Genomic DNA, 144179 nt, shown 5'->3' on the forward strand with positions numbered 1-144179 from the left:
TAATCTGATCCTTTTCCCTGTTCTATAGCGATATTCAATACAACTTCCAGATACATGAATACATACCCAAAACAAATCACTGCTGTCAAAATAGACAACATGTGGGCTAACATTTTATATCCCAACATTTTTCATTTTAGTTTTAGAGACAGACACTCACTGTGATTGTGGAAAGTGTGAGTGAATGTGGCCCATTTTCTCAGCCTCACTGTCGTGTCGACTGTAGAGTGAGGCTGACATAGGAAATGTCAAGTGCCAGGTCTAAAGCAACAGATAAAGTTACATATACAATTACTGTATAGATTTCTCCAGTAAAAGTACAAATGAAAATTTCACTCCAGAATTTTATTCTCATATTTTTGGATTTGCAAACTAAAAAGCATTAAAAGAAAGCAATGCAACAGAGAGACAGCGTCACAATTTCTTGACACCTGGTCTTGAAACAGACAAATATATATATATATATATTGTAAACAAAACATAACATGAGCATTCTGATATCAGTTCAATAGTATGTGGAGCGCATTTCTCCTGTAAAAACATAAAACAGGAAAACATTTGTCTGTATTTAAAACACAAGGCAACTCATCTTAAGATGTTTTGCCCTATGATCAGCAATTCAATAAAATGTACTGTAAGAAAATGTACTGTAAAATGTACTGCTCCTTATACAATAGGCTTATCTACACCTTGCTGTCTTTTTTACCAACAAAAATGTTGTAAGCTTCTATTAGGTTATTGTCCAAGTTTAATAGCATGTTAAATATACTAGAATTCCAGGACAATGATGAGTCAACTTAATTAAGCCAATGCAGAGCTCAAATGAATCTCCATTCTTCACAGACAGGCATTCATTGTAATGAGGGTTACATTATTTTTCCAAAATGATGACTTGTCTGTGTCAGTTCATTGGCCATAAAGAAAGCTGTATTGTCCTTTTACAAAACAGGCAAACATGTGCACAAGTCAGAAGTTTTTAAGTGAGACCCAATTAAATAGTTCTGAATTAATTTTAGAACTATTTCATATGACTTATTTTTTCATGATCTCTTCTTATAGAAAACTGACCCTGCAATTGAATGCGGTACACTACACTGCATTGACAGCCGTTCAACTTTTACGAATGGCATAATCATGCTCTGTGCCCTAAACGAGTTCTCTGTAATCTATGGCTGAACTATAAGGCTTTTCTGGTATATTCTTCTTCCCTGCTCTTAGCTGTGCACCTGTTACTGCACACTCTTCTAATGGTGCCCTACTTTGGTTATTAGCTTCAAATTCTAACAACCACAATTGGTCTCCCTCACTTTGTAGTTTATTAAACAGGCAACTGACCTACCCAAAGGAAAGGTTATCTCCTCCTGATGTATACAAGTAACTCCCAGATGGGGGAGCTCTCTCTCTCTCTCTCTCTCTCTCTCTCTCTCTCTCTCTCTCTCTCTCTCTCTCTCTCTCTCTCTCTCTCTCTCTCTCTCTCTCTCTCTCTAGGGTATTGAGTATGTACATGCTCTCTTATTTTACCATGTGTTACATGCAGTCAGTCAGCTGTGTTTTGGGTTCAGTGTGCTGTGGCATGGAAAACTTGTTTGTTCCAAAGGAAGCAGTTGGTAACACTATAGGGAGGTGGATATGACCAAACAATCCTGATAGACCTAAACTGTTGGTTTGGATGATTTAGCAGGGGTATTATATATATATATATATATATATATATATATATATATATATATATATATATATATATATATATATATATATATCCTGAAAGCTCAGTCAACCAGTCATTCTGAAAAGTTTTCCTGGAAATGTGTAATGGGTCCCTTCAGATTTTCATGAAAGGACAGATTGTTGGGGATTAGAGTTTCGTTTAGAAGAACAACATAGCTGCTTGTCTGCACTCAAAGCAGCTGATGGGAACTTTAAGCTCTATTCCGGTGAACAATGGATCAAAGGGTTTTGTGGTGCATGAGGCTTCAGTTCTTCATGTATTTAAAAGACTTTCACTGTCAAACCTGCTTCCCTATGATAAATGTGTACAATCAAACTCTGTTTTCTAGAAAGTTCCCTGATTCTAACAATATAGTTGACAGTGCACAAAGAAGTATATAAGTTATTATTATGTATTTATTTTATTTTGAGTTTGATTATTCTTTAGTTTGCTATATTTGCTGTATTCAATGCATTTTCTTCTTTACTGTATATTGACACTAGGTGTCACTGTCTGCCTTGTTGAAATGTGTTCTTTTAGGAGAAACCCCAACCCTTGACACAGTTTACTGTGTTTTAGTTATTGCAGACAAGTACGTTAAATCTATTGAGATTGCTATCGATAGAACAAGGCATTTTGTTTACATTTACTAATGGTAGTTTCAGCTTTAAACAAACAAGCTTCCTCCCCATTTGAATGATTTTTACTGCACCTCTTTGTGCACTCCAAGCTTAGCAATGTTACAAACACTGTTCCTGTTCTATTGATCACCTTTATAGCATACAGCTGATATTTTCAACATGTTTTTCAACCTTCTTAAGCATGTCTAAGTGAATAAAACTTATAGTACAGTTGTATTTACTGGTCTGGTGTAGTCCTAACTAAAGCTTTTGTCCTAAATGAATGTTAAAATAAATAAGATTCAGAAGAAGACCCAGGAAATCAGGAGTGTTCAGTGATCCATACCCCAAAACCTTAACTCCCTAGAGATGAAGAAAGAGGAGTTTTAATCTCAACCACATAGCCCTCAAGGTTTAAAACTTGCGTTCTACAGAGGGTGCTTTTCAGATGACTTGAAGTGGAAAAATAGTCCCTTTCTTACAGAGTCGACTTTTTGCCCAGGGCTACATTAAAGCTAGCTTTTCAAATGTAAATTATTATTATTATTATTATTATTTATTTCTTAGCAGACGCCCTTATCCAGGGCGACTTACAATTGTTACAAGATATCACAGGGTTTTTTTTTTTTTACTGGAGCAATCTAGGTAAAGTACCTTGCTCAAGGGTACAACAGCAGTGACCCCCGCTGGGGATTGAACCCACAACCCTCCGGTCAAGAGTCCGGAGCCCTAACCACTACTAACCACTAACCACTACTCCACACTGCTGCCTGTGTAACTTTAACTTGAGACTGCAGCTAGCACAAAGTACAGCTACCATTCTGAAGCATATTTTACACTGTTATTATATATAGTGCAAAGGAAAGACAACATCTCAACTGCTGTAAATAGATGCTCTTGTTGGAGTGTTGGAGTAAAGGTTCAAAGTATATTTTGCTTCCTGCCGTAAAGGAATGAAAGTCTCTACCAAGAATAAATAAGAACGCAGTTGGATTAATCATATTATCTTTAAAACTAGTTCTGAAATATGTGTATTTTAGGATATCAAAAAAGAATTTGAGGTTATAGTATATTGTTGTTTAAAAAACAAAACTTGGAAAATTGCTGCAACCTTATTGGCTAGCATTGGACAATATTATCCTGCCATTATAGAAACTTCATTCCATTCCATTAACTACCATTAGCTATTACACTATACCAGTTAAGGGAGGTTGAATTATAAAATGGAATCACAGCAGAACTGAAGTACTCTATATTCATTTAGCGCATTAATAATAAAAAGGATATTCATTCTTGCCATCGTGCTGGAAATGAGTGCATTTAAATGGGGACAGGTGGTGTGTGTGTGTGTTCTACCGGATAATGAAAGGGTGTGGATGGAAAATAGTGGCTATTTTAACAGAGCACAATGACCACAAGGGTCAAGAGGTTAGGAGAGTGGTATCATTCTCTTAAATATTCCTGTTCTGTTTATATTAGAGGTGGGAATTAAAACAAAACATTTTTGTACTGGAGCACATTTTGCAGGCTTTATTTTACTTGATAGCCTATTTATTTCTAATTGTAATTACAAGTAAATATTAGCGTCAAAGTGTCGATACTGTTTATTTGTTAACTGTGTTAATTACTATGTAATTGCATTTGTTTTTATTGGAAATCTAAGAGCGTTATATCGGAATGCAAACTTCGACACCCTGCAGCAGCACAGATAGGCACCACTACTAAAAAAGGGGAAATCTGTTACATAAAAAAATACATATTATGAGATTTATGTATGTATTTAGTTATTTATTTATGCATGTAACTGGGATTGTATGCAGAAGAGTAACCGCTATCCATGTTCTCATTATACTTTTTTTTTTAAATACAGTGTATATTTAATTGTGTAATGTACGTGCAAATTTGGAATGCACTACATTGTTAGTCCAGGTGAAAATCGTTGACCTGAAAGCAATTTCTTCAACCCAAATAGAGAAGTAACGATTTTTAAACTGCAGTCTGGTAACGCCCCTTCTCCAGTCCAAGCATCAAGGATTTGAGTGTTTGTTAGCAGTCCACAGTCAGGGCAGATACGGTAAGAAACTGAACTACGACGTTTGTTAATCGTGTGTTTATATGTAAACCAACCTGATTATAAAATGACATAGTTAAGAATTTATCAGGGAACGGGTCTTATCTACACTGCAGCAGGTGATGTGACTGTGCACTGCCGCGTTTCGGTTAGAATTATTTCATCAAATCCTAACACACAACCATTATACGACGTATATTTGAAGTTTAATAACATTTTTTAAAACAATGTACATTGTAGTATACCATATTAATCCCATTGTCATCAAAACTAATTCATGCACATTTAGTTTTTTTGGAATGTACGGTAGGTTACATATTTTCTGAAAACGATAATTTAATTGATAAATAACATATATAATGGTTAGTAATTATTATAAAATAGTTTAGTTTTGCACACAAACATATTAAAATTAACATAAGCCCTTTGCCGTCAGGGAGGCGGGGCTGCCAGATAGGGATCTCGGAGTGGCGTAAACAACCAAGAGAACTAGAGAGTAGTGGGAGTTATAAAAAAAAAAAAAAAACACTTCCTGCCAGATAGTGGTTCTCCGACTGGCGTTAGCAACAGGGGATACTGCAGCAAAGCAAGCTGGTGGGAGAGTGAAGGCAGCTGGAATTTGGAAATAAACGGAATATTTCAGGTACAGCCCTTTTTAAAATTGTTATTACATGTTGTAACTATGTGTAAGTTTTTATTGAAAACCGATAGCACTGACATTATATATTTAGGACCTGTAATAAAAAGACAAGACTTTACAATTCTGTTGCAGCAAGCTGGGGGCAGAAGTTGACATCTACAAATTAAATTAAAGCAACGTTTATTTGTTAAGTTACACGTTTCTTTTATCTCATTTATCGCAATTGTAAGTCTTGTAGTAACAAAGGACAGACGCAACATCTACCGCTTGACTTTACACGTATATGTGTGTAGTTTATTAATTAGGCGTTTATTGATTACACACGTGTGACACAGTTGATAACATTGAAATACGTTAAATTGCAGTATGCTAACTCGCCAACTCGGTCATTAAAAACACCGTGGGATGTGATCCAATTGATTCAGTTATTAAATCGTGTTTTGGCTTCGTGAATGAGGTGCGGTATTGTTGGATTATGACCACCAAGCACTTGAAATGCATTCCCTAACCCAACGGACTGCACTGGTGTAAAACCGTACTTAGTCGGTACACTGAATCACGAGGGCGGATAGTGTGTGCAGCAAAGACGGGACAGTTCTCATCCATCCACTGGTAACATAAACAGTAGCAGGAATTAAAATATTAGATGACAGGCTTACTGTGCAACAGTTGTGATGTATATAATAAGTCAGAAAAAATAGAAACCTAAATGACAGCTATAGAGAAGACCTCTGATACAGTGGAAGACTAGGAAAAAACAGATTAGGAAAAAAAAAATAAACAGTACTACAGTATTAAAAGTCTTAGAGAAATGTAATGTCTGGATAGTTCGATAGAATACCAAAGTAAAAGCATTTTAAAGTACTATAATATGTTTATGATCTGATAGACACCTAAAGTTAAATTGTGGGCTTCATCATCTTCTGCATAACTGGACCTGATCTATAAAGAAATGAAAATGTCTTGACAGAGACGCAGGGGTGACAATGGTTGGATAGCTTTCAGCCAGACCAGTAAAAACAGTTATGATGTACATGCTGTCAGAAATAAAACTTGACTAAAGTATAAAATAAAAGTGCTGAAACAGACCCACCACTTTCTTTCCTTTTTTAAAATGGTAGAATATCTCCTTGTAGCATTAACGGGTTAGGTCCTTATAAGCTTTATTTTAGAAAGTTTAGATTTACAGTAGGTTTTAAGTGAAAGATCTGGAAATCCAGGCGTTCTGGCATGTGTTTTTGCTTTCTGGTGCCTGGGCAGTACTAGTATTTTGGAACCGAATCAGGGAAAAAATGACACCCATAATTGTTCTTGACGTTTATTATTTTGTTTATGGAATTCTGAGGTCTGCAGTATTAGAAGTTTTTTTTTTTTTTTTTTTTTTCCAGAATAATTAGACGTTTCGCGGTAATCTGGAAAATATGTTTTTCAGCGGCCTCGCCAAGAATGTTGAATATGGCCCGGCAACTTTTTTTTAAGGCAGATGCAGACCCAGCTGCAAATGTGACTTCTTGTCAACCTGGGTGTCTTATGGAAAACAATTGCATAATTTTTCATTTTGAATATGCAGCTGCTGTAATAGTCAGATCTGTATAGACTCTGTGCACACCTAAATGTCTATATGACAACACTTATATCAGAGTAGCCTGGAGCTATATTAAATATTAAAAGCATATCATGGGATGATAAACTATTGAAAATATCTGCTTGATCAAACAGTAGGCTATGCTCTTCTGCAACTCTACTGTACTAAGAAGATGGATGCATTCTCTCTCCATCCTGTTGGTAGAGATGCTAGGCTGCTTCTTTTTCCAGTATTACTACACTGTTTGATGGGATACTGGGGCCCCTTTATTTTTCAACCAGCTGTAAAGGTTCACTTGAATGGCAGCCAATGCAAAATGTGTGTTGGTGCTCTCAGCTTAGATCCAAATGGACAGGTGTCCAGCAAAAAACTATTCTGTCTGGGCACATTGCCTTCTGAAATTCCATTGTGATTTGTCTATTTTTGTCAAGATTGCAGTAGTATTTTAGACTCCTAAGCTGCTATTCATAATTAACATCTAAATTAAAAACAGTATTTATGTGCATTTTTCTTCCTCAAAACAATATATTTAGTTGGGGTTTGCCAATATGCTCCCCATTCGGTACTGCAGTTGGACTTCCTTAAATAAAGAAAAAAAAATCAGTATTTCCACTGATTTTATGGGGTACTCATGCAATTCCTGACATGCCTGCATCCGTTTATTTCAGGCTAGTACATATTGTGATTGTCAGAAAGAATATAGCTACGCTGAATGGTTACACTGGTTATGTGTGCTTTCATACTGTAATAACATGCAGCATTAACATTTGTAGAAGTTTACAATGAACAGCGCTATGTGTACTGTACTTACTACCATGAGCCACCACTCCTACGACTCCGCACTCAGACCAATCCAGCGGTGAATCTGATATCACGTTCTACTGTAAGCTTTTTAAAAATGTATAGCTGTACATTTTGCTTTACTTTACTCCAAAGATATTCTAAAATGGCCTGGGCACATTTGTTGGTACCCCTTAGAAAAGATAATAAATAATTGGATTATAGTGATATTTCAAACTAATTAGTTTCTTTAATTAGTATCACACGTGTCTCCAATCTTGTAATCAGTCATTCAGCCTATTTAAATGGAGAAAAGTAGTCACTGTGCTGTTTGGTATCATTGTGTGCACCACACTGAACATGGACCAGAGAAAGCAAAGGAGAGAGTTGTCTGAGGAGATCAGAAAGAAAATGATAGACAAGCATGGTAAAGGTAAAGGCTACAAGACCATCTCCAAGCAGCTTGATGTTCCTGTGACAACAGTTGCAAATATTATTAAGAAGTTTAAGGTCCATGGAACTGTAGCCAACCTCCCTGGGCTCGGCCGCAAGAGGAAAATCGACCCCAGATTGAACAGAAGGATAGTGCGAATGGTAGAAAAAGAACCAAGGATAACTGCCAAAGAGATACAAGCTGAACTCCAAGGTGAAGGTACGTCAGTTTCTGATCGCACCATCCGTCGCTTTTTGAGCGAAAGTGGGCTCCATGGAAGAAGACCCAGGAGGACTCCACTTTTGACAGAAAAACATAAAAAAGCCAGACTGGAATTTGCTAAAATGCATATTGACAAGCCACAATCCTTCTGGGAGAATGTTCTTTGGACAGATGAGTCAAAACTGGAGCTTTTTGGCAAGTCACATCAGCTCTATGTTCACAGGCGAAAAAATGAAGCTTTCAAAGAAAAGAACACCATACCTACAGTGAAACATGGAGGAGGCTCGGTTATGTTTTGGGGCTGCTTTGCTGCGCCTGGCACAGGGTGCCTTGAATCTGTGCAGGGCACAATGAAATCTCGAGACTATCAAGGCATTCTGGAGCGAAATGTACTGCCCAGTGTAGGAAAACTGTCTCATTCGCAGGTCATGGTTCCTCCAACAGGATAATGACCCAAAACACACAGCTAAAAGCACCCAAGAATGGATAAGAACAGAACATTGGACTATTCTGAAGTGGCCTTCTGTGAGTCCTCATCTGAATCCTATCGAACATCTATGGAAAGAGCTGAAACTTGCAGTCTGGAGAAGGCACCCATCAAACCTGAGACAGCTGGAGCAGTTTGCTCAGGAAGAGTGGGCCAAACTACCTGTTAACAGGTGCAGAAGTCTCATTGAGAGCTACAGAAAACGTTTGATTGCAGTGATTGCCTCTAAAGGTTGTGCAACAAAATATTAGGTTAGCGGTCCCATCATTTTTGTCCATGCCATTTTCATTTGTTTTATTATTTACAATATTATGTTGAATAAAAAATCAAAAGCAAAGTCTGATTTCTATTAAATATGGAATAAACAATGGTGGATGCCAATTACTTTTGTCAGTTTCAAGTTATTTCAGAGAAAATTGTGCATTCTTAGTTTTTTGTGGAGGGGTACCAACAATTTTGAGCACGTCTGTATATATGTTTCCCAGCTGCTAGGTCAGCAAGTCCTAGTGAATTTCCTCTTTAATTTAGTTTGTACCATACATGTTTTTTGTTTTTAAATTATTATTATTATTATTATTTTATTGTCATTACAAGTATGTTTGTCCATGTTACTGCATTGGCCCAATCCCAGGGGCAGGTACCCATCCTGTCTGTGATGAGAGAGAACTGGTAAAGTAAAATATCCCCTTACTGATATGTACATGCCAGAGCTTTCCTCTCCACTTTTGTACGTTGAACAAAAACGCTGTCCCACGACAGAAGGCATGACTGAAACTTTCCCGAAATATGTATTTCATTGGCTCGTGTACAGTATTTGAAAAAGCTGTAATTGTACAGGTGAAGCTAAGCGTGGGATTGTGATGGGTTTTTATCTGGTTCAGCAGACCCTGCAAGATCAAGGAGTGAAAGAATTCCAAGTCCGTGGTGCGACCCATGTTTTCAAAGGGACCTTATCGTTGAGTAAGGTTTCCATGCTTAGCTTCCCTTAAGAGGCCCTTGTGGTGATTACATTGCTGTCTTGATAAAGGGGTAAGGGTTACAAGGACTGGGAAAGTAATTCCGATCTGAATATTTTCATGGCATTGTTCCAGTGGCAGGACCATTGTGCCCTGCTCTGGTCGTCTAGGTTACGGAATTGGGCTGGAGAAGTAACAGGCTGATTGATTATTAACTAACCTTCCCTGTTCACCCTGCAAGTTACTGTTTTTCTTTCATTTCCAAGAAGACTCCCACCATAAAGAAAAATAGCAGTTGTAAGTCACATGGCAGACATGTGACTTGCAGTAGATTAATGAAGTGATGAGGGTATTTGGGAGTGAATTCAAATGATGTCATATATCGCTGAGTGCTGATGTAACTGAATCTGTATCTCTCCAGATGTTGCTCACTGCCTTGAGTAGAACCAGGCATGTCTGCATGTTAATACAGATTAATTACTTAAAACTTTTCAATCTATTTTTTGAGTGCTGCCAGTTATATCAATTTACACTTGCAGCTAAACAAAATCTCTGTTTCTGTGCCCTTTTTAACATGCAAAAAACAAGGATAAGTACAAGCTTTGGGCTTCACAAAGGAACAGCTTCACAAAGAAGCTCATCTCGCAGTACTGTTTGAGCACCTGGAAGCATGTTGTTTTTCCTGCAGGACTTTTGAAACCAGTGTCGATCCATTTTTGTTTTAATTACTTCATGATCAGCTCTCCCTCCTCTGACTGCACTTATAATAGGATGGTTGTTTCTAGTGTGTTCCTATCATTTAGCGCTAATACTTAGGACCACAGTTGTGTCCTTTACCAGTCGTAAAGTCAAGCCCAAAACAAATTTGTTTTACATGTTTTTGCATTTTGTTTTGTTGTTGTTGAAGTTACCTGATCTGCATCCTCTACAATGTTTTTCCACATCGTCTTTAATACTCCACTGCGAACTTACAGTATCCCTCAGACTGTTCATTGAAACATAAGCAATAGCAACATTATTATTATTATTATTATTATTATTTCTTAGCAGACACCCTTACCCAGGGCGACTTACAGTTGTATACAAAAAATACATATCAAGAATTATAGTACAATTAAGAGCAAGATACAAAATAAAATGACTTCAGTCCTAATAAGAGCAAATACAAAACACAGTATGATTTGATATCGGGGCAGTTCAAGAGCAGATAAGTGTTGCTAGTTACATCAGGGTTAGATACGAGTGCAGATGAAATACAAAATACTAAAGATTGGGTTAAGTGCAGGATTAAATACACTAAAATACGGAGCAGATAAGTGCAAAGTGCATTAAAGGCAGAGTGCTATATTGTCCAGAAGGGAAGAGTTTAGTTTTACAGGTGTTGTCTGAAGAGGTGTGTCTTGAGGAGGTGCTGGAAGGTGGTCAGGGACTGGGCAGTCCTGACATCCGTAGGAAGGTTGTTTCACCACTGCGGGGCGAGGGTGGAGAAGGAGCGTGCTCTGGAGGCAGGGGAGCGTAGAGGAGGTACAGTCAGTCTCCTAATGCAGGCGGAGCGGAGAGGTCAGGTGGGGGTGTAGGGAGAGATGAGGGTCTGGGGGTAGCTGTGTGCAGTCTGGTCAAGGCATCGGTAGGCGAGTATAAGAGTCTTTAACTGGATGCGAGCAATGATCGGGAGCCAGTGGAGTGAGCAGAGCAGTGGAGTAGCATGGGAGAAGCGAGGCAGAGAGAACACCAGGCGAGCAGCGGATGCAGGGAGGCCGGCCAGGAGGGAGTTGCAGTAGTCTAGACGTGAGAATACCAGGGCCTGGACGAGGAGTTGCGTGGAGTATTTGTTGAGGAAGGGTTGGATTCTTCGTATGTTGCTCAGGAAGAATCGGCAGGTGCTGATATTTATTTGAATGATTCGATTTTGTGTGCCCAATTAATTGATTGCTATTTGGAGGCTTAACTCATAGCCCTAGGAAGGATGAAACTGCTATGCAATAGGACTCTTATTTCCATCCTTGCAATGACTGGCATGTTCAGGTCAGACTGTTGTTACAGTTCTGGACGTTGCTGCATACATTGTAGAGAATGGCTAAAGAAAAAATTGTGAAACAGTCTTGAAGTGGTGAAATTTTTAATATGTTGAAATATCCTTTTTTTATTGCAAAGTATTTTTTTTCCCATTATGTCATGCTGATGGCAGCATTTGTACTTTTTGAGCAGTGTTTATTATTTTTATTTTAACCAAAGTTGCAACCTCTCATATCGACTGGAGTCTGGTTTTCGCCCGGGTTTCAGCTTGGTGTGTCTACAAGAGGTCAAGTGGTCAATTGGTCAATTTGTACTGCACTGAATATGTCCAAGTGTGTCTATGCACGAGCCTTCTGATTTGAAATACTCCTATTAAATCCTTCCTCATGGAACCAAGTAACCACAGATACCTTTTTTAGTAGAAATCAGCATACTGATGCCCATTGTGCTTGTACACAAACATATACACACAGATACTTTTACAGTGGTTTTGTTTACAAAAATGTGTATGCCACATTGAAAGTTGAAACCTTTAAGGTCACAATACAATACTACAATCTTCTAACATTTGCACATTTAATCCTAGTTGTACATTGCTTACTGAACTGGATAATTGTATTAAAATGTGCTCATAAACCACAAAGTAAGGTTAGAATACTGACCGGCGGGCCTCCCGAGTGGTGCATCCGGTAAAGGCGCTCCGCATGGAGTGCAGGATGTGCCCTATAGCCTGGAGGTCGCCGGTTCGAGTCCAGGCTATTCCACTGCCGACCATGGATGGGAGTTGCCAGGGGGCGGTGCACAATTGACCTGTACTTAACAAGTTTCCAAGAAACCCTTCATACACTTCAAAAGTGATCTCGTGCATGTGTGCAAGTAAGCATAACTATAAATTGAATCGCCTTTAAGGAAGATCTGTTTTGTTCTTGTTGGGAGGTACAGTAGGGGGTCCAGTGCTCAAGAGAGTGGACATTTGAGATCTGCAGTTTGGCAGTAAGATGCAGCACTTTTCCTGTGGATCTGAATTCTCGAGGGCAGCAAAGCTGATTGCGTCGATATTGAAGTGTTTTACTATGGTTACTGGGTCAAACACAGCCATGGGAATGCAGGAAGTGCCAAGTTTCAGGGAATGGGTTTCAAGATGTAGGACATGGCAGATTCATTCAATTGCAGAATCCTCTCTCATGTGGACAGATACAAAATGGTTCTACTGTACACCCGGGGAACAGAATATTGGTCTTTTAATTATATATAGAATATTGGTCTTTTAATTATATATAGAATATTGGTCTTTCTGCATACTGATGAATATTTACAGTATTTTGTGCTGCAATAATATTTTTAATGTATTAATAACTGCAGTGATACTTGTTTTTAATATTTCTATAAACACTGTGTAATGGGTAATCAGTGTAATGGGTGTCAGTGTAATGGGTGTCAGTGTGATCAGTGTAATGGATGTCAGTGTAATGGGTGTTGGTGTAATGGGTGTCAGTGTGATCAGTGTAATGGGTGTCAGCGTGATCAGTGTAATGGGTGTCAGTGTGATCAGTGTAATGGGTGTCGGTGTAATGGGTGTCGGTGTGATCAGTGTAATGGGTGTCAGCGTGATCAGTGTAATGGGTGCCAGCGTGATCAGTGTAATGGGTGTCAGTGTGATCAGTGTAATGGGTGTCAGCGTGATCAGTGTAATGGGTGTCGGTGTAATGGGTGTCAGTGTGATCAGTGTAATGGGTGTCAGCGTGATCAGTGTAATGGGTGTCAGCGTGATCAGTGTAATGGGTGTCAGCGTGATCAGTGTAATGGGTGTCGGCGTGATCAGTGTAATGGGTGTCAGCGTGATCAGTGTAATGGGTGTCAGCGTGATCAGTGTAATGGGTGTCAGCGTGATCAGTGTAATGGGTGTCAGCGTGATCAGTGTAATGGGTGTCAGCGTGATCAGTGTAATGGGTGTCAGTGTGATCAGTGTAATGGGTGTCGGTGTAATGTGTGTCAGTGTGATCAGTGTAATGGGTGTCAGTGTAATGGGTGTCACTGTGATCAGTGTAATGGGTGTCAGCGTGATCAGTGTAATGGGTGTCAGCGTGATCAGTGTAATGGGTGTCAGCGTGATCAGTGTAATGGGTGTCAGTGTAATGGGTGTCGGCGTGATCAGTGTAATGGGTGTCAGCGTGATCAGTGTAATGGGTGTCAGCGTGATCAGTGTAATGGGTGTCAGTGTGATCAGTGTAATGGGTGTCGGTGTAATGGGTGTCAGTGTGATCAGTGTAATGGATGTCCGTGTAATGGATGTCAGCGTGATCAGTGTAATGGGTGTCAGTGTGATCAGTGTAATGGGTGTCAGTGTAATGGGTGTCGGCGTGATCAGTGTAATGGGTGTCAGTGTAATGGGTGTCAGTGTGATCAGTGTAGTGGGTGTCAGTGTGATCAGTGTAGTGGGTGTCAGTGTGATCAGTGTAGTGGGTGTCAGTGTAATGGGTGATCTAGGGCTACTAATTCTCAAAAATGGCCAATTATTTTCTTTTCCCACTTTTTATCAACGTATTAATAATTAAACATGGCATTTGAACATAAGTATAATGTTGATAGTTAAAATTCGTAAATTCATCAATATTACTACAGTTCTTTTTTTATTATTATTAAAGCCAAGATTTTCAAGCAGACTTGTTGCTGTAATAGTAAGTAAAGCACATAAACACACTTCAAACCTGTCATAATGTTTATAAACATCACTTGGCTCATTGCTGGCATTAAAATAAGCAGGAAAAAAAAAACACGTCCAACACTGTTGTGAGAATCAGTCTTCCACTGATACTGTAACTCAGTCTACAAATGAAGGTGAAAAATACTGGTTTATCTAATTGCTGGCATTACAATAAAAATATTAAACAGTCCAGCAATGCTCTCAACAGTTCAATGCTGTGTATCAAAGTAAAGTTCTGATGTGCAGGGATCAAGTTTAAATGTGCCCAAAGCAGGGGGGTTACTGTGGAGATCCTGTCTTGTACAGTAGGTCACAGAACCTCACCCGACAAGTTTTTCCTGATGTGTGACCTAAACCTTGACAGCTTTCTACATACTGTAGCTGTCTTCTTATCTGTGTGCTTCTTGACATTTTTAGAGATAGACCTGCTAGCAATAGTTTACTGTAGGTTACCTTAGGTGAACTTTGGCTATTTTACAGGGCACCAAATTTAAAAAAAAAAAAAGTCACTTGGGGAAACTGCCCAGATGCTGAGCACTGTGATATACAAGGTCAGTTGTTGGGGGTGCCTTGGCTGTGTTTATGGATCGGAAACAGCTCTATGGCGCTCTGCACTGTGTGAAGTCTTTCAAAGGCTATTTAGGATTAAATATTGCATTCCATTCATTATGCTTCTAGAAGTGCATTCAACTGGTTTGCTTTATTGAAGAACTAAGTGCTGTTTTATATGAGAATGAAATACAGTCTTGCATGTCACTTTGAATAAGAGCCTGGCAAACCTTTTTATTTCTTTGCTTCAGTCACAGTCTGCTGTAACTTAATTGCGAGTCCGCAGTGGTCAGATGCATTATCCTTCAAATAGTTCATTAACCCTGTGGAATATATTGGTTCCTCCAGTCCCATGTTTTGTTAACATTTCATTCTGAATGGCTGTAGCTCATCAAGCTGTGGTAAGAACATCAGTGATTTAAGTTTATAGTAGATAAGATGGATTTACAACTTCTCTTATGAGCAAAAGATGAGAGATTGCTGTGGGAAAACTACTCAAGGATTCTTCTGAGCCCAGGGATACATTTTTATTTTTTGATTTTTTTGATTTTTTTTGTAGTTGGCAGTATTTTTTTTCAATTATTTATTTTAACAACAACCAAAGCAGTTTATTGTGTACCTGCGTTTTTGTACGTTTTCCAAGGTACAAGGTTATTTAATCTGGTTATAAATAACTGTATAAATGCTCCATAAAATACGTACATCAGGCTAGTTCTTAACGAGCCTGTGAGATTGTAGCACTACAGAAGTACAGTATATGGTATAGGGTGCCTTTTGATTTTCTTTTGCAGTACCTTTCACACAGAGCTATATCCAATGTAACGGATCTGTACCGGTTGCTTTCAGTATCTGTAATTCTACAGTTTCAATCTATGACAATCTGTGACCTCTGGTTGTATAGAGGGGTGGGGGACATCCTGCTATAGGGTGGAGCAATTCTCTGTATTAGGGTCAGGAAGTGTGTTGATGCCAGCATGATGAGATGCCAAAAACATGCTTGCAATTTTGTAGACCCCTTGAATGAGGAACAGAGGATCGTTTTAGGTTATTTAAAATCTAAAATGACGGAGATTAACGTCTAGCATTGTTTGTGATTTGCCCTGTGCCTGTAAGCTGTACGTTAATAAAGGGATGAATCTGTTTGAGAAAGGAAGGGAAAATTCTGCATTTGCAGAGTAAAAATAAAACAAAACAAATAGCATGATCATTTTAGAAAGAGAGCTAATGATGGAAACAAAACAAACAATTGCAGTATTTGTAGTGCCTGCACGTACTGTAATCTAGCTTTTAATTGTATTGAATTTCATTATCCCTGACAGGTGGGGATACTGAAATAGCACGGTGTTGTCTTGACACCAGTCCATAATTTAGGCCAAGGGGGTTGCCAAAACACTTGCAGTTTGAGTATTTGTGGAACTTGAATGGAAAGATACTTTAATTTGTGGAGTGAATTTCATACATTCTGTCATCTGCTGTAATGCTGGAAGGATGTTGCATAAGTATCCTGTATCACTTTTCAGCCTTAAGTACAGTGCAATAAAAACTGATACATGTTCAATTTAATGTATGTATAGACCCGTTGTTGCCCTAAAGTGCATTTTGTTATTGTTTGAATGGCTGCCATCTTTTTAAAGGTTTAGTGTAACTGGACTTAAAGATGGTGGCCAATACATTGATTTTTCTCAAAGAAACTCACCATTGAAATAACGGACACACAACAGAAGAGAGCTTTCAGAGTCCAGCTACAGAGCGATAAGTAGAGTGTGCCTGAACTGGTGTGCTTGGGTTGATTCTTAAAATAGATTGTCAGTTGAGTGTTCCATTTTTGTTACAGTCCAAAGCACCTTGTCAAAAGATGCTGATAAAGAGGAAAGGCTACTATAAATAGAAAGTGTGTGTGTGTGTGTGTGTGTAGAGGGGGAAACCTTTCTGCTTTTTGTATCTTTTATTAGTTTTACAGCTTCAGTATTGAAGTTATTTCTGTGTTGTATTAGTGGGGGAGTTTTTTTGTTTTATCATTTTTTCGGTGTCGGTAGTCCATGTCACAATTTGGCACAGTTGGAGGCCAGAGTCTTGGGCTTTCAGGTCTGGATTTAGTTGAACTGGTTCATTTTCAAGCATGGGCTGTTTATTAATGTTGCATTAATAAACAGCCCACGCTTGTATTTAGATAAAGTTGGATGCATGAGGTGTGTTAAATATAAAGTATACCCTTTGATGACCTGATCATTTAATGAGTAAATACAAATAAAACCTCATTCTGGATGGATATGGTCTAAATTTAACCTGTTTTTATCCTGTATTGAGTAACTGACTTAAATCTGATTACTGGTTGTAAACTGGAGAAGGGAGTACAGTATCATGTTTACTATGCCATGTGATCTTTAAATAACTCTCCAGACACGAGGACACATGAGTGTTTAATCACGGATCCTTGATTTCTTTCACAAAGTTCAATCAAACAGGAAAGTGTAGGTGCATGTTGTTTCTTGTCTGATTTTTAAACATGCTAGCACATAAAAATAATAATAATAATATATATAAAATTATTTTATTCTGTAACTGCACTTTAATAGTTGCAGGTCTGTCTTTTTACTTTTATTTATCCAGGATAACTCAAAGGAACATCTTCTCCCCACTGCAAATCTTGGTGCAGGAATACATCGGTACAGGTCTGTGATGTACTGTATTTTTAAAACCGATAAATAAATACATTTCTGCATGTTCACATATAATACGAATTGAGATAATTAAGCTGTAACTGCTGTACAGGGCACATCAAGTGTATGAGGAGAGTGTATTAAATCTGAGATGAACGTGAGGTTTGTAATTTAGAGGGAGTCGGTTGTCTCCAAGTACACTTGATTCATCCTCTACAGCTACAGTTTACTGTAGCTATTTCATAAAAATTGTTATTTACTGTATGTTTTTCTCTGACTGGAACAGATCAGTAATTTGCTGACAGATGGCTATGTGAGTGGGAGTCTTTGTGTCATCCCTGTACGTCAAAAGTGAGCAGCATATCTCAGAAAACATTGTATGAGTTTATGGATTCTTATTACTTTACTAAGTATATGAATGGGAATATTTCATGTCGGTGTTTGTTTTGTATTGATGTGCCAATGCACCAATGTCCTGTGTGTAATACACAAAGGGCACATGAAAGTCCAGTGTAAATTTAAAAGGACAGGAGGCAGCGAACATTAGGCAGGCCATCTGTCATGTTTGCAACCACTCCATAGATTGTTCAAGCGTAATTAAAGTAATTATAATTCTGCCCTGGAAGGGCAAAATAAGACGTTATCAAATTGGGTCTTCTGAGCTACTGCCACTTTTCTTCTAATGGCAAATAGCATGCTGCCAATTAAAGTAAATGGAAACGTCCAACCTCTTGAACTGATTAGTTGTTTAGTAAATACAAAATAAATAAGTACATTGTTTTATTTTTATTTTTTTTTAACAAATAATTTGCATCTTTTGGATATATTTAGGCAGGTTGAAACATTGGATTCTTTATTTTTATCTAAATTGAAAACCATTTTTATTGTTTATGTGCTTTTAAATAATTGGTTGTAACTAGTGTGTACGCATGAGCTCTCTAGTTGTGTTTTTAACTTTGTCCAGCGCGCTGGGATGTCATGGCATGAAAGGTTCTGTATAAAAATACATTGGTATTGTACCTCTATTTTCATTTTAAACATATACATGTAGCAGGCTATGACAGTAACACTATTATTACTTTTCTGTCTTTTATTTTGACATGGGATTACAACACATTTTTATTTCTTAATAGATGTATAAAATGATTAAATTCTTTTTAGATTACTCAGGTCTGTTGTGAAATTTCTGAGAATTTACTTTTGGCAATCATGAGGAAGCACTGATATACTGTAGCTCTGTACTCTTTCCTTGGTTTGTTGTTTTTTTTCCATACCGAGTTTTATTGGCCCTTGGGATATTTGTTCAGGGGGATTACAGGAGATAAGGAAGTGTATTTCTGGCTCAAAGATGATGCCAAGCTGGCACTAGCCTACCCCCTTCAGGTGTTCCACGCCTGGAACATGCATCTCCAAAATCTAGAAAACTATAGTACAGTAACGGTATGGTGGCATCCAAAAAACTGGAAAAAGAAGATTCCAATCCGGGTGCCAGAAGTCAGTGTAAACATAGCCATGGTTGTTTTAAGTGCAATGCACGTCTATTATCTTTTCGTCCTGTTTGTAGCGAGGTCGCCATGGAGACATGATGTCTGAGGTCAAGCCCTTGCATTCAGGGGCTGTGTGTGCACATACAGGTCCAGAGCACAGCTCAGGTCAGAGTTGTAAGTGTAAACGCACTACGTCTGTTTGTGGGTAGAGCAGGAGTTTCCACCAGTGTCTGCTTTGATTCTTTCAAAGCATACCTGACAGGAAAGGAACAGGTCATGAAGCTTGGAAAAGAAGGAAGAGAGGTGGAAATGACTGTGCAAACAGGATAGGGTGCCTGTCCGTACGGCCTTCGCGTGTGAGTGTGCTCAACTTCCTTGCATGATAGTAAACTGGATCCAGATGGTCTTGAAAAGGAGCTGAACTTCCTGTTACAAATGAAAACAAAGTCAAGTATACGCTAGTGCTGAAACTGATTTTTTTGGTTTAGATTCTAGTTTCTTGTTTCTCAGAGGCCTATTGCTGCTATTTTCTTTTGACACTGCTAGGCTACAACTCAATTTTTCCAGATTGGATTAAGGGGTAATTCCTAAATTATAGCCTCTTGTGGCAGGGCAGGGCCCTGCTTGTAAATAGTGTGGTTTGTACATTGGTGATGGTGGTTGGCAGGGATGGGGTTAATTTCCTATCCCTGCCATATACATGTGAGATTGTGGCTGGAGCCTTATTTGAATGATTAATGGTTAATTAGGCTCCAGCCACATGGTATTTAAGGAGGGGAAAATCCTTTGTCTGGGAAGAATGGAGTTTGGGGTGAGTTTACACTGTGGGTGTTTGTAACTTCTGTAGTGAAGGCTAATGCCCAGCCTACAACTGTGTAGTCTTTTTGTTTGGACCTTTATGTTGACCCTTGTGCTGGTTATTTTGTTTCTGTGTATGTTCAGGGTGTTTGACTTGTTTTTGTTAACCCTTTTTATTTTGCTCTGTGAGGAGTGTTTTTGTTGATTTTATTTGTGTTCAATAAATGCGTGCCTCCTGACCGCCTTAGACACTCGGCTATCCTGTCACACCCCTGTTTTTGCATATACTGTACCACTACAATGTTAAAGCAATAAGTTGTCAATATTGCTACAATGTGCTTGTCTCCTTAAATTTCACATTATTCACATTGCTGAATTTACCCCTTCTCTATCTTAAGCATTCTGGGATGCAGGCAGTTAAATCAATCAAGCCTGGCCCACTTCACTGTACAGCTTTGTGTACACGCCACTATGCATTTACCCCAGTGTGAATCACAGTGTCCTACACACTCCATTCTAGAGGTGGACCTAGGCCTGGATATAAATACATATATAAAATAACCCATTTTTGAAATGCAAAAAATAAATAAATAAACGCAACACAAAATCAGTGTTTTCATTTTACAGTGCAGTATGTGGGGCAAGATTTTCACTTTATTTATTTTTTTTGACAGCTGTTCCTGGAAAATGAAGTCTCTGTACTAAACTCCTAAAATGGTGCCGTCATCAGTGATAAGTGTTGTTTAGTGAATTTATCCCGTATCCCCTGTACTGTTTCATGCATCTCTAAGACACCTGTTCCCAGTCTGTACATGTTTTTCATTATTAAAGTATGTGAGGTAGCCATTTAATACTGTAAAGCACTGCATGAGCCATCTGAGCAGTTGATTGCCTTACCAGTTGATGTAATAAGTTTGTAACAAGTAACTTTTGGGCGACTCTGAATTGGGATATATGGGAGGACTTGAATAGGGTTCCGATCCATCAGCAGTGGGATTTGTTGTGGGTTCCTATTAAAGACTAGATGGATACGATAGTTTTAATATATGCTGTACAGCTTCGTTTAATGCCAGATGCTTTGGTTTTATTTTTGTTTTATAAAGTTATCTGTGGTTCGAACCGGTGCCTTTATCCCCCACTACACTGTTGGCTTCATGAAGAAACAAGATGACTTTGCTGTCAGTGCCAGTTAAAACCTTTTTTTTTTTTCTCTTTATGGCCAGCTTAGGCAAGTGAATTTGCCATTTCAGTTTATATTAATAAAATGTGCATGCTTGTGGGAGTTTAAAAATGCACTGCACATAACCCACTGCTGTAGCAATAATTGAAGTGGTTCGAGATTATAACATTAAAATGTAGCTGGGAATGTTATCCATTTTAAATGGACTGTAGTTTAGAGATGGCTTTGTGACACCAGATCCTGTTTACTGAAAAGCACTGTATGATGGCTATAGATTGTGGGTAATGCTAAGAGCCTAGACATTTTTCTAAAGAGCAGAGTCAACACAAATAAGATTGAGGCTTTTAGTGTATAGTGCAACACACAGAATCACTCAAAAAGTGCCGCTTTTAGGCAAACTGATAAATACATTGGCATTTAAATACAGCACTCTCCAATTTTCATATTCCTGCCGTCACTAGCCTTTGCCTTGTTTTGTGTAAAATCTGACAAATTTCCAGTGTAAACATAATGGTAAATTAAGAAAAGGAAAGAAAAAATCAATGATATTGCGCTATTATAGGAGTACAGGTTTGTCTGAAATAAATTCTATATAAATTAAATTGCATATTTTCAGTTAATGCACCAAAAGAATCCAGTTCCCTGTGACATCTGTACTGCCAGAATAAAATGTGTAAAGTTGTGGGAATAAATGTATGATACATTGAGATATTCACGAGTGCTTCAGTATATTTGGAATACAATATAGTGGGTAATTGTATCCTGATTACTGGCATCAAGTATTCTCAGCATAAATCAATAATGTTGTTGTTTTCATGGGAAGCATTTAAAAAAAACAAATGTACCAGTTACATTTCTAAAGACATTCCAAATAAGTTGAATCCATATACAATTTTGCCTAGATGTTGACAAAAACATCACATGACATGCTGTTTAGTGCTTGTTTGTCTGCTGTAAGCAGCCTTCATAGGACCTGCAGAATGCAAGGACTGGCTTAGCCACGGTTCATGCTGACAGTGTAATTACATGTTGGACAGTTTCCTACACGATTCTTCATAGTGCTGTGTAAAAGAAGAGTGTGTGAACAGATTGCTTTCAGGTCTTATCTGATCTTCCTCTAATTCAGTGATGTATGTAAGTAAAGATTGTTTTCTGCCAAAATAGAGACAGAGGTACAACACTGTATACAATGTGTTACGTTTCTGTTTCATTCCTTTTGATAACAATTGTTCATTGATATGGTCGCTGACCAGTGCTTTCAAATGGAGACTCGCTGAGAAGTGCAAAATAATGGTTCAGACAAACCAGTAAATGACAGAACACTGTAACAGACTGACAAAATCAGACTAATGATTTCAGTTCTATAACTGTTCGCTAACAAACTGGCCCTGTTTCAGATTACAATTATGGCATTTATCTCGACAGCACAGCATTCCCTATTTAAAGTTTTGAAAGTGTCAAAACTATTTTATAATACTTTGTTATTACTATATTCTGTATTGACTGAAGGGGAACCTTTTAATGTATCTTTTTGAGAGTTTGTGAGCCTGTTTCACATACTGTTAATTATGACGTAGTTAAAGTATTGTGTTTATTATACTGTACTCTCCTAGTCAAATAAGTGATATGGTTTGCAGATTGCTTCCAGATCACTGTGGTTTACAGGCCCACAAAGTATATTGTGACCCTGAGGTTTGCATTTTTGCTGCATATGTATGTTTTGTTGTTTATCCTTTGTGTTGTTCCAAAGCAAGGAACCCCACTCAAGCCCTGTCTGCCCTTCTCCAATGCAACATTTGACCTTGCTTGTTTAAAAGCCAAAGAAAAAATAAATGCATCATTCCTTTCTAAGAAGCCCAGTTTTTTTCTGGTTTAACATTTACTGTTAGGTATATGAAAACATTGCATAATGAAAAAGTGTCCTCTGTGTTTGTATGTAACATTGCCCATATCAGTTTACCTTGTAGTTAGTGTAAATGTCTAGCAATACTGTGTAGTGATACAGTATGTTGGTGTATTTCTGTTTTGTATTTTAGGTGAAACAGTAACTACAGGAGGTCAGGAGGAGAGAAAACTTTCCACAAGGTAAGATTACTGGCTCCAGCGAGTTTTGTTGTCCCCAAGCCGTCATAGTTCAGTGGATTAGAAAGCGCATATCATCACACAAGCAATTTGAGAGCCTGTATTTATGCAAGTAACTCAGGCGTAATTCAGGCATAAAAGCAAAAATAATGGCCCATTTTTTATCAATACAAAATGTGTTTGTGACAGCAGTACACTTTATAATAACTGTGGTTAGAAAAAGAGCCGCATAATGCCTGTTGTGGTCAGCTGAATTGCTGTGGTAGTGTTGGCATGCTGTGTTAGATGTCTAATCGGATACTGTTGCCAGCTGCATGCATGATGTGATTATTACTGTAATTTCCTTAACGAACGCCTTTGTGTGATAACGAAGGGTTTCCTATTAGGCAAGGCATTGTGACCAACTCAGATCGGCAACCAACAATCCATAGAAATAAGACATATTGTTCCCCATTGATGTAAATCAATATTAGTCCAGGTCTTGGAAAGCTTCTAAATTTAAGATAGAGCTTACTAAATGCAGCATGTAGAAATAAGCAAATAGATATTTTTTCAGTTGATATTTTTAGCAGTTTATATATCTCTATTGTTACTGTTGTGTTATCAGAGGAGAATGTACAATTGCCATTCCAGTATCCTGTAGCACATGTGTAGGCAGCACTATTACACTCCCAACGCCCACAGTTGACAGATTTCTGTTTTAATTGCCAGGCTGTATTGGGCTGTTATCTTGCAAAAACAAACGATGCAAGGAGCCTGGATTTTGCTAAATATCTTTAGTTCTTAGTGTGAACTCCAGTATAAGACGCAAAGCCGACACCAAAAGGATAGGTTATGTAGTCTGTATGTAATAGAAAAGTAATGAAGTGTGCCAGGTAGGTTTCGACTACTGTGTGTACTGTGCACGGTCTACTCCAGAAGGTAATAAACACTAAAAGGAATGCTTGTTTATCAGATGGTGGTGAGATCTGCTTTTAGTTAAAGTCTGGTATAAAAATCCAATCCAAACAAAACAAATACCAATGTAAAACAGAGACTTGTTGTATTAAGTGTTTGATAAGTTTCAGAAATCTACTGGTCTTGAGGACTGTAGCAATACTTTAGTCGGGTGGTTCAAGCAACCCACAACCCTGTAAATCACCAGGCCATCTTTTTAGCATTCCATTGTTTGATACTAACTATAGGGTCAGCTTATAGCTGAGAACACCAGGCACTTTGCTTTTGGGCAGTAGACAGTTATATATATATTTAAAAATTAAATAAATCTGACTATCTGCTTTTGCACTTTCTAGACAGTGCTTGTGTGTTTCATCTCACAGAAACGCTTTATGCGAGGTAAAGGGAAAATTTTGCAACATCTGTTACTTGGATAAAGAACCGTTTTTCTGAGAATTAAGTTACAGAAAAGGACGTGGTGGTGCTACTGAATGCTTGGAGCTCCCTGAAATTCTTTTGTGTGAAGCTATACATTCATCAAGGGACCCACATATTCACAGGCAATCAGGATGATGGAAGTATTGGGTCTGAATCTTCTCCTTCACTTCCTTTTATTTTTTAAGATTATCGTGAAATAAGTATTTGTTAGAGTAGTGCTAACCCAGGCTTTATCCCTTTGATTCTAAGCAGTGTTCTGTTGAGCTGAAGATCTTAGTTCTTTGACTTTTTTCAGATCTGTTCTGATAACAAAGCACAGTGATTAAGATCCTGGAAGAAATATAAACTTCTAAAATCCATTGTGTTGTATAATAATAATAATACTGCAACGAACTAAGAGAGCTGCAGTACTGCAAGTACTAATAAGAAGCAGTAACTCAGATTTAGAAGCCTTTATTACCTTTTAAAAACTACAAGAGACACTATTGTAGTGCTGTGTGAAATCTTGGAGAGAATTTTTAGTAAGTATCTTAAACCCTTGTATAATTGATCACTTGCAGGACCTATTATCATGGGGACAAAGTAGAGACAGCCATGCATGTGTCTTGCAGTTTTACATGCAACAAAAAAAAAGCGCTCTTGCACTTATGATGGAATTTGCGAAGGACATTCTTTATCGCACATTATTAAGAGTATCAGAATCTGGGGGTACTGTATATGGAGGCATTAGTTCATCTTTCTGTTTGTCAAACCTTTTATCTGTTGTATTCACAGCCTTGGCGGGGGATGTATGTCACTGATATCCAGTAGTTTTTTGTTTAGTAGTTTTAATGTTTTTATTTAAAAAAAACAAAAAAAACTTTGCGTCCATAAAAAAAAAAAAACTGTAGTACTACTTCTACTTCAAAGAGGTAAAAAGAACTGGTGAGCTTTCTGTAGAGGAAATGAAATACTGTAGAAAGATTTACATGTGTGTGATTCCCGAGGTGTGTTCAAATACATTTTCTGAGGAAGCCAGTTTTAAATTGTTGACACCACAATAAACAAATATTCCACAACAGGTGCTAGACTAGCCATGACTGGAACAGCAATATGACTGGGTCAGACTGCAGTGCACTGTGCCTTTTAAAGGGTACATCAGGACCTTTTTATTTGATTGTGTTACATGTTCCCATGTGTTGCTACAACCGTTTACATAAGGTGTGTGTATTTTTTTAATTATTATTTTTTTTTAACATTTTGACCACTAACTTTCAAATTGCATTCCCTGCCTAAACATGGCTTCACATGTACCTGCATGGACCTCTCAGAACTACATTTCCCATCATCCTCCTGCTCACATGTAACTGAGATGGATTTACCAGTGAGCAGGAGGATGATGGGAAATGTAGTTAAAAACCATACACACACCTTGTAGCAACACATGGGAATATGTAACACAATAAAATAAAAAGGTCCTTCTGTACCCTTTAATGGTTAAAAGGCACAGTTATTTGTAACTGGTCTTGTAAATCATTGGGCTAATTCATCTCCAGGACCTTTCTCTGCCAGTATACAATGTGTATAGGGCACCACAGCTTTTTTTACAGCTCATATTTTTGCATGTCACTGTACTATATGACTGACATCATGTACTGTAAAGGCTGTGGATACTTTAATGTTTCTATATATCTTCAAGGATGGAAATAAGACTCCCATTCCAGGCTTTACTACGAGCTTGCTTAGCCCCAGTGAGTAGGTAACAAGCTCGGGTGTGTCTTGTTAACCTCATAATAAAACCAGGGATGGATCACACTGCTATGCAATGGGGTGGAAGACTTGTTTCCATCTCTGATCTTGCATGATTACAGTGTGCACCAGTGTGGGATGTTTCTGTCTGACCCCAGTGTGCAGTGTTGCAGTGGACTCCATAGTGGTGTCAGGCCAGCACAGTCTTCCATTCAGCTGTAATCACTGTTTCATTGCTGAATAGGATCTAACAAAGCACAAGGAAGACTTGAACAATATCATTCCAGCTTTATCTTGAAGCATCTCCACAGTAATAAATATATAGGGGGAATGTTCGTGTGGTGCCATTAGCTACTTGGATACACATTAGAACTAGATTATGAGATAAAATAGTAAAAAGCAAAAATAAATGTAAAAGGTTAAAACAAATGGCTATATAATATCTTTTTAATAACTAGTTTATATTTTTCCAGTCTTCAACTACCCAGTTAAATATTAATGGCAACACTGAAAAGGCTGCTTGTGATCAGTTCCCTGTGAACTCTGCCAGTCACATACAGTATTTCTGTTCTCCACAAAACAAACTGCTAATGATGTGGTTCATCTTCTTAAGCAGATGGGGTATTCCGTGATTTGCTTTTAGGATTCTGAATTCAGATAAAGCTCTCTGAAGTTTACTAGAACATAAGAATTTAAGAAAGTTTACAAACGAGAGGAGGCTATTCAGCCCATCTTGCTCGTTTGGTTGTTAGTAGCTTATTGATCCCAGAATCTCATCAAGCAGCTTCTTGAAGGATCCCAGGGTGTCAGCTTCAACAACATTACTGGGGAGTTGGTTCCAGACCCTCACAATTCTCTGTGTAAAAAAGTGCCTCCTATTTTCTGTTCTGAATGTCCCTTTATCTAATCTCCATTTATGACCCCTGGTCCTTTTTCATTTTTCAAGTCAAAGAAGTCCCCCGGGTTGACATTGTGTATACCTTTTAGGATTTTGAATGTTTGAATCAGATCGCCGCGTAGTCTTCTTTGTTCAAGACTGAATAGATTCAATTCTTTTAGCCTGTCTACATACGACATGCCTTTTAAACCTGGGATAATTCTGGTTGCTCTTCTTTGCACTCTTTCTAGAGCAGCAATATCCTTTTTGTAAGGAGGTGACCAGAACTGAACACAATATTCTAGGTGAGGTCTTACTAATGCATTGTAGAGTTTTAACATTACTTCCCTTGATTTAAATTCAACACTTCTCACAATATATCCGAGCATCTTGTTAGCCTTTTTTATAGCTTCCCCACATTGTCTAGATGAAGACATTTCTGAGTCAACATAAACTCCTAGGTCTTTTTCATAGTTCCCTTCTTCAATTTCACAATCTCCCATATGATATTTATAATGCACATTTTTATTGCCCACATGCAATACTTTACACTTTTCTCTATTAAATTTCATTTGCCATGTGTCTGCCCAATTCTGAATGCTGTCTAGATCATTTTGAATAACCTTTGCTGCTTCAACAGTGTTTGCCACTCCTCCTATTTTTGTGTCATCTGCAAATTTAACGAGTTTGCTTACTATACCAGAATCTAAATCATTAATGTAGATTAGGAATAGCAGAGGACCTAATACTGATCCCTGTGGTACACCACTGGTTACCTCACTCCATTTTGTGGTTTCTCCTCTAATCAGTACTTTCTGTTTTCTACCTGTTAACCACTCCCTAATCCATGTGCATGCATTTCCTTGAATCCCTAGTGCGTTCAGTTTGAGAATTAATCTTTTATGCGGGACTTTGTCAAAAGCTTTCTGGAAATCTAAATAGACATGTTGTCCGTGTCCTCCTTTGTAAAAACCTGTGAAAAGTAATCATTTAATATATTTGCTATTTTTTTTTTCTTCATCTATGATTTTGCCATTTGTGTCTCTTAGACATTTAACCTCCTCTTTTAATGTTCTCTTGCTGTTATAATATTGGAAAAACATTTTGGAATTGGTTTTAGCCCCCTTAGCAATATTGATTTCTATCTCTCTCTTGGCCTTTCTAACTTCCTTTTTGACTTGTGTTTGCAGTTCCAAGTACTCTTTCTGTGTGCTTTGTTTTTGGTCCCTAAATGCTCTGTAAAGTGCCTTTTTTCGCTGAATATTTTTTTTAATTGATCTATTAAACCATTTTGGCCATTTTGTTTTAGATTTAGATTTGTCTACTTTTGGGATGTAATTGTTTTGTGCCTCTGGTACTACATTTTTAAAAAACAGCCATCCTTTTTCTGTGGATGTTTTCTCTATTTTACTCCAATCTACTTCTATTAGTCTCTGTTTCATACCTTCGTAGTTTGCTTTTCTAAAATTGTAAACCTTAGCTTTAGTCATTACTTTTGGGGTTTTAAAAAATATTTCAAATGAGACCATGTTGTGGTCTGAGTTTGCCAATGGCTCTCTGACCTCTGTTTTAGTTATTCTGTCTTCATTATTTGAAAAGACTAAGTCAAGGCATGCCTTCCCTCTAGTCGGTGCCTTGACAAATTGCGTTAGGAAGCAGTCATTTGTCATTTCCACCATTTCAATTTCGTCCGTCCTGCCCCCCATCGGGTTTTCCCATTTTATACAGGGGAAGTTGAAATCCCCCATTAGTCTGGCTTCTACACGCCTTTTCTACACGCATTTCGAATGTCATTGTATAACAGATTATTTTGCTCAGCGTCTGAATTTGGCGGTCTATAGCATGCTCCAATTATTATGCCCTTTGAATTTGTGTCCATTATTATGACCCATATTGATTCTGCATTGTTTTCTTTGTCCTGATTTAACACCTGGGCTTCAAGACTATTTCTTATGTATAGCGCTACCCCTCCGCCTCTTCTGTCCTGCCTGTCTTTCCTATATAGTGTGTACCCACTAATATTATATTCGTCTCCATCACTCTCAGACAACCAAGTTTCTGTAACACCTATCACATCGTAGTTACTTGTTAGTGCAGTAGCTTCAAGTTCTAACATTTTGTTTCTGAGACTTCTAGCATAAAAATAAATACATTTAATAGTGGTCTTACCTGAGTTGTTGCCCTTGTTTTGATGTGGTCTCCCTTCTGTTTTCTCCCCCCCTTCCTTTCTAGTTTAAATGCTTCTGGACCGCCTGAAGGATCCTTTCTCCGAGTAGATTGGTTCCCTTTCTGTTTAAGTGCAGTCCGTCCCACCTGTATAGATAGTCCTTGTTGTAGAAAGTGCTCCAATGTTCAAGAAAGGTGAAGCCTTCCTGTGTGCACCATGATTTCAGCCATGCATTTTGATTTTGTATTTCCAGCTGTCCATATGGTCCTTTGCAAGGCGCCGGCAGTATCCCAGAAAATACCACAGTTTTGGTCTTGTCTTGTAATTTCCTTCCTAGCTCTCTGAATTTGTTTTGCAGGGATCTTGGCCTGTTTCTACCAATGTTGTTTGTACCAATGTGGACGACTACTACCGGGTTGTCTCCTGTTCGTTCTAGGAGCCGGGAGTACTAGATTTTGCCTAGAGTAAAGAATGCAATGGGAATGCTATTTGCAGCTAATGAAACTGATTTTGACATATGGACAAGATGAATCTCATATCTGTTGTTTTTGCCACATTTCTCATGCAACAGATACTGCAGTGAAACGTCATATTTCTGCACTTCAGTAGAGTCCTGCTGTTTGTGTTATTCAGCACTGTGTCTGGAAATGTAATTTTATTCTTTTATTTTTGGGTTTTAACCATCTGCAATAAATACTTTCAGACTGACTCTTACTACCTGGTTGACTATCATTGTCTGAAATGCATTCGAATCTGGCAGTGTAGTGAAGGCCATGTCTAAGTATTTTACATAGGGGCTAAATTCCAATTGGAACTAAATAATGACATAGTTTAGAAATTAAATGGTTTAAAACATGTGTCTCTGTGTAACATGTAATATGTTGCATTCCTGACTGGTAATTCCACTGTAGTGTGACCTTTCACAGAGGCACTGAAAGTATAGTAGCATGGGCATATTAAATATCAAGCTGCCTTCCATGCCTGACACACTCCAGTCTGTCACATGATCTTATTTGTATGTAGACAAGCAAGTTTACAGTAACGTCCAGCAAAAGGAGGCCTCGTGTCAAAAGCAAACTTAGAGCTGACCTATAAATAACATGACAGTGCTGCAGGATCAGTAGTTACTGTTGAGACCTGCAGCTTTACAAGGATTTTAATTCAAACATAAGGTTCATGGGGGTATCCTGAGCCCTCTTGAAAGTCAAAAAATGAATTAATAATAATTTATACAAATGATTACTTTACTGAAAAGCCAAGAAGCTTCTGCATTGGAAAAGCATGATACTGGTCGTCTGGTGGCTTAATCCAATTATTGTTCTCGTTTTATAGTAAATAAATAAAGCGTACGTTACACTGTGTGTTCAAGATGTTTCCATAGATAGTAATATAGCATGTATTGACATAAATGTCTCTTATGAGAGGTTGAAAAGGTTATTTAACACGCATGGTGCATTTATAGTAGTCACCTCCATGCAAAAGATGCTGCTTATGCTGTATGCCAAAGAGGAGCCTCTGTATGGCATGCGAGTGCCTATTGAGCTTTCCTTTTTATACTTGAGAACCCAGCCACACAACCAGGCTTGCATTTACACAAACATGTGCTAATGTTAGCCTGTCATGTATATAGAGAGCCTTGTGGGAAATGTTGAGTTATTTTCAGCAAATTGGTGGTATTTGATAGAAAGTTTTGAAACCGCTGTGTTTTGAATGTTTAGTTTTGTTGTACACTATTTGGAGGAACACCCTTGCTCAGAGTATGACTGAGCTAGTGACAGATGCTTATCACAGTACTCATTACTACCAGTGCTGGGAAAAAAAAAGTGGAGGGAACTACCATAGACTAGACAAACCAAGTCACTAACGGGAGGTGCTGATCTGAGCACCTGTGTCAATGAGATCTGTGAGAATTACTTGGTCTGAAATCAGAATAAATCACTAGATGTATTTTTTGCATGTATTTAAAATAACTGTTGTGTCCTTGTACAGTAGTGACAAAAAATCCTGTGAGCCCACTGTGCTTTTCTGAGCTCTTGTTGTTTCTTGTGGGCTGGGGGCTAGTACAGCACTCTTAGCACTATTTTAAAACCTGCTTGGGATAAAGACCTAGACCGAAATGGATCTCGAGGGCCAGAATTGAGTACCACTGATTCACTCCAGGGACCTTTTGGCTGCATTAACAAAATGGAACTGAAGTGCTGAGCAGTGTTCCAATTCAATGCTGCAGTATATAACCGTACTGACTAAATATTACGATATTTCTTTTGAGCGTAACTGCATTTCAAAGATTACTTAGCTGCCAACTCTTTCAATTATTAGCTTGTAGATTTGCAGATCTCTTTGCAAAATGTGATTTTTTTTTTTTTTTTTTTTTTTCTTTATAGTTACTGTTTAAAAGAATTTCCTGGAACATATTCCAGGACTCGTGGTGAACTGTACAAAAACCCACACTGATTTTTATCAAGAGAAAAATCCCCGCTTTCTGACAGCTTCCTAACATGAAGCAGTGCCTGGGGAATCATTAACAGAGGAATGTCAAAACAGTCAAATGATCAATACAGATAAGCCCATTCACATGATATTAAATCACTTTAAATCAGCTGTGTTCTTTTGTCCTTGCGTTTTTATATATATATATATAATGTAGTTTATATTGGTGCTTTGTGTTACATCAGATTTGCATAAAGCGTGTAATTTGCCTTGAAGTTCCTCTTTTCGAAATGGTATTGATCGGGGCTTTGATTTTATTGGCCCTGTGGACTTACGTTCCACATTACCTCTGCTTCTGTGGTTGCAGAATAGCTGCACGTTATGAAATAATTGTTTTGTTTGCTTTTCTTTTAAATCTGGTAGTAGTATTGCATTTTCTGCAGTGTTAAGTGTAGGAAGATTTCTCAGTGACCTTCATGTCTCCTGAAAGGTTGCTTTGTCCGATATTTCCTCAGTTTAGACAAAACATGTCTGACCGTGTAATGCGTAGGCTGTGTTTGTTCAGGAGAAACTTCACAAACAAGTATGGTGTTCTGTACATCTAATGCAATCATGCCAGTGACCTCATGCGAATGCAATGCTGTCTTACTTTATTAAGGTGCTTTGTGAGCCAGAAAGATGTCATCACAGAAATTATTTTCTTAACGTTTTGGCCAGGAGACTGGAATGGAATTACACGTCATTATTATTACATCATATTAGTTGAGTGGCTTACAAAACTACAAATAACCTCACCGTGCTTTGTGGCGAGCATAGACTGTATTTTTTGGTCATGATGGTAAGCATTCCGTTTTATTCAGTGAGATACTGTAATGGAAATGCATTTCAAGTTTAAGTAGCACATGAATTAATAGGGGCATCAATTGTTTGAATTTGTAATTTTGTAAAATGTATGGTATATTAATATTATCAGATTTGTGTAATCCAAAGTTAAATATTTCGCTACAAAGTTAATTGCAACAGTGCTTTTTTTGGGAGTTATGCATTTGTCTTTTGATTTCAAATGTAGTGTGCTTTTTTTTCTACCCTTTTCAAATATGTTAAATCGTCTTAATAAAAATAGTTACAATATTATTATTTTATAAGGTCCTTGAAATAATAAAACTTAGTGTACAGCAAAGATCATTCTAGGCCTACTACAGGTATTTGTTCCAAGGTCCTAGGTTTATTTAAGGATTATCATTAAAATACGGAGAGTAACATTCACACTGGAGCACTGGCTTTGTGCACCCCTGTAGCGTTCTCTTGAGGAATTCTGAAATCCTAATAGGCTACTCCAAATTAATACTAATCTCTTGACCCTAATTTAACGGTACTGTAGCAATTGTGATTATTTTGCCTTGCTCTGTCAATGTAAAAGAATAAATAAATAAATCAATCAATCTTTATTTTATATAGCGCCTTTCATAGTGGACCACCATCACAAAGCGTTTTACAAGATAGTGAGGAACAATGCATAATACATTAAATACAGTGAAATACACAGAGGCTAGGATGTGAATTCTAAACTGTGTGGATGCGTGTGTCAAGCAGAATTATACGAATAAGATGGAGTGAAAAAAAACCTGAAATAGCAATTTGGATAACAGCTAACAACAGATATCAGGCTTAGAGAGCATTAAAAGCAAGAGAGAACAAGTGGGTCTTGACAGTTTTAGACCACTGTTTTTGATACAACGTTTATCTGTTTGCGAAAAGCAGCTGCATCCTGTTTCATGTCCCATTGATTCAAATTTGTTCATTTTAGTGTTTGAACTATAAATATCAATCACTAAGATGCTACCCATGGGTAAATGCATGTAAAAATAATGTGATATCTGTATAATGTGAAATAATGTATAATGTGATATCTTGTAACAATTGTAAGTCGCCCTGGATAAGGGCGTCTGCTAAGAAATAAATAATAATAATAATAATGCTACGGTTTTAACATCAAGTACACTGTTTGTCGGCAATGTATATGTTAATTACTGTAAGTTGGATTTTTACCCAATTGAGACAATCTTAAGTTCCCTTCCCCCAAAATTGGCCAAAAGGCGGTAAACTGTCATGAAACTGAACAAAAGCCTGGAACACAAGAAGTCGTACTGCAGTTGCCATCCCTGCATGTGCTTGGAGAATTCTAATGGGTGTATCCTGGCTCCCCCCCACCCCCATAGGAACGTCCAATGCTGGAGGCAGGTCTCCCTGCCCTGCAGATAAGCTCCAGGATCGTTTTTCCTTGCTTGGAGTCCTACGCTGTGAGATAAAGCAGTGAATGTTAGGATAGAGTAGGAGGATAAGCAATGCAATGCTTCTAATCTCTCTTCGGCGCTGGGGAACCCTGTTTACTGTCGGAATGTAAGGAAGGGCAGAAGAGAAAGGGGCTGGTGCTGCAAGGGGCTGGAAGGATTTGTTTGACACAGTGCAGAAGAAATTTGCATTCGTCAAGAGGAGCACAGAATCGGTTACAGGTTAGTTCAGCATGGATTTTAAATGCAAGGTATTAGGCATAAACCCACAGTGTAATACACAGCTGAAGTCATTTATTAAAATATTCTTTAAAATATAAAATGGTTAATTGAATACAATGTGTGTTATTTTTTATTTTATTTTATTTTATTTATTTATTTATTTGTCGTAGGGTCGTTTTACAACAGATAACAATTTAAGCAGATCCAAAAGAACTGGGCTTGTCAGTTTTTTTTGTTTTGTTTTGTTTTTATAACTACTTGTTAATATATGTTGTAAACAAGTTGTGTGTACGGTAAAGCAGAAAATGGTCTCCCCTGCAGCAATCCCTCTCCTGAATGATTCAGTACAATACCACTGTGTTCTTTTTACATTTGCATCCTGCACTAACCCAACTGCAAGGCACTGCTGAACAAAACTGGAACAGGCAGATTCTTTCTGGCTGTTTTTTTAAAGCAACAAGGTGGTGCCCAGCGTGGGACATGTAACAGCTGTGTGTCCGAGATAGATGGTATACAGTATGTGTTTCAGTGATAATTAAGATTGAGGTAATAGGCCTGTAAGAAAAGAAAGTTCACAAGCTCTGAGATACATGATGATAATGTTCTATTGCAGTGTCGGTTCAGTTTCCAGAATGTTGGCAGCCTTTATTTTTTTTATTTTTTTTCCCCCCAAATCCATAGCTTTTTCAAAAACTTGAAATGTTTAATGAAAATGAATCCTTTTGTGGCAGTAATTCTACAAAGTCACTGCAGCTGCACTGTGAATCTCATATCCTGGGGACCATTTTAAGGTACTTTAAATGTGTTGCTGAACTTGACATTAACCTTCGAACCAATATTCTGCAGATGTCCTATTGACCACTTCATTCACCGCCACATATTGTCGCCTAATATGAATAATGGTGACCACACCCTTTGTCTTCACATCTGGTGTACAAAAGCTGAATTATATGATGCTGTGCTCACGATCAATTCCCCAATCAAAATCAGGGATGGAAGTATGACTCATTACACAGTTTCACCCATTCCAGGTTTTATTACAAACTTGATAATCCCCAGTGTATAGGTAACAAGCTCAGGTGTATCTTATCAAGAATGGATCAAACTGCTGTGCAAGTCTTATTTACATCCCTGAAAAACTACCAATAACCATTTGTGTCTACATCTGCTGTAATATCTCGAAAACCGTTTCGGATTCAAACTTTCACAAAATATGACTAGGACCTAAACTTGAACTTGCACCTAATATAGGAGCCATATTTGCAGTTAAGTGATTTTACATTCACCTGTTCTTTATGTATCCTTCAAGGTGCGTGTAATTGGAGGTGCAAGCTAGATGTTATAATTTACATTTCTTTTTCAATCCTTCATTTTCAGTAAAATGGGGCTGTTTGTTTTAAGGAAACCATGCCATTCAGGTTTAACATTGTGATAACTTTGTCATAAATTGTAAGGAGGGGTATTGATCAGGTCAAGACCGAAGGGGGCTTTTGGAGGGGTCAGTTCCCCTTGTAATCTGCATTGGGTTCGTTTTAATGCAACCTAGCTTTGATAATGTGTCTCAGTAATTATTTTGGCAGAGATTCCTGCAATGAAGTCACTATGCAGCACCAGTTCCAGCTGCTGAAGTCAGTTACAGCTGCATTCACTTAATTTCCCTCAAAACAATACTCTTGTTTTCACTGGTGACATTAAACTCTGCTTGAATCTCTCTAGTAGAGCAAATGTCATGTTTGCATTGAGAGAATCGTCTGGGTTCAAGTCTGAGAATCAATTTTTAGTCAAAAGGAATGTGCAGAAACTTTGGTTTTGACTTTCCTTTTAGAAGAGATGCTGTGACATTTGCATAAAAATAACAATTACGATTTGAATAACAACTAGGGTAAACAAAGACACCTTAAAGGTTAATTGATATTAGTCACACAAAAACAGCAATAGTATGTAGCAACTAAACAATACATGGCTCTCCTTGCTAATCTTTTATACAATAGATACAAATTTACCTAAAAATAAAGGAAGGGGGTGGGACGGGGGGACTTGCAGATGTTCATTGAAAACCTGGCCTAAGCTTGTACAGTATAGCATAACTAAGCTTAGCGGTACAATGTGAAAAATGACAAATATTATCATATCTACTGCAAGAGCACTAATGCAGTGGTTGAAATGTGTTTTAAGGCACAGTAAGGGATTGATATACAAAGCAGGGGAGCATGCTAATGTATGGGTACAGTTTACCAAGTGAATACAGTGGTAATCACTGAAGTTCATACTCTTCCAAATCTGGACTGTCGCACTAGTCACGCCTGGAGAGCATTAGATTTGTCTACTTTGTGTAAAAACTCTTGCATAATGCTGAAGCTTACTGCAGAACCAGTGTCTTCCCCTGTATTCTGTACTGAAAACCCAGATGACACGGATGTTTACAGATGGGTCACTCACCTACAGTATGTACTGGATAATAAAGCAATTTCTTCATAAAATTATTTTCTATTTCCACAAAATAAGCTCTTGGAGCTATGTAAACGTAAGCAAAAAATGAACCCCTAGATGCTTTCAGTATTCAGTGTCGGTTCAAGCTTCGAATTGCTGTTCACAAACATCTGTGCACTTTAACATTTTAACATCCTGTCTCAAAGCTCTGTAGTTTACAAAAGTTCAGTAATAAAGAAAAACCATGAGGGGAAACTAGGAAAAAGGATACAGGATGAAGGATATTACTTTACTGATACACAGCTGGGTCGGTTCCTGGATGACAACAATAGGCATTCCACTTCCAGTTCGATGAGCACGCTTCTGGGTGTGTGTCTGCAAATTTTGAAATGATTTAGATAAATGATTTCTATGTTTATAAAGACATTGGTTTGTTTAGAGTGCCTTTTGTGATTTATAATAGTAGCCTTGAGGAAGTTGAACTCGGCTATTATGTGGTTAGCTACAAGGCTGTTGAGTAAGCAGATCGATCCCGCAAAAAAAAAAAAAATTGAGGTTCAATATTTATATATATATATAATATATATATATATATATATATATATATATATATATATATATATATATATATATATATATTAAGTTGGGATTTGTTATAAACAGTAACACCTTGGTTTGTAAACTGAAGCAGGGGTCACACAGCATCTTTGTGTCACTGCCAATTGTTTTAGACCCTCTAAACAATTCTAATGTAATGAAAAATGACATTGGTTACTTTTTAAATTAAAATGAATGGATCTGTTTGAGTGGACATTCAAAGAATGAAGGAAGTCCTTATAAATGGCCTCTCTAACTCATGGCAGCGTTTAAAGCTTCATCCCTTGAGTGTACTGTAGTAAGAAATTACTGTGGCAGGGCACGTTAATATTCTTAAATAAATACCTAAATAAAAGATGTGAGCCGCGGCAGTCTTCTGTGTATTCTAGAAACCAGCATCTGTTGGACTGATACACAAAACAAACAGAGTGATGCAGGGGGAGTAGTTCCCAAGCTACATTAATTAAGGTTATCAGAACCCCAGGTATTGGTACCAGACAGCCTAGATCTGGAACTCATTTTACCTTACAGTGATCCAGTGTGAATTCTTGTTGCATTAGAATAGTTTTGTTCTTGGTGTGCATTACTGTAGATCAGTTTTCAATAGCATCCCCCCACCTCCCAAAAAGGCAATGCCTAGAGTCCTCTGTGACTGCACAGCTGGGAAGCTGTGGATGGAATTATTGATTGCAGAGACACATTGGTCCTGTTTTCCGAGCGTTGTCATTTCCTTTGTAGCTGTGGGGAGGGTATGATCCAGGCTCGGAGAAAAATAACAAATTATGTTCACGTAGTCTAGTGCGTACCTCAGTGTGTTTTGCAACATAAAAACAGGATAGAAGTTACTTTTAAATCAGTTGTGCTTCAAAAATGCATTGCTAAAGCCGTTCAATCTGTAATCCTTATTTTAGTGACTATAAAAATCGTTTCCAGTTTTTTTTTGTTTTGTTTTGTTTTTTGTTAACAATCTGATGTTCTGGTTTATTTGTGGTCCATTATTAAGAGCTCAAATTCTGTGTTGAAGCTATATTGGGTACGATGCACATCAGGATCGTTTTTGTGGTTGTTGGTAAAACTAAATGGGGAAATACTGGAGCAACTCCCCACAAACATACAGCACTGCATTGCAAGAAGCAAATGCTGTCTGTAGGTATGCACTGGTTCCTTTTTTCATTTATTATTTTTTTAATTGCAGGCAAGAAAGGCTGACTGTAGTACCAACAGCAGATGAATGCATTAATTAGAGATGGATTTTTATCTAAAAATGCATCGCATTGTTTGAATTCAAATTACCAATTGTGCCTCAACAATCCCCTGTATCAGTGGGCTTTGGCAGGTAATCTAACATTATGGAAGCAATTAAAATTCTTCTGAAACATGTTTGTTTATCAAGAGTGGGTGGTGCTTTGGAATGTGGCACTGTCCTTCACTGTAATTAAGTTAAATTAAAGCTCTGGCAGAAACCATGGATTGTTTGAAACAATCGGCCACTAAATTGAAGCTTAAAACTCATCCAGCCAAACGCAAAAACATATGATCACTCCAAACCCACACAGGAGGAAAATCTACAAACAAACGGCCAGTAGTTAAGCAGATGTATTGCCTATATACTGAATGTGTTAATGTAATCCCATTTGTGGGTACTCATTGAGACGTTTCTACTTCTTTGCTTATTTATGAATGAATGCTAATGTACTTCTAAAAGGCACACTTACTAAATGACAAAAGTAGAATTGTGGGGTCGGACTTTTGCATATAAGATTTATGAAAATGTGCTTATTATGTTTTCTTTAGTATTTCACTGAAGAAAATCCAGCTGGCAAATGTTTATGGTCAGTCACAACAAATGAAGCTTCACCACTGTTGTGAGTAGTTTTAAGATAAAGTGCTGAGCATGCGTGTATAGTTGCAGTAGCAAAAATATTTTAATATGTTTTTTTCAGAGTTCCATTCTAGTGAGGAAATGTAGCCTTGTGCAAAGGAATTGTATGTTGTGTTCATTTTGTTTGCCCTTACAGTACTGTTGCATGAGACATTTGACATGTTCTTGGTGTAAAAGGTGGGCTCATTCAATAAAAAAGGAGAGAATTCAAGACATTAAAGGGCCTTTTGTAAACGATTATAAAGACGCTTTGTGAAGCCAGTACTCTGTGCTGGACAGTGAAGTGGGTGGAACAGCAGATTAAAATAGCTTTCTTTTTAAGAATGTCTTCTCGTTGCTGGAGTTTCACCAGTGCATTTAGTGTTTCTATCTACTGAAACATGTGCTGTTATTTTTATTTGTCATTGTTCACTCAGTTGTATTTCGTTTGCAATTCAACTTTAAGTAATGTGGCTGTTTTTATTTATTTTTTATATATATATATATATATATATATATATATATATATATATATATATATATATATATATATACACACACAGATGTGCTCAAACTTGTTGGTACCCTTCCACAAAAAACGAAGAATGCACAAGTTTCTCTGAAATAACTTGAAACTGACAAAAGTAATTGGCATCCAACATTGTTTATTCCATATTTAATAGAAATCAGACTTTGCTTTTGATTTTTTATTCAACATAATATTGTAAATAAGAAAACAAAAGAAAATGGCATGGACAAAAATGATGGGACCGCTAACCTAATATTTTGTTGCACAACCTTTAGAGGCAATCGCTGCAATCAAACGTTTTCTGTCGCTCTCAATGAGACTTCTGCACCTGTTAACAGGTAGTTTGGCCCACTCTTCCTGAGCAAACTGCTCCAGCTGTCTCAGGTTTGATGGGTGCCTTCTCCAGACTGCAAGTTTCAGCTCTTTCCATAGATGTTTGATAGGGTTCAGATCAGGACTCATAGAAGGCCACTTCATAATAGTCCAATGTTTTGTTCTTATCCATTCTTGGGTGCTTTTAGCTGTGTGTTTTGGGTCATTATCCTGTTGGAGGACCTATGACCTGCAACTGAGACAGAGCTTTCTGACACTGGGCAGTACATTTCGCTCCAGAATGCCTTGATAGTCTTGAGATTTCATTGTTCCCTGCACAGATTCAAGGCACCCTGTGCCAGGCGCAGCAAAGCAGCCCCAAAACATAACCGAGCCTCCTCCATGTTTCACTGTAGGTATGGTGTTCTTTTCTTTGAAAGCTTCATTTTTTCATCTGTGAACATAGAGCTGATGTGACTTGCCAAAAAGCTCCAGTTTTGACTCATCTGTCCAAAGGACATTCTCCCAGAAGGATTGTGGCTTGTCAATATGCATTTTAGCAAACTCCAGTCTGGCTTTATGTTTTTCTTTCAAAAGTGGAGTCCTCCAGGGTCTTCTTCCATGGAGCCCACTTTCGCTCAAAAAGCGACGGATGGTGCGATCAGAAACTGACGTACCTTTACCTTGGAGTTCAGCTTGTATCTCTTTGGCAGTTATCCTTGGTTCTTTTTCTACCATTCGCACTATCCTTCTGTTCAATCTGGGGTCGATTTTCCTCTTGCGGCTGCGCCCAGGGAGGTTGGCTACAGTTCCATGAACCTTAAACTTCTTAATAATATTTGCAACTGTTGTCACAGGAACATCAAGCTGCTTGGAGATGGTCTTGTAGCCTTTACCTTTACCATGCTTGTCTATTATTTTCTTTCTGATCTCCTCAGACAACTCTCTGCTTTGCTTTCTCTGGTCCATGTTCAGTGTGGTACACACAATGATACCAAACAGCACAGTGACTTTTCTCCATTTAAATAGGCTGAATGACTGATTACAAGATTGGAGACATGTGTGATACTAATTAAAGAAACTAATTAGTTTGAAATATCACTATAATCCAATTATTTATTATCTTTTCTAAGGGGTACCAACAAATGTGTCCAGGCCATTTTAGAATATCTTTGTAGAATAAGCAATAATTAATCTATTTTCACAGCTTCTTTGCTTTATTCTATGACATACCAAAGGCATGCAAGTATACATGATAAAATAGCTTTTAATTTCATCACTTTTCAGGAGGAATGAAGCATTATTTCAATGAGCTGTAAGGGTACCAACAAATTTGAGCACGTCTGTATATATTTATTTATTTATTTATTTATTTATTTATTTAAGCACCAGAATTAACAATTTTACTTGCAAGTACAGATAACTTTTCTGACATTCGAAAGTATTTTTCTGAATGGCACCATGTTTTTTTTAAACCATGTGTTTTTGTAAAACTGAGAGCTCACTAAAAGCAAGATTAATTGTAACTTTTTTGTGCTGCTACTTCTCTACTCTCTCTCTCTCTCTCTCTCTCTCTCTCTCTCTCTCTCTCTCTCTCTCTCTCTCTCTCTCTCTCCATGTATTTAATTATGTATTTAGTATTCATTTATTATTCCCTCTCCCTGTTGAGGAAAATCCTGGCTAGTTGCCTGAGACCCACAGTGGGAATTCACTTCCTGTCAGGAAATGCAGCTTTTCAATTTATTATGTCACGGAGGCAGCCACGGGTGAACAATAGCCATTTAAACTGTTTAAGCAATGAGCATCATAACTGAGCCGATGTGTACTTTGTTCTCTGATGTATCGGAAAAGAAGTGTGTTGGCAGCACTTGAGAATGTGAAGCTGCTTCGATTGGATCCCATGCACTGGTAGTGTGGAAGGGTAAGGTGAGCTCTCATGCACTGCTGATAGGGACGGGAAAGGTGAGCTCTCATGCACTGGTAATAGGGATGGGAAAGGTGAGCTCTCATGCACTGGTGATGGGAAAGGTGAGCTCTCATGCACTGGTAATGGGAAAGGTGAGCTCTCATGCACTGGTAATGGGGATGGGAAAGGTGAGCTCTCATGCACTGGTGATGGGAAAGGTGAGCTCTCATGCACTGGTAATGGGAAAGGTGAGCTCTCATGCACTTGTGATGGGAAAGGTGAGCTCTCATGCACTGGTGATTGGGAAGGGAAATGTGAGCAGTGTCTTCAGAGTATGATGCCCAGCAGTTTTTTACAACATTTACTGGAGTTGACAGGAATTACGTGAAACATATATAATTTAAATCATGTTAACCTTTTAACATGTAATATATACTCTATCTTTTTTTATAAACATTTTACCTTTCACCTGTTTCGTTGCTGCATTTTTTCACTGCAGCATTTTGAAAACCTCATATCTCAAACACTATCTGAAATGCACGCTTCATACAGCATCTGCACTGCTATAACACCTTGTTCATGTTACTTTGTTTCCAGATTATATAGATATGCATGCATTGTCTGTGTGTCTATGTAGTCTGTTTACAGATTATTATGAATAGGACCATTTAATGTCTTTTTCACTAAATTTGATATGCCCAGTTTGAATGCTACCTCACTACTGCAAGCTACTAACCGATCAGAAGGACTGCAGGTGAATGGACAAGCCAATCACCTGCCTCTGCCTAACCTAAGCAACAGATGTTACCAATCCACTTAACCCAGGAGGCGAGAGCCCAGCCTGGGAAATCCCTGCCTGGCCTCTCCGGGTTGCTGGAGCACAATGATGTAAACTGTAGCGCAGCAGATTTCTGACTAACCCTGTGGGAGCACAAAGGCCAATAATTTGATTCCTATGGTTCTCTATTCAAGATTGATAATATTATTCTCCCTTCGCTTTGATTCGTATGGTTCTCTATTCAAGATTGATCATATGATTCTTCCTTCGCTTTGATTCCTATGGTTCTCTATTCAAGATTGATCATATGATTTTTCCTTCGCTTTGATTCGTATGGTTCTCTACTCAAGATTGATAATATAATTCTTCCTTCGCTTTGATTCGTATGGTTCTCTATTCAAGATTGATCATATGATTCTTCCTTCGCTTTGATTCGTATGGTTCTCTATTCAAGATTGATCATATAATTCTTCCTTTGCTTTGATTCCTATGGTTCTCTTTTCAAGATTGATCATATGATTCTCCCTTTGCTTTGATTCCTATGGTTCTCTATTCAAGATTGATCATATGATTCTTCCTTCGCTTTGATTCCTAGGTTCTCTATTCAAGATTGATCATATAATTCTTCCTTCGCTTTGATTCCTATGGTTCTCTATTCAAGATTGATCATATAATTCTTCCTTCGCTTTGATTCATATGGTTCTCTATTCAAGACTGATCATATGATTCTTCCTTCGCTTTGATTCCTATGGTTCTCTATTCAAGATTGATCATATGATTCTTCCTTCGCTTTGATTCCTATGGTTCTCTATTCAAGATTGATCATATGATTCTCCCTTCGCTTTCCTATGGTTCTCTACTCAAGATTGATCATATGATTCTCCCTTTGCTTTCCTATGGTTCTCTACTCAAGATTGATCATTTGATTCTCCCTTCGCTTTCCTATGGTTCTCTATTCAAGATTGATCATATGATCCTCCCTTCGCTCCAAGCAGCAGTGTTTTTATTAGGACCCCATTTCTGTTTCAAATTATGTAAAACTCACTTTGAAAACCTGGTCCTGGACACTTCTGTGTTATGAGAACGTGTTATATTATGTAAAGACTTTAGGTTTTTGGTATACTTTACCCTGTGCACCATTTTATATTTGGAACATCTATTTTGGTTGGTTTAAATAAGTAGCTTTTTTTTTGTTTGGGCTTTTATCAGTACTGACTGCCACATAAAGAAACTGGGGTTATTCGTCAGGCTTTTACTAAAAACTTATGAAGCTGAACATGGCCATTGGGAAACCAGCAGGATATATCCCAAAGCACTCATTAAAATAGTAAACAGTTTTATATGGGGCACATTGCTGGAGTGACTAGGTCAAGTTCATGGTTAGGAAAGACAACTGTTGGGTGTACTGGAGGTATGTTTGTTTCCATCAAAAGGTGCTGGTGTTCTTGACCTGTAGCAATGTTAAGAAACCTTTTTTAATGGACCAACTGGGGTCAGTAAATATGTTTACATTAGAATTTGATGTAGAGCACAACGACAATGAAGTGTTTAAAAACAAAAACAAACTAGAATTTAATACTAGCTGGGAGTAATGGGCTTTGTGTATTAAAGACATCTGACACACACAGCTTAGAAAGCAGAACTTGCTGTTTAGCAATATTTGCAACTAATATGCCTTGATAACATTGTGCCGACTTGTTCTGTTAATGTTTTGTTTTATAATGATGTTTCTCTAAGGAATTGCTCTATAGTATCTGAATGTTTACTCGAAGTTTCCAAGGGAACCTCTCATACTTGACTGTGGAGCAGATGTTATAGCTAAAGGGGTCAGTGTTTGAAGTGAACAAGTTATGCATTTCATGAAATCAAACATATGTCCTGAATTGAGCCAGCCTTTTTGACGCCATACAATTTCCTGGAATTGTTAAGTAAATGAATGCAGGATTCTAGTGTGTCTTTCTCAGGGTCCACAGTGCAAACACAATACCCCAGTACCTTCTTATAACTGTCAGCCACAGCGGCATGTTAAGATTGAAATTAACCAAGAACCTGTACAAACTCTGTGCATCAAAAAGTTAATGGCTATGATATATTTCAGTGGGAATCTCTCTGCTTGAACTAACATAACTATTGTCAGCGCTGTCTCAGCCAGCAGGTATTGGCAGCCAGTGTTACTGTCATCACAGTCTGTCCCATCAGGGGCCATTGTGGGGCAGGCCAAATGTCTCCTAAATTGGGACCAGAGGAGAAAAACTGGGTAATAGGAAAATTAATAGCTGTTGTCATTTCACATGTAGATGTTCGTTAACATTTTCCTTCAAGATTTCTGTTGAGAACACTTTTATGCACAATTAGAACACAGTGTTCCATATTTGTTTTCTAAAGCATTAGATGCACTAATTGACCACATACTGTACCAATGAGCTTGGTACAGAAAATATGCTTCTTTTATTTAAAACTGCTTGTGATTTTAATATAACAAAAGTTTTACTTAAGGGTTTTCAAGCTTTAGACATTTTGAAAGTCATTTGGAAAGTCCTGTGTTCTGGTTAAGCAGTTCTTTCCATTCTCAAAAGAAAATTTGGCTTTAATCTGTGATGCTTGCGATGGAATGAGGCATTGGTGCCAGCATTTAGGGACAAAAGGAAATCATTTGACTATGGACTATGGATGTCTGCAGTGCATTGTGTGGTTATGTCAGAGACATTAACTGGACTGACGGGACTGAGAAGGGACATCCAAAATATTATTTATAACCAAATCTTGCAAGGTTTGTACTTTTAAAATGAGCTTTGGTATAGAAGATAAAAACAAGTTAATTGTTTCAGAGAGAGCTAATGTTAAATTTCAGGGTAGACAAAAACATTCTAAACTTGCTGGCCTGTGTGAAGTGGTTTAGTAGGATATTGTCGTGTTTGGCATGTGCACCAGTGGTGTTGGCAAAAACAAAACGCAAGGTGTAATTTATAAGTTTAATGAGCATAAATGTAACAAACACAATGAGGTAATACTAAAGTTTCTGCTCCAAAGAATCACACTGCATGCTACAAAACTACTATAAACTGGTTACAGATTACCTGTTGCAGTATGTCAGTCTGACTTCTAAAGCTGTCATTTTGGAGAGTTCTCCCTATAATGAACAGTGATGATAGTGTCAGCTATTCTTTTCATCACATTTGTAATAAACATCCAATTATTATTATTATTTTTTTTTATTATTTTATTTTTTTATTTTTAACTGATTTATCTTTGGCCTATATTCAAAGAGGGGAAAATGATATCTGTTTAGGGTTACCAAGCTATGTAGTGAGCAAGGAGTCTGGAGTGGCGCAAAAGGTTCAATAAATGCCCCATCCTCAATTCTCTTGTATTCATTTGTTGATTCCAAACTTATGAACAGTAGTGTTGATAGATACATCCGTGTAGAAAAGCTGTTTTAAGTAAGGGTGAAAGGGCAGCTTGATATGGGTTAGAAATATCGCACCATGTATCTTAACTAATGTGTTCTTCATTTACCGGAGAGTGTTGCAGGGGTACATGTTAATAGTTGCACTCTGGTGTACCTGATGTACTTAGTGTTTAGACATGTTTCTGGGAGATCTTTTACATTCATTTAGATAACTCTAATATTTCATAGCCATTCTAAGTTGTCCTTTTAAGTTTACAGTGCTAACATTTTCAAATGTCACAATTGTTAATAAATACAGTATGAAAGAAATGATGGCATTTTGTTCTTTGACCGCCCAAATGCAGATGCAAAGGTCAAGGGACTTGAGAGTTTGGCTTGTGTCCTAAAAGTCCTGTTTACAATAAAACAAACCGTCTCTGTGTCTCAGACTCCCATTGTGTGCAGAGTTTTCCTAGCTAACGTGTTGTTTAGGTCTACATGGTGGGGACTGCTAGAATCTGTATTGGTAGGCTGCTCATTAAAAAACATAATTGCAGTAAGATTAGTGGCCTGTCAAAATAATTATTTTTGCTGTCAAGAATTGTCAAAGGTTTTGGAAAGAGTCAATTTTCATTACTCTTGTTTGAGTTCTTGTACTTTTAACCAGAGTTTCTTTGGCTGTATTGACAGACTCTGTACAGTAGTTTACTGGTAATTATCTTTTAAAACCTTGTATTAACATATTTTCGATAACCTAAAAACATTTAATAATCAGGAAAGTATAAATTATGTGAACTTTATTCTTGAATGATCATACTCTTTCTGTCTCTGTCTTAGTGTATGTACCCTTATTTCATTTTTCAGTACAATACTTCCAGTATTATTATTATTATTATTATTATTATTATTATTATTATTATTATTATTATTATTATTATTATTATTTTAGTAACAGTTTTCTATTGCTAGGATTGCAAGGTAATCTTGTTCTGTGTAGTTACGAGTGGCACCAATGTGGAACAAAAGCTAAATGAAAGCCCAATTTATATACATGCTTCTATTGGACAGGAGATGAAAGAATAGTGTGGCTTCCTTCTGCAATGTAATCTATAATAGTACTGTACGGTATGTTTAGTGGGAGGTGCAAAGTACTTTTTTTTTTCTTTTCAATTTTTTTTTTTTTTAGTTTTTTTTAAATATTTTCTTTCTTCTTGTCCTGTAGGCTTTGATGTCTTTGCTAGAGCACGGGAAATTCAACTAGTAAAACTACTGCAAACTACAATGGAAAAAAATGCTTGAGCAGCTTTTACTGTGGATTTTATCAATTGTAAAAGTGTGTATTTATATTGAACAGATTATGTTTATACTAGAACTGTGCTGTGTAGTTTTAGACTGCCCACAATTGCAGACATGTCCTTGCTTGCAGTACAGTAGTTCAATAGAATTGTAGACCTCACAGTGAGATCTCATTTCCATTTTTTCAAGTGTAAAGTAATGGACTACATTAGTCAGAGCAGGGGTTCACAATTGTGATGCACACACGCAGGCAAGCAACAGTTACAACACAGTAATAATAAATTTATATGTACAATATTTAACAGTTAATCTAACAGTATCAACTTTTCAAATCAATTATCACGATTGCTTTGATTGTGCTTCCTGAGACAATATTCTCCTGGCTCGTATCTGGAATACCCAAGGGTTAAACTTTGTAAATCACAGCAGAGGTAGTGTGGACACAGCTTTCCTAGATGGAGAGCATAATTTGATATGCACTTTACACACAAGGAATGCTTTAATTGTTGTCATATGCTTTGCAACTGTTACAATATGTGCAGACTTGACCCCTTCACTTGTCCTTGCTACTGCAGAAGAGGCAGTATACCCTGTTGTCTATGGTAGAGCTGACTACTAATGACAAAATATGTTTTATATTCATCCAATCAGGTTCCACTACGTTTTTCCAACGTCTGCAAAAGTGCATAGCCGTGCATTGAATCTTGGTGGGGCCATCCAGTTTGCTTAAATCAGTCGATCAAAGAACTAAGTGGAGCTGGCATGGATTAATTCAATTAAATCAACTTTGTCTTGTAATTCTTTTCTAATGCCCTGAGTGGCCTAGAATGGTCCAGGGTCTATCCAGGACACTTAATCAGGACATGGCTAAGATTGCTGATTTTGGTCCTTTGTGCAATACAGTTGGAAACAACAGCTCTGCCATAACTTTGCTCCCTCCCAAAAGCCACGGAAACCCCACTGACTGTAACCAGACCGCACATGACCACATGTTCTAGGTAGAGCTCTGTTAAATTCTGTGTTTCAGCCTCGAATGGGTTGTTGTAAAGATAATCGCACCTCAAGTCTTTTACCTCAGAAAACATGAAGTTGCAATAAAGGATTGGTAGTTTAAGTTGTGTCCGTAGTTTGTACTGCTACAGTAAGTAAATGTGATCTGGAAATAATTGCGTCAGTTGGCATTCGCGGTTAAGGTAGGGCTAAGGAAAGGTCACGTGTGCGTGACAAAAATCATTACCGTTTTGCTAATTTGCATATCTTTGGCGTCATGTTTTGTATCATTTCCGGCACTTCTGAAGATGTCAGCGTCCAGAGTGAAAGGAAAGTTTCCTTCCAAATGTTTTTTAATATTAATCCCGTTTTATAAAAACTTTCTGGCCCACACATGTACCAGCAGAGGAAGTTGAAGTGATCACAATGAGCAATCATACCGTATATGCAAAAAAACACCACTCTACAGCAGGCAGTTCTCAGAAATCCTACTACAATGTCAACACGAAATGTGCTGCATGCAAGTGTAGAAAGTGGTAAAAAATGATGGGCTGAATGGGCTAACACTGCTTCTGAAACAGAGTAACTATGAGTGACAGACATAGAGAACCATTTTTGAATTAATAAAAACTGATTTCTTTTAGGAAGTAACTGTGCTGACTGACCCTTACTCACGAGTGCTTTTTACTGCATATAATTTTTTATATCTTCAAATTTCTCCAGAAAACATGCAAGATATTTATTTATTTATTGGATGTGTATGCAAAAACAAATGAGGTACATCTTTCCAAAAGTCAACAAAACAAAATTCAATGTACAGCGATATTTTTCAGACCACAAATACTAGTTAAGAACACATATTGTAATATGTATTGGTCTTAAAATGCATTGCCCTGAATTTTGACTTTTCACATTTTTTGGTTCCAGAATGCATATAAAATAACCCAATCTTAATGAATTGTTGGTAATTTATTTTAGACATATTAAATAATAATTGGTGAGAAAATGGATCTGTCTTCATTTTTTAAAGCCTTTCCTCAGCTCTACCTTAAAGGGTTATAATTGTCATAATTTGGTTCCAAGGTTGAACTTTTGACTCCGTACTGTGTTTCATCAGGCAGGAAATGAGAATTGCGAAACTTCAGTAAATAATAATTCAAGCAGCTATTGTTTTGCTGCTCTGTCTGAACTGAGAGAGGCTCTACAGTAAGGGCATTTCTTTGGAGGCTCAGGTATTGACATTGCATGGGATGTGCTGAAAACAGGTTGAAAGTGAGGTCATGCATATTGTGCAGCAGTTATTGACAATGCATGGGATGTGCTGAAGACAGGTTGAAAGTGAGGTCATGCATATTGTGCAGCAGTTTTATCCTAGGTGTTTATTGTACTGCATGAAGCCCATGTTCAACATACAAACATGTATTTAGTGTTTCTAAGATATAGTTTTACATTTGTGTGGTTCTAATATTCACCAGATGTTTGATTTTAAATTGTCCATGAACCATCAAATTCATAATTACTTATTTCTCATTTCCTGCTCTTGTTGATTTTCTTCACATTGAATTGCACATGTGTTTTTCTACAGGTCATCCTCTTTAAATCCTACTTCCTTTAGCTCTCGTATGATTCACAGTAACTCAGAGTAGGTATTAGGGTTACTTAACCAAAGTTGTTCTGTTTTTTTTTTCCTAGGATTTTGTTTATAAAGATAATCTTTCTTAGTCAGGACACAGCTGAGTAACTCCAGTCTCTAAAACCAATATTGCTTTCTTGAAAGGTAAACAAAGGCTTAGACGAAGACCACCAGTGGTGTTTTTTGTAAACATTGCTAGTTATTTTTTCCCTGTACAAATACTGTAACTGGAGTAAATGTTTATAAATATATAAAACAATAAAAAAAAAATAAAAAAAAAGAAAGTGTCAGAGTGGGAGTCCTACATAAAAAGGTCTGGTATAGACTCGCCCTGGCTGTGAAAACCAGTTCCAGAAAGAATAAAAGGAGAAAAGCAGGCTGGCCTCCTCTTTTGCTTAATAAAAACAATGGAAAAGGTTACGCAACTAATTTTTATTAATCTGATTACCGGAACCCAAAATAATTAGGTCAAATGTTTGCATTCCAAAATGTGTGCATCGCCTCAGTTATGCCCCCCCCCCCCCCCCCCCCCACGATTAAGTTACGGTTCATTCCAAAATGTGAACTGAAGCTTGGGAAATAATGGAAAAAATCTAACAAAATATATAACTACTGGCAGTAGATGTTCTGATCTCATGTTTGGCTTGTCTAACTGGATTACTGACCATTGCAGGCTGATGTTCAGATGATGTTTACGGGTTATGGAGTGAATACTTTTCTTTGGGGGGGGGGGGGGGGGGCGGTATTGGATTGGATTTACTGCGTGAATGAACAACTCTTACAACGTGGAGACTTGAGCAGTGTGCATTGAACTTGTGGGGGCTTGGTGCAGTGTGCATTGAACTTGTGGGGGCTTGGTGCAGTGTGCATTGAACTTGTGGGGGCTTGGTGCAGTGTGCATTGAACTTGTGGGGGCTTGGTGCAGTGTGCATTGAACTTGTGGGGGCTTGGTGCAGTGTGCATTGAACTTGTGGGGGCTTGGTGCAGTGTGCATTGAACTTGTGGGGGCTTGGTGCAGTGTGCATTGAACTTGTGGGGGCTTGGTGCAGTGTGCATTGAACTTGTGGAACACTATTTGTTTTCATTTTATTCCCCACATTTAAACTCATTTTTACTTATCACCTAAATGGTTTAAATTGATCTGATTCATATGTCTTCATCATGCATCACGTTGGTACATTTTTGGCAGGTTCTGGGTTTGGGTGCCTTGTTTTAACGCAGTCAAATAGTCTTGAATACATTTCTTAACAAATACCAGGCGGAATTTTACACAAATTGGCTCCATGTAAATCAAGACAGAGCAGGTGCTGAAACAGAACCAGCTTGGCTTTGTGCCATCATATGGCTTTTTATATAAATTCAGTTTCTTAAACTGGGATGGCCTGAACCTGGATATCATGTCCTGTGCACATGGTGCTTGTGTGTGAAAAAGGACCCTGATGCTGCTGTGTTGTGCCAGCTGGAGATGGTGCAGTGGAGCAATGCTGAGACATCACTCTACAGCACACACTGTAAAGTGAGTGCCAGTGGTCTTCATGGCAGTGTCACAGGTTTCAATAAACCAGTTACATAGAGCAAGCTAATACATTCATAACATTTGTATTAAAAAGACTGCATCTCTCTTGTCTACCTTATATGATACTGTAATTTGTTTACTCTTAAGATCATTTAACCACTTCACCATGTACTTTTTTTTGTTTGTTTTTTTGTGTTTTTTTTTTTTAAAGTATAGTATATGGTAAAATTACTTGGGGTCATGTAGAATGTGTAATTGCATTAAGTATACATATACATTTAACCATTAAGACCTTAAGACCCTCTCCAACATCGTTGGCTTTAATTAATATAAACGCACTGATGCACAGTAGCTGTGACCTGTTCCACTGCGCTACTAAGGTCTTTTCTTGTTTCTGCCCGCATTTGTATTTACTTTTAAAGAAGACTAATTTACAAGCATAACATTTCTTTCTTATGTCTGAACATTACAGACCAGCCTTCCATTTATCTAAGTGGGTGCTCGGCCCCCTGCTAACTTTCTCTTCACTAATTGAATTCAGCTGCTGTGAATGAATTCATTAAAGTTCAATGAAACTGATGCAGATTAGAGTATTTCTGATTAAATATTGATGTAATTTACCTATTCCAATTTATCTATTCACAGATGGAAATAAACTGCAAATAATGTCAGGGATTGTTATCTGCTCCATAGATTGGAGAAAAACAAGTACAGTATGGGATTGGGATTGGGTTTGGTTTAGGATTGTTGGTATTGATCATCTGTCCTATGATGTAACGCAAATACTTCTAATTAATGAGCAAAAATAATCCAAGATCAGAAGTTGATTGAAAACAATTCTCTTTGCTAGGATGCATGTCTGTCTAGGAAATGCACTGCCTGAGTTGATTTTACTAATCCAGCACACTACAGTATGTCGAGCTCTGTATATAAAACCCGATTTTATAGGATGCTTTAATTATATTCATAGTTAATGAGTTTTGTACTCAAGTTGTATATTTCACTTTTATATGACAATGTTTTAGATTCTTTTATAGACATGTTTTGTTTGTACCTTGGCTGGGAAAGAGGCAAGGCTATTGTTTATAATGGATACAGTGCAGGATGCTTACTGCTTTGCTATCTTATCAGTAGCATATAAGTGTCACTATTAAAAGCAATTGTACAACGTCAGGATGGGAAGCGTGTTTTTCTTTGTAGCACTGTGTGATCACACAGGAAGTGGGGGCAATCACTGAAGCAAGAGAGTATACAGTATGGGTGTAACCTTGTGTCCTTAATCAGCAGCATCTCGCTGTGCAGTGGCTGAACTGAATATAAAATACATACTTTTATTTTAAGTTCCAGTAAGTGACTAACCTGCCACTGTACAACAGAAACAGCTCTGTAATTCTTAGTAAATTAATCTTTATCTTCATGACAGGAACAATTATATTAGAATATATGTAATTACATATTTGCAATAATAATAGTTGTAGTAGTAGTATAATAATCTTGAGGCTTTCTATTAAGTCATTCTGTGAAATGCATTTATCTTTAATTAGAATCTTTGACAAAATGTGACTTCTTGTAAAATTCTGTTTTATAGTAGCCAGGTCCAATAGCTGCTGTTCTGTCCCAGCAGTAGTTTAATTATGCAGATCACGTGGCCCTCAGCTTCACACACACAGACACACACACAGCTGTTGAAATCTCACGTCCAGGGACTATAGCACAACAGGGCGTGTCATCACTCTCAGGGCTGGAACTCGGTGCCCAGGCACACTCACTTTAAAATAGGATTTCACAGGACAGGGTCGTAGAAGGGGGCTGGTGTTCTGTTTACTGGAAAGGACTGGAAGATATGTTTAGTTTTTGTTCTCTTCAGCTGCTTCCTCAACTTCCTGAAACAAGAGGAGATAATTTAAAGGTGACTAATTAATCATGTGGAATGTAAATCTGAATCTAATAATCTTGCCAAGGTAGTCTGCATACATGTTATGTGTGGCGGTTGATCTGAATGGATTAAACCTGATTCTTCTTGTATCGTTCTAAAGTGTGTAGGTTAGAATCTCTTGCTGAAATATGTGAGTGTTTGCTTGCTGCTTTAAATGTGTGTCACACAGTAGTTGACTAAAACCTGTGTCATATATAGGTTATTATTTACCATTTATTTATTTACACATCACTACTTAATAAATCTGGAGGAGCCTAACCCTGCTTTTACTACATGTCCTAATGTTTGTTTTTGTTATTCATAACTTCAGCTGGACCCCAAATAAATTGTTGTAACATACTGTCATGTGTACAATAAATACAGTCTGGTCTCCTGAAATGTGTAAAGTGTGTTAACCTTTCCACGAGGGGTATCTAGTGTTCGATTGGGTCTTCTTGCTGGTATTTGATTATTGAGGAGACTGTTATTAGTATGTGATTTACAATAAGGAAGAGTCTTGTTAAAGGCACTGTGAATGGGAAAGACAGGGTGTTTTGTTATGGTTGCATGCAATAACTGGTTTTGCCTTATTTCTAAATGAGGATAATAGCTAGAGACATTTTTATGTAACTTTTTTAGTAGTGTCCTGCATGAAGTTTTCATTGTTCACGCCCCTCCCTCGCTTATGCAATACACTTTCAACAGTGCCTTAAGTATTGTAGATATTTAATTTTGCCTTTAGCCTTTTGGTGACACGTGCACGTAACAGAAGTGGCACCAAAAAACAAAAACAGAAAATGCCGTCAATTGTACAGTACAATAACAAATGACTACAGCTGTTTGGATAATACTAGAACAAGATCAGAACTAAGATGCAACGCTCCTAATAGCTGCTATGTTTGAGGTTGTGAAAAGCATTGGTTGCATATAGTATAATTTCCTATAATAAAATTGATGATCGCACCAAGAACATTTTTTTGTCGCATATGTGACCAAATTGGGTGCACCTTGGAGCTCATGAGAACACTAAGAGTTTGAGCTATCAAGTAAAAGAGATGTGAACAGTGTAGAATCTGCAGACTCCTTTTCAAATCTATTTATGTCACTTGTTCATGGAAAATTGAGTAAGTGATACTCTGTTAATTGTACATGCATGTGGTGTTTCCCTTGTTTTTATCAAGCTAACTTGGAATGTCTATCCCCAGCAATGTACTGCGTGTCATACTGTTTAGTTTTAGGCTGAGGGAACATGAAGCGACTTTGTGGTATGAACTTGGTGTCAGGAGACTAGGTTTCAGGCCACTAGGTTTCAGGCCACTGCATGGCACACCAGGGGGAGCTTGGAGTTTGATACTGCAAAGTTGCCTCAAACTAGGTCTCCTGGAACCAGGTTTCAAGCCACTGTTTGTGCAAAAGTATCTTTGTGTTCCCTCAGCTTTACTTGCATCTTGAGAACCTCTCCAATTGGGATGAAGACATTCTTTGGTCATTGATTGGATAAGGGGATATAATCAGGTGGCTGTCAGTCGGTCTTATCCCATTTTGGTGAAATGTGTATCTTTTAGTAGTGATTTATTGAGTGTCGTGAATATATTTCCTTTGTGAAACATCTTTCTAATATATCTTCCAGTGACCTACAGTACAGCAGTTTGTAATCACAGATCCTAGGAAATAAAAAGCTTTCTTAGCAGGTAGCTGGTGGTTAAGTTTTGTTGGTTAAATGTTAAGAAATGAAAGCTGGTCTCTGATTGGCTGAGGGAAGGTCACGTCTGGTTAACAGTCAGCCTTGTCAGAGTAGTCATGGCAATAGACAACCCAAGTTGGCTCTCGTGTTAGTTTTTCCAAAATCTGGGAGTTAAAAAAAGGCACCATCAGTAATAGTTTACTTAGATCACTACTGGTATGAAGCAGTTACAGTTACATTTACTGTATCCTAGATCACATCTGACCTAGCTCTGCAACTAAAGAAGAATCTGGTACCTGTCTTTCTTTTTTACTATGATCACAGTCGGCTCAGCGGCAGAACTGATCACAGCACTTCAGAAGAAACAGAGTTTCTGCAATGCCAGAGGCTAACAGTATTTCATTGCCCAAGTTATTTTGGCATTGTGTTTTTGGAGAGATTCAAATGTAATTCTCAGGTCTTGGTTGGTGTGGTACAGAAGGCCCCTCCACAGTCACTGACAGCCATGTACCATTGGCCTAGCAGCCAGTTGTTTCTTGCTGTTTTTTAATTCACGTTTGCTCAAGACATCCAGCAGAGATGTTTTGTACTGTAGTGCTGTGTGGCTTGTTAACAAAAGTTACGGCTGGTTACAGAAGTCACACAAGCAGTTTGTCAGTCAGTTGAGAAGCTTGTATGTAAAGCCTGGTTCTACTTTCTTCCAGACACCTGCTCAAACCACTGAGCCACACTACTTACTTCCGACATCCTCAGAAGCAAGAGAGGTTGACACGGTTGATAGAAATTAAAGTAAACCGTTATAGATTAAGCTTCATAGCCTTTTGAGGGACCGGTCTTGTGAGGCACCATCTGGCAGACCCCAGGGTTTTGCTGCCAACCTCTAATCCTGAAGAGTAGTGGAACCTGGATAATGACGTCTTGCAGAGCATCTCTGTAGTCTCGGTATGATCATGTGAAACCAGATGCAATCTCCCAAACACCAGGCTGTGATTCCCTGCTGCAGAGTGAGGAAGGCAGCGTCCCTGTATCCTCATCCTTCTCCTCAGCATGGCTCCGATTTGGATTAGGGATGTGATAAGAACTGGGCAGGGTTTCTGTTCATCAGGTTTCATGAGTTGTAATACTGTCAATGCCTGTAAATCTGCACATTTCTTCCTCTGCATAGAATTTTTGAAATGGCATTATACATTTGTGGGAGAAATTATACATTTGAACTGCACTTTCTACCTAATCAGTACTGTGTGTTCTACAGCTTCTTTCGAATTCCATTCACTTTCAACAAGCTTGTTTTATTTTGGTCTTTTTTGTGTTGATTAATACACTGTGTATTGCATTTTGTTTGGACTTCAGAGGAAAAAAGTGACCATCTTTTGTCTTTTTTTTTTTTTTTTTTTTTTCAGTGTACAAATTTCAGATTTATTTTTTGTTGAGCAAATACAGTAGATGATTTAGAAGAAAGCTGAACATGTAAATCACAAATTGCTTTAAATCGTATCACACTTTTTTTTTTAGGTGGATGGAAGTGTACTATATTTGTATACAGTAACATGCATGCACTGAAAACCATAAGATATACATTTTCTTTTTATAATGACTCAACTTTATACCCAGTCACTCAGACATCCCTTAATAGAATATGCATTTAAAAGTTGTATACATGTGTGCTGTCAGAATCGCTCGCTGCATGGCCGTCAGTCACTCTTACTGTCCCGGTCTCTTTGTGTTTCAGGTGAAGATACACATCAGAGCACAGCAGTGAAACATGAGTGCAGATGCTATTCAGGGGGTGGTGACTACCCCTCCCCCACCCAGCATGGGCCACAAAGACAGATACTTCGACCGGATCGACGAAAATGACCCAGAATACCTCCGTGCAAGGAACATGTCTCCGGACCTGAGGCAAGACTTGAACATGATGGATCAGAAGAAGAGAGTCACTCAGATACTGCAGAGTCCGGTACGTTGTGCTTTATCTGGTGTGCTGTGGAATTTCACACTAACAAAGGAAAAGAAGAAGAAAGGGGGAAGGGGGGGGGGGCAGTTTGCATTGTGACTTTGTTCTCAGGCTGCTGTGTGGTGGAAGTAGCAGAAAGTCTGCCTTGTGACCAAGGTCCGGGCAGCATCAAAGTTATCCTGAGCTAAACTCTGCGATGGACTGTTAAAGTTCATGCAGATTTTACAGTCTGAAAATAAACCACGTTTATAAATTTATAAAAAAACTTTTGGTGTGCCATTCGTGCTGCAGTTTATCACTTTTATTATTTGGACAGTGGAGCATAATACAATATTCAGACTGCCATCAGGTGATATCCAGTTTTCACTGGCTAATGGGTTTTATTTAGTTGTTTTTATTGTACCTTTAATATAAAAACAGCTAACCATGATCTTAAGGTAATTAAAGGTTTCAAATAGTTTTAACTTGTTTGGCCACCCATGATGATTAGGCTTGCTTTGTAATTGTAAGTGGTTATGTTGTAGGTATTTAAGTAGTACAAGCTTGGGTTGGAACAGTAACCATGTTGCCCTATGAAGAGCTGTAAAACAACATCAGTTCTGGCTTGTGATTGAAATAAATCGGCAGCAGTCATGAAGAGGCAGAAACAGTTAGGTTTGGCCAGCTGAAAGAACAAGTGTTTGCCGTCATGTGTGTCTGCATGAGTTATTAGGACATAGTAATATATTTAACAAGGCTGTCTGTCTGCAGCATGCCAGGGGCCTAACTACCCTAGGTCATTTCTCGAAAGTGCACACAACCCGTTAATACACCTCTGGTTCTGTCTTGTGATCTCCAATAATATGACCCACTTTTCTTTTTGATGTGCCCATCATATAAACTTCAGTCATACTGTTGGTGACCTTGAACTCTCATTTAGCAGTGAACTTGATGTGCATGTCTTTCTGATAAAATCATATGTAGGTGAGCAGCTTGCCTACGGTCAGTCACTCATGTCATAGTTTTAAAGAGCTTTGTTTGCCTATCAGTATTGGTCCAGAAGGATCTGTGAATGGCAGTAATGTCCCCACTAACTGGACTAGGTCTGGTTCACTAGGACCAGGTCTAATAGTCAACATCATTGCATAAGAAAGCATGAGGATGACAAGTAACATTCTCAATAAAATATTTTTCATGTTAACTTGTGCAAAGTGAAGCTTGTGTTGTGAAGGCCAAGTAAGAGTTGGGCTTTGCAGTTAGGAAATGTACCCACATGCACTTCTTAATGTTTCCAGTGATTTTAACATAATTAAGGAAAAGTAGCAGTATATTCAATTATGCATTCTCTCCCCATCCCCCACCCACCTCCCGCACACACATTTAATATTTTTTATATGAACAGATATTTCATTTACTTATTGAACATATGAAAGTTATTTTCTAATTGAACAATGCAATACAGACCTGCAATGTCATAATTGCACTAATTTTTCTGATATACTGTACAGTAGTTATGGCCTTTGGACTGTCTGAAAAAATACCTTGCTGGCATCATTTTACTGGTAGGTTGTTTAAATCTTCTGGTTTTTCTTGTAAAGCTGGCTTTGCACATGTCCGAATGATTGCTTAAAGAACTCTAAATACACTGTGATATCCTCGTTAAAGTCATTTTTTTTGTACAGCATAGAAGTAATCTCTGGAAATTGACAGGTGTTTTACTAAACCTAAATAGCTCCAAAAGATTACCTCACCTGACTAAACCTTAGTTATAAAGCAGATCATTTCTTGGGAGTACTATTGCATTTCACTTTCAATTTTTAAACCACAAAATACAACAAAAAAGAATATGTTCATTTACCTCTGACCCTGTGTATCAGAGTTGAGCTTTGCTGTACCATGCGTTACCATGGCAACTGTTAAATGTGAGGGAATGTTGGCTAGTAACCAGTACCATTAAGAGGAGAAACACGTTTGAATGGATAGAGGAGTTACAGCACCTTCTGGGTATAAATTGATAAGCTTGAAAAGGATGTCCAACACAGAAATGCAGGTATTTGCCTAAATGGAGTTGGAGTTTGACAGATGCTGCTGTCCTGGTGAGACGGAGAGAAGAGAATACTAAGTGGGTGGGAATTTAGAATGTGGTGAAACATTGTTTCATCTTGCAAAGTGCTGGAAGTGGTTAAACCTGGAGGAGTGATACTGACTGCTGTTGCTTTTTATATTGTAGCAAAATGGGTCTGGGAGGAAGCTGTAAAGCTGTCTTTTTATTGCAAAAGAGTTTCTGAAATGAGAGGTATTGGGAAACCTCTGGCACTGTTCTGATTACAGCAGTACTATATCCTGATGGACCTCTTGAGCAAGACTCACACCAGGACACCTCCCTGAGGTTTTCACAGCTATGCACAGTTTAAGCGTTCTTTATTGTTATATTTCCAGTAAATTGGATTGTCTAGGAGGGTTTTTAGTTCCCTTTTAAATGTCAAAACTTTCCTGGTAATTTCTTTCATGCTGACTGGCTTTGTTTTCCCAACCTGTCATAGGTTAAGTTAAATAAAAATATAAAAGTAATGTAATCTTGTAGGTGGATTTGAATTATACTTCTCAAAGCATTTCTTGTTTCTGTTATATCCAAGGTGTGTGTGTGTGTGTGAATAGCATGTGCAGTATTAAATTCTCAAACATGGTAGTTTAAGTGATTGAGATACAGTATTTCACACTTGAATTGTAGTGCTGAGAAAAATGTTGAGTTGCTAAGCAACGTTAGTGTATTGCATAACTTCAGGAAGTACAGTACATACTGTAGATGTAGAAACGCCTGGTCTTGTAATGCAGAGGGGTATATTTTATAGGTTGTTTGATCAGTTATAAAGGTAACAGCTGAAGCAGGATTCAAAATAGCCACAAATGAATGAACAGGGGTGATGGATTTTGCTAAGACTACTGGTTGTCGTTATTTTTGTAATTTGTTTGAGAACTGTTGTGACCTGCAGGGAAAGGGGTTGGAGTCATACCATGGAGTTTACCTTCAATATAAACACATTTCAACAACTGTTTCATGAGCAATAGAAAGTTAATGTCTTTCCGGCAATTCCTTTTTCGGTCTGTTTGATACAGTTCAAAGAAACATTTTTTAACTATACCAAAGTTCATATTATTAACCATTGATGTTTCTCTTATTTTTTTATTTTATTTTTTTTTAAATCCAGGCCTTCAAAGATGAACTAGAAGGCCTAATTCAAGAACAGATGAAGAAGGGAAACAACCCCACAGGGCTTCTGGCATTGCGGCAGATAGCAGACTTAATAATGACCAGCTCGATGGCAGGATTCTCCACCTCTCCCCTCAGTAAGTACTAGAGTGTATTGTCAGGGCTCTACAGTGCCCGTTTTTGGGAGCATATGCTCCTAAAAATTCTCTGGTGCTCGTAAAGACGTTAAGAGCACACGTGCGCCTATCTCAGTGTGTTATTTAAAACCGCAAGGGCGAGATGTTTTACTCATGGATGCTCCACCACAGCACCTGAAGTCAGTTATGCTCCTCCACTGAATGTGTGAGCCTGTTTAAAAAAAAAAAAAAAAAAAAAAAAAAAAAAAAAAAAAACTGTTAAATCACGATTCAGTTTACTCGCAATGCACTCTGGGAATGTAGTTTATTAGTGTCTGTTGCCCATTGCAACAACGCACTAAAAACTACATATCCCTACTACAACTTCTGTCTCATCGATACAACAGGCGCTCATTTGAAAACGTTCAAAGTAATACTGTGTGGGGAAGGGAGAGAGGAAGGAAAAAGGAGATCAGGGAGGAAAAACAGGAAGCATAAGTGGTCTCTGTTAATGATTTTAAAACGAGTGTTAAAAGTGTGGAGAATTTGTCTGTATTCATTTTATTTGATATATTAGATTTACTGGATTTACTATTTACTTTAATATATTTAGCCTACTTTTTGCTTTGTAAAAAAAGAGAATACTTATGGTAAATGTTTTGATTTAGTTATTCATTATTTGATGAACATGAATATATATGGTATATGAAAAATATGTAACTGTTCCCCATTTTGTCATGCACAAAGTTGAAAAAAATGTTCATTGTGTATATTAATATACAAATATACAGTCTTTGTGTGTGTGCTCCTAAATTTTTTCAGTGTGCTCCTAAATTTAATTTTAGGAGCCCTTGTAAAAAAAAAAATTAAGAAACCTACAAATTGCAAAACAACATAATATCATCAAATTATGTACAGTGAAAAAATAAAAAAAAACATAAAATGTATTTAGAAGTTACTTTTGCATTTCAACCTAAAATTATTTAGAAACATAAGCATCCTGTTCATTAACATAAATAATATTGATCTCTTTCCCTTTCCTGTTCCTGAACTATGTAGATTTCATTCATATCAGCTTTTATGGATTGTGAATTACATTTTTTAAATTATGCATTTGCTGCTGATGTTTTAATGAACAAGTGATTTCTATTCCGTTGGTAATTCAGTACTGTAATCAGGTTCCATGTCCCTTTGGCCCCTGAACCAGAGGCACTTACAGGGAGACCTGCATAAACTGCTGAGTGTGATAAAACAAGCTGTCCAGCCAGCCTGATGAAATGCACTGTCCCTGCATTCTGTACTGGAGAGGCTGTCTCAACTAATCCCGGCTCTCTTTCCCTCTGCCACTTCCAATTGGTCTGTTTACCATAACTGTCATTCAAAGTGATTGCCATCTGTGTCACTTCATACAATTTTACTAACAGAAAATGTAAGCTACACAACATTTTAGCTGATAAATAATAAACCCACCAATTTCACAGTCGTTGTGACGGTGTGTTTGAAGTCTTGTTTGCTTGGATTATTTCACAAACCTGAGGTTGTATTCTTTATATAATTTAAAACGAGCAGTAGCATATAAAGCTGGGACCACATACCTAGCAATTACTATTGTTTTAAATAGCTTTTTTCCACTAGGACCTCTTCTCTACTACTTTTGTATCTGTAAAGAGCACACACAAGCTGTGTAATCAGTGGGGCAACACCTCTCTGCTGTTTTTTAATTGCAGTGCCACACCAACAATCAAAGGCAGCTGTGGCACTTGCTATCCGCTAGAACGGGCAGCAGTTCACATAGAGCTGCCTCCATGGCTGTTCAGCCCACAGACATGAGAGGTCAAAATAACAATGCTTTATCTACTGAAAAATAAAGCTCATGTGATTGTGTGCCCTGTGTAAGTCTTACACTGACGGTTGTTGTTGTGCTAAAATATTGCAGATAATCAAACTCCTAGTACAGTATTTGGTTACTAAGGTTACTATTTTTGCAAATAAAGACTTTGATAGGAACTGTAACTACAGTAACTAGAAAACACTCAAGTTGTAATATTTATAGCAATAAAAAGAAACGAGTAACATTTCGATGAGAAGTCTTCTAGTAATAATGAATACCCTACAGAATGTATTCGATGTGAGCTCAGTTTAATTGAGCATTTTTATCTGGTTTCACAGACCTTTTATTAGCACTAATCTAGGACTATCCAAAGTCACCTCAGGTAAGGTAGTCAGGGTTTGTAAAGAAACCCGTTTATAGAATGCATGAACGTTTAGGTAACAGAAGCTTAGGTAAACACGGACAGTTCCAGCTCTTCAGCTCTGTATCGTTTGGGGCGGATTATGTGCCCGCCTGCCTCCCAAGTTGATTTACAAAGTGAAAGTGTTAATTGTGTCTCATTTAGGCCTTGGAATGGTCACGCCCATCAACGACCTGCATGGAATGGAATCCTCCGCGTTTGTGAAAGGAGAGAAGCTGACTCGGTGTAAACTGGCCAGCTTGTACAGACTGGTGGACCTCTTCGGCTGGGCTCACCTAGCCAGCTCCTACATTACAGTATGTGCCTCACTTTATTATACAGGGAGCCAGTCGTGTCGAGACTCGGTGTACTGTATGCTTTGGGTTTCAGGACCTCCACATCTTCAATGTCTAAAGCTAAAGCCTGTCAAAACAGCTCCAAACCAGGTTGATTCATCACCTGTATGGCAAATACAACTATTATAGCCTTGTGATTGATTGTGAGCCGAGTAGAATAGAAGTCCATTCTACCTGCAGTAGTTTTCTTGCCCACCACCTGCACACTTTGAAATCACGTGCTAAGGTGAATGAAAACCATAACTCTTCAAGACAGAAGGGTGTGTGTATCTTCTTTACATATTGCCTCATGGTTTGATTTTTATTGGTGGTATTATTAAGATCAAACACACTGGATGCTGCTGCAAAAGTAATTCCACGTGAGCAGAAATGAATATTTGCCCTGCAGCGCTGCAGTAACAAGTATTTGAAAAGTTATTATCACAAATCCCATCTTGCACATAAGCACAGGCAGCTTTGGCCTGCTACAAAGAATCCATAGGCATTTAAACAAAACAAAATATATATATATATATATATATGCAAGGTTTAGCTGAAATGTATCTTTTATATATATATATATATATATATATATATATATATATATATATAAGATACATTTCAGCTAAACCTTGCATTTTTTCCCCAAATAAAATAAACCCCATGATATATTATCCAGCATGGCTTCATTGTTGTTTTTTTTCTTATCATCTGTGCCAGGTGAGGGTCAGCAAAGAACAAGACCATGTCCTCATTATTCCCAGAGGGCTGTCCTTTGCTGAAGCCACAGCTTCAAACCTGGTAGGTACAGTAGGACTAAGTCATTAAAAAGAAGGAACTGTGCTAGGTGTCACCGCAGACCTTTGCATGAACGGTTGTAGCTCTGATACCAGGAGTGTTTTATACATGTACAACAGAACAGGTGGCTGGGTGGCATGGATTTGAGTTTTAGTCTGTTGTTCTCTGTGCTGTCTGTATGTGTGTATGTCCAACAGAACAAGTGGATTGTAAAGTACCATAAAACTTCAATTAAACGCCTCCAACGTTTATTTACAGTTTTTGCCAGCAGACCCGCGTTTATATTCGATCACTAGTTTCACATGCATCAAGTGGTCATTGAGAAGCCGCTAACACACAACCTTGTAGCAACATTGTAACTCAATTTAAACATTCCAGCAACTTTGTTAAAAGGTTGTGTGTCAGTGGGAACTAAGTAACAGTTTTGTTTTATAACAAAATGACATTTGTATTGTACAACCTCAAGTATAAAGCGTAAGTATTACGGTCTTTTTGTATGCACTGGTTAACAAGGATACGGTATGCAAAACATTGGAAAATGAGCACGTAGAAGTACGAATTTGTATTTAAAAACGGAATTAGATCTACCATTGTTGTTGTTAATAATAATAATAATAATAACAGTTAAATCCACTAAAAGACAGCCCTGTAGATATCAAAACACAGGTGCGTAGGCTATGCTATGCATTACATGTAGGCCTACCTTAAATTACGTTTTCTATTATTATTTATTAATCCTGAGAGTCACTTTCCTCGCTGTCACTTATTAGCAGTTCATTACACTCAAGCTCCTCCTCAGCTTCCTCAGCTTCAATGGCAATGGTAGAGACCCAGCATTTATTTACAATATTTGCCAGCAGACCTGGCTTGTATTTGAGACAGGCGATTATTTGAGAACCGGCAATTATTTGAAGTTTTACGGTATGTCCTTTCAGTTGCCAGAAAACATACCTTTTGTACAGGTGTTTTGAAAACCCACATTTAATACTACATCATTAAAGTGCTATATAATCTGCAAGTGGTTGATTGCAACAACAAAAAAACTAAAATAGTAATTATGGTTATACTAGCCGTAAACTAAGTAAGAAAACACTGAACTTTAGGTATAGTGACACATTACTGCTGAGGAAAACAGTCGAGCTGTAAACCTGTTTTATTTTGTTTTTTTTTCTTAAAGCAAACATGCAACGCATTAGATTAGTTTGTGTGGAAGCCTGGAGTCTCCAGCACTGGATATAACATTGATTTAGAGATAGGAATATTCTACATTAAAAGCATGGGGGAATTGTCATGGTTTTTATTCAGACCCCTCCCAAAAACCTGCTAGGGTTGCTGTTTTCCTTCTTACTCAGAACACATGTAGCTTGCCAGCAGTATTTGTTGTAACCTGCTATTACAAACCCTGTGTGAGGAAATGACTTCATGGGAGCATTTTGGATTGAGCTAATCGGTAATCAATACCAGCTGTGTTTACAGAGTAACCGCCATCAAAACATGTCAGCCTTTTCCATGTTTTAAAAGTCCTGTAAAGCTGTGACCATATTAAACAAGCGACTTTAAAGGTGGAGAGTACTTGTTATTTAGAGGAAACTATAAACTAAAATAAATCTTAATAGATACTGTAGGCTGATCTCCGAAGTTTTGATTTCCTTGTGTTTTTTTTACACTATAAGTTAGTGTCAGCGTGTATCTCTTAACCTCTTGAATACTTGTAATCCTATTGTTAAATAAAAATAATTTGTGTTGATCCTCCTTGTAGTCTAAATGAAAAACTGACACAATGTTTTTTGAGATTAATGTTTTTTAGGGGTATTTTAAGAGTAGAGAATAATTATTTGGTTAAAGGTCTCGCACACCGGACGTGATGCAATTGGTCCTGTGATAAAATGGTACTTTCACTGGGACACTACCTTTTACACTAGTGGTGACTGGTGCTAGCGATGTCATAGGCGACTTTCCTCTGATTGTATCATCAGCTGAAAAAAATCACACGTATGATAATCTTGTTATACAGAGAATACATATGTAGAATAGCTTTTCAGAATACTTATTTCAGTAATGGTAGACGAATCATACACACCAGCTATATCCAGTTCCCAGGAAAGTCTTTTTGTGTCAGTTATTATACAGCTCCAGGTATTTTGATACTGCAAGAATGATCTTTTCTACCGCCATTGTTTACTGAATGAGCGCATGGGAAGCTGTTTCACAAAATCGCAAAAATAGACACCAATCCTTTTTTTTGGCATCGCTTTAGTGTCGCTCGTTGCATCGCAAGCAGTGTGAACGGATTGTATCAAAAATACATGTTTTATTTTTTTTGGCATGGAGCGGTGTGTCGTACAACACATTCGCTTGTCGCATTGCGTCTGGTGTGTAGAGGCCATTGACGTAATGGTACGTTCAAGTAAGCACTAAAAAAAACTAAAACTAGACAAACAAACCTTGGAGAGCTGTGTTGTCCTGTGTCACTTAATTATTAACCCAAAATGTTTTGAAGTTGAATACTACAGCAGTTATAGTATTGATATAGCCTAAAAATAGCTGTTGGATAATGGAGTTTAGACAATGTTAAGAGAGCCACAAATACAGGTCAAGGGCAATTAGATGTCATGTCTGTTGATGCGAGAGTGTTTTGTCTGATGGGCAAAACGGATGGATTCTATCATTGTACTATACTGTCCATTATACAATACAGTACATTACTATAAACTCTTGGACACAAAGTTGAAATAGTAAGGTACGTTAAATGCATAAAAATAAACCTGAATCAGTTAACATTCAAAACATATGAAATGAAGCACACATTATACAATAAAACATCTCGTACATGCAGCAACTCTCCCTTTTCTCTCCCCAGGTGAAGGTGAACATTATTGGGGACGTTGTGGATCAGGGTTGTACAAACCTGAGCATTGACCATGCTGGGTTCAGCCCCCACTCTGCTATCTACTCGATGCGCCCGGACTCCAGATGCATCGTACATCTCCACACACCTGCAGCTGCAGCCGTAAGTACTGCCAACCACTGCTTTTAATACAGCTCTTTCATTAATGCTGAAGTGTCGGGCAAAAGAAAGAATTTAAACAATAGCTTGCTGACATGCAAGCAATGTATAAGACAAACACATTTTCTTTGTGTTTCTATTTCTGTGCAGTAACTGGGGAAATGGTGCTGGGTTATCATATGAAGTGACTTGCAGAATGTATTGAACAGCCTTTCGTACAGTAAAATGATGTGGCTAATGCTGTGCTTTTTCACTTCCATGTAGGTTTCATCTATGAAGTGTGGCATCCTCCCCATCTCCCAAGAGGCACTCATTCTTGGTGATATTGCCTACTTCAATTACCAAGGGTGCCTTGATGAATCGGAAGAGAAAGTTGAGCTCCAAAAAGCTCTGGGTCCATCTTGCAAGGTACTACTAAATTTGTATTGTATTGTAAGGATAGATTTTTTTACCCTTCTACATTATTGATGAGCTTTGATATTTTCTGAAACCCATAATATTGATTTATTTTACATTAGTACAGTAGTGTGTTTTCACAGTCTCTGAACTATTCCTCCCTTCTGTTCCCAGGTGCTGGTACTGAGAAACCATGGTGTGGTCGCTCTCGGGGAAACGATAGAGGAGGCCTTTCATTACATTTACACTGCCCAGTTAGCCTGTGAAATCCAGGTAAGATTACTCATTGGCAAGTTACCCCTTGACGATAGTTAGCAGCTTGTAGATTCACAATTTGCACCAATTATAAAAAGTGCAGATCAGCTGATGGGTGCAGAACGAAATCAGCACCACTGTTTTGTTTGGTAACTAGCTGGTAATGTCACCCAGCAGACCAAGGAAATGCTAAGCCGAAACGTTGTTTTTTTAAAATGTTTTTTTTAGCCAGTAATGTGGTTTTTTTGATCTGCGAGTTGCAGGGTTTCCTTTTTTTATTTTATTTTGAATTTTTTTTAAACCTAAACCTTAAATCTGCACCGCAGTTGACTTCTGTGATGTAGTGCCAGTTCTAATCTGTTTTAATATCAAGTTTTAAAACAGACAATTTTGTCCCGTCACAAACCCTACAATAACAATGAGCTCTTTTTTTCCATTCTTAAAAGCTGTGGAAGCTGTGTCCTGAGGCTTGTACTTGAAATGTGTTCTCCCCGGTACAGGCCTACAAATCTGCTACGAATCTGTTCAAGCCTATTAAATCCAAACACTTAAGGTGTAGAATAACATTCCTAGATGGTGCGGGCTGAAACGCTTTGTACCCATGCTTTATTTATGCATCAGAACTGGTTCTGTGTCGGGTACTTTTCTCATCAGTTTGATGTTAGATGTTTAGGAAGGTGGGCTTGTCTACAGTGCTGCACACCATGAATCTAGGCTTGTGTCGGCTCCAGTAAGCGCTTTTTAAACGACTCTAATTTCTTTCACAGTCTTGTTATTTCGTACAACAGGTCAGCAGTGTGAACCATGTTCATCTTTTTTTCGTTGTTGTAATGACACTGTGTGTAGACGGTATGAAATATTAATGTGTTGCATTAGACTTGTCCAGCCCTGACGGTTTTATCTTACACCTACTGGCAAGAACACATCTGGTAAGCAAGTGGCTTCAATTGCAGCTGAAGTTTTATCTATGAAGGTATCAACCCCCTGCAAACAGCATTATTGTACCTAGTCGGAGCAAGAATCCTTTACGGTCACAGCCCATCAGAAACGGAAGACGCATTTTACTCGTATTCAAAAAAGCGTGACTCATCAAATACTTGTCCTGACGGCTACGGTTTGTGTTGCTTGTTTAAAAGCTCTTTTTGGCTTTTAAACCGGTTTGTTCTGTAATGTTTTGTTGGCATGAGGTTTGGGTTTGGGCAAGACTTCTATTTAAAAATAATAATAAAAAGAAAAACATCCCCTTGGATGCAACCCCTCTAACAATTGTGAATAAACCAACACGCCACGTTACAAAGCTATACATTACCATGATTTTTTTTTTTTTTGAAGGTAAATGCATTGTCGTGTTCCGGGGGAGTGGAAAACCTGATTGTCCTGGACTTGGAGAAGTACAAGGCTGTCACTCAGGGAGTGGCGGTGGGGGGGGTTAGCATGGGCACCCAGCAGAAATGGAAAGTGGGAGAACTGGAGTTTGAGTCACTCATGAGGATGCTGGATAACCTGGTGAGTGTGACATGGAAAACAAAACAAACAAAAAAAAGCGGCTTTGCAGAAAAAAAATGTTTGGCTTTTAAAAAATGATTTAAGAATGATTTTACATCATACAAGAACTTTATCAGGGTTATCAAATTGCTATACAGCAGGCTCTGCCAAATCGTTCAGCCAACACATTGTTTTTCTTGTGTTTTCTGTAAGCGCCTGTCTGGAATATCCTACGTATTTGGAACTCTCATCCTGTCTTCCAGACTACAGAGCTTTGTTCTGAGAATGTCTGGTGGATGATTTTATATTGTTCTGTAGACACTGCTATCTGTTATTATTCTAGCAGCATCCATAGCTGTAAAATTGTTTAATTTAATTTTAACTTTGCAATTGAAATTGAGTGTGAGCTATTGGGGTATATCTAATTGATCTAAACTGCAGTCAGTTGTTTAAATCAATCAAATGTGACCCTAACTGGCATTAAACATATTTTTTACAGACAGAAATACAATAGAGACTCTAATGACCTTTAGATGTTTGATTTTCATAACCATGGTAGACAGAGCAACTACTATTTAGATCAATTAGAGAGACCCCAGTGTGTGTTACAATTAGCTGGTGAAAATAACTGTCTCTATCTATCAGATATGTATGTGTACTGTATATATTCTCAGTTATCCCCTGACAAGCCACCATGTGTAAAATAAAAATGAATACATCATGATTGTCTTATCCTGCTTTCTTGGGAAACCCTTTCAGTCAAATATGAAAAGAAGGTCTTGATGAAATATTAATGGATCTATTCATTGCGGAGCCTTCAACATTTTTCTACACGCAAGAGAATTGCAAGCAAGCCATATGACTGAAGTGAAGGCGCTTTTCTGTTGTGTATCATCCAGGGCTACAGGACGGGCTATGCCTACAGACACCCCATCATTAGAGAGAAGCCCAGGCACAAGAGCGACGTAGAGATCCCTGCCACCTCCACTGGCTTCCTGTTCGATGAGGACAGCGCAGCGCCACGCTCCGCTCTCAACTTCCTGGCACAGAAACAGCAGCGTGAAAAAACACGCTGGCTCAACTCTCCCAATACCTACATGAAGGTGAACGTGGCAGAGGAGCCCCACAACAGGGAGAGCAGTCCCAGGAATAAGATAACAGTGAGTGGAACCTGGATGTAGCATCATCACTGGAGCTTTCCACTGCTGCTGATATGTGTGTACATCTGTTCTCAACTGCACACACACAGAATACAGTATCTCTCTCTCTCCTTTCTTTCTTTCTTTCTTTCTTTCTCTCTCTCTCTCTCTCTCTCTCTCTCTCTCTCTCTCTCTCTCTCGGCACTTGAAACAACCAGTGATAGCAAGGATCTCCTATTAAGGGATGCCGTTACAGGGAGTGTCGTTGTGAAGCTTGCTGACGCTTCACTTCCCAAACTGAGCAAGGATGAGAGGAGTTTAAAAATAAATAAGTAAATAATAATTACATAAGCATTCGATTTAAAATAATATTATTTTCCCTTCAGTTAAAAACCTTTGTGCGGTCAAGTTCAACAACACTAATAAAGTGACAAAGTGTGTTGTTTTTTTTTTTTGGAATTCTCAGGGCAGGAATATGGTGGTAGGCATGAGAACCGAATAAGCTTATATATATATATATATATATATATGTGTGTGTACCTCTGAATCTGGCCTTGAAGGAAAAAAGGCCACTGAAATAAATCATGTTGTCTGAGACTGCCACCTGGAGGATAGAAATAAAATTGCAAACACAGAAACACAGTTTTTTGTTTTCCTAGAAAATATCAGAGCCAATTGTATTGTAAAAATAAATAAATTAATAAAATAAAAGGCATTCCAGTTCCTAATTCTATCTGGCTGTTTAGATTGTACAGTTGTGTATGTGTTTTAGCTACTAAATGAGTGGGTCTTTTTGTATTTCAAGATCTTTAAAAAAAAAAAATAATAATAATAAAAAAAAAAAATCCCAAGTCCTAACTTGCCTGGAACTGCAATAACAAATGCATTGTGACCCCAGACTACATGTTTCAAATGTTGTTCACTTCGTAGTGGATGAAGGCAGATGACTGCACTAAATCCAGCAGCGGCACTCCCATCAAAATTGAAGATCCCAATCAATTTGTTCCATTAAACACAAACCCCATCGAAGTGCTGGCAAAGAGAAACAAGGTGAGAACATCACCGTTTTACAGCTGAAGTATTTTTTATTTCATTCATTTTGGAACTCCTGTGCTAGTAATGTCGTAACAGCTTTGATTTTTGCTCAGTCCAGCTTAAACTGATTAATAGGGCTCCCAGAAGGCTTCCAAAAACCCCAGCATTCATTTGCTGTGATAATCGCAAAGTGGTGATTTATGGAAGTTGCATTTTCTATACATAAGTATTAATGGGCTGCAGTTTATGCTGACAGGGTTTCCAGTAAATTAGTTAAGTGTTACACCTTATGCATTATACATAAGGGAAATGTACAAACTTTTGATATCGGAAACCTTTTTTTTTTTTTTTTTTTTTTTTATATATATCAGATAAGAGAGCAGAACCGATTTGACCTCATGACAGCTGGACCACAATCTCAGCTCTTGGCCGGCATAGTGGTGGATAAGCCCTCGGCAGTAAGTATCTCTTAATCCCTCCTCAGATTGTGTTTATTTATTTATTTTGTTTGTTTATAATATTCAGTATACATTGTGTGTGTGTGTGTGTGTTATCTCGAGTGGATTTGGGCACTCTAATGTTTACAGTAATAAATACTCCTTTTGAAAAGTTTGTGTGTTCTCAGAACACTGAAGTGATATATTTTATCCATCTGATCTGTTAAAATGTGCATTACAGTTCTCTACCACTGGATGTTGCACAGTCTCACTGGAAATAGTAGTAATATAAGCTCCATTGGGACCCAGAGGTGAAGTAATACATGGCCAGGCATATGCAGCAGAAGCTGCCCTGAGGGCTATAGGTGATAACTGAGTAAAATATCAGCTGCCACTAGTGCTTAATGATTTCAGCATTGGTGTACACTTAAAACTTCAGAAACAAAGTTAAGTAGGCACACATTTCATCTAGTTTTAAAATGCACACCTGTCTGTATTAACTTTATAAAGCACCTGATGTTTGGCCTTTTGTCAACATTTCTTAAATCCAAGGTGCATTTTGTGGAGGTACAGAATAGCTCTGTGGTGCTGCACTGTAGATGCTGAATCTTTGCCATTGTTAAACACTGCTTGTTTGTTTTCCACTCCCCAGCCGTATGTGGTATCGGATGAGGAGCAGACTGGCCCCCTCCCTCCTAACCCTTTCACGGAGCTGAGCGAGAGAGAGATGGAGGAGTATAAGAAGGCAGTGATGCTGCGACAGGAGGGATACCAGGGTAAGAACACAGAGCTGTGACTGCCACAGGATATTGGGAGCTGCTACTCCCTTGTATCTCCGATTTGGAAAACATTGATGAAATGGAACTACTGCAAGCACATTAAACTATATTTTCTTATTTTCAAATAGCACAAAGAAAAACACTGCATTCAAAGGCATGTCGACAAGGTCACTACATGGCGAATAGCCAGTTCAGTTTTTGCTCCCTCGGCAAAATCCTCACAAAAAATGGTTGGGGTGAACAACATTTGTGTCATGATGCATCCACACCACATTGATACTAAATATAGCTTCACCGTGGCAAATGCAGAAGATGGTTGTCGCTGTTGCTCCTTTCTTAACACAATACAGCAGAACAGTCACTTGCTAACATTTATTATTAATAATAATAATAATAATAATAACGCTAGTTACTTGTGGTTGATATGTTATCCCCATGCACATTCTTTACTGCTGATACAAACTAATAATATGACTGACTAATACTAAACAGCTGGCTGATCTGCATGGCTTCTAACAGATGTTTGAAAACAAAACTCTCCCCTTGCAGATACTGAACAGGATTTCACATCTGATGACGGTTCCACACTTTCACAGTCTCTGTCACAAACTCAGTCTCCTCTAATAACTCCAGCTCCAGAAGCAGGTATACCCTTTCACAGCTCATGTTCAGAGATCTCAGAGGTTTCTTTTTTCTTTTTTTGGATGAGGTTTGTAAATCTGTGTCTGTCCTGCAGGTTTTCAAAAGCTACCAAGCACAGTTAAAATGTGCTAATCAATATCCTGTAGTGGACAATATTGTGTAAATAAGAAAGATTTACCAGTGATAAAGGGAAGTGGATATTACTGATAAAACAGTGTGTAAACTAACCTAGCAAGGTTAATGGTATTTGTTATTTTATAATAAATGTGTTTATCGCTGTTTTCTGCTCGAACAGGTTTGTTTAAAGTCAAGCCCTGTTTGGGTGTACACTTGGTTCTGTAGCTCAGCGCAGGTTCTGTTTAGTTGCTTGCGTTGATCATGTCAGCATGTTCCAGTCTGTCTAGATGTAAGGGAGCAGCTTGGATTGGGATTCATTCACCTGCTCAGTACCAGCACTGCTCTGACTCAAGCAAGCACAAGAAATCTCAGCAAAACAAACCCTGCTGATGCTAACCATTGCTACTAAACCGGTCACTGTCTCAGTGCAGCAGTGCCACTAGCCTTTCACATCTGAAGGACTGGGTTCAAATACAGCTCAGTCCACTCCATAGCATAGCTAGGCAGAACTGACATATATTTGAATGTAAACAATAACAAGTAGTTGTCATGCCGTCAAAAACCTATAAATACCTCCAATGTTTTGATTCAAACACAGGCTCCCTTGAGAAAGATATGTACAACATATCGAAACGTTGGGCAGCTGGCTCTTTGAGCTAAAATATATATATATATATATATATAATATATTTTGAGGGGTTGGGGATCTGTTTTAAAAGAATAAACCCATAGAAGTAGTCCTATGATTGTGAATTGAAAATGTTGTCACTAACTCTGTATGGCTCCTTGTTTCCCTAGAAAACCATACAGACTCCAACCTGACCCCCCAGGGCACCCCAGCTGTGATTGTGAATGGGAAAGACGACCTTCATGACGTGGAGGAGGACCTGACAAAGCGAGTGAGCCAGCTGACCACCAGCACTGTGGGGAGTGTGGAAATCACCATCAAACCAGCGGAGAAGATCGAGGAGACCCTGTCTCCCGAGAGCTCTCCCTCCAAATCACCCTCCAAGAAGAAGAAGAAATTCCGCACGCCTTCCTTCCTCAAGAAGAACAAGAAGAAGGAGAAAGCTGAAGCTTAGGGGGAGGGAGCATCATTTCTTTGGTTTTTTAAATGAAAAATTCAAATTTTATGTTAAAAAAAAAAAAAAAGACACTGCACATTTGAAATCAAACAAGTGAAAAAAAAAAAGTTAACAGGTTTATGCATCTCTCTCTCTCTCTCTCTCTTTTTTGGGGGGTAGGAGACAGGTTGGGCAGTGATTTCACATGAAAGTTCAAACTGGATTTGTAACGTGAGCCAACTGGAAGCTAAAATAAATCCTGGCTACCAGGCTTGCAGGCGGTTCTTCAGTCTTTCCACCTTGATAGCCAGAAAGGGCAGAGGAAATCATTTTTTGCTCTATGGCCAGGTTAAAGGGGCTGAGGATATCGTTTTGTGGTTGATGGCCAGGTGAAAGGGCAGAGGAAATATGTTTTTGCTATCTGAATTGTTACATTTTGGTGGGTAAATGCAAAATAAAAGGGGCAGGCATCAAATGCTGCATTTCATTCATTGAATGCAATTCATTAACTGCATGCTACCCACCCTTTTGTTATATATAGAATAACACTTTTTTTGCTTCTGTTCAGATAGTCACTTTCATGGTTCTGGAACCATTGTTCTTTTTGTTAGGAATGCGCACCATACAGAATCTACGTGACTGCCACACTGCAAGCTAACAGTTTATTGCACGTTCTTGGGTTTTAGAAACCAGTTCAAGATGAGGTCTGTACAGATGGCCCTGTAACTGCACAGCCATACTGTAACTTCAAGACAAACTATTGATTCCGCACTGACTCAAAAAACAATCGCATTGAAAGACCTGTGTAGTGTTTTATTTGGAATATTAAAGCACTCGTTCGTTCTATTAGTTAACTTTTTTTGTTTCTTGCCAAAAGAAAAGAAAAATCACGTTTTAGTGAATCATAATCTCAAGGTTTAATCATTTTCTTTTTATATTTTAAATTGCATTTAGAAAAGAAAATAGAAGATTAATCTCGCTGTATCAGGACTTTTTATTACCCTTAAACCTGGTTAACATGAAACTCTTTTAAATTGGTTTTCTATCTATTTCTATACTCTTGCGTTAAACAAATGACCAGCATGTATTGCAAGAATCTAAAGTTATAGAACTGATCTAGTGATGCCTGCTTTGTGAAATAGTATAGTTATGATACAGGCATTATAGCTCAGATTACTAAAAACATATATAGAAGAGTTATAGAAAAACGGAATTTTGTGTTTATAGGGCTTTTTTTTTTTTACTTTTTACTACACTTTTTTGTGGCATTTAACAAATCATTAAATGCTGGTGTTCCATAATGTAACCAAAATGAAGGAATGAGAGGAAAAAAAGGAAAAGTTGTTGTTGGGTGTTGAGAGGGATAGACCAGATATGGTAAATGTGGAATAACGTTTTTGAAAGTCAATGATGTCAGGCTATGGTTTGTGTCAGTAAAAATGTTTTTTTTTAAAAAGGAGAAAAATAATTGCAGCTACATATGTGACCAGTTTGAATGAAAATCAGCCTACATGGAAAAGACTACCAGAACGGCATCCTGCGTTTTTATATAGTGTCTGAACAGCAGGTGTTTAAAGAGCTGTAATCCAACACAACAACCACCACCAAGCATGTTTCAACTGTAGTTTCTCAGTGACGACACTGTTAAAGGATACAAGACTGCCAACCTGGTGAATTAATCATCTGGTTATTATTAGAAAGGAATATTTCCATCTGATGCTTTTTTCCCCTTCTATGTATTCACTTACAATCGTAGGTGTACAGTTAGCTGTGTTTGTTTTACTGCTTTTTTTTTATCACATTGGAAAGTCTAGAGAGTTTTCATTTTAGAGCAACTTTTTGTTTCTCCAAACTAAAACTGAATTTTATATATATATATATATATATATATATATATATATATATATATATATATATATATATATATATATATATATATATATATATATATAAAAATATAAATATAAATAAAATCTAGAAAGAATTTACGTTGAGCAAACATATTTTGGCTTGGCTGTTGTAAGCCATGAGCAACTGTATACTAATATCCCAGCTAACAATGTGAATGAGTTGCTATGGCAGACGGGGAGTGGGCACATTAAAGCTTTGTATGTTGCAAAGAGGGAGGCCAGGTTTGGATAGATGAAAGCTGGAGGAGGTGAGAGAGAGCTTTACAAGACGGAATCCTGCATTAACTAATACTGGAAAAAAAAAATCCTATTATAACAACGTGTTTAATCTCAACTGTTTTATTTGCTATTGTTTATATGTGTTAAACCATATTTTTTTCCCTTATTTGTATTAAAACATGTTTTTGAAATCCGTTTTCTGAGCACTATGCATTAATAACTGTTTTTAAAGAGTGTACATTATTTCTGAATGGCTATGCATTGCTTACCTCCCTTTTGTTTGTTTTTTTGCACCTTGTTTTAATAACGTCTCTTATTAATTTGTTTTAAACTTAGCTTTGGCTGCTTGAGTATGAGCCGAGTCAATCTGTGACCTGTGGAAACTATATAAATGCTTATCTAATTGAATTGCTTTTAGATGTATTTGCGAATCAGTGTACATTCACAAATAAACAGTACTTTAAGGAATGATTGCCATGTTAATCTAAAATTGGGGATGTGGTCTTGTATTAAAGGAGAACTCAACTAATGGTACTTTTTATGAATGTATTATTAAATTGCTTTTTCAAGCTTCGATTGTAATATGCCAGGCACATTTTTAGTGTGTGTGTGTGTAAACATAATATTTGAGAACTCCCCCACTCTCACCAGAAATTGAGTGACATGACCAGGGAGATGAAATACATATGAAATGGTTAGGGGTGGGACATGCTAGTCCACATGCATGATTGCATGATGCAAGTTAATATTGTTACACCAGAATAGCAGAAAATATGCAATCCAGATTATATTCTACCCAACAAAATCCAGGTTTCATGGGACACAGACACATTTTTGTATTATAATTTTTAACAGCACACTATCTCATATCTGGAAATGGAACAAGACTACCCAAACTACACAGCCTAGGTCAGGTACACAGCTCTGGTCATAAGGAGTCATTCCACTCCAGAATCTATTCGTTATCAATAGAAGTGTGGGGTATTGTTGGAAGAAACACTTGGTCTAGGATGGACTGCAGTGCATCCCTGGTCTAGTCAAATGCAGAATTGAATATTATCATTTGTTTAGACATTCGTGTAACAGCTGAATCAATGACCTCCATATCAGATGGTATCTTAGTTGCAATAGGCCCTAACCAAACTGATTTTGCAGATGTCCCATGTAGAAAAAAATAGAAGTACTCTTACAGCAAGATAAATGAAGAGGTAGGGTGCATTTATTTTTGTCCTGATATTAGATTCTGTTTTATTGCATTGGATTAAATGATTTGTTGGGCTCTGTGTATGCAGAGGCAGTGACATCACTGAAGGAGTGCCATTGTGCCTTAACACTAACTCCCAGGATGCACTCACTCAGCAGAACACACTGGTGACACTTCCAACCCACTGCAGAACCTTGTAACAACCAGAATCAGAAAGACAGGAGAGCCACAAGCGAGTATCACCACTAGACTAAATAAAATATGCAAGAGGCACATCAGGACACGTATATGCTACTTACCCTCGGGGAAACACATGGGATGTATAAAAAACAAGCTTTTCAGTTGCCTTTTTGAATACAAACCACAATTTGTTGAGTTCTTGTTTTTAACCTGTCCTGTATTTGTATCAATAAAGAAATCCTTATTAACCTGACGGTGTAATGTTGACAACATACTTTAACTTATCAATGTTTAACCAAGGTCATATTACTTTCTTATACATATCTACGTTTTGTCAACAAATGTAATACAAAATTGTTGCACTTCGTATAGCAGCTTTCTTACTTTAAAAAATTAATTCATTAAGTGCAAAGGTGTTTGGTCCTTTTTGTATTTTCAATTCCATGTTTAAAAAATAAACACATTTAAGCAAGTTGGCTTATTAGGGCTATTTGTCAAGTTTTTAGAGGTTGCAGTAAACGACTACTGTATAAACAGTCAGTAATGCAGGGCTTTGTGGCATTTTATTTTTATATCTCATTTGGAAGACAGTAGAACAACTATTGGTTGTATGCTGTGTAGTGTGCTAGTTTGGGCACCAGGTGGAGATTGTGTGACACTGCATACCTGCTACTGTAGACAATTGCTGTTAAAACACAGGTCATGGACTCTGTAAATGTTATAAAAACGTGTATGGCAGCTGCCTGTTCCTACAGTTGTTAATTTGATATATAGATAGTCTGACAGGTGTTTGTTTTGGGCTCCAACATCCAGCCTATTCAAATAACCTCTTGAAACAATACCAGCCTGTAAATGACTGTCCTTCAAAAGTGCAATGCATGTTTGTGACACTCTGCTGATTGAAAATGAATACAGTACATGGCATTATATGTGGAACAATATGATTTGAACGTATTTTGTGATGAGAGCCTCCATTACTTCTGGATCCATGAGACCGGGTTGTTGGATCTGGTTCCCATAGTGATTTATTTCCTTAGTGGAATCTCCTTACCATGCAAATGGTTGGCCAGCCAACAGTAGCAAACAGATAGGTATCCCACTGCTCATGCTGGTGAGAATAGTGACTGCATGTTTGCTGGGCTGCCAGTAATAAGTTCACTGTAATTTAATTCATTTGTTTTTTTTTGTTTTTGTTTTTTACTCATTACGTAACTGGTTTACAAATCTTTACAGCAGCCTTGAACTATTTTTAAATAACAGCTTTACCATTGAAAACCTTCACAAAAAAGCAATATGTTCAAAATGTAACCCATGTCCCTGGATTTATGTAGGCTGTACCAATACCAAAGAAAAAGCGTCTCTGAAGGGCTGTTGCAGATCAGACGGCTGGTTATAGCACTCAGGGTAGTTCACATTTCTGTTAGCAATCCCAAGCTGGGTTTGTGGGAAGGATTGCTGGGAAGGGAAACTCTGCAAATATAGCAGATGGTCCCTTACCGTGTTCTGTTTGAATGCCTTTGCAACATGTCTGCTAGCCGGACCTGACCCTGCTGCAAAGTGCATCAGTTGTGCTCAGACAATAGGTACATATGTGTGTGTCTGTGTGAAAAGAAGGGGGAGGAGGGATTGATTCAGGTCCTAATGATAGCAGGCAGGTGGGTATACATTCTCAGGCACAAAACAATAGTGGAGACTGCAGTGTACCTCTTTTAGGCACTATGGGCTAATCACCACAGCAGATTTTGGTCCATACCATTGTGTAGGTTACAGCTCTGGGGAAAGCAGTAAAAAAAAAAAAAAAATTGTCCAGTGAATTTTTTTAGTCCCTAACAACATAACATAATGGATAATGCTGGTGATTTTCCAGAATATGAATTATTTTTTAATATAAAGAAACTCTCTACTATTTACCTGTTTAATGTTTTATAGATTCTGGTACTCACTCTATTAGCTCAGGAAATGTGCTTCAGTGCATTTATATAGAGTGTAGTATTAATTTGGCCCAAATCTCTGCTTGAAAGGCTGAAACAATAATATGAATTTCCTGTTGCCTCTGGCCTGTCCCAACTGTGTCTGTAATTTGAGAAGGAGAGTTTTAAATGTGCTGGCGAAGTGCCAGTCATATGCTGGGGCAAGCCCAAGGCTTTGCAGATTATGAGGGATCCTATTCCTCTAGTACCTGTTAACTCCCGCTAATAGAGGGGGAGGCATCGTCCCATTTTTAAAGATCGTTATGGAATGCTCTCAGCATGTCACGTCATGGTACTGTGGTTTTCTCAGGTTAAAACCTGCTGCATCATTTTCTAGGAAATACCTGCATACAATATGGACCGCTGTCCATGGAAAATCATCATTATTCATTGCATGGGGGCTTGTTAGAGTAAGGGACAAACACCACAAACTGCTGAATCAGTGAAATTAGACACAAATTCCATGTGAGAATCCTGCATGTTTTTTCTCAAGAATGCGAATAGATTTGCAGTTTTCTGCCAGGAGAAATGTGCAGAGTTGCAGCCATCTGCACCTGTTGTCCCTTCGTCTGACCTCAGCACACATGCAGGGCTGTACTGAAAAGAGTCCTGCTCGCTCAGTCCAGAAGCTCTTTTTGTGAAATGACTTAAGCACTCGAAGGAGTAATGCAAATAGACTGGAACTGCTGTTCAGCAGACATTCAGGGCTCTCTTTCATGTGTCCTGCAGCTGCAGACGCAGCGTGAATTAGAAACTTTTCAGCACTGGCTTTAGAGCAAAATAAGAGATGGACACGGTTTTATGGTCTAGTTCTTCGTGTGAAAGCCATAGACATTTTCCATTTTCTTACTGGGTTGTTTGTTCAATACTTTCTAAAACTAAAATAAACACAAAAAACCTAAAATTCTTTACATTCACTAAGCGGCAGCAGAATTATACAAGTGCACACGTCATTCGTACAGCAGTATGTTTTTGGAAAGGGCTGAAAATGAGATGTTACAAATTAGTGTTTGCAGTATATCCTGTTTGAACATCTTTATAATACCTTTGAGTGCTTTTTAAACATGATAATTCAGTTTTACTGTAAAGACAATTGAAAAAAAGGTGTGCCTACATTCAGTTTCTTATAATAAGGTATGACTGGAGATCTTATGAGTGTTGAAGGGATGGAAATGTTTTTTATAAGAAATGTAATGAGGACCAGCCACCATTTGAACCTGGGTCAGATAGCCCTTGTAGATGTCCTTGTTGCCTCATGAAATCCGGTGGTGGGGTCCGTGTTGTGTTTGGGATTCTCCTCCACTCGCATGAGTCCTCTGTTCTTGCTCCTCTTGGTAGATTGATTTGGGGATTAACAGGTCGACCATCCTTGTTTGCTTAAAGAATTCGATTGGCGGTGAAGGTTTGACTTACTGTGCTTCAGCACTGGAATGTACAAGTGACAGCATTTCTTTGAAAGAGGGGATTTCCTCTGATCAGTTGTATCGATTTTTGTATTTACCAGGGCTAACTCAAACCTAAACACAAAGGAGATTCGCCAGTTTGACAAAATAAAGTTCTTCGATCTACATCGTGCCATCCATAGAAAACCTTACATACTATGTAGGTAGATGGAGAGTGAGGTCCAGGTGTAGAACATCTGCTCAGAAGGGGCTAAAACCTGCCAGGACTTTCTGAATTCCCCTGGGCACTACAAAAGCAAGAGGCTACAGAGGGCAATTAAATGTCAGTGTTCAGGGTTGAGTGGGGGGTTTTTAGATGCAGACGCATGGCCACATAAAACTTGTCGTCAGCCACACCAACACTCATGTTCCCTTTTGGGATGAATGATTGTAATTGGAACTCAAGCTCTATTGCCATTCATCATGACAAAGAGCCCGGATTTCTTTGTTAGTTTCATTTGTGTTGGGCTTGTTGGGCTTGTACTGCTACCCCCTTTATTAAACTAGGCACAGTAGGACCGCAGATCCTACGTGGAATAAGTGTATGTTATGCATGCTGTCTTATATGAGCTCATGTACACATAGCAAAAATACACAGTGTGCCATTCATGTATGAAGCCTTTAATTAAATGCAATGAGGAGACTGCTTCATCAACATCATGAGACATGGGGGAAAAAATGCTGTTAAAATGAGACAAATCCATTGTTCATTCTTGCAGTTTGCCTCAACACTTTTTGTAGTTAATGCACATTATTCCAGGAGAGTGAGATTTGCTTGACCTATGGTCCAAATGCCACTTAGCCCTGACCAAAGTTAGAGTGATTTAGAAACACAGACAAATAAATACATTGACTGGGAAAATAGAGTCAGAGATCAAATAGATGCTGTAAGGACTAAAACAAGAAGGGAAAGAGGGGACGTGATTCAAGTCTTTAAAACCATAAATGGTGTGGACAGATAGCCAAAGACACAACTTCAAATTTAACAGAGAGAAGAACAAGAGGGCAGAAATGAAGCTGAGTAAAAGTAAGTTTAGAACAGAAGGTAGGAAGCACTTTTTTACACAGAGATATAAATGCATGGAATAGCCAACCAGGTAACTTAGTAGGATCTAAAACACCGGAAACATTTCTAAAAAAGACTAGATTCTGTGCTTTTAAATGAGTAACCAGTAGGGGAAACATGTGCTAACAAGGGGCAAGCCTTGATTGGTCCAACAGCCTTTTCTCATTCACAAACTTTTCTTATGTTCTAAGAATGGGTTGTAAAAGCTGTCTGAAGAGGTGAAGCTGGCAGTTGGAAGTCCCGCCCTTGTCTGGGATCACTAACCACAAGAAGGGCTTGAGGAGTGGAAGGGTGTCAGGGAGCAGCCCCATTGCTGCAGTCCTTTAGCCAGGCTGTTTTCTCTTGCAGTCTACTCTGTCATTCTGTCTTGTACTCCTTTAATTAACCAGGTCCAAGTTAATCAAAGAGCCGGGCAGGGCCGACTCCAGATGGTGTGGACAGTGTTCCTACCACTTTGAAAAAAAAACAAAAAGGCTCAAATCTGAGTGAGGTGGGCGTGCTCTAATGACAGGTTATCTGAAACACAAGGAAACGCTGATGTGCTGGTTGGCTAATGGCAAGTGATTTTTTCCTCCTGTGCTATTAGTGACACTTTTGACACCAGGTGGCTCTCTGTGGAAAGACAGAATGAGACAATGGACATTGAGATCCAAAGTGAATTGTCCTGGGGTTAGGACAACACTTTCTCACGGATATCCACGTGTGGTTTATTTTGCCAATGCTTATATTATAATAACCCAGTCTTCCCTTTTATTCGTAATTAATGCACTGAACTGCAGAGAGTTATGCTATGAAGGTCCATCTGATTAAGAATAATTCCACTCTTCTAATGTTAAATATCTACATACAGATGTATTTCTATTGTATGTTAGTAAGGGGGTATATCAGAGGGGGTCGCAACAGATCCAAGTCCAGCACTCTCCTATGTGGTAGAAATAATTTTGCTAATCAAGAGGCTGCAAACATGCCAAAAACAAAGAGATGTTTCCAAAAGACAACGATTTGTTATAAATGAAAAAGACATGTGAATATTTGGAAACAGAGGAGGCTATGAATTGTTCAGCAGTGAGCAAAAATAGCTGAGAGATCAGCCCCCTTCCGCAGGAAATATCTGCAGGGAGATAAAGGGACAGATATGAAAGTGTAGTGCATAGCTGGCCTGAATTCGCTTCCTTAGTCACTGCAAACATACTGCAGTATGTCGTGTCTGGACAGCCTGGGATAAGAGCACCTTTTTGCAAGAATTGTATGCAAGTTTGTGTTTTACTACAGGATGCTGAAAGTAATCGAAATCCTGTCTTCTTGTGTTCTGGTAGTTTAATTGAAATCTTTCATGTGTCACTTATTTGGTTTGTTTTTTTGGTTTTACCACTCAATATAAAATGTGCAGTTTTACATTGATTGCTTTTATTATAGAGGCAGAACAAAGTTTGACTTTTTAAATGGATTACATGAATTGCCAATGGCATTAAACAAATCTTTTTGTTTCCATATCATTAGAACTTTGTCAGAAATGTCTTTCTAAGGCATTTTAGGTTATTACCTCTGGTGTTATTTGGCCTTTCACTAGGAGGTGTCGGTCTAGCAGCAGAGGCTGGGGTACAGCTGCATGGAAATCCCAATCAAGGTATTCTGTCCCTATGTACAGCTTCACACCCTCTAATCTAATGACTTGCACACAGTCCCAATCAAGATTAATAATAGAGTAACAAAGCACCCAGTTCAAAAAGAATCTGGGTAATTCATTGTTGAACATTACAAGCTCTGGTGTGAATTGTTGGCTTGGGATGCTATTATTGATCCGTTTTTGAATTCCCAGTGTAATAAGAGCCATTTCTAAGCGTTTTTCTTCCCATAGTGATAAGACAGGGCAATACGTTATGTGTGACTGAGATAACCACTCTAATAGGAAAGCCTTGTTATTCTAGCGTTTCAGTCAGGGCAAAGGGCAAAGGTTGTGGCAACAAGAGGAAGATGCTGATTGGATTGAAAACAGTTAACAAATGTGTTTGAAGCCATCAGAGAGAGCTCTGACACAGCTGTACACATAGCAATCTGAAAGAGCTCTGACACAGCTGTACACATAGCAATCTGAGAGAGCTCTGACACAGCTGTACACATAGCAATCTGAGAGAGCTCTGACACAGCTGTACACATAGCAATCTGAAAGAGCTCTGACACAGCTGTACACATAGCTATCTGAGAGAGCTCTGACACAGCTGTACACATAGCAATCTGAAAGAGCTCTGACACAGCTGTACACATAGCAATCTGAGAGAGCTCTGACACAGCTGTACACATAGCAATCTGAGAGAGCTCTGACACAGCTGTACACATAGCAATCTGAAAGAGCTCTGACACAGCTGTACACATAGCAATCTGATAGAGCTCTGACGCAGCTGTACACATAGCAATCTGAGAGAGCTCTGACACAGCTGTACACATAGCAATCTGAAAGAGCTCTGACACAGCTGTACACATAGCAATCTGAGAGAGCTCTGACACAGCAGTACACATAGCAATCTGAGAGAGCTCTGACACAGCTGTACACATAGCAATCTGAGAGAGCTCTGACGCAGCTGTACACATAGCTATCTGAGAGAGCTCTGACACAGCTGTACACATAGCAATCTGAGAGAGCTCTGACGCAGCTGTACACATAGCAATCTGAGAGAGCTCTGACGCAGCTGTACACATAGCAATCTGAGAGAGCTCTGACGCAGCTGTACACATAGCAATCTGAGAGAGCTCTGACACAGCTGTACACATAGCAATCTGAGAGAGCTCTGACGCAGCTGTACACATAGCAATCTGAGAGAGCTCTGACGCAGCTGTACACATAGCAATCTGAGAGAGCTCTGACGCAGCTGTACACATAGCAATCTGAGAGAGCTCTGACGCAGCTGTACACATAGCAATCTGAAAGAGCTCTGACACAGCTGTACACATGTCCTGTCAGCTGCAGCCTGCACTGTGTATTCAGAGACAGGGCTCTTTCTCTTCAATACTGTTTGTATTACTGCTTTCTCACATTCACTTGAGACGAATGCTTGCTTACCACAGCTGTGCAGTGTGTGTTTTACAGTCAAATGTAAACAGACAGGCAGACAGTTTTTAAAATGCACTCACCTGCACAACGCACATATATCTTTTGATTTGAATTAAATTGGTCTTCATTTGCTCTACACAATGCAACAGGGTCAGATGTTCTATACTCCTGTGAAATGTTTCTGTATGTTTAACATACCTTTGTCAAGGAAAAGTTTGTGTGAATACAAACAGTGGAGGTACTTCCAGGCTTTTTATGCCATGGTAACTTCACTCATTTATTTATATTTTTATTTATTTATGTATTTATTTATTTATTTTACTTTACATAAGTCACATGTAAACTGAAAATAATGTAAAGACATCAGTGGTCCAGTTTATAACCACCAATTAACAATCTGATGGGATAAACTATAGCATGTTGTTTTTTTCTCATTATGTTTGGGCTACAGAAAGGCTTTGACATGTGCATGATTTCCAAACTGCCACATACACGTTTCTCCTGAGAAATTAGTCCTGCATTTAAATATTACTGGTTCCTATTTTACATGTGGTCTCTTCACAAAGCCAAACAAGAGACAGAGCCATAAGACAGTTTAACAGTGTACTTGTAGGCAAACACAGACTGCAGTTTGTATTCTCATTCTACAAGGACCACCGTGGTGAACACATGGGTTTGGAATGGTGATAGAAAGGTTGAAGAACACTATTCAGTGGTGTTTAATCTGGAAAAGATGGCACTCGGTCTCCAAGGCAACTGGCTGGTATTATAGCAACAAACACCCCCACCCTCTTAGAAATTAAATAAATAAATACTAGATCCATTCCAGCGATTCAGTGCAAATCCTGTGAATCAACTTTGGAAAGCACTTGATAAACAGAACCGATTGGCTCAGGTTTTTGCTCCAGTACCCAACCACTTGTTTGTGTAAGAAAGTTAAGTCTATTCCTGAGTTTTTCTTACACTGAGAAATGAGAACAAACTAAAAAGAGGAAACAGTGATTTATATGTATGCAAACCTAAAGACATTGTGACTCTAAAACGAATTATAGGTGTGGCTGATGTATGGTTTTATGGTGCTAATTGACATGTGAACTGTTATATTTTCACAAAATAACAGGAGGACACAGATATATAACAGGAGAGGGTACCAAGGCCCATAAACAGCATGGTGTAACCCTTTCATGCATGAACTGTTTTTAAAAAATAGCTGAAAAAAGTTTTGGACTTTTGTTTATATTGGGGAAAAATTGCATCCTCATATTGCAGCCTATTATACATTTGCGTCTTCCATATGTCCCCATATAAAGACCAGAAGAGGGTTTTAACCATCTCCATGTAAAGTTGCCATGCATGAAAGGGTTAATTACAGGTCAGGGGTCAGCATTGTTCAGCTCATTCCATTGCCGGGTCGTGATGAATCACTTCGTTTTTGGTGTCTCTAATTTCATTTTGGGTTTCAATAACTATATGTGCAAAATAAAGCTGACATTTAATGCAATTTAATCAGACGTTAGCTGAGAAAAACAGCCACATGTAATTAGGCAGGACACCCTGGTCATTGTTAAAATAATATGATAACCCTCAATCCATCAGACTCTGAAGGGTGTCAGAGTAACAGCACCAGGAAGAGAAGTCTCTGTTTATTCACAGTGTGTGTAGAGGTGTCAGAGGGTACTAAAAACTGACACCCTCCAAAACACAACCCACAAAGATGCCAGTGCTGGTTGTAATGAGGGGTATGTGTGTGTCGCCACACAACTAAACTGAGGGCTCAGAACAGGCAACCGGAAATACATCAGATTTCTTTCAGTGTCATCTGGAACTTGTGTGAAGCTGGAGGCATTCATTTCTGAAAGAGTGACCCACCCAGCCTGTCACAGTTCCAGAGGAGGATATCCCTCAGCCCTGCTTGAATGGTTAACATCGCCTCACCTGCAGAGGCTTTGTTGTTTTGACAATAAACAATTAGTTCCTGCAGCAGTCTTGAATGTCAGCCAAGAGCAGGGATCAAAACTGGAGAAGATCTGAAGAGCCTTTACGTCCTCTAGCTTCTTTCTTCTGTTTCATCAGGGTTGTTTTATTTCTGTCTCAATGATCCTCCTGTGTAATGAACTTCCAAAGCTTTCTGTGAACTGTACATCACACACCAAAGCCTGGTTCATTTGCCTTTGATGTGGCAGAGACTGGAAGTGAACTGCACTATTCGCTCGACACGTGAATGGGTAAAGAAAAAATCATCCTGCTGGGAAAGTCAAGAGGCCTTTAGAAAGTGCCCCTGCGGATCAGTGTGCCATTCTGTTTACTCTGTTTGGGTCTCTGTTCATAAAAATAGGATCTCTGGGAGTTCCAGTTGTGTGTTGGTGTCTCCTCCAAATGTAGTACTTCATTTTACCAGGTCTGGATCCCTTGGCTCAATTCCCATAGTAATCCATGAGACAAGATTGCACAACCCTCCAAATTGTAAAAAGAGACATAGTCATTTTAACACTGTGATCTTAAATGCAACACAATAAGAGTTTTTGTCTGTATCTCTATCCTGCAAGCAAATTATACGATAGATAGGTATGGATAAAAATATGATGTATAGATTTAAAACTGTTGCTCCCCAGAGCTTTGCTGTGGATGCATGCTCAGGGTTCAGACTGCATTGCAACCACATTTCTAGATAGAATAATGCAAATCTCTACAGCTGTAGAGGGTGGGCTGAGTTTGTGGTTTATTCTGTTTGTTTAACAACATGCTACAGGCATTAAAAACAAAGGGTACATTTATAAAAATGACTTCCCAGCAGCAACCAGCTCCCATGTACCCTACTCAATAAATACCCTGTGTGTGTATATATATATATATATATATATATATATATATAGTGTTATGATATATTGTAGGATTGAAATGCTAAGCAAAAACAACAAACAAGCAATTCAACAAATGTGTACACAATGCATTACAAACAATGCACACTCATTTCCCGCTTCTATTACTGGAAAGGGCAACTCTTTAAAATATTGTCCCGTCGATTTTTTTTGGACAGCAGCAGAATACAAATACAGCTGAAAAACCAGTTCCATTAAAGTACCCCAGCTGTACCTGGTCACTGGAGAGACGAGACAGGTCTCCTAACACTTGTCCTCAACGGGTATTTGAAGCCTAGCCTACAGTTAGTTTATAGTAAATGGCAGTCAGTACATATGACCTTTAATATTACAAGTATGGGAATTACTAAAAAATGAATCTAAATGATGGGCTTTGAGAATACTGCAACTTTACTACATGCATGTAATCTCCAAATAACCTAATCCATACAATCTATAGAAAAAAAAGCATTTCACAAATTATTATTATTATTATTATTATTATTATTATTATTATTATTATTATTATTAATAGTGTTTTAAAAAAAACCCTATGGATTACTTGATTTTGAAAGTTCGCTTTTCAATGTGTGTTTATTGCAGTTCGGGTTCTTGTGTTGCTAAGGCAGCCTTGTAGAATCAGTGTGTCAAGCGTCTGCTGATTTGATACATTTCTTTATTGTTTGTAGAGATAGGCAGCGCTGCGCGCCCACTCTTGGTACTGGATCTAATGCTTGTTAATCAGATCGGGGCGGTAAATGACTTTCAGAGGCGCCAATGCCCGTTCTATCCATTGACTCAAACGGGGAGGGCTTGGGTTTAAACCACGGGCATTAGGACCTTGGGGATACCCTCAGGTCCTTCGCTCATTCATTCACTGACTTCACACAAAAAAAGCACCAGACGAGGACAGAACAGCAGTAGACCAAAGATTTACTTTAACAATTCCTTATTTATTTATTTATTTGTTTGTTTGTTTAAAAAAGAAAAAGCATGGTTAGACGTGAAAGGCGAAGGACTGAGCAACAAACTGACGATGTTTTCTCGGAGTCGGACACTTCAATGGATCAGCAAGATTTGACCGAAGTGTCTTGCTGTCCTTTTAATAGCATCGTACGCAGCGATGACTCTGCTTTGGACCAGATAGACACTTTCTTAAGAAATGTGCAAGTTCTGCTGAAGGCAGCCAATTACATAGAAAGGAATGAGAAGCCAAGTGGAAGTAAGTGTTGAATATTACTACTGAATAAATAAAGCGAATAAAGAAACAGAGAAAGGTACACACCTCCAACTTCACACAGACAACAAAGGAATTAGTTGGAAAATTAACTGCTGAATTCGTCTACTTCCAGTCAAGAGACATATGCTTATTTTAAGCATGTATGTTTTGTTTAACTGTATTATATACAACGTAGAAACGGTAGGGAACAGTTTATTTAACGTATAAGGTTTAGGCTAATGATTTTGTTTTGATGTTCGTATGCATGCTGTCAGAATAAATTAGCAAATTGACTTCAAGTAAGAGTGTGTGATTCAACATATCATGCGTGAAAATAACTATTGTTTTATGTTAATTAATCAATGCACAAGTCCCGTTGACAGCAGAGGGCACGCTAATGAATGCTATGATTGCAGTAATCTCAAATAATACCCTCTTTATACACTACAGTGCAACTTCAATTAGTTGTTTTTAAAAATAAGTAATTGTGATTTGTTTGTTCACATTTTGTTTTCAAAATTTAACTTAAAACAGATAATCAAATCAATAGCCTATGTAAATCTAACCGTAGTAATGCCTATCACACGTGGACATTTTGATTAATTAAAATGCACGTACTGTATTTCTTTCTAAATCTATGGAGAAAAACATAACTGATTTTTTTTTTTTTTTTTTGCATATACACTATACACATATTTTTATGTGATGCAAGCAGTTAATACAAACTATGAATTCAACGCATAGATCGTTACATCAGCGGACACAAGTTTAAGTGAAGAGATCCCTATCAGTCAAGCAGAAGCGTCGTAAATGTAATGTGGAGATGGTAGTGCAGTCGTGACCTACCGTGGTAAACTGAGGTCTCGATTATACTCACCGAGCAATGCATTCGTACTGTTCACAACTAATAAATAATAATAATAATAATAATAATAATAATAATAATAATAATAATAATAATAATAAAACAGTCTGTAAATCACATGCCATGCATATGGTACTGTTATCTCCTCCTTAATGATTTATATACTAGGAGGAAAACAGCACCGTGCTAATGTGTAATTGTGTTTCTTTGTTGACAGTGTTCACTTACTCATTTAAAATGTAATAATATCTTAGTGTTTTCATGCTGCGTTATTTTAGGCCTAAACAGAATCCCTTGCTGTATTATATATTATCCTTAAACTAGACTGCATTGTGTTTTATGTATGCACAGCATAGCCTTCGTACATAAAGCAGACGTGTTTTATGCAAGTGTCACATTTTACATGACAAACACAGTGACGCTAGTGTTTAATTCAGTTTTACAATTTCGTTTTTTATCAGTCGTAACATCCAGGTTTCATTATAACAACCTAACAAAACCAATACCACTCTGCACCATACACTAGTTACTAAGCAACAACAGACCTCCCTTCCTGGTCCCAGCAGGAGTCTCACATGGTTTCCACATGGAAACAAACCAGTCTATGCTGATTGGTCAAAGTAGGGGTCACGGGACCTTCTTACCAAGGCTCTTCTCCAATCATTCTCGTCTTATACTTTTACGTCATTTGTTGCTGGGCCGGGCTTTTACAGACTGGGGCAACGTGTGGTTCCTGGAAACTACAGGGCAATGGTCGTCATGCCTTTCTTAAAGGAAACCGTAGCGCAGAACACTGGCGTGCAGGTTTAGGGACATGCTGTCAGACCTGTAGTGTGTGTGTGTGTGTGTGTGTGTGTGTGTGTGTGTGTGTGTGTGTGTGTGTGTGTGTGTGTGTGTTTTTAGGGTCACAGGCCCATTTTGCAGGCGCTACACTGTAAATTATTATTATTATTATTATTATTATTATTATTATTATTATTATTATTATTGTAACCCAGATATATTCAATATAATATGTACATAGCTGTGTCAGGTTAAGGGTTATGTTAAAACTATATCTGTTCTTTACTGATGCAATATGTTGAGCATTGTTTGGCACACAGAATCTGTGGGGTTTTTTCTATTGATATAAGTTTATCAGGGGACAAAGTAGTTTGAGTGATCGATGAACTTCTGTGGGTATTGTTGTCTGTTTTCTTTAGAGACACGGGAAAGTGCTGTATCTAGGGTATTTCCGCCCAGTCTTTATCTTTGTACACATAAGCATCCTGAGATGAGTATACAGTCATACCAATCCTCTTGACTTTAGACGTTTCCCAATAATGAATTCCCAAGTATGTTCAGTGCCACATATACTGTTAAAGGGATAAACACACATATCTGTACAGTACATTTAAAAACGTGCGCGCAGTTCAGACTGTCTCTTTAAAAGAGTGGGTAAAAGAACGTCAAGTCCCAGAGAGCATTGCGGGCGAGCTTCACGAGTCTCCGCCCCTCCGTTAGGAAGCCAGGTAAACAAGCCGGGGGAGGAGCAGAGACTGGCAGAAGGGATTAGAGGCTTTGGGCTTTTGTGGGGTTTTTTTAATAACATTTATATACATTTTATAGCATTTCTAAATATCTTTTATTTAGTATTTTTTTGTAGTACTTTTGGAAGCCTAAACTACTCCAGTTTGATCCTTCTTCTTTTTAAAACACTGAAGCAATATCATAAATACGTGTACTTGACAACAAAAAACTATATAAAAAAGGACCGAATTACTAAGCAATATCAAAGGCAATTGATATTGCATTTATTGTTAGCAGTAAGGACCGGAGTTATTCTTTTTTTTAATATTTGGGAAATAAGAATGACAGCAGTGCAGTTTATTAATATCCAGAGGTTGCTGGAAGCTGCAGAATATTTAGAGAGAAGGGAGAGAGGTACGTAATGAAAGCAAAAACATTACGTTTTATTTAAAAACTAGTGGCGTTTATTTTTTTAATACTTTTGTATAAATTATACATATTTATTTAAACTATTCTTTGAAATTCGAATTTCAAATTTCAGTTATGAAATCGATAGGTGTAATAATTTGCTATAAATATTCAGGCGCGGAGGTGAATATTTTTTTTTTAATATGTATTATGTAGATTACGGTATAAAGTAAACACACACATATTTTCAACAATACATTCAACCGTTTATTTGGGGTCATACGATTGAAGAGTTCATTTACATCGTATAGATCTTAGAAGCTACCACAAACGCCATGTTGTTTTTTTATTTTTTTTTTATGTGTTTATATGCTGTTAATAACTATCCAACTGTCAGTATTTTGTCACTTAATTTGTACGCTTTTTTCCCCCTTCCAGAATGCGAACACGGATATGCATCGACATGTCAATCTGGCCAGAACTCAAACTATCAAAGACAACGAAAATTCAGGAATAAAAAAACTAGCAGCAATGACAACAGGTAAGCAAACGTCATCTAATATAAAGTAGTGTTTATTTATGTATTTTCGTGTGTGTTTATTTATTTTGAAATGTTATTATGGTGTTAGGTACAGGAACCATTGGCGAAATGTCGTGGTAAATAGGAAACCATTTGTTTTCAAGTGTTATTGCACCCGTTTTTGATAAATAATAATAATTGTACACTATTTCCACATACACACGTTTCCTAATTGGATTTATTACGAAAGGGATCACGACAATGTTAAACCATGTGGTTTTTATTGATACAAGAATGCTTTCGTGAATTATGTTGATTTCAGGTTGTTGTTATTATTATTATTATTATTATTATTATTATTATTATTACGCTGTTCAACAAATTATGTTTCAGTTTGCTTTAGGAGAGGGGAACCCTATCTCTAGCCTGAGCTCTCAGCTGATTGTCAAACCGACTGCAGCGTGGAGGATTTGAGCGGTGTGCAATTTACTACCCCTTTAACATTATTTTAATTGTATCAGCAACATTATGGGTGCTTATGTGTTTCTAGAAGTTAATGCATCGTAACATTAGCCCTAAGCAAAGCTGTTCATTTGGTGACAGATCGAGACTGAAAGTACGTTAAATGCTGTATTTAATTGTATACTTTTATTTTGAAATGTCCTTATTGGCAACTACTATAAACATTCGAAGACGGCTTGTTTCTCATTCTCTGTTTTTATTAGCCTGATTATTATTATTATTATTATTATTATTATTATTATTATTATTATTATTATTAGTGTACAAATAAATGTAAGCAGTAAGTACTAGAAACAGAGCAATTTAGAAAAGATCACTCATACTAGTTCCTGTTATATTTCACGTCTCAGTGAGTGTCCATTTATGGTCAAAGTGATTATTCCTGTCCTCTGATAGAACATTGAAGGATGATACTCCAAGCGTATAACTTGGAAAAAATCATGGTTTATTATTTTTTTTTAATAAATGTTTGCTTTCAGCTGTTGCAAATGATATGGACTGCATACGCTTGATGTTATTTGCGACTGTGACAATCTTTATCATATTAGATTAGAATATGAATAGTTACCCCCATTTTAAACAATATGTTTCCTCTGAAGGAAAAAAACTAGTCGATCAATAATTCAGTATAATTACTTTGATAAGAGCCCTTGCCTGCTGGGACCATGAAGATTAGGAAAGACAGGTGTTAGACAACACAGTGACACAACAGTGGGGTTCTACACCAGTACTTCTGTACTTTATTTCTGACATGTCTATCATGACACTCCCATTCATAACACACCCCTTTCTGTGAGGCTCTCTAAATTACACCTGCTTTATGAGTGCAAGTGCCCTAATTCTCGAACTACAATAAAAATGACACCTGTGTTTACCAGGCTGTGGTGTGCTGCTGAACTAAGAGGGGGCGGGCGGAGTAATAGACAATGCCCAAGTAAAAGCAAAATCAGGCATGGTTTATAATTTGGTGGTGACTGTGTTATTGTGACACTGATGGTACCTCTGTAAATGAATAATCCTTCCTTTCCCTCAGTTCTCCGATAGTTAACACATCCAGCGCCCTCAGTCCATTTCCTAACAAGAGGACAGTCTAAACAGTGACTAATTCGGTTAGGATAATCCTTCCTTTCCTTCGGTTCTCTGATAGTTAACACATCCAGCGCCCTCAGTCCATTTCCTAGCAAGAGGACAGTCTAAACAGTGACTAATTCGGTTAGGATAATCCTTCCTTTCCTTCGGTTCTCTGATAGTTAACACATCCAGCGCCCTCAGTCAATTTCCTAGCAAGAGGACAGTCTAAACAGTGACTAATTCGGTTGGTATACGGGTGATATGTGAGGTTTTAAACCCTATGAGGGAGCCACTGCACATGTGTGAGCACCTTAATTTAACCTGTCGTTTATTTATTGATTGATTTATTTGTTTATTTAGCAGAGGCCTTTATCCAAGGTGACTTACAGAGACTAGGGTGTCACTTACAACTACGTCTCACCCGAAAGACGGAGAACATGGAGGTTACGTGACTTGCTCAAGGTCACACAATGAGTCAGTGGCTGAGGTGGGATTTGAACCGGGGACCTCCTGGTTACAAGCCCCTTTTCTTTAACCACTGGACCACACAGCCTCCTTGTCGTTATTTCAGAGTAAAAAGAATAGTCAAATTACTGTATGTAATTGTGTCATAATGTTGCTAACAAGCACGTGGGATCTGGATTCTAAAATTATTTGTTTCTCAGAAAGGTTCAAATTGGTTCATTACTGTTAGTATTATATTAGTAGAAAATTGTTTCAGCCATTTTCAAGCAATTTAAAAAAAAACACATAATTAATAATAGCTGGCAATAAAGTGAAGTACTTGCATGCCACTGGAGCTGTTACCCCTGCTGCGAGTGTGGAACTACAGTTTATACAGAACCCAGCTATTTACCCCCCAGGAGTGCTTGTTGTCTTTCATAATGTTGCTATACAAAGGAGCTGTTGGGGGACCAGCTGATTCACTTTATATTATTAACACTACACTGGCTTGAGCAGACTTAAACAAGGCTGTTCTGTACAGTAAATCTAGGAGTGGTGCAGAGCCTGCTGCCTCAAATAGGTCAGAGGGTTTAAAAGCAGTAAAATGGGATGAGGTGGCTTCTTTAAAGGGGCAGCACAATGCAGCTTTATTTGTTTAAATGAACAAATCATATGGAAGAAATAAAATATATTACTGTAAGCAGCTAGAAAATAGCACACCATATAAAGAATGAGACTTCATTTAATGTAGTGCTCTGCTTTGCACTGAAATAATTGTAACTTCATTGTACGTCAGTGTCAACAACAACAATGTTTTTATTTCACTGAAAAGCATTGATGCAGCGTCAGACTGTGGTAGCATGTAGACTTTCTGGTGCTCTCCAATATTAGAGATCAGTAAGACAGAGCCACATCCTGAGTTTATTGTATAAAGCCTGCTCTTGTACTTTTCCAATACCTAGATATCTCTAATACCTATTTATTTTTCATGCAGGTCTACACACAACGAATTAGAAAAGAACAGGTGAGTGGATGTTGCAGCGATAACTATATTTTCTTAGGATGTTTGGTGACATTAATAAAGCTGGGCAAGGATACAATTTAGCAACATGATGATTTCCATTACATGAGAGTAGATGTTAAAACTTCATGCTGATTTGAACTCGGCTCTCGCCAAAAAAAAAAAAAAAAAGGTTTATTGGTTTGTTTGTATCTGTTGTACTTATTAAGCAGCAACAGCCTATTTGAACTGAAAGTAAGATGTGTTCTAGATATACAGCTAATCTGTATGCCATTGCCTTTTTACCCTGAATCCCTAAACTGTGATTGGGTCATGCCATCGTTACTTAGGTTTCATGTTCCAAAGGTATCAGTGCCAGCTGGAAGTGAAACTAGCAGGCTGACAATAGGCAAAGGTATTTTTATTGTGTGGTATTAGGGAACCACCGTTCAGGTCAGATTAGTTTTAACATGTGGTTTTATTTTCACTTCAGTGTCTTGTTTTTCTTATTGTATCTTTTAATGCCCTGACAAAGGGGATTCTTTCAAATAAATCTACTGTAGGAGAATAGAATAAAATCTGACTTGCATTTATTTTACTTGGGACAGTAATTGTAGTCGTTGGTGGAATACGTTTTCAGTTGTACTGCAGGTTGTGATAGACTTTCACAATGGAGAAAACATCCTGAGTGTCCCCTTATTAAAACAAAAAGGAACAGTTTACTTCAGAAACAATATTTCTGACTGTATAGATCTGCTGCAATTAGAACAGACTTATCAGGCTATCTCTCTTTCCATATTTCCTTAAACATGCTTGTCAGGGATGGCTGGGTGGTGATGTCACAGACCAGGATGTAAACATGCAGACACAGTATTGCGGGTGAAGCGCTGGGCGCGGGTTTATTAAATAAATCAAACAAACAAACAGAAACACACAAAACAAACGGCACGATGGCCAAACCAAATATACATATATAAACAAGTATCGTGTAGCGATATGCTTTTGGTAAATTTTCTCTTTGCAATATCAGCGTTTAAACGTTTAAACCATATTTATATACACACACTTTATATTACATTCAGATACTGACAGCCCTGGTTAGTATTTTCTAAGCAAATAACGTTTTAACATTGCAAAGATTTAACTACAGAGTAAAAATAAATAAATAAATAAATAAATAAATAAAACACCTACACATCAAAGTATATATCGAAAGTTTATATTTATGGTTGTAATTAAAGTTGCTAGTGAAGATATAACTTTATACTATATACATATTGAACACATTTTCGGATAACAGGAACCTATTGCATTTTTTTGTATTTTTTTTTTTTTTTTTTTTGTTATAAGTAACTTTGCCCCAAATTATATGGTTTAAAAAAATACTTAAATAAAAAGAGATGAACATCACCCACTGTACAGCACGAAAGCGAGTTGTGCTTACAATTGAAAAAAAGTTGGAAATACTTTCACTTCTGGAAAAGGGATCCACTCTCCTCTACATACTGTACTAGTGTACATAATCCTCCCTAACATTGCCACGTCCTGTTTTAAGTGCCAAATTAACACACAATCAAGTAATATATTAAGTCATTAATATAATGTTTGCCTTCTTGTACAGTTAATTGTATATGGTCAAGTATTACTAAATAACGTAAAGTATTCAAATTCACATATCCTCACAACTTTACATTAAATTGTAAAAAGAGATGCCTGGCCTACCTGTTTGAAATGTGACTCGGAGGTCCTTTACTTTAGTGCAGTAGTTCCAGCATACAAATAAAAACTGTACTAAACATAAACGGCTGTTCGGTCCAAAAGCTTACAGAATACTTACTGAAAAAAGTCTTCCACCTATGGGAAGATTGGGGAATGGGGTCCACGAGTCTGTGGTAATTGCAACTTTTATTCCCTTTGAAAGTTTTGTATGAACAGCTGCATCACGATTTTCTATTAGTTTTTCTACCCTCGCTGTTATTGTTTTATGGGTCGGCACAGTATTAGGATAATCTTACATCAATTTCAAAACTGCTGCATTCACGATTCACACACACACTGTCCTCAAAATCTATAGCAAATGTTGTTATGGATGTTTACTTTTTATTGCCATCAGTAACTCCATCCACAATAATTATGAATGTTTTCATTTAAAACTGTGAAGCATTGAACTTGTGTTTTTGTGATACGGCAATTTTGTTTGGCATAATCATTTACATACCACGGTTTTCTCATCTGTTCCTCAAAATACTTCCAAACATGGCTTCCTTTGTTTAGAGAGGCCATTTTAAATATAGAACAAATTCAGAAAAAAAATGCTTGTCATTAACGCTATTTAACCCCGCCATGGAATTGATACCATACCACGCCTACTACAGGCATAAACACATAAAATCATTCTCTTGTCGCCACCCTTTTTTCATGTTTTTTTTAAAGCAACAAAGACTTTTATGGACAATAAAGACACATAATTTGATCCAAAAGTCAGAATAGTCATATTCCTGTTAGTTTCTCTCGGTGTAACCTTTACTGTGGGATATCAGAAGATACTTTCAGCGGTCTTAGTTTAAGACAATGGTATTAAAAGTGTAGATGTCAAAATTATAATTACACTGACATCAGTTTAGAAGCAATCGGGTGTAAACCTATCAGCAACCCTTTCCTGTAGAGATAATCTCTAAATCTCAATCTCTGCTGCAGGAAGAGTGGACTGTCATTCTGTACCCGCCTTTTCCTTTAGCCATCAGTCTCCACACTCCCTAATCTTGAGGTACTTCCTGGAATGACCAAACCAATCCAGGGCAAAAAAATAAAATAATAATAATAATAATAATAATAATAATAATAATAATAATAATAATAATAATAATAATAATAAATTGGTATGGATGAGAAAGGCCATGGGACAGGAATGGGGGATAAAACTGATACTTTATTCATTTTGTGGATTTCCCTCGAAGGAGATTTCTCTTAACTTTATTATTATTATAACTTTATTGATATTCAGGCAGTGTGACCAGTTACATGAAACTGGAACTATTTGTTCTGTACAATGTGACGCCTCGTAAGCTTTTCTTGGCTCTGAAAAGCTGTTTATTGGATTGTTGGTTGATAAAGCGCATGTCAGCACGTTTCTCCAGTGCTGACCAGAGCTAATCCAGCCTGAGTAGCTAGCGTGAGAATCAGAGATCACAGAGAGAGAGGTTCTGTATTAGGGGTCATTGCTGATCACTGAGAAAACAATTGAAATGGATAAACTGAAATTCACAAAGGCACACACAGCTATATATAGGCTATGCATGCTCATACACGCAGATATTGAGATAAACAAATAGAGCTTTTCTTTAAAAAAAAGGCTCAAACCACGTACTGAAAAAAGGCCTTCTGTCAATTGATATTTGCAAACTATTTACTGTCCTTGCGTATTAATGTGCTTTGAAACAGTGCTTTTAAAAGGGTTGAATCTCTGCTGCATAGGGGAGGAAAATTAGTCTGTGTTGTGTTTTGTTTTTTGTGAGCACTGACTGCCATTTTTTCTGTGGTTTGCAGTGAGACCAGTAGTGACCAGTTTTAGAGTGCTGTTACTTATTAGTTTTTACATTTACATTTATTTCCCATCAGTTTTTACAAGCACATACCTTTTCTTTAGAAAAACGTAGTTTTATTGACAAGCACTTTGAACATTCATGCTCGTTTTCAGAAGTACTGTTCCCATTATGGGAAACTCCTGAGCAATACCCCTAATCCTTTGTGCATTGCCACGGGAAGCCTGATTGTGGCCTTTGTTCTTGTAAAGGGTTACGTGAGTGAAAGCTTGGGGTCTGCACTCCAGTAGATTAAAGCCGCTGCACGTGTCGGTTAATCCATGTGTTAGTGACGGGGCGCAGTGGGTTGTGCTCCCACACAGCTGTCGATGCTTCGGCACAGTCTGCATTGAAAACCGCCTTTCTAGTTCCATTTGTAGTCACTGACGCACATCACTGGCAATGCACTTTCCTTTGCAAAGGGTGGAGTAAAAAGCATGGTATTGATGCATGATGTGGCACTCTTATGGCCTGGGGAAACTACACCATAGCACTTATTGTTTGGACTGGGCTAAAGGACTAGGGTGTTAAACCTTAAATGACATTTTTAAAAACTTAATGCTCAACAATAGTACCCTTAAAGGGTCTTTTTACTGTGATTAACATCTAGCTAGTGTGTGCTAATGGCCCATTTAGTTAATTTAGGCTGTCACGGTGCAAAGTTGCACTTGGGGAAATGCATACTGTAGAAGTAAGGGAGAATATTGTATTGTATTCCACAGTACCCCTTGGACAGGGGATCGGGGGTGGAGGTATTAATCTGTCTAGTCTGTGGTTTCTGGGGAACTATGAGCTAATCATGTGACCACTTAACCACAGGGCTGTATCATGTGGGAGTGTTGGGGCTTCACCACAAAAATCACACAAGGAACTTCAGTCTGCCGAGAAACAGACAAAAACAACACTCCAATTGTTCTTCTAATGCCTGAATTACAGGCCTCTACAAATACTGCCCAAAATAATCTTTATGTATGTATATACATGGGGAACACCTAAATGTTGAGTACTGTACAGTGGAAACACAACAGGGCAGCAGTGTGGAGTAGTGGTTAGGGCTCTGGACTCTTGACCGGAGGGTCGTGGGTTCAATCCCAGGTGGGGGACACTGCTGCTGTACCCTTGAGCAAGGTACTTTACCTAGATTGCTCCAGTAAAAACCCAACTGTATGAATGGGTAATTGTATGTAAAATAATGTAATTGTATGTAAAAATAATGTGATATCTTGTAACAATTGTAAGTCACTCTGGATAAGGGTGTCTGCTAATAAATAAATAATAATTTGTAGTATAAGAACGGTAATGACACTGAAAATATTTAATTAGGCTAGTTGTCATGCATTCATTATTATTGGAGGGGCAACAGTTGTTTTGAAGCGTGGCAATTTAAAATGTCTTTAGGGGATTAAAATGTATCTGGTGAAGAGAATTTGCACATGTTCCGAAACACTGTCACATCCAGCACAGTTAAGTCTTTTGACAAAATAAAGACATGCATCCCTGAATTTGTGTGTGGTTGTGGGTAACTTAATCTTCAGGTTTTCTGTCTGTTAATAGCATTTTGTTCAACCTGCTGTTTAAAAATGATATATACCAGAGGCAAGTTTTGAAGAAAATTATACCTTTTCTATGGGGAAGTGCTGATACGAGTTTCCAAAGTGCACACTGAGCCTAATTACTAGAGTCTCGCATACCTACATGTTTATGAGCAACAAACTGATTTATTACAGGGCGCTCTCTAATTATTGTGTCCTGATCTTTAACCTTAACAGAAACAGTTGGAGACACTTCAGTGTGGTGGAAACATCTTATTGGATGTATCAGCACTGCTGAATAGTCTACAGACATGCATGTAGTGTAAGCAGCAATCCTGGTAGTTTTAGAATAATTGAACAGAAACGTTGTGCAGCGCTTATCATTTTATCAGATGCTGGTCCTGAAACACGTCTGCTTTAAATATTGACCTTAGCCAAGCCGCAGTCAACACAACCCTCAGGGATCACGTACAGGGTTGAAGTTCTTTGCACTTCTAGTTTGACGTTTAACCCTTTTATGCATGAAAATAGCTGCAAAAAAAAGTCGTTTTGAACACAGAATAAATGTATTTTTTATTGAAAATGTTAAAAACATGTTCCCATTTCTTTATATGGGAAAAATGACATCCTCATATGAGGTCATCGTGCATTTTACGTCTTCCATATGACCCCATATAAAAACTAGAAGAGAGTTTTGTTTTTGTACCTGCAGTGCATGAAAGGGTTAAGCAAAGCACATGCTGCCAGTTTAACTTTAGCGTATTCCTGTTTATTTGAAGTTACCGGACAGTGTGATTGCAATGTTGAAGTTAAAGTTGATTTCCAGTCAGAAATGGCGCAGCTAAATGAGGGCAGGCAGTCTGGAATTGTTTGCAATGGGCACAGAGAGTGCTTGGCTGAGGTCTCTGCACTGCTGAGTTGCTGTGTCCACAGGGCAGCATGTGACCGGAGAGCTCTGAGCCAGGGGACTGTGGAACCACAATACCCAAGCACAACAGCAGGAGCAACCCTGCGGGACCTGCCAGGGAAAAGCAAGAGGAAGCCTTTTCTGTTGGGGAGGTCATGTTTATACTGCAGAGTGCAGGAAAAGGCTTTTCTTTTAATGAATAAAACAAGACTGTACTAGGGATTTCATTGTGCCAGAAAATAACAATTCGAGAGGCATTTCTGGGATTCTATAAATGCTGTAATATTGTGAACCTCCTCTTCCACTGAAAACGCTTTGAAACAGCTAAAACGAAGAGCCCCTGTGACTAAAAGTTGGTCAGAGTTGCTAGAGGGCAAGAAGCAGTAGCCTATACTAGGTAAAAAAAAAAAAAAAACATTTAGGATAATTACTTTAATCAGTGTAAATACTCAAGCAAGAATACAAACAAAATGCTATGCCCGTTTAGTAAAATAAAATAAACATTAACAGCACACTTAACCACAACACACATGTTTAGACTCCTAGGATATTTCATATTGCATTACAGGGCTTCTCTATATTTTATTCTTCTGCTGATTGTGGTCTTTCTCACTCTTCCACTCTGGAAAAGAGCTTCATTTCATGGGATGTAAGCACATACTGTAGTAAGCTTGTGCTCCACTATGGGTGCTGACCCTCAAATACAATGTTATCTGCTTTCTTGCAGCTAAAACTCCTTTCCAGACAAAGGGCATAGGGAACATGCCAGCTATTTGTTATGTAACCACTACAGTAAGAGCAGATACACACACCTACATACAGTGAAGCCACCCTTCCTTGTTCTTTTTGGCTCCACAGAGAATAACAGCTCGCAGTTCTCTATATGTGATGTTTTAGAGCCTTTAAGAAGTGTGTAGCTGTCTGTACACAGAGAGTTCCCATGTGGTACCTTATAGCACAGGTTAAAAAACAAACTGCTTGTATCATGTCATCTATTTTACAATTTAGTTTAGCAAGATTGTGGTGACTCAATTCCTGCTTGCCTGTAAGCATTCAGGATTCCTGTTTCCTTGGTGACCCCCTTTAACTGGCTTTGGTCTCTGAGGCGACTGGGGGTTTGGGTAATTGTATTTAATATGTGCTGTACTGTAACTAGAATTGATGGATGAAGCCTGCAGAGCTTGCATCAACCAAGTAGGATTAATCAGTACATACACTGCACCGTTGATCTGCGTGACTCTCCCACTCACCCATTCACAAAAGGCTCACTTGTAACTTGCTTTAAAAGCAGTTCATAAAACTTGATTGGGCCTTGTAATAATGCCCCGCCATCATTCATCACACAACTTGGGGGGGTATTTAGTGCTCCTCTGTTTATATTATGCAACTGTTGATGTAGCACAATATTATTGTTTCTTTATACAAATAAAATCACATTTAAACAAGGGTACAGCGTGAACCTTTTTCCTCGGCTCTGAAGGAGTAAAGGGTTGGAGGGTCTCTCTGTTGCAGTATAGTTAGGAACAGATGTAAGCTTCAGTCAGTGTTCTGTTCCAGGGTACAGGTGCCAAAATATGAATAACCGTTGAAGCATTTAACTATGTGCATTTTCCCCTTGACAGGAAGGCTAACGGTGTTGAATAAACAGGCTGTGTGTGAGAAAGGAGTGAGCCTGGCTGTGAAACGCAGTGATCGGTCAACATTAGCAAGTGTGGGCTTGTAGAAAGCTGCAGCCTGTTCAGATAAGGGAGAGGCAGGTGACTAACTGACAATATGATTTGATTAAATTGTTTGCGACTGTACCAGGGAACCACCCGTTTAGATTTGGATCTCCTTTGCAAGGATGGACGTGGTAGACAATCATCAGCAAACCTTTCTATTCATTTTCATGTTTGTGCACATTGATCTACTACAGTAAATAAGGGCTGATTTTAGGTAGTGGCAAGGACATGTTTATATAAAAGGCATGATTGGTTAAACCCTGAACAAATATGGTTAGCTTTAAAATATTTAGCTGTATCATAATTAAATTCTGTCATCATATCTTCAATATCTTCATATCTTCGTACAGATTAGTGTCAGTTTTCAAATGATTGTGAGTAATATTTAAGGGATTACTTTTGTACTTGTTTCCAGTTGGTTATTCTTGCGCGTCTCTATGTAAACCTGATCAGAGACACATAGAAACACTGCCTGTGTATGCTTACAGTCATTATTTCTATTTCTCTTTTCAGACGAGCACACCTCCGACTGTGTTTGGAGCGACTTAAGGCACTTATACCACTGGGACCAGACTGCAACAGGCACACAACACTGGGGTTACTCAACAAAGCCAAAGCACATATTAAGGTATGAACTTGTTATAATAACCTTAAAGATAACACATGTAAGCATAGAATGAGGACATTCCTGACCTTATCAGCACAACTCATGATGAGGATCAACCCAGCTATATGTTTGTGGCTAAAGGAACATATTGACGCAGCATGCATTATGAAGAAGTAGTTACTGTATTTGCCAGTACCATACCTGTTTCAGTTTCATTTCAATAGCTTCACTTGGCTTCTAAATCAATAAAAGGTTATTTATACTGTAGCCAAAAATTCTTTGGAGACTGTGTGGTCCAGTGGTTAAAGAAACAGGCTTGTAACCAGTTCAAATCCCAGCTCAGCCACTGAGTCATTGTGTGACCCTGAGCAAGTCACTTTAACCTCTTTGTGCTCTGTCTTTCGGGTGGGACGTTGTTGTAAGTGACTCTGCATCTGATGCATAGTTCACACACTCTAGTCTCGTATCTTGTAAAGCGCTTTGCGATGGTGGTCCACTATGAAAGACGCTATATAAAGATTATTATTATTATTGTGTCTTTAGATAACAAAACTGGAATAATGATATACCCACATACTGTAAAACAGGAAATATCTTTATCAACTTCATTTTGCAGATGTGTCACTGTGGACATATTTACAGCAACACATGTAAACTACACATACACTGTACATAAACTGAACTGAGTAATTATGCTAATTTTGAGGCATGTATATTTTGCAGATTCTTAATAAAATTGAAAAAATATTTATTGCCAGCAAACTTTTCATGTTTTACTGTACCTTTTATAAGTAAGAGAAAACAAAAGGCTCCAGCTATTTACAGGACAAGATAAATGCTTGTGCGTGTGTCCTTTTGCAGAGCCGCTGAGATGTCGGTTAGCTGAGTATTGCTTCTCTTGCAGAAACTTGAAGAGACTGAGCGTAGGAGTGAGTACCAGCTGGAGACCCTGCAGCGGAAGCAGCGGCACTTACAGAGACAGCTGGAGCAGCTCCGGGGGATCCAGGACGGGGAACGGATACACGTGGACAGCCTGGGCTCTACCCTGTGCTCTGACCACTCCGATTCAGATCGAGGTACGCTCCTGACCGCTAACGCTTACTGAGGTCACACTGGCACATAACATTCGTTCTATAGTGTTTCTGTACTGTGCTCCAACCTGATTTCACTATTTATTCATTCACCAATTAGATCGTGTTGACAGCAATTTTTGTGGTACAATCCAGCAGTTGTAAATTGTTAATTCCCAACCGTGGTTACTTCACTTTTATATGTTATGCATCATTGAGCTGTAGTTAGTTTGTTTTCTCTGAAAATAAGTAACGGAAACAGGCTGATTCTGTTTGTGTTACATGGGTGTGGTCCAAGTTTTGGTCCTGACAGTGTTTTTTCCCATGTCCCTGTGTGTTTGTGTAGAAGAGATTGAGGTGGACATGGAAAGCACAGAGTTCTCCCATGGAGAAATGGACAGTGTGAGCACAACCAGTACCAGCGACCTCGATGACCACAGCAGCCTGCAGAGCATGGCCAGTGATGAGGGCTACTCCAGTTGCAGCATTAAGCTTGCCTTCTCCACCTAGATGCCTGGAGCAGTGGGGGTGGGGGTGGGGGTGGGGGTGGGGGTGGGAGGGAGAGGCATTCACAGCACAGGGTTCTACGCACATCAGTACCCATGGGGTTGAGAACTTGAGTCTGCTTCATACTTGACAATTAGTAAAAGGGAAGGATGTAGGTTCTCCACTGCTTCAACCTTAAATGCAGATTAACAGGTTTACAGATACCCAACTAATTTAAAAACCTTTCCTGATGGGTTTATACATTAGATTCTGTTCCATTCCATCCCAACACCAAGTTAACTGCATTGAACTAAATATGAACACGTATGTGATATTTTATTTGAGATATTGCCATTGTCTCTGTATACGCTTATGATGCGACATCTAGTTTTGCCCCAGGGGTTCTGGTTTGGAAACAGGATAAAATAGACATTAATAATTGGGATCACTACTCAACTCGCCATATCATCATTTTCACGTGTGAACATTGTTAATGCACAGCAGTGCACCCCAAGTTGTGTGCAATCATCACGGCTCGGAGACTGAAATTGGTGCTACATTGCTTTCATGTGCTAACAGCAGCCAAAAATGCAGACTAGATAGCTGCATGGCCTTTGCAATGTTATATGAAAACCAGCAAGGGGGAATGAAATGGTATCTGTTCATGTATGTGTGGGTATTGAGTAGGTGCAGCCAATAGAGCAGCTACTGCAAGTGCTACCCATGCCTCCAAAAGGCCATGCTCTTCTCGCAGTTTAAGACAGGAGTCTTGATCATTTTTGCTTTATTGAGGTCTATTTTAATGATGTAAACAGTAGCAGATCCAAATACTGCCCTTCATAATAAGCACACTGGTGATTTTGGATTATTTAAATGTCATCTTTTTAATATATTTAATGGAAAGAATAAAAAAAGTGAATAAGTTTCAGGGAAGCAGTAATAAGATCTGCCGTTATTTAGATCATTAAAATAAAAACCCTTTGTTTCTTCGATACAAATCGGTGTCTGTCCAACATCAATGTGAATTTGTTAGTTTATTAAAATTTAAAGTTATGAAATAATTCCTAAAAAGAAAAACTAGACATAACATAAATTTACATAAACTATCTTTACAAAGTTTTCATGGAGACATTTTGACCGCCATGTCATGTTTTTGTGTTTATTTGTTTTAAAACACATCATAGTGGTTTTCTACCATATGATGAGGACAGTTGGTTGGTTATCCAATGTTGTTCTGAAGAAGCTGATAGTACAGTGATCAAAACTTTGACAGTGACAACAAATTGCATTTCACCGGTTTTTAGGGACTTCTGTTTATAAAACGCTAAGTTTGAGTGGAACGTCTTTATCGTTTATTGTATTTACTAAGTGTAACAATATGACACTTTTTTTTAAACTGTGTTGAGCCAATAGTCGTGGTGAATGAGGGATGTTTGTTAGAAATGTTAAAACCTCAGGTTCGAGATCTCCTCACACCACCCCCCAGTCATTTTTTATAGATCAACAAATGTCAAACCTTTAATTTATGGTCGAGACCCGGCCAATGAGAATCGATTCAAAACCTTTGTTGTTCACATTTAATTTAATTACCCTCCACTCGAGATCAACAAGATTGAAAGTTAACTTATTGATGATTTTATTTGGTTGTATTTGTTGTGTTTTTTTTTGTTTTTTGTTTTTTTTCCCCCAATTCCAGTAGTGATTCCTTGTTTTTAGAATTGGAAGAGGGAGAAGTAAGTTAATAAACAAAAAGTCTAGTAGATTAGTCAAGTTGTGTTTTGGTATGTATTTTGATCCTTCATCACCTAAAATAACCTCCAGTAATAAACCCCTGTTTCAGTTGAACAGCAGACGTTCTCTTTGCAGTGCTTGTCAGGTGACTCTTAGATTGTCTCGAAAGATTAGTTAGCTTACTGTACTTTATCATCTAATCCAGCCATCCAGAGCTGAAGACTTGACTGAAATTCTGGCTTAATCAACACTCGGGTTTACACAACCTTTTGAGTACAAAGCAGCTGAGAATGTCTGACACAATGCAAATGTTTGGTGCTATTCAAACTACATTCAAAGCAGCACATGTTGGGAAATAACTACCTAGTACTGTGACGTTGCTGTACAAGAACATAGTCCTCATGTACATGTACAACAGATACTTTGAACACCTCTGGCCATTTGCAAGAAAAACAGGAGTTTTCAGACCCCTGATCATGTTCGTAAATAAGAAATCTAGAATGTTATATCTGATCCTATTAGCAGCTGTAAAGAAAATACAGCTTTTAACAACTACTGGTATCTGCTTTGCAGATTTATTTTCACACCCTGTATTACCCATTCTCTGCTAACAAAAAACAGTACCCTCAGTAAAGACTTGCGACTGCCTGGATTCCAGTAGGGCATTGGAGCACCAGAACATAAGCAGTCACGAAACAATTGGTTACACATTGTGCATCTGTTTTTGTTACATGCCAAAACCCCAAAACAGAATGCCAGGCAAATGCAGAGGGCTGTTTGCAAAAAACTGGTACCTAAAGGTGTTTTAAGACACCATCCCAGACCAAAGGGAAAAGGGATACAGGGCCTAGATCCTGCATTATAGGGACTGAAACTAGTTGCTGGATACAACTATGTGGGTCATTTTACTTGATAATGGGTTTGTCATGTTGATCTTTTAAATAAATGAAGATGTATAAAATAATTGTAGTACTGTAAAACCTCAGACTTATTATATTGTATTCACAATTACATTTGTATGAAAAGGCTTAATTTAATTTTTGATACAAAACATGTCAAATATGGCAACTTATATTATAGAGATGTATTGTTTCCAGCAGGCAGCTTTTAACAAAAAAAAAATAATAATAATAAATATTATTGGCAATGTGTTTTGTTTTTTGATATCTTACTATATGGTGCTGCACCATGGGAGTGCCCAGCTTATTTGCTAAGAATTTTACCAACCTCTGTATTTTAGATTATTTTTTCTAAAAACCACAGAGGAAGTCCCCAAATAAAGTTTGTACATCTAGTGTATTTGGTACTCTAAAAAGGATTTCAAATATACCCAAAACATTTCCAGGTGATCTAAACCCAAAGTCTGATTGGGGGGATGGAGGGGTAAGAAAAACCTAATAGTTTTTGTGTTAGAAGTTCCTTAACAAGGTCCAATTATATAATCTGTGCTATTTTCTAGCTTGTATTTGTTTGTTATTTAAAATAAAAAAAAAACAGTGTTGGATTTGTAACACAAAGACCACCTGATAAAAACACAATTTAAGACATTTCTAAGTTGATCTGGTAAATACTCTGTGCTGGCGTTTTATGTATTAAATTGTCTGCATGCTGCATATACGTAACCACTGAAATAAGCTATCACTTTGGAAACTAGTTTGAACGGTACAAACATGCTGACCAAATCTGAAACATCAGCTTGTGAATGCTGAGCATTCAGCCATGCTAACATGTAAACCCATTTGCAGAAGGAACTGTAAAATATGTCTGTTGCATGTAAATATGTACACTGTGCATACCTAATTTACACTCTCCTTCAACTCTTCCAATTGTAATGGCTGTTGTAAGAATACATTGTACTCCTTTGCCTTTTTATGTCAATTGTTCAATTTAACAGCTACCAAGTCCCTCTGTATCCAGATAAAAACATTTACAACTAAGGTTTTGCTGCTGGAATGACAATGCTGGCACCTGGAGGGATGAAGCCTAAAGTTTTTTTTGTTTTTTTTTTTCCTTTGAAAATAACATTACAATATGCAATTTTAGAACTGTTGCATTTCTTTTCAGATTGTAAGGGGTCTGTTTGTAAACAATGTCAAAAAGAAATATATATATATATATTAATTTTTTTTTTTTTTTTATGATTTCTTCTTCTGTATTACATATCAGGACAGCATCAAAGAAAGTTAGCCACCGATATGCATTTAGGGAGACGTAATTAATCCATTTGGTTTATCACCTTAGGATTTACCACAGCTTCAAGATGACTTTTCATTGCTTGTATACAGTTTTTTTTGCACTAATTCAACTTGATCAGATTCTGGACTGGAGCTGGACCAAGGATGTTTCCACTCAGTGTTACAATATTGAATCAAAACCAGTATGTATTGCACATTGAAATTAAAGACACAAACTGTCCTGTCCATCACTGTACTTTGAAACCCCAACTGGTATGTTCTATTAGGCGATTAGATGTCCTTTGATCAATACCCAAGAAAATGAAGTTCCATTAAAAACACACTAAGTGGACAAAAAAAAGACAAAATCCATTTTAACGTTTATTTGATAAAAGTTAAACATACAAAACTTAAGATAAAAATCACATTCCTTCATAAATAGGAAGAATCTTAGTAACAACTGCTTTCTTTATATGCATTATGCTTGTTCAGAAACAAAAATAAAAATAAAGTAATTCTGAAACTGGCATTTCAGTTTAGCTCACCTCAACCAAAAGAATTCCAATGTCCTTTCAATTATTATTATTATTATTTTTACTTATAGGAATCTTGCTTCTGCTGGTTTTTTTACTGGCACTATGGTACGTAAAGTAAGACTACAGAAGTGCCTAGAAATACTTTTCTGCTACCTTCTGCCTTCTTCTGGGCCATATTCTTATGAATAACAGTTTACCACTTGCCAAACCTTGCTAGACCTGTTATTAAGCCAGTCATTGCATCAAATTAACACAAACACTGACTTGATTCACAAATTACTTAATTGCACTATTGGAACATGACATAACTTAAAAAAATAACAATAAAAATGCAGCAAAGGACATTATTAATGAACTGGCAGATGAAGCCAACATGCCCATTAATAAGGCCTCAACACTATAATGAGAAAACTATTCAGGCTGAGCTTTAACAGTGGTTCTGTATTAGTTTGGATGTTGTTTACTAAAACTGCTTAGCTTGTGTACTTCTCAAACACACTCCAAAAATAAAACCCAGTATTCCCAAAGGTGCATTTTTGCAATGTTTCCACTCTTGCACAGTCAGCAAAAGTTTAAAAACTCTTCGAATTGAGTAGACAAGCTAGCTGACAAGATGTAAGCAGCTTCTTGAGATTTCAGAGAATGGATTTCTTGCTAATAAAGAATACTGTTAATGCAGACTTGTGCTGCTTCACTCTACCCAGTGTCATGTTATTGTGGCATTAAATGCCTTACGTTATATTTAGATGTATCTTGGTATTGAGTCATCGGTTTATCTGCTATTCCACATGTTCCGACACCAACTTTACCATTCACACTCTCTGGTGATGCAAATATACTCCTCTTCACCTAAAACACACCACAAAAAAGAAGGTAGTTAGAATTTTTTTTTTTTGGCGTTTTGTCCCCTCCAAGACAGGCTTTCCTCACAAACAGTATATGTTGCTCGGTAAAGCATAGTTAAGCATAGACTAACCCTGAACAGGCAGCTACAAAATTCAATTCATGTTTTCCAGTCTCTAATGTTTTATTTAGACAATGCACTGATTTATAAAAATATGGTCACAGAAAAAATGTAGCTAACATCACTTGATGTAAGTAAGTAAATGACACTGCAAATAAATAAATAAATAAATACAAAATAAAATAAAAATAAAAAAACTATCAGAGAAAGCCTACTAACCTGTCCTTTCTTGTTCTTTGAATAGGCTTTATTGTTAAATTGCTGCCACTTTGATTTTTGGTCCTCTCGCTCTTGCTCAAGTTCCTTCATTCTTTGGGCCTTTTTCAGTGCTTTCTTCTTCTTATACTCCCTCTGCTGGGCTATCTGTTCCTTTCTGTTCGCACAATCAAATTAAATCACTTCTGTCAGTTACGAAAGTTGTATACCTAGTCCATTAGATGCAAACAGATAAATGAATTTATACCAACATAACACAGATAATGCAAACCAGTACAAACCCACTCACCTTGATTTAGACTTGCCCCCGTCGTCCTCTGAATTCTTACCCTCCTCCGCAGGCTTGAGGTTCACCAGGGGTATGACTTCCGCATTGCCGTATCCCAAGAAAGTGATGGCAGCTGTGCCATTGTCTTCGTCTATCTCCTCAATCTCTGCTTCGTAAACCCTGTAAACAAATCACGTCTGTAAGCATGTGAGTAGAAGTTTATAATTCAAGCCTTACAGAATCTCTTGAAACACTAGCAGAGCACTTTGATGTGATCAAATGACTCCCTTCAAAAAACAAAACACAATGCATACTTTAACTTGTTACGCTGGTACAGTTAACTAAAAAGGCATCCTTAAGGTGGGGCAGGAATCACATTTGCCCCATCCTGCATATACAAGATCAAATTTCCCTTTGAATATATGTAGAATCTGCTGCATACAACTTGGAATTGTCAAGTAATTGTCATTACTTAGAGATTTCAACACAGAAATGGCTATTTGGTAGTCAGTAATATTATTTTATACCTCTTATACCTCTTACTAGCAACCCAGCATGTATTGTAGCATGTACTGTTACCCTCCTTGTGGGATTTAGCAAAAGAAAAGCAAGCTGTTTCTCTAATTTGGAATGATTTGAACACTCCTGAAGGCACCAGAGCATTGTAAAAGTTCCTCACCATTTACTGTAACACCTGAGGCAATTCTAAAGATTTGTTACTACACTTACTGTCCATCCTCACTCCAGACTGCCATGCAGCTGTCCCCGACCTCCCAGCAGTGACTGAGAGGAACAATGGCTGAGCTGTCAGAACTGGTGGCAGCCACTGACGGCTGATTCGACAGGAGGTCTTTGGTTAACTCTATCACTTCCTGCAATGGAATATTACACATGTAACACCTGCAGGACCGATGGGATCTTCTCTACAGAAATGTACACAAAACATTAAAAAAAAGGAAATATATAGCTTTATATCATACAACAATGTGTTTTTTTTTTTTTCTATCCCGGATACAAAAAATAAATAAATAAATAAATAAATAAATAAATAAATAATAACCTGTAAATCTTTCTGTAGTTTAAGCAGGTCCTCATTTTCTGGATCTGTAGACAAGGCTGCTTCAACCTGCTGGAACTGAGCCTTGTAACTGGCTAACTGCTTCCCCAGGTCATCTGACATCTATAGAAAAACACAAGATTCATCCCACAATCAACACCAGGGCTTTTCACATGCATTTCATCAATTCTGACCAATAAATGAGAGCACACCGAAATAAATGTAACTTAATCTTCAGGCATGAGGGTAGTCATAGGCACAAATAAATTATATATATATATATATATATATATATATATATATATATATATATATATATATATATATATATATTATAGATAGATAGATAGATAGATAGACAATATAGAGAACTTAAAAACAGCTCTCTGTATATACTTAAACCATTTTTTCTCAACACGTCGGCTTTCTATCAATATATTTAATTAAAACAATTTAAGACGGTCATTAAATCGATATGACACAGAAAAAAAGACCAATTGCCTTCATTAAAGATTCGGTTAATTACCACTTCAAATGTTGAATTTTGAACGACACCAAGAGATGGTGGTTTGAGACAGGTTTAACTAACTTTACACGCTCCAGTTGCAAAAACAAGCACTGTATTGCCACTAAGTACACTTTTAAATTATTTGAATCTGGACTGATTATAATCAAAGCATGGAGCCATGGACTTTAACATAACAGACACTGTTAATCTGAACTGAAGCGGGCAATAAGCACACATGAATAAAAACCCTTAATCTTGCTTATCCTCGGTACTTCCACCTTCATTACACAGATTGCACCGGGCCCTTTATTCCAGCACTGGCAATACAGGACACAGAAGTACTACGAGTAGCACTGGCAACATGTTCAAGGACTAAACCTCTGTCTATGGTCCTGCAAGTGGTGAACACCTCTCTGAACTCTGTCTTACATGCCTAAAAGTCAACCAATTTATTAACAGAACATACAATACATTCTACGATTTATTTTCCCGTTTTCGAATCTAGATCTAGCCATACATGCTGCTAGAAGTCTCAGGCTGCGTAGGCCTCATTCTTTGATTTCCCTTCAGGCTCGAGCGGTTTCTCCGTATTAATATTATGTTTATACCAAAACACGCACACACGCCTCCTCTCTTTGTCATTGTTTTCTACCAACGTACCTTTACTGTTTAGACGTCCGGGTTCTTATAAATGAGATACTGGATATTTCATTGGTTTTATCTTCCCTTAATATTTTCTTTTTCGTTTCTAAGACACGGTTTAGCCAGAATTCGTCACGACACAGAGCCTCGCGAGATTTCAGAAACAAACATGAACCTCCTTTCAGTTCCACAGCAATTCGTGCGAATGAATGTGAAAAGAAAACCAGACTGCCACTTCTTTATCTTCAAATAATACAAAGGATGAAATGAATGCATGTAGCTTGGTTTTATTATTATTATTATTATTATTATTATTATTATTATTATTATTATTATTATTATTATTATTATTATCCCACCAATGTGCAATACAGGTATTTTAATTGCTGTGTGACACACTCGAAGACGTTTATTTAATTTATTTGTTTATTTATTTATTGTTATCAGTAATTTTTTGTTTTGTCAACTAGACTTCACAAATGAAGAATTTAAAAATATCTGTCTCTATTTTTTCAGAAAATCCACATCTGTTCAGAACTTCTTCATTGTCTACTATAGATATAGCCGCTAGGTGTCGTTGCTAGATCGCAATATTAGTAGCTATTGGTTTGCATAATTGCATCTGACAGAATACACTGGATTTTATCATTATGTATTGAAGTTCATTAGTGAGTTAGAGCTTATTAAAATGAAATCTTCCTTTAACAAAAACATGCGTTTTAAGATATGTTGCTGCAAAAAAAAAAAATTAATAAAATAAAATAAGAATCATAATCCAGTAGGTGGCACTGGCGCTTGTGACGTAAATTGTACTTCCGCGTTTGGGGGAACTCCGACAGAATTCTCTGAAATTTACCACCGCTCAAAAAAACTAACGTCAATTTATATGTACTTATGCACAGGGAAAAAATATTGAAACTACATGTAACGTCTGTTTAAAAGTTACACATGCAAACGAGCATGACAATAATGTAGACTGCAAGAAAAGCTTTTAAACCCCTCCAAAATGTATTGCGTCGACATTACATTATTGTGATGCATAATTAAACTTAACAAAAAGGCGTTCCTCACTCAGCTACACAAAATAAAGACTTGTATTTCTGAATGGAACCGATAATAATAATAATAATAATAATAATAATAATAATAATAATAATAACATGAATATTTAATGCTGTTGTTCAATTGGATGAGATAATGTGATAAAATAAATAAATAATGCAAGATAAATACATTTAAAAAAAGTTCATGCTAAAAATAGGGTCAGCTAATATATTCTTTATATTTCTTTATAGTGCTTTGAACAGTAACAGCATCATTACTTGCAGAACAAGTTACAAAATGCACCAAATCAAAAAAAAAAACTATATTTGTGTTATAATACCGATTAGTAATTTATTAAATGAAAGAAACTTAAGAATTAAAAAGATAGTTTTATACGTATTTGTCGTGACTTTCAGATTTTCTTCTGGTATTTTCAGGCAATAGTGTGATACAAGGAAATGTTTTGTATTTACACACAGTGCATGTGTTGTGACAACTATCATTGTTTTTACCATCCATACAGGAAACAATGTAATAATTAAGCTTGTATGATTTTGAAAATCTGCCACAATCACTACAACTGCAAAAATAGCATTCACGTTGTCTTTTGTTTTCAATTTAAAAATGTCAGTATTATTAATCAGAGGTTATATATAAACATCCCATCTCCTTGCACTAAAAATCAATTAGAATGAATGAATGACATTTTGTCACTTTTGTTTCTGAGCTCCTGACTAATCTCTCTGTTTTATGACTCATCCTCTAGACATTATCAGAAAACTCCCAGGCTGTAGGGTTTTTTTTAATGATCATGCCATGCAATAAGCCAATAAAATCCCCTGGAGGCTACCACAGAATTTGACTGAGGCTGATAAAAGAAAGAAAGGACCTGGCTGTGATGTGTGTGTGTGTGTGTGTGTGTGTGTGTGTGTGTGTGTGTGTGTGTGTGTGTGTGTGTGTGTGTGTGTGTGTGTGTGTGTGTGTGTGTGTGTGTGTGTGTGTGTGTGTGTGTGTGTGTGTGTGTGACACATTATCCATGACCATGTTAGACATCCAGAAGCACAAGCAGGTTTTTTGAGTGACCGAGGTCAAGAAATTACTAGAGTAAATGTTATTGTAATTAACATAGCACATATTAGTGAATCCAACTGAAATGGGTTTGCACCGATATGACAAGCTTGTCAAGCAAATATACATAAATGTGTTGCTGCCTCACTCTACCACCGGCAGGATACTCGAAACCAATTCAAAGTCGATGGACCTTCGGCTCCTTTTCTCCTGTATTGAACCCATTTTTGTTAATGCAGTTTCTCTGTAGTACAGTATATTGCATTTAATATGTATAGTGTATTTCATTGCCCCCTCACACCTGCCCCATACTCAGTCACATGGGTAAATGGAATCAGAAGCTTAAGTTTTTTCAGGGGTCTTTACCATTAATAAAAAGGAGGTTATAACTAAGTATAAAGAAGGTTATAGTTAGACGTATGTGGGCTGTGGATCAATGTAAGTGATGCCCATATCTGCTCCAGCAGAGATTAAAGATTCAAGTGACATGAATCTGCATCTTAGCACCACACACACACACCTACTCTCCCAGACAGACAGATCACCAGCATCACAGTACTGACTTTCCACTAGGCTGAGTCAAAGTTACTCCGGCCTGAAACCCAAACCCCCTCCTACTGAAAGGTTCCAACGCTATTTAAAATGACATTTTGTGGAATAAATGTATAATAATACAGCCAATAGGAGAGCAACACGAAAACAGACTTGAAAACTATTATGTGCTTTTGACAATCCGTGGGTTTGTGTGGCGTTGGAAAGTTAGCCACTGCAATGCAATAGCTTATGACCACCATCACTGGCTTTAACTTCGGTACTCAGCAACTCACAAAGTTAAGGAAACTAAGAACTCAGCAGAGCTAAGGACCAAGACTGCCCTGCAAAGACAAATGGTACATTCCTATATTCTCAATGTGTTACAGTTGGGCTCATCTAATCACACCGCCTAATAACACCTGCTAGGACCTTCAGAGGTAAGACTGGAGCTTCGGCAGGATTGCTCACACCCAAACGATGTGGCATGTCTGCACAAGCTCATCACGGGGTACTGTGCCATGATTAAAGCACAGTGTAATAATGTGTTGCAGTGAAAGTATAAAGCGTAGCATGTATGGGGAAATTGTGCAGTACATTTTCTCCCTTATTGATTCAATGTTCCCAACTTTTGATCTGTTTCTTTTTCTATCTGTGAATGATTGATTAAATTGACCCAGGCTCCAGCTCTTGATTCATTGAAACATTTTCTTTAGTTTGATTTTGTGAAGCAGTTCACTCACACAGTTCCTTCTTTTTACCAGGCAGTTATGCTGTTGAGGAGCACTTTGTGTGCGGTACACTGCTTTTCTACCCATATACCCGGAACAAAGTGAACTATGCACGCTGTTCATGAATTCTGCCCTTTAGTCTTCTTCCAGACTTAGAAAGCATATACAGTGCATTGTAAAATGAATGGTGCAATGGACATTTGGATGAAAGATGGCCACTCCAGGTTGGTTCATGCAGGGCATTTCCTTACCTGTCCCACAGTGTAGGGGCTTGTTAATGATTGTGTATGGTGGCCACATTTTTATAGAATCTTCTGGAAGGACAGACATGTCTTCAACCTTCTCCAGAAGAGCACCCATATTAATGTCTACAGAACAACAAAGCCATTGCCGGGACGAAGTAAAGCTGTGAGTTGCTCTTCTAGTATAATCTGATATAGTAAGCATATGTAAGCAATGACATTTTAAAGTGTGATAGTAATATCCCATTGTACAGCAACTAAACTATGAATACATGTGGTTGCTGTGTCACTCCCAAAATATATACTGCTACTGGTTGCTTAGGGAAAGCAGCTTATTCACTGAAGATACCGGTAGCTAGATGCTACATCATGTGTCACTGCAAAAAACTGGAGATACTCGGGGGTTCGGCACAAAGCTAATTCAGGCAGGGCATTGAGCATCACTCCAGTTCTATGATGGGTTTATATAAGACATCCACCAAGCAGCAAGAGCCAGGATCTGGACTCCCCATCTCCAACATACGAACACTGGGAAGTGTGAACTGTGTCCTGGTTATCCCCCGGCAGTTCAATAACATATCTTGCATTAAAACTTGCATAAACAAAATCTGTTTATGCCTGTCCTGAGTACAGAATGGTACGTTAATCATGAGGGCATGTTAGAACTCAGCCAAGGGCATGTTAACCTCCTCCCACCTTGTTTCCCTTCAGTAACCACATCCAGCCATCTGTTTCTGAGAGACACACTGAATTGCAGGGTGATTCACGAACACTGAGTGCATGCAATCCGGTTAGGGCATCTCTTCATGAAGGACGTGTTTGTTCACGAACACTGAGTGCATGCAATCCGGTTAGGGCATCTCTTCATGAAGGACGTGTTTGTTCACGAACACTGAGTGCATGCAATCCGGTTAGGGCATCTCTTCATGAAGGACGTGTTTGTTCACGAACACTGAGTGCATGCAATCCGGTTAGGGCATCTCTTCATAAAGGACGTGTTTGTTCACGAACACTGAGTGCATGCAATCCGGTTAGGGCATCTCTTCATGAAGGACGTGTTTGTTCACGAACACTGACTGCATGCAATCTGGTTTGGGCATGAAGGACATGTTTGCAGATTATTAATACCAATATCTTTTTGCACAATAAGTACACAGTACGCATCAGAAAAGGGTTAGTGTTGGGGTTAGGGTTAGGGTTAGGGTTTAAGGTTAGGGTTTAAGGTTAGGGTTAGGTGAGGAAACCCTTCTTTAATTTCTAAGTGTAGCTGCATTGCTGAAAAGGCCGCTGAACCTTTCCCCGGTGCTCCATCTGGGTCATCTCACTCAGTTGCCCTCATTAAGAGGCTTGTAGCTTTGCTTTGTCAGCAATGAAAACATCTTTGGAGCTCAGGGGAGTAGGATAAAAACAATGACGAATACTGCATGACTAACAGGGTATTTGGTGCATTCAGCCCTTTAAATCCTAGCAGGCTCTGATCACTGCTGATCTCTCTTCCACAAAAGCAAACTACACCGTATGCGCTGGCCTCTCTGTAAATGATACTGTTTGCTTCCTCTAACCTGTTCAGAATGATTCTGGGAAAAGCAGATAGAGTATGGTGTTATTATTATTATTATTATTATTATTATTATTATTATTATTATTATTATTATTATTATTATTATTATTATTATTTATATATCAAATGCACACAGATTATTATTATTATTATTTATATATCTATATATCAAATGCACACAGATTATTATTATTATTATTTATATATCTATATATCAAATGCACACAGATTAATTATAATTATATGCATAAACTAGTTAAGATAATAATGATCCTACTTCTATTTCATTTCAGGGGGGTAGTGTGTTTGTGTACTAGAAATAATAAAAAAAATTATTTATAGAAGGGGATCAACATATGCATTCAGAAATGACATCAGCATTGCATTCCATAGTGTCCTGCTCCCTTTGAGTTTCAAGTGAAACAGAGGGGCAGTTCTGGGACCAGCCTTAGCCTTCAACAGGAAGTGGGGCAGGATGTAGCCTGACAGCCGTTCCCATGGATACAAAAGGTCCAAGGCCATTCTAAATAATGGGATATGTCTATAATAAAAGGCTATGCACTGGTCGTTGTATAACGTAGTCCAATGAGACAGAGTCTGTGTGTACCCAGCGATGTCTCTATGCATGTGTTCTTGGGTACATGATTATTCATGCAGAGGATAAGTAAATTATAAAGAATCCCTTGTTTGAGAGCAGGTTTTTAAGGTATTTACCAAGGACTGGAGGACTGGGCTCTGTATGATGCAATCCAAAAGTGGATCATTTCCAGCTTCCTTCCTAATGTCCAGCTTCCCCTCCCAGACATGTGTTTAAACAGAACACCTCACTCTGTGTGTACTGCTATCATTACATGTTCTTGAACAAAAACATTTTCAAACGAACCTGTCTCAAATAGTGTGATACACAGTGGTGACCATAGCTGTTGAAATAGCTCAGGCTTCAGAGTAGCACTACTAAAACAATTGAATGCACAGCACGGATGTGACATTGGAGGGGCAGGGTGATACGCTCTCTGAGCCACAGCTAGCATAAGGAGGCAGGACACCCAGTGCAGAAATTACCCACTTGAAGCTGGCTTCACTGCGGGAATGAGAGCCAGGACTGAGTCACTGCTCCCAAAGAACATTTGCTTTTTAGTAATTTCAAGGCCTGCAGGGTCCCGAAGGCAGACATGCTTGAACAGAGGCTGCAGTGGGAAACCTGCACATGAATTAATGCTGGTACAGTGTGTGGACAGCATACCAGGTGACACACGATGGTCAGTCCCACCCCACATAGCCAGCCCTCAAGACAAGCACCACTCAGGGACGGAAGGAATGGGATGTAGTCGTCTGAACGCAGGACAGCAGAATCAGTGGGGTCACTGCGCTTCTCTGTCCAGATGGAGAAAAAGGGTACTGTATACGACACACTCAACAATGTGAGTGGAAAGTGCTGGCTCTTTCTAGAACCTTCCATGCATGTTCGAGAGGATTCAGGTCTGGTGAGTGTGGTGTCTAGTCTACATGCTCAATCACTTCATTCTCCAGGTACCTGCTGACTTTCTGGCTTTGTTACAGCAGACATTATCCCTGAGTTATCAAGTCACAGCCAAGAGCACCAGGTCTTACATCCTCTTGATGACCACATGCAAGTTTGCGAGATAATTTTTCCCCTGTGCAAAACATTACAGCGGGTCCTTCAAAATATACATATTGATACATATTTTATCAAGTGCAGAAAATATAACACTGTAGAATTACTGGATAATGTCGTCATCATGCATCTTGGGCAAATGCGATATTTTTTTATTTCTGCCCCTGTTTTCACTGTTTAGCCAATAATCAACATTATTGAAAAAATGACTTGAGAATCAAATTATTTCTTTTTGCAAAGTAAAAATTTTAAATTTTTTTAAAAAAGCAATGCGTGGCAAGGCAATCATTTTATTGCAGCAAGGGAATTAAAAAAAAAAAACTTTTTTCATTTTCTTGTAGGGACGACGATAAAAACGTGGGAGAATGCTGCTGCTGTGGCCTCTTCCTGTTCTCCAGGAAGTGCGCAGACCTCTTGATATTACTCAGCAAGTCGAGAACAGGAAAGGTGTGTCTATCAGACTGGCTGCAGTCACAGAAGCAGTGTGTGTGGGGGGGGGGGGGGGGTGCGTGTGTGTGTGTGTGTGTGTGTATGTATGTGGGTGTGTATGTGGGTGTGTGAGTGTGTGTGGGTGTGTGGGTGTGTGTTTGTGGGTGGGTGTGTGAGTGTGCGTAGGTGTGTGGGGGGGTTGTGTGTGGGGTGGGTGTGTGCGTGTGTGTAGGTGTGGGTGTGGGTGTGTGCGTGTGTACGTGGGTGTGGGTGGGTGTGTGGGTGTGTGGGTGTGTGTGTGTGGGTGTGTGTGTGTGGGTGGGTGTGTGAGTGTGCGTGTGTGTGGGGGGGGGTTGTGTGGGGTGGGTGTGTGCGTGTGTGTAGGTGTGGGTGTGGGTGTGTGGGTGTGTGTGGGTGTGTGTGTGTAGGGGGGGTGGGTGTGTGTGTGGGTGTGTGTGTGTGTGGGTGTGTGTGTAGAGTGTACAGTATGAAGCAGTTACAACATGTATGAAGTCAGCACCATTGGCTTTCAGTGGTCCTCAGTATCTTGAAATACAATGTGATTCTCCATAAATGTCAAATACTGTTATCATTAAAGGCACACAGTGACAATGACATGTGAAATACCCCTGAGGAAAAAGATATATATATATCTTTTTTAATATTGTTTCATTTTTATTTACAGGCCAATATAACAACAGTGTCATATAATATATTCAATTATTGAAATATTTCTGCAGAGTAACATATTAGTTTGGTCATGTCAGCATTTACGTTTGTATTATCGTTTTCCTATTGGTAGGTCCCCAAACAGTTGACTTGACACAATTATTATTATAATTATTTTTTAAATCTAATTTCTCACAGCTACCATTAAGGTTTTGCCAGCTGGGCATTTAGCAGAAAACGGTTTATGATATTAAGCAGAAATGACGTGAATTATTTCTGTTTTATTATTTCCTTCTGAAGTTCTCTGAAACTTTGGGGTTTTGTGGTCAGCATGATTGTTATGGTGATGAATCACATGATAGTAAAGACAAAATAGTTTTTGTTACTATAGGAAGCAGCGTGGTGGCTAAGGCTAATTCAAATGGTTTAACCACATTATCAACGTCTTTCTGTTTCTTACAAACCTGAAGTGAGTAACACAACGCTTCAGTTAAATAAAGAGCCACAGTGTTATTATTGTTTGTCCAGAATTATTATAAATAATAACTGATAAGCTCTTCTCAGTATACTCTTACGTGTTCCATTAACAAATTAAAGTTTAGTCTTTATCTAGTAACACTTTCCATTAAGTGTCTCTAGTTACTGTGTATTTGCATAGTAGTTACTCAGTAAATACATGTGTACTTTCACATAATTACAATGTTATTATGCATAGTTATAATGTACTTAATGCATAAATCTTTTTGCAGGATATAACCCTAACCCTTTTCTGATACAATTGTGTACTTACATATATCATGCAAAAAGATTTAAACATGAAGTGCATTATAACTATGTAATTCTGTGTAAGTACACATGCATTTACTAAGTAACTACTATGTAAATGCACAGCAATTAGAGACATTTAATGTAAAGCGTTGCCCTTTATCTTTCAATAAGATTGATCGTTTATCAATAAACTAGCACATTAACCATTTCCAGCCTTCTTGAGCTAGTCTGTTTAGGACAAATTCCATAACACACAAAAAAAGGGTAAAAATAAATTAATCAGATAGCTATAACTTACTTAGTAGTATTAACATATTAGTGTGATCTGTTTTGGGCCTGCAACCATGGGTCATTTCTATGAAATACATAATAATTATTATTATTATTATTATTATTATTATTATTATTATTATTATTATTATTATTATTATTAGCGGTATCTGAGAAATGAATGAAACGTTTGGTATTAATAAAACTTTTTGAGACTGTGCAGTAGGTGGCTTATTTGAGTCAGGAACCTGTCTGATGAATAACAATGACTCAGTTTTGCTAATTCAGTTTTAACCACCCAAATGTAAATGTCAGTATATTTTATCTTGTGGGGTTTTTTTTCACTTCAACTTCACTTTGCCACAGCAGTCTTCAAAAAATTCACTGAAGTTTTGAGCGAATGAAAACTTGCTCTTCGTCCTTGCTGTAACTAATCAGCATAGTGATATGATGTGATTAAAATAGGAACGTTGGGCTCCCGAGTGGCGCATCCGGTAAAGGCGCTCCGCGTGGAGTGCAGGATGCGCTCTATAGCCTGGACGTCACCGGTTCGAGTCCAGGCTATTCCACAGCCGACCGTGGACGGGAGCTCCCAGGGGGCGGCGCACCATTGGCTGAGCGTCGCCCAGAGGAGGGAGGGTTAAAAAATAATTGGCCATTCCAAATTGGGAGAAAATAATAAAAAATAATTGGCAATGACTAAATTAAAAAAAAAAAAATAGGATACATTAAAAATAATAATAACACATAATATACATGGACTGTATGACTGTGTTTAAATGAACTGCCACTTATTGCAGCGTTTTTTATTCTGAGTGAGTAAGAACATCTAAGCTAATGTTTTCTTCTCCTGCAAAAATGTCCATGCTGATCAGATGCTCATGTAGATCTCAGCAGCGCCAGGGAGCAGCAGCAGTGTGTTTATCTGTCACAGCTGGTCAGGGTCGGCCCGCTCTACATGGCGTCGCCAACATTTTTAGGATTAAGACATGAAGTATATGGAAAGCGGTGTGTAATTCAATATGTTAACGGAACATTATTCAGCAGGTTTCATTTGACTTTGTGAAGTAAAATTCAGCATTCTGTAGGGTGATGCAAAGCATTTGGCCACAGCTGTAGAAAGCAGCGAGTTTATGTAACTGGATTTCAGTCCCCAGCAGCCCCTGTCAAATCAGCCGCTGTCCTGCTGTACTCTGAGTGAGTCATGCTAGGGACTGAATAGTCTGACTGCTTATCCAGTTCAACAGGGTTTTTTTTTTTGCTACCCCCTTTTCCATTTTTAGATTTTTATTACATGAGAATAGCTGTTATTGACTTCATGCTAATATTGGACTCGACTTCCTCCCAGATAAAATGAGATAGTAGTGGTGGGGACCAACCAGTACATAGCTTTTTTGTAATATATGAGCCCTCAGCGCTTTCCCTCCAGGTAATGTGGGTTTCCTTTTGTAATATATGAGCCCTGAGCACTTTCCCTCCAGGTCATGTAGGTTTCCTATTGGCCTGGTATGGGTGGCGGAAGTGTAATGCTGACTCAAGGGATCAGGCTATTTGCGGCCTGGGTAGGGCACTTCACAGAGGCCATCAGGTGAACACCTCCCATCTTCGGTGTTTCGTCGACTAGCCCACAACACCTCGGGAAGGCTTGACAGTGATGCTGGCGTCTCAGCACCACCCCGTCCAGCCCAGAACTTGACACCAATGTGACATGCTGGGATCCCGCAATGCTTCAGTATTAGCTGACTTGTGACATGGTATGCGTCTCCTTTTTCCGGGGGTAGCCAGCATTCACATCCCTGACGAGGATGGCCCCAAAGCCAGCGGAATTGAGATCAGGAAACGGAACACGACTGGAGTCATTTTATAAACTTCCTTTTTCCTGAGTTAAGATGTTAAGAGGAATTGATGAAGACTGTCCTGTCTACCCCAGTATGAGATTATAAACCATTCTTTTAGCTCTTTCAGAGAACACAAGGGGCTAGTTTAATGATCTAGATACTCCGGATCTAAATACTGCAGCCAGTGGGGATTTATTGATCACTTTATTAGCATCACTATACGCAGTAAAATATAGTTGAAAGAGGTCAGCAAAATATCAGATTTATACATTTTAGGGTGGTAGTACTGTTTGTATTATTTCATGATTCTAGGATCTACTCTTTAATTCATTATGGTGTACTGTGTGTGCAGTGAGTTACTGTATAGTGACTGCTGGATGTATCTTCCATGACTGCCCTGCTGATGTGGATCTGGTCATGGTGGGCTTTTAGATTGTGAGTTTTCAGAAAGTCTATCAGTAAATAAATACACTTAGAGACCTGGCCTATTACCACAGTGCAAATGTTCTTCTTTAGGACACAGGTCCTCTGGGATCCGCTTCTAATTTAGCCAGCTAGGAGACTAAATTAATTGAGAGCTGGTGAGTGGACACTGGCCCATATAATCACTATCACAGCCAGCACTGAAATACATCAGTGTGGCCATATATTATACAGAATTCTCCTTTGGAGTATGGATAGTTGTATACAATAAGTGGACTCATGCAGTTTTTAGTTTACCTGTACAATGCATTGTTGCCTCTGCGTCAGTACCTTGTGTTAGTAAGGGATTATCTGTACACACAAGCTGTGGGTGTGTGGGGGTGTGTGTGTGCGTGCATGTAGTACTCTGCCCTTTAGGTGTGTGCTAGAAATGAAGCACAAACCTGTGATCAAAAGAAACTGTAGGCAAACATCCCTCCCTGAACTGAAAGTGCCTTGATCTGGAACACAGAACTGCAGAGCACAACGTGCAGTTGCAGACTGGATCCTAGTGTTATAAATGTACTGTCAAAGATTTCTAGCTATGTAAAACTACAGATGCAATGTAGGAGTACTAGGGTGCTGTAACAATTTATATATGCAGTACAGGACACTTTCTCTATGGGGCTATAATCTTCTTTTACATCTAGAAATTAAAGCTTACCTTGTCTGCGAAAAATAATTACTCTTAACAGTGAAGAGATAATTGTATGTAGAAAAAGCGTTTTCAGGTATAAAAGCATATCAATGCTCTTTCTTTTATTTTTTTCCTTTTGTTACAAAATTAAAGCATATTAACATAAACCGTCTCCAGTCCTGGAAAAGATTACAGTCTCTGATTTGAAAGGTGAGGTAAATAATTGGTACCCCTGTGAACAGCTGTGGGAAAATGAAAATAATACAATTGTGGGAATCTGATTGTAATGAAAAAGAATAGAGTAGGTTTATTAGTCAGCAAGCTCTTCTGTTTTTCCGTGCCTACTGATCAATGCACTACACCATTCAATAAGTATATTACTCAGAGTTTCTTAATACTAAATTGGAGCACACATTCGTGGAAATGACAGCAATCAATAGCTTCTAATACTCTATCCAAACACAGTCATCACTCCTGGGGTATATTGTATTATGATGTAGCCCCAGATTACTCTTTTTAAAACAAAACAGTTACGTAAAAGAGAAAGCTGGTCTGGTGAAGGTGGAGAGAAACTGGGTCTACATTAAAGGCTGAGTGATGCTACCGTCGTCGGGCCATGTGCCTTTTAAACCCAGCTGAGTGGGTTTAGCTTTATAACTCCTACACAGCCATGGTAGGGATGATAAAACACTCTCCCAATTAAAGGGCCCGCTCCTCTTATGTGCAACATATTCTTCCTGGCATCATAGCTGCAAGCCACACTCTTACAGTAGTGTGCTCATTTATTAGAGCACCTCAAGATTGGCCATTTCTATCCTGTATATACCTGCCTGCATGGAAACCTCATGGTGTGAGAATTTACATTTTCAGTCAGTAATCAGTGCTCTAGAAGCAATAGGCACTTAGTGCTTTAATTAGGCCTCTTTAACAGCTTCTAAAAAGTCTCATGTATTTTATCATGTGTAAAATGTGTTCCCATTCTCTTACTATTTTAATGAATTGCATGTGTGGCCTATTAAAGTCATCAATTAAATTAGATATCACTAATTTGCTGTTTTAAAAGATTTTCAGTTACGGTGATTTGATTTCATACGCACAACAAATCAAAACAACAGAAGCAGCAGGGTGTTCTCATACATGTGCACACTTCTGTATATATATATATAACATTCAAGTTTAGATATGCAAAACAATACAGGCATGATTTCCCATTTATTCAGTTAACAATAACATGAGGAATACAGAAACACAGTGGCTGCTGATTTGAATAGAGGGCTGAATAAACAGATCTGAAAGGTTGAATTATTAAATCCAAGTGAAAGACTGGAGTCAGAATTGAACAGTAATACCGTGAGAATGACTCCATTCAAAGGAATGCTGTTAGTGGTGCACTGCTATATGAGCTGTCAGTTCAGTAGGGAATGGATACAAACTTCCATGGAAAAGAGATACTTACTGACTTACTGTAAATTGGTGCCCGGTCATACTACTAATGGATCTGGAATTTGAGGACATGGACTCGAAGTATAATAAAGGGTTTATTAGTTCACTTGAGTATTTATATTAGAATTTACAAAACAGTCAGTATTTAATTGGCTGAAATGTCATTTATTTAACCAATGTCTTTACAGGACGAATAAAGTGAGATGTAAAAAGCTTGTTTTCATGATCCAGTCCAAAGGGTTTGGGAGATTGCAGACCTGTGTCATTGTAAAGACAGCTCCTCCAACAGCTTCATAATGAATACACTATACCTGCAGGAGTTCATTCAGGCTCTCCAACCCACGTACTGACGAGTCTATGCCTCATGTGCTGGTAACACTCTGAGATCCGACAAGATCAAACGATTTGAGGGTGGAACCTCAGACACCTAGAGCAGAACAAGTCATACCATACCTGCCTCGTTGTGGTTTCCAGTTTCCTGTGTGGCAGGAGGAAGTCTGCTTGATCTTGTCCCCCCCCATCTCCCCAATCTCTATACAAATGATGTGAGCTGTGGCTTCTTATCACCTTCCTCTTATTCCGTTCCATGGGTACAACTGAAAGGCTGTGGTCTACCTTTGGAAAGTACTAGAAAGCCTTTTTTTTCTGTGGGTGGGCGTCACCGTGTAGCGGAGTAAGGAAGATGTGTGCAGATAAAAAGGTTCTTGCTCTGTGGTTCCCACCAGATAAGAGACTTTGATATAGACAGCTGGACTCTCATTTGAGAAGCATTTGTATTCCCACCTCACTGGCATTTTGCTAATTAGAACAACAGTACAGCAGCAGTTGTATCTGTCTTTCCATGCAAGTGAAACTACAGTTACAATGTAGTTATTCTAATATAGTTTTAATCTAGTTTTATTTAGTTCAGTTTAGCTTTAATAAAAATGTAGTTCTGGTACAGTTTCATGTCCGTGATAATGTTGCGTGATGTGAAACTTCTGATCTGATTCTGATTATAAAAATCCACTATCTTGATCAAACAGCAGTGTACTGGATACATACAGTGTTGCTTTAATGCTGGTGTATTTGAATTGCAGTTTAAATTCCACTTATCTCTCTGTCTTCAGTACACCAATATTGCTTTGAAACGGACAGATGTATTGTATGGACTCTCTTCTGTTTCAAAGCAGCTTAATAAAACTACTTGCTGAGTTGTAGCTGTCACTGGTGGAGAGCTGGGTGACAGCACTATTAGCAACAGTGAGATTGGTGCGGTTAAGAATCCTTTTTTGGGTTCTTCTTAGAAAGATTTTTACCCTGTGAAAGGTGCATTTGGACTGCAAAAAAAGTCTAGCGACCAAGCTGCTTGTCTCAAAGGGGCAGAACAACAGCTGCCTACTGAAACATGGAGCTCTTAAACTAATAACCTTATTGATCAAAACTCTCTCAATTTAAAGCAAAACAACTAAACAGTTACTATACTGGTGTGATACAAACTGGCGTACAATATGCATGCTGATTGTGCATGTATGTTACACCTATATACTGCATGTTGCTGGGGCTATTTTAGGTTCAAAATAAGCCACCTGTTATATGTGACATTTGTTACAGGAGTGGAGCTATTTATAGACAGGATAAACCAGTAAATCTGTTATTGTTTTACTGCAGGTTAAACTCATGTAGATGCCTGTACTATACCCACTGCGCTAGTCAGCATCAACATTCCCTGTGAGGGTTATCCATTATTGGAATCTGCATGAATGTATTGTTTAAACTACCACTGTATGCATTCCTTTTGTTTTGCCAATATTATAAAACGCATTTCAAATGGTTTAAAATGTGTTTGTTTATTTTAAATAAGTATAGACCGCTACAAATTTGATTATACATCTCCTTTTCATTCCTGACATAAGACTGTTCATATCCTATCTCACAGTCAATACCAAACGAATCAAACAAAATATAAAGAAGGATTTTAAGCCGTTTTATAATTTGTTTGGTTGCCTCATTTGTACTGAGATAAAGCATTGAGCTGAGGTCCTGTGGCACTCTGAATCCACACAATGGTGTTTAGATGATGAACTTGATTATACAACAGCAGTGTGGAGTAGTGGTTAGGGCTCTGGACTCCTGCCTGGAGGGTCGTGGGTTCAATCCCAGGTGGGGGACATTGCTGCTGTACCCTTGAGCAAGGTACTTTACCTAGATTGCTCCAGTAAAAACCCAACTGTATAAATGGGTAATTGTTTGTAAAAAAAATAATGTGATATCTTGTTACAATTGTAAGTCGCCCTGGATAAGGGTGTCTGCTAAGAAAGAAAGAAATAATAATATACAGCTGCCTGACCCATCAGATAATACCTGGGCTCACCCTGCCATGCCTTGCTGTCTCGTTCGAATGGACAGGCCTCAAGTTGTTTTTAAAGTAGGATCATGACCTTGTGGTACTGGCTGGCCGGGGCTAGCTTGTAAATGAATCTGGCTTCCAAGGTATTTGTGCTGATATGAATTGCTGAAGGATTCCAGTACACATCGTTCTGAGGGGGTGTTTTACAGATCTACCTGCTAACACAGGCTCAATGACAAATGAGTTTTTGACAACATTCTTAGTCAAGTTCTGCAAAGAAGCTTCATGTGCATAGGGTGCCCTGGAGTAAACAGCAATGCTGAATACATTACCTCAAATATCTGTCAAACGAATGACTCATGCAGGCCGGGCTGCTCTCTGAAGCATTAATGACGTTGTTGTGACTGGGTATTTTTCTCCTCACAGATGCCACACAATGACAAAGTTCAGATCCAGCTGTTCTGGAATAATTAACATCTTCTCTGCCATAGCCACATCTTGACAGTTTTTTTTGCTAATTCTCTATTTAAATATAATGTTAACACCACATAATATAAAGATAACGATGATGAAACATGCTTGCTGTGAATGCTGATGCACACAGGTTTAGGCTCCCGTAGGTTTTTTTCATCCGTTTTTTTATTGCTGTACAGATCTGCCGACAGTCTCATTACACTTAGTGATTGGACAGATAATTTGCATTCCTTATAGACTCTGCTTTATAAACTACATTTATTTCGCCTCATGTTTTTTTTCCCCTTTCATTAATTTTATGGATGATTCCGCTGTAATTGATTCACCCTAGGTTAAAATTTACTGGGAAGATATTTAACTATTTTGTGGAACTACCTTAAACGTTATTATAATTTTCCTAACTGCATATATAGTATAGAATATAGTTTTCTGATATTGTAGTATGATTATCCTGCACTCTGGCAGGTCCTGGCCATAATATAAAAAGAAACAATAAATTCTACAGATTATTACAGCATCCCTATACAGGTTTCTATCAATCTGGCATTCATCAATGTTAACAGATGCCCACAGTATGCTGTACGTCACACCAGTGATACACCTTACCATTGCAGTCAGTGAGTTTCTGATTGGTGGATTTCGCTGGCCTCTCCTAAGTATTTGTTCTCTGGAAAACACCAAACTGCAAGCTGGGAAACACACCACCTGTTCTTTTTTATGTTTCGTTTCCTCATACTGTAGATGTCAGCTTTCTAAAGAACCACCTGGGTAATTTTTATGTTTGCCAATTTACCACTTCCACATTAATTCAAGTATTCATCCTCAGACCCAGACTGCAATGTTATATGGAGTTTTTTACACTTTCGTTTTACAAGACACAGCTGGCTTTTAAATATAGTCTTTTCTTTTTTCATTGTGAAGTATTCAAATGCACTTGAAAAAATCGAATTATGCATCACTCCCCTGATGAACTTGATCAATGTCTTCGGCTTTCAAAGACGAATGGAAAGGCCAGCAGCATGCCTCAGCCATGTCAAACAGCTAGTCTATAGATCAGGGAAACGTTAAGTTTCAAAACCCTTCCATTCGTATCACAACATTGCATACAATAAGAATAAATGAGTTGCTGTTTGTCGGTGCAGTAGTGCTGAGGAGTTTTGTCTATGCTTTAATTCTAGGGGTACCCATTGCTATAGGGGGTCAAGTTTTAACCCTGTTATTATCAGCTGATTACAGTAGCTGTTATTACTAAAAGGCAATAACAGAATTAGCTGATTAAATCTGCCTAGACACAGCGCAGTCAGGAAATGGGCCATTTAAATTGAGCCTGGGGCACAGCTATAGTTAAACACTGCTAGACTACTACAGCTAGTATTATTATTATTTGTTTATTTAGCATATGCCTTTATCCAAGGCAACTTACAGAGACTAGGGTGTGTGAACTATGCATCAGCTGCAGAGTCACTTACAATAACATCTCCCCCGAAAAACAGAGCACAAGGAGGTTAAGTGACGCTCAACGTCGCACAGTGAGTCAGTGACTGAGCTGGGATTTGAACCGGGGACCTCCTGGTTACAAGCCCTTTTCTTTAACCACCGGAATCACAAAGCCTTTATCTTTAAACATGTAAAGTTCAAGTGTCATGACACAGAGTTGCACCCTGTTAAGGATTGCAGTTACCTGTTATTGATTCTGTCACACACTGAAAGCAGGTCGTGGTGCACATTTATCACAGACATGCTTGTTTTTATTTTGTATTACATTGCACTGCTGTTGATATCTGCTCTGCCTCAACATGTTTTAATGTCATGGATAGACAAATTAGCTTAAACTTGATATGGTTTTTCTGAGAATTCTGCAAATGACAGTCGTTCTAGGTGACTATATAGAAAGCACCAGAGCTGTGCATGTTGCTGCAGATGTGGTGCAGTCTATATATATATATAGACTGCACCACAAGACTGCACCACATTTGCAGCAACATGCACAGCTCTGGTGCTCTCATGGTGTAGATAACAGGAAAGGTTACATCATCTTATATGCAACTGAATGGCCTTTTGTATATTACGGAAAGCCAAAATCGAATTATCTATATTAATAACGGCTAATGCCTGATGATGGATTGAATAATCAGACAGTTCTACCTTCGTCTTGAAACAGCCCGGAAACACAGCCTGCTTGTATTTTAGATTGATTTATTTTTAATTAGAAATCATTCATCAGTTATAGAACAGGTGTTCCCATAATTACACAGAAGAATAACAGTACAGAAGAAAAAGGACACTGCCTCTCTGAATACAGTTGATATCAAGAAAGAATATGAATATGACTTCATAGATCACCCTCTTACTGAGTTCAAAAGGGGATATTAGGTTCAAGCTGAATATAATGATGCTGTTTGGTTATCTAGAAAATGTGTTGATGGGTACACTACAGTCTGAACACAAGTTGATCCCCTTGCAAACAAAGGACATGGGCTAAGGAAATCCAGCTTGGCCTTAAAATATTAATGTTATAATGCTGGGTTTGTCTACTGTGAAAAATATAAAAGAAAGATGTCCTCCTAGCGGTTTACCAAGCATGGGAGGGTAATTCAGTGAGAACATATGCTTGTCTCCTGCCCACATCCTCGTGATGTCACCAGATTACAATGACCTCATGGCTCTGGCAGCTCTCCAGACCTGTGACAAGAGACTGCGTGTTTATCAAACTGCGCTGAGAGTCCAAATGTAGAATTATTTTAATATCTGAGATTATTTCAGATTCTAGTTTGCTATGAGACCGCGTCTGTATCAGCAGATTGGTGTGTTCAAATTGTAACTGTACGAGTTTCAATAAGGACAGAACGTTTAATTCACTGCCATTTTTTGAATGAATCTTGTCCTTGTGGATAATATTATTTATTTGGTATTTTGCCCTCGTCATGTGACTGGAATGCATGTAGAACGGTTGGAATATTGCTTGTTGCCTGTGACTCGCCTCTAGTTGAGCGCTTTACGGTAACGTGTATGCACTATGGAGTTGTATGAACATATTAACAATTGTCTCTGTATAACGACATTAAAATTGTCTGCGGATTTTTTAATAAATATTTTTGAAATGACAGATTTATGTCTGAATTGAGTGTTTGTCAGATGAAGTTATTTTTCAATGGTATTCGTTCAGTGTATAATGTAAGCCTCTTATTTAATTAAAAGCTTTAACAGAGAACATCAGAAATAGAATCGGCTACAGTGAAGAGTTGTAGGCTACTGTTGGGCACTAGCAACGTGTACAGTAAGGGAAAAAACTGAAAAATTGTAATTTTCTAATACACACACACACTTATTTTTTAACAGGATTTTTTAGAAGAAGAGTAATTTATGTGAGCTCATTCTTAGGTTTGTTGTGACTAATTGTGAAGATGTAAGCGTGCAGTTTATTCACGGTGAGTAAAAGGCAGAGGCTGTAGGCGGATTTATCAGACCCCACTTCACCGGTGTCCATATATGGTGAATGATGTCACAACCCGGAGGTTCCATTCATATAAAATTGTCACAACGGAATCCCCTTAGTGGAAATGTAACCATAGAGCAGGTACAGAGTGATCCCCACTGGCTCTGAAAAAAATTAATAACATAAAAATACTACAGCTAACAAATCTAGTCATTTTTTTTGGCATTTTCTTCTAGTATTACGTGAACCATTTCCGAAATCAACATGAAGGTTTCCAGTATGAATTGCTGCCGTTTAAAGAAAATCATAAGGAAAGAGTCCGGCAGCTGTCTGATTGTGGATTGCAGACCGTACTTTTCCTTTTCGACTTCTAGTATTAAAGGTTCGGTCAATGTCAACTTGAATTCTGTTATAGTCAGGAGGTCTCGTGGTGGCCCGGTGCCTTTGCAGTTTGTGATCCCAGACGAGAGAGCCCAGAGCCGCTTACGAGAAGGAAGCATCACCGCGGTCGTAGCTTTGGACGACAGGTCCCCCCATTGGCAGAAACTGAAGAAGGACAGCACTGCTCAGATTGTGTTAAACACACTACTGGGTCTCAGCAACGGAGCCAAAATCTGTTTTCTTAAAGGTGAGCGAGCACACTATGGACTAACACTGGGACTGAGGTAACGCTGTCAAAATGGGTCGTTTTTACTGTTATGTTTAATTTAGTTTGCTTGTGACTATTCTTTGTGTGGGTTAGTATACCAACCAACTTTTATAAATAGCAAAGATCAAGCACAGTTAAAAGTAGTATCGCAGAAGTTAAACTGTAATCTACAGTATTTATTTGGCTATTTACTAAACATGCAGGTGACGCACGCCTAATGACCCAGTTACATAAGGGCTGACGAATATAGATAGTTAAATACATTACTGTTGGTTAATGTTTAATTCATGTACCCGTAATATAATAAACTACTTTGTAATGTTCATATATTTTTTTACATTTATTTATTAGTTTCTCTCTGAGCACGGATATATATATATATATATATATATATATATATATATATATATATATATATATATATATATATAGGCTACATTTTGTCGCGAATAATAAAAATAAATAAAACATGAATAATTCGATTTCAATTAATTAAAGGGTAACATCTTAAACACTAATACACAAATCCCCCCATAAATAAATAAACCAATAAATAAATGAATAGGGAATTCCCAGGAATTCTCTCGGTTTGATCGGCGTATGTGAATGTTTCACTGTGACTTTGTTTTTACTTCTGTGGTAGACACTCTTCTTCTCCCATTGTAGCTACCTGGTGAGCAATGCACATGGAATTGACGCGGGAGTGTATCGGCTCATGCACAGACACATAGACTAAAGATCTGAGTGCAATGACAAGATGGGTGGAGATGAGTCACACGAGAGAAGGCAGTAAACACCCTGGTATAGGTGTGCTGGTTACGCATTAGGCAGCTCGGTCAAGCATTCGTATCACCGTATCCTACTGTATTAAAATGCGTTAAAGCTTATGATATCACAATTAGTGGTGCAATACAGGCTTAGAAATAAAATATCTCAAAAATATAAAGCAATGGATTTTACTGTCTCTTTAGCAATAAATTAGTATTTTTGTTTTTATATTATTAAATTACATTAATTTACCAAAATACATTTATTAAAAAAAAAATTAATGAACTGTAAAATACAGAATTAATTATTGAATTAGCTTTAATGCCAATTTACAAATGTGAAATAATATAATTTTAGAGTAGGCTACTTAAGTTAAAACACTGAAATGCACACGTGTTAATGATCCTGTTAAATGTGACCTATTGTAAAATTATTTATTGTTTTAGAAATTAAAGGTAGCCTATTAAATGCAAAAGTGAAAGACTTTTATATTAAAACACATTAATAATAGTTTTTAATTAGTATGTTACACCCATTGTGTTGTACCTGCCTCAATGTTGAGCCATTCAGTTAAGACCTTATGCTTTGTAGTGAGACTTAACACTCGTCTCTGTGTTACTGACTGACAAGAAATACTGCATTGCCATATGCTTAGGAGTGATTTGTAGTGACATTAATAATAATAATAATAATAATAATAATAATAATAATAATAATAATAATAATAATTATTATTATTATTATTATTATTATTATTATTATTATTATTATTATTATTATTATTATATAGTTTTCTATCAGATCCCCTTTATATTATATTTTTCATATTCTTTTTGAGGCATAGACTTCTCAATGATTATTTAGTTTCATTATGGTAAATTATTACAGTAAATTATATTTGAGATTTTCATTTTCGGAACTTCTCTCGAATAAAAATCTATTTAAAAAGTAAGATGTACATAAATGAAGGAGGAATTATCCATGCAACTCAACCAGTTCTATGTGAGGAAATTGAATATCAAAGATTAATGTGACAAACGCTTGTTGAATTTGCAATGAGTCTGTTTATTACAACACTTATGAGATTATTTATGCAAGACATTTCAGACTGCACTGTGGAAGCTGTTCCTCCCAGTCTAGTGATAATGGGACTCTACAGTGCTGGGAGCCTGCCCGTGAATACAGAAGTTGAAAAGGCAGCGTTTTCTTTTTTCTTTGTCCGGCAGGAGGATATGAAAGCTTCCATTCCCAGTACCCTGAACTTTGCACAGAGCTGAGACAAGACACACAGGACAGAACTGAAACTGCCACAAGCCTCAGCACCGGCCCTTATGAGAAACTCAGCACTAACCACAAAGCAGCTTACGATCAGGTATGGAAAGGGGATGGGAGTAAGAACTGCAAACTTCCTCATTTTCAGCTCTCTAATTAAATACCTTCCTCATTTGTGTTTGCTTGAGTTGTTCCTGTTTGGTGGCTTTTGGATGACATTTCGGGCCTGTGCAGTTGAATCAGAGCTCAGCATGAATATACATGTATGGGTGACTGTTTAACAGCTAAGCTCCCACCACACTATGCGCATTTCTCAGAAGCTAGTATGAGTTTAATTTAGGCTGCGGTCCAAGTTGCTGTCACTTCCCGGCCCTTTTCTGAATCATGGTTTAATTTTAGGTTTAGTATACAGCTAAGAAAGTAGAAAGCACTTCCAGTATTTATTTTTTTAGATGAGTTTATGTTTTGAAAGCACAGCATTCAATGAAAGCTGCCTCTGGGTCATGCTGTACCGCACTATCTGTAATTTTGTCATGATCAGGTGGCTGGAATAAAACTGTTTGCTAGGTGATAACACTTTAGAATGAGTCACAAAGTCTTCTTCCCTTTTTTGTAACTTGACAGATTTATATCATAAAGTGATTAGTGTTCCATGGTGTTCACAAACCGGTCATCACATTATTTTTACAGCCTTACTGGAAGACAGCATTATTTTCCTTTACTGCACTCTGCACCCAATGACTTTGCTTTTAAACGGACCCCCCCCCCCCTTTTTTTTTATCTCTGCATCCAAAAGCATTGCATGCACACTGCAGTAAAATGCTTCTAGAGTAATCACTATTATACTGCACATACCCAAACACAATTATTATTTTCCCCTGTATTATGTAAATCCACCTCTAACTAATTAATTTCATGGGTTTAGTATCTCTCTTTGAATTGGTGTGCTCTTTTATGAAGATGCTTTGCTGTTTGGGGGAAGTTAAAAAGCCTCTTTGTGGTAATTGGGTCTAAACCCTTTCGTTATATTAACTGACATTGAATTGTTCAATGCAGGGTGCGCAGGTGTATCACCTCCAGGTGTTGCAGCATGTGTACCAGGTATTCTGATCGACAGGTAACAGCACTGTATCTGTTAACCCATGACTTTCAGGCACTGAAACTCACATTGTGTTGCACCTGCTGTTTGCTGCAGGAGACACGATATTCACTGGCATTAGCCTCAGCTTTGTGATCCACCATCAAAACTTAGATCAGAGAAAGAGCTCATTTCAAAGAGGTATAACAGACACCTGGTCCAGCTCAGCAAGGCCCCCTTGATCTCTGTTTACAGATCAAATAAATATGGAATAAGAAGCAGATCGTTGCAAGAACATCCAGATTTTAATAACAAGGTATCATCTGTTTTTTTTTTTGTTTGTTTGTTTTGTCTCATTACTTTAATTTGACTTTCCTTTATTTTTTAGGGCCAGCCGGTTGAAATCCTTCCTTTTCTTTACCTCGGGAGTGCCTACCATGCCTCCAGGCAGGACTATCTCCATGACCTTCACATCACAGCACTGCTCAATGTCTCCCGCAGAACCACCGAACAGTTCAAAGGACAGTTTCATTATAAATGGATACCAGTGGAGGACAGTCACATGGCTGACATTAGCTCCCATTTCCAGGAGGCAATAGATTTTATCGGTACGTAGTCTGCTCTGAAACACTTTGCAGTAGATAGAACACGCGGTCATATTCACAGAGTGAACTGTCTTGGTTATTAAGCTGAGCTTCCAAGTTATTAATCAGTAAGAAGTCATATAAACCGCATTGCACTGGTATATGAGTGGGTCAAATACAGTGTCAACAAAAAGGAGTGATCTGGATTAGTGCAACATACAGTTTTCAAAGAGCTGTTGTTGAAAAACACTGTGAACCTTTATTTCTAAGATACATGCTAGAATGATGAACCACAATTTAAGGATAACTAAAAATAAACCAACTTAAATAACAGGCTACTTTAGTGTCAGTTATACACGTTGTATCAATGGAAATGCTGCTTTCTGACAGCTAACAGCTTATGAATTATGAATCCGAGCAGAGGATATTGCTTCTCAAAGCTTAGGGATTTGGTGGGGAAATGATTTATTCATTTCCGCAGCCTTGCAGGAATTCACAAGAGAAGCTTTTGCAAAAGTAAAACAACTGTTTTTGTTTTGTTTTTTAATTTAAAAATAAAGTATACTGTTCAAAGTTACGGAGATATTGAGTTGTGTTAACCTGAAGTTACTTTGTGGTTAATTTATAGAACGCCTGTCTGGTGCAGATGCAATATGTGACATCACAAATACCTAATCAGCATGCACCTGTACGGCCCGAACAGTACAAATACTACTAAACCTACTAATAATATTGAATGGTTGGATTATTGTATTAAGAGAGTGTTAAATGATATTCAGATAAGTAGGTATAGTACAGTTACTGTAGCTGAATCCTAGCAAGGTTATATAGTTAGAATCCTCCTAAAATAGCCCAGATACTGCAGGGTGTTCAGGATACTTCATTATGCTGTCCTCTTCTTGCGCACACCTAATGGGAGAAACGCTCGTTTTCGTTCTTTTGCATTTCACATTACTCAAATCCCCCAAAAGAATCCTCAATGCTCATTCCCATCCTCTTAATCCCTAGCCAGGGAGTAGCCAGCACCTCTGTAATGAGATTTCTATTGACAATGGGAGGAGGTTGTTTGTCTGCTGCAGGTGTACAGTGCTGGAGGCAATTACCAAGGAAATTGAATAAGAGACACAATAGTAATGGCAAAATGAAGTTATTTATGAGCATGCGGTTAAAGGGAAGCTTGTGAAAAGGACTTTGAAATTGCATTTCAGAGGAATTGTGCCAGCAGGTTTAGCCAGGGGTGCATTTGTACCTCACCTCAGAGGGAAAGAGACCTTTGATATACAATGATGTGTACAGAGAGTGGCGTGTACAGAGAATGGTGTGTACAGAGTGGCGTGTACAGAGAATGGCATGTACAGAGAGTGGCGTGTACAGAGAGTGGTGTGTACAGAGAGTGGCGTGTACAGAGAGTGGCGTTTACAGAGAGTGGTGTGTACAGAGAGTGGCGTGTACAGAGAATGGCATTTACAGAGAGTGGCGTGTACAGAGAATGGCATGTACAGAGAATGGCATTTACAGAGAGTGGCGTGTACAGAGAATGGCGTTTACAGAGAATGGTGTGTACAGAGTGGCGTGTACAGAGAATGGCATGTACAGAGAGTGGCGTGTACAGAGAGTGGTGTGTACAGAGAGTGGCGTGTACAGAGAATGGCGTTTACAGAGAGTGGTGTGTACAGAGAGTGGCGTGTACAGAGAATGGCATTTACAGAGAGTGGCGTGTACAGAGAATGGCGTGTACAGAGAGTGGCGTGTACAGAGAGTGGTGTGTACAGAGAGTGGCGTGTACAGAGAATGGCGTTTACAGAGAGTGGTGTGTACAGAGAGTGGCGTGTACAGAGAATGGCATTTACAGAGAGTGGCGTGTACAGAGAATGGCATGTACAGAGAATGGCATTTACAGAGAGTGGCGTGTACAGAGAATGGCGTTTACAGAGAATGGTGTGTACAGAGTGGCGTGTACAGAGAATGGCATGTACAGAGAGTGGCGTGTACAGAGAGTGGTGTGTACAGAGAGTGGCGTGTACAGAGAATGGCGTTTACAGAGAGTGGTGTGTACAGAGAGTGGCGTGTACAGAGAATGGCATTTACAGAGAGTGGCGTGTACAGAGAATGGCATGTACAGAGAGTGGCGTGTACAGAGAGTGGTGTGTACAGAGAGTGGCGTGTACAGAGAATGGCGTTTACAGAGAATGGTGTGTACAGAGTGGCGTGTACAGAGAATGGTGTGTACAGAGAGTGGCGTGTACAGAGAGTGGTGTGTACAGAGAGTGGCGTGTACAGAGAATGGCGTTTACAGAGAGTGGTGTGTACAGAGAGTGGCGTGTACAGAGAATGGCATTTACAGAGAGTGGCGTGTACAGAGAATGGCATGTACAGAGAATGGCATTTACAGAGAGTGGCGTGTACAGAGAATGGCATTTACAGAGAGTGGCGTGTACAGAGAATGGCATGTACAGAGAATGGCATTTACAGAGAGTGGCGTGTACAGGGGCAGCAGTGTGGAGTAGTGGTTAGGGCTCTGGACTCTTGACCGGAGGGTCATGGGTTCAATCCCCGGTGGGGACACTGCTGCTGTACCCTTGAGCAAGGTACTTTACCTAGATTGCTCCAGTAAAAACCCAACTGTATAAATGGGTAATTGTATGTAAAAATAATGTGATATCTTGTAAGTCGCCCTGGATAAGGGCGTCTGCTAAGAAATAAATTATTATTATTATTATTACAGAGAATGGCGTTTACAGAGAATGGTGTGTACAGAGTGGCGTGTACAGAGAATGGCATGTACAGAGAGTGGCGTGTACAGAGAGTGGTGTGTACAGAGAGTGGTGTGTACAGAGAGTGGCGTGTACAGAGAATGGCATTTACAGAGAGTGGCGTGTACAGAGAATGGCATGTACAGAGAATGGCATTTACAGAGAGTGGCGTGTACAGAGAATGGCGTGTACAGAGAATGGCGTTTACAGAGAGTGGCGTGTACAGAGAGTGGTGTGTACAGAGAGTGGCGTGTACAGAGAATGGCATGTACAGAGAATGGCGTTTACAGAGAGTGGCGTGTACAGAGAATGGCATTTACAGAGAGTGGCATGTACAGAGAATGGTGTGTAGAGAATGGCGTGTACAGAGAGTGGCTTGTACAGACAGTGGCGTGTACAGACAGTGGTGTGTACAGAGAATGGTGTGTACAGAGAATGGCGTTCATAGTTTATTAAACCAGACTAACAACTAATCCCATTTCAACCAGGTGTGGACAGGTAGCTGGGTACCATCATGCTAACCATTTTCCCCACAGCCTTAATATTGGGACACAAAATGCAAAAAAAAAAAAAATCATCAATCAAATCATTTGACAAAAAAGAAGGGAGACATTAAAAACGATGTTGAAATACTGAGTATATAGAGGGGGAGGGTTTTGTTTCATGTGTAGCTATGAAACACAGATGAGTCAAGACTGATGTAGCGGTATAGAATGAAATCATTAAGAAAACACAGTGAGGTGGGGCAAGAGTGAGTGGTGTGATTGGAGTGTGACAAGGCTGTAGAGTACAGCTTTCAAAGGGTCGCGTAGGAGGGGGAAAGTGTTGCTTAATTAATGGGATAGAGGATGAAGGGCCAGGTGGGGGAGGGGTACATAGTGTGTTCTCTGTGGCAAAAAAGCATCATAGTTTCAGTCTCTAATGAGAATGAGGCAAAGGGTTCAGAACCCTTTGGAATAACAAGTTCTTACAACTGATAACAGGGTCCTCTAGCAACGGATTCTGCTTTAACTGGGTCGTCAAAAACACGGCAAACACATTACAGCGATTGACAAGCTGCTTTTGCTCATGCAAAAGATTTTAATTGAAATGTCATGCCATGTATTCCAAATATTGCAACCCATCTCATTTCTTTGAGTTCAGGGAAAAGACTGATACAATTAGGTGGGGGAAACCTTCATTCATACCTCATACGCACTAATAACAGTTGGAATGTTGGAATAATACTAGTTGGAATAACCAATGAATCACTGATAAGTGGACAGCTGCCTCACATTAATAACCAACGGTTGTTGCTTTGTCTTCCAGACTGTGTTAGGCAGGTGGGAGGAAAGGTCCTGGTGCATTGTGAAGCTGGCATCTCCAGGTCACCTACCATCTGCATGGCCTACATCATGAAAACCAAGAGGCTGAGCCTGGAGGAGGCCTTTGACTTTATCAAGCAGCGGCGAGGGCTCATCTCCCCAAACTTTGGCTTCATGGGTCAGCTGCTTCAGTTTGAGTCCGAGGTCCTCTCCCCTACACCCACTACCCAGGTGGCCACCTGCAAAAGGGAGCCAGTCTCCTTCTTTGCTGAGGAGTTCACCTTTAATAAGAGCTATGAGGGCTCTGTCTTTGCTTTCCCTACCTCGTTCCTGCCAATCCAGTCTCCCGTGCACCAGCTGAAGCTCAACTCTATAGCTGCATTGCCTTAGTGCTGAACCAGCGGTAGGGTGTTTCCTTAAAATATTTGAATCCCACAAAGCACAATATGGATTTCTTTCATCTGACAATGGATAAAGGCAGCAATGTTGCCCAAAGGAGAAACCGTTAAGACTGACTGTAATAAAAACCGTGTCTATTTTGTTATAAAATGAAATCAAAAGTAATGTCACCTGTAAAGAGGTGCCTTACTTTAAAGAAAACGGCCACAACTGTATAGGATCTGCCTTATCCACATGATGTGGTCTGATTAGTTACTTCTTTCATATGATAGGCATCTTAATTTATTGAAATATAATAAATAAATCAATAATAATAAGTGGCATAATGCTGTTGTACACCATGCCTACTAAGTTTGAACATGTTTTATTTATTTATTTTGCTAATGAATAAACTGGTTTGTAAAATGTGTGATGAATTGTTGTTTTATTGTGAGACCAAAACATGGGAAATAAATAATAGCGTGAATTTGAAAGTCATTTTTTGAGACTCATTAGATTCTAAAATAAGCTCTCAAGTATTTTTCATATACAGATGAACCTGTTTTATATCACCTCGCTTAATATCATACCCTATTTATCATCACGATTTTTGAAAAAATCACTCTCCATGCCCATAGGTTCTTTGAGAAGCTGCCTCTCTTAATATCATCTCACAAACCCGCTTATTATCATGTTTTGTGCAGTCTGTCAAATGCTACGTGGCCGGGCTTTACTAAGTCTTATACAAGTGCACACCAAAAAATAATTATTTGATAGCTCTCATCAGTCGACGACAATTGATGCCTTTTATAGATAATGACACACTGTTTCGTTCCAGTTAATGATTCAAAACGTATTTGTCCTGCAGTAAACTATATGCATTTGTTTGAATGTAAAGGACGACGAAAAAATGTATAGTATTAAAACTTTTAATTCACTGTTAGTTTTTTAGGCAAACGTGAAACTCGGTTTATATAATAACCCGCTTAATGTCACAAATTTTGTCTGCACGGCAATCAGGATATAAAGCGAGTTCATCTGTATTGTAATTTACTTTTAAAACGGTAAGCCACCGAAAAGCAGCCACAGTGTATGCAGTTAATGTAAACTAGAATTACGAGTCTCTTTACTGTAAGGTGACAGGATTGTGGATGCCTCACGCATAAACTGGTCATTAACAGCTGCTCTCCCCCAGCCCTGAGACTATTTTTTACAAATACAGCAGTCCTTCCCACTGCAAGGTAATGGTCAATCCACCGGCACAGCAATGACTATTGACATACTCCTGTAGGAAAGTGGCATTAAAGCTGATGAAAATGGGAATTGTAATTCTTGAACGTGTCTCAATGCCCATTGCTGCCGCTGTTACCTGTTAAGCCTGTAAGAAAACAAATAGCAGCCTCACAGTAGAAAGTATGTTGATATTTTCTATAGGCTTAACTAACCTTGATTAACTGAAACCCCATTTGTTCTAACATGATGCTGGAGATGCCCTGAACACAGCAAAGCTTATACTTTCATTTTCCAAGTTGTGTGAACATGGTTGGTGTTGAAAAGCATCGGTCATGCGATAAGTGCAGCATCCTGGAAGTGAAAGTGTGAATATTATGCTGTCGTTAATTAGTTTTTATATCACATTTTTTGGACTTTCCAATCATAGGCGTTCTCACAATTACTGTTTAGCACCTGGAGACACTAAATCCAATGGACAGTTTTGTACATTTTTGGAGTGACTGATTCTAAACATAAACAAGTGTTCTGCTAGGAAATATTTTAATACAGACCTATAGGACCACTGTATAGATATCACATACATTAAATGAGAACTGATGTATTTATATAAAATAAAATACATCCCCCCTCCCAAAAGGAAAGCGTGGAAATGGGGGAAACAATGGCATGGCGGTTGGTTTAAGACTGCATTCAACTACGAGTTATATATGGTCAGAAATGAGTGTGCGATTATCTCCCCCTGGTGGTTGACATATGTGTTGATTACGACCGAATAATTTGGTTCAGTCCATTCTCATATGTACAAATCTCTCCGATTGGTAGACAGCTTGTAAACCGGAGCTATAAAATGATTTCACCAGAGCTTTCCAAACCATTAGACATCACTTGAAACCAAGATATTCTTCTAGAAATTTGCAGATAACCATCTGCAGTTGTCTCAGTATGGTTATTATTTTTTTACTATTAAAAAAAAGTTTTTAAAAAAGTTCTCAAATGCCCGTGCGATGTTAATTCAAGTTGAGATAGTGTATAGCGTTAATTAAAGTATGCAAAAGAAAAAATTACAACTCTGTACGATTATAACTAATTTACTAACTAGTTCCTTTACTTTCCCTTCCAGGCTGCATCTCCCAGAATTACCATCTCGCATGGTTTGGCGCCGAACCTTTCACCTCAGTCAGAATGTTCCAACCTCAAACGTGAGGGGTCTCTCATGTAACAAAAAACAATAATATATCTATTTTTACACGCACA

At 38.2% G+C, this 144179-nt stretch overlaps 4 protein-coding genes across 16 annotated transcripts; 3 read left to right on the top strand and 1 right to left on the bottom strand.

Moving 5' to 3' along the window:
- The first annotated feature begins 4273 nt into the window (after positions 1 to 4273).
- On the top strand, positions 4274 to 77648 carry LOC117418065 (gamma-adducin-like). 11 transcript variants are annotated; one of them, XM_058985286.1, is made up of 17 exons: positions 4291 to 4402; positions 17382 to 17443; positions 22933 to 22981; positions 56632 to 56859; positions 60045 to 60183; positions 62559 to 62710; positions 63449 to 63529; positions 66387 to 66536; positions 66798 to 66941; positions 67104 to 67202; positions 68517 to 68690; positions 69569 to 69829; positions 70739 to 70858; positions 71215 to 71301; positions 71933 to 72056; positions 72609 to 72704; positions 73617 to 77648. In XM_058985286.1, exons 4-17 carry the CDS (start codon positions 56665 to 56667, stop codon positions 73898 to 73900), a joined length of 2106 nt encoding a protein of 701 aa, XP_058841269.1. In that variant the 5' UTR covers positions 4291 to 4402; positions 17382 to 17443; positions 22933 to 22981; positions 56632 to 56664; the 3' UTR covers positions 73901 to 77648. The 11 variants fall into 11 exon arrangements, with proteins under 11 accessions (XP_058841271.1, XP_058841269.1, XP_058841272.1 ...); XM_034030628.3 differs by lacking the exon at positions 4291 to 4402 and adding an exon at positions 4917 to 5042; XM_058985289.1 differs by lacking the exon at positions 22933 to 22981.
- A 10944-nt stretch (positions 77649 to 88592) lies between these two features.
- On the top strand, positions 88593 to 105278 carry LOC117417904 (max-interacting protein 1-like). 3 transcript variants are annotated; one of them, XM_034030292.3, is made up of 6 exons: positions 88599 to 89002; positions 92220 to 92322; positions 95333 to 95362; positions 103593 to 103707; positions 104591 to 104762; positions 105103 to 105278. In XM_034030292.3, the coding sequence occupies exons 1-6, from the start codon at positions 88774 to 88776 to the stop codon at positions 105264 to 105266; spliced, it is 813 nt and encodes a 270-aa protein (XP_033886183.1). In that variant the 5' UTR covers positions 88599 to 88773; the 3' UTR covers positions 105267 to 105278. The 3 variants fall into 3 exon arrangements, with proteins under 3 accessions (XP_058841274.1, XP_033886183.1, XP_033886184.1); XM_034030293.2 differs by lacking the exon at positions 88599 to 89002 and adding an exon at positions 91388 to 91787; XM_058985291.1 differs by lacking the exon at positions 95333 to 95362 and having other exon boundaries at positions 88593 to 89002.
- A 4237-nt stretch (positions 105279 to 109515) lies between these two features.
- Positions 109516 to 113543, bottom strand: LOC117418488 (survival of motor neuron-related-splicing factor 30-like). Its single transcript, XM_034031606.3, has 6 exons — positions 113357 to 113543; positions 112192 to 112311; positions 111861 to 112003; positions 111153 to 111311; positions 110867 to 111020; positions 109516 to 110532 (listed from the first exon to the last, which is right to left on the bottom strand). The coding sequence occupies exons 2-6, from the start codon at positions 112309 to 112311 to the stop codon at positions 110395 to 110397; spliced, it is 714 nt and encodes a 237-aa protein (XP_033887497.1). The 5' UTR covers positions 113357 to 113543; the 3' UTR covers positions 109516 to 110394.
- A 19424-nt stretch (positions 113544 to 132967) lies between these two features.
- On the top strand, positions 132968 to 142190 carry LOC117418029 (dual specificity protein phosphatase 5-like). The gene is made up of 4 exons (XM_034030547.3): positions 132968 to 133534; positions 135550 to 135695; positions 137062 to 137281; positions 141319 to 142190. Exons 1-4 carry the CDS (start codon positions 133171 to 133173, stop codon positions 141702 to 141704), a joined length of 1116 nt encoding a protein of 371 aa, XP_033886438.2. The 5' UTR covers positions 132968 to 133170; the 3' UTR covers positions 141705 to 142190.
- The last annotated feature ends 1989 nt before the right edge of the window (positions 142191 to 144179 follow it).

The sequence above is a fragment of the Acipenser ruthenus genome, chromosome 13 (assembly GCF_902713425.1).
Source record: "Acipenser ruthenus chromosome 13, fAciRut3.2 maternal haplotype, whole genome shotgun sequence".
NCBI classification, from domain to species: Eukaryota; Metazoa; Chordata; class Actinopteri; order Acipenseriformes; family Acipenseridae; genus Acipenser; species Acipenser ruthenus.

Excerpts from the sequence above, each read along its gene's own strand:
- LOC117418488 (XM_034031606.3), bottom strand. The coding sequence starts at position 112,311 with ATGTCAGATGACCTGGGGAAGCAGTTAGCCAGTTACAAGGCTCAGTTC. Across the intron at positions 111,312-111,860 it reads GTCTGGAGTGAGGATGGACA|GGTTTACGAAGCAGAGATTG; the intron begins GTAAGTGTAGTA and ends ATTTGTTTACAG. Across the intron at positions 110,533-110,866 it reads CAAAGAACAAGAAAGGACAG|GTGAAGAGGAGTATATTTGC; the intron begins GTTAGTAGGCTT and ends GGTGTGTTTTAG.
- LOC117417904 (XM_034030292.3), top strand. The coding sequence starts at position 88,774 with ATGGTTAGACGTGAAAGGCGAAGGACTGAGCAACAAACTGACGATGTT. Across the intron at positions 95,363-103,592 it reads AACGAATTAGAAAAGAACAG|ACGAGCACACCTCCGACTGT; the intron begins GTGAGTGGATGT and ends TTCTCTTTTCAG. Across the intron at positions 104,763-105,102 it reads CCACTCCGATTCAGATCGAG|AAGAGATTGAGGTGGACATG; the intron begins GTACGCTCCTGA and ends GTGTTTGTGTAG.
- LOC117418029 (XM_034030547.3), top strand. The coding sequence starts at position 133,171 with ATGAAGGTTTCCAGTATGAATTGCTGCCGTTTAAAGAAAATCATAAGG. Across the intron at positions 135,696-137,061 it reads ACAAAGCAGCTTACGATCAG|GGCCAGCCGGTTGAAATCCT; the intron begins GTATGGAAAGGG and ends TTTATTTTTTAG. Across the intron at positions 137,282-141,318 it reads GGAGGCAATAGATTTTATCG|ACTGTGTTAGGCAGGTGGGA; the intron begins GTACGTAGTCTG and ends TTTGTCTTCCAG.
- LOC117418065 (XM_058985288.1), top strand. The coding sequence starts at position 56,665 with ATGAGTGCAGATGCTATTCAGGGGGTGGTGACTACCCCTCCCCCACCC. Across the intron at positions 62,711-63,448 it reads TAGCCAGCTCCTACATTACA|GTGAGGGTCAGCAAAGAACA; the intron begins GTATGTGCCTCA and ends CATCTGTGCCAG. Across the intron at positions 72,057-72,608 it reads GCGACAGGAGGGATACCAGG|ATACTGAACAGGATTTCACA; the intron begins GTAAGAACACAG and ends CTCCCCTTGCAG.